Genomic DNA, 136,778 nt, shown 5'->3' on the forward strand with positions numbered 1-136,778 from the left:
AGTTAGTTAATTCAGAATGAAGATATTTTCCTCCTTTACTATGATACAGTTAGTGCTCAACAGACAACACTTTTGATATCATATTCTGCAGCAGACACCAACTGGGTATCTTACAATTTTTTGAAAAAGATTTATTTATTTTAAAGTCAGAGAGAGAGAGAGAGAGAGAGAGATCTTCTATATCCTGTTCATTCCCCAGATGGCTGCAACTGCCAGGGCTGGGCCAGGCTGAAGTCAGGAGCCAGGAGCTTCATCTGGGTCTCCCACGTGGGTAACAGGGTGGCAAATACTTGGGACATTTTCCATTGCTTTTCCCTGGCCATTAGTAGGGATCTGGATCAGAAGTGGAGCAGCCAGGACACAAATCGGCACACATATAGGATGCCATCATTGCAGGCAGTGGCATTACCCCTTATGCCACAACACCATCCTCAGTATCCTATAATTTAATTCAATTCTGACCTGAAGATAGCATCTTATTCCACAGATTAAGGGTTCAGCCACACAAGACTGACCTCCCTCCTACTTCAGATGCCAGTCACATATAGTAAGTTGCCACCTATACTTTTGGCTGACTGGCAATAAATACAGGGTTCCCATGACCCATTCCTCAGTTTCAATTAATTTGCTAGAGTGGCTCACAAGATGTAGAGAGGCACTTACTTGGGTTCACCAATTTATTATAAGAGATGTTACAAAGGATACAGATGAACTGCCAGATGGAAGAGATACATAGAGTACAGCATGACGGAAGAGATGTGAAGTTTCTATGCATCTCTCAAGCACCTCCAAGTGTTCAACAATCTGGAAGCTCCTCAAACATGGTTCAAGTTTTTACAGAACTCAACTCTTGCCACCTTTGCCTTTCCTAGAAGTTAGTGGGTGTGACTGAAAGTTTCAAACTTCCAGTCTTCTAATGACCCAGTCTTTTAGGTGACCAGTCCCATCCTGGGCTTCCTAGGGTCTCCAACCTAGGTCACGTGGTTAGCATAAACTCACATGTGATTTTTTAAAAAGGGTATGCTCATTACGAATAACAAAAGACATTCTTATCACTCAGAAAAAGTCAAGGATTTTAAGAACTCTGTGACAGGAAACAGGAACAAAGACCAAATAAACTTTTATACCACCAGACTGTTTCCCTCAGTATGATGAAAAGAGTCCAGTTTTTACAGCACTGAGCTTTTGCCATGACCAGGGTGACAACTGGAGGGGGCAGAGCAGTTGAGTGGGTGATGGTTAGCTGTTAGAATACCAACATTTCTTTATAATTTTACCAGGTATAGCATTAATAGCAAGTGCACCATGCAATTTATTAGTTATACTTGCATCCAAGACCTAGAAAAAAAGCAGGAAAGACAGTAAAATTAGGAGGACACAAACAAAGCTTCGTCCAGAGCTTGACAAATATTCCTTGATCTTTAAGGGTTAACTAAAATGAGGGGTGCAATGTTAACTTTCCTATGATATTTTAACAATAAGGTGATAACTTCTCCTGTTGTGATTCAAAATCTCAATGGCATATAGATTTGTGTGCTGTGTTTTCTATTAAGACACTAACTGTTTGATATATAAAATCAATCATTTTCTCCTCCTGAAAGTCTGGTTTAAAAATCTGAGGACCACGCAGAAAAGATGTCAAAAGGCTTTAGTTTTCAGAAATACGCCTCCTACTGTCATGGAACCCTATCATCATAATCTTGGAGGGGCCCTATAATGTCACTCTGTCCTGGAGCCCAATTTGGTTCTTCTGGCATTACTGTAGTCCAGAATGCCCAGGCAACTATTCATGTCATTCTTGCCTTGTCTGCTCTTGCTTCCTTTGCCTGTGCCTTCCTTTGGCTTGGTTTTAGCATGGTCCCCTGTCGTCGGCATTCATCTTATAGGCCCCATTGTCTAAAGTCTATTTTTTATGACTTTTCCAAAGTGTTTTTCTGCCAGATTCAAATTCTGTACAGCACATCATCAATCACAGTTTACTAAATTTCTGTTCGATGAATAAACAAAAAGTCAGTGTTATCAGAATACCCCTTAGGCCCCTGCACCCATGTTGGAGACCCAGAAGAGGCTCCTGGCTCCTGGCTTCGGATTGGTGCAGCTCCAGCCGCTGCAGCCAACTGGAGAGGGAACCAGTGGATGGAAGGCCTCTCTCTCTCTCTCTCTGCATCTCTTTCTCTCTCCGTGTAACCTTGACTCTCAAATAAATAAATCTAAAAAAGTCATTATATCCTGTTTTATGGTTCATATTTTATATTTTTAATAAAAAATGTTAATTCTCTGTATATTTCTTTTATGCAATGGGTGGTGTGTGGCTATGAGTTGCTAAGGAAAAGCCATTTAAACAGAATTTCAAGGAAGCCTCATTTCCTGAGGTGACATTCCTAAGTCACCATAAATAAGCCCTGCACATCTCATATACGTACAAGTACAAAATAGGAGCAGGGTAAGTTCCTAGAATGCAAACAGTATGTTTCAAGACAGGGCCAATCTCCATTTATATCATGCACAACCCTGGATTCTAAGAAATCTTCCTAGGAAGCTACCCATAGGGCTTAATGGGAAAGTGACAGGCAAACATCCATGTGGTGTATCCTCTTTCTGTGGAAGACATGGGGAAATAGGAGCTATTCTGGTCTCAAAGTCTTGCTGAGTCAAAGGAAACACAAGACATGATTCCATCAAAGCCAGGGTGAGGCTGTTCTCCCTCTTCTGCCCCAATTCCAAGCCCATGAGGTATAGAATTGCACATTTTCCAGCCCAGAAGTTGACAATCATGCATTCAAATGGATTTTGTATCATTTAACCTCCTTGAGAAGACCCTGGTTGCTGACAAACACTAAAATGAAATGTTTTAGTTTACTGCTACTGGAAGCTATAGGAAGGAGATCATCCTCCCATTATTATTCTAGATAAATTGATTCTTGAAAAGAAGCAGTCAGACCTTGGCTTTCTTCATGCTGTCTTCCTCATGTAAAACTATGAAACTAGAAAACAACAGAAATTTTTAAAATGGAGTGGGATGAGAATTGAGGAATTATTATTAAATTTGTTAAGTATGATAATGGTACTGAGGTTATGCTTTTTTTAAGTCTATCTTTTTGAGAGAAATGCTAAATTATTTATAAATGAAATGATACCTGGGATTGGTTTGAAAATTACTGAAGAACATAGGGAACCTCCCACAAATAGATAATTATTCAAGCTGGTTGTTGTATGCATGGGGGATCATTACACCATTCTCTATTTTTATATACATTTAATCTTTGCCATAACACAAATGAAAGGAAAAAAATCTGGTCATCTGTATTTCTTCTTTTCCTTTCTCTTGGGTTTCTTTCTTCTCCTTCTTTTATTTTCATCTGCAAATTAAAATATACTATAATTGAAAAAATCTACCTCTAACATTTCAATATATTTGAATAAACAAATATGCTTTTGTTGTCCCATTAGTTGCTCTAGAGTAATTAATTTATTCAAATACGAACTGCCACTAGTCAGGAATTTTGTCAGGCACTGGGAACATGGAAATTAAAGTCAGACTAGATAGTAGATAACATAGGGAATTATCATTAATTTATTTAGTGAGTTAATGCTCACTGTGGTTAAGTAGGAAAGTGCCATTTTCGAAGAAATGAAGGAGCCAGTGTTGTAGCAATGCCAGCAGCTCATATCAGAGTGCCAGTTCAAGTCTCAGGTGCTCTGCTTCTGATACAGCTTTCTGTTAACGTGCCTCGGTGGCAGTGGAAGATGACCTTTTTCCTGGCTTTGGTTTGGCCCAGCCCCGGCCATTGCAGCCATTTGGGGAATGCACTAGCAAATGGAAGATATTTCTCTCTCTCTCTCACTCCCTACCCCCTGCCGTGGCCTCTCTGCCTTTCAAAAAAAAATGAAAATGAATAAAATTTCAAAATATTGCTCCCTGTCTCTCAAACCATTATATTACAAAAAAGGAAAAAAAAAATGATGTCCTGGGGCCGCTGTTGTAGCACAACAGGTTAAGCCAACACTTGCACTGCAAGCATCTCATAGCAGAGTGCCAGTTTGAGACCTGACTGCCCCACTTGCTTTTTTTAAAGATTTTTATTTATTTATTTGAGAGGTAGAGTTACAGACAGTGAGAAGGAGAGACAGAAAGGTCTTCCGTCCATTGGTTCACTCCCTAAATGGTTGCAATGGCCAGCGATGCACCGATCTGAAGTCAGAAGCCAGGAGCTTCTTCCTGGTCTCCCATGTGGGTGCAGGGGCCCAAGGATTTGGGTCATCCTCCACTGCTTTCCCAGGCCACTGCAGAGAGCTGGACTGGAAGAGGAGCAGCCAGGATTAGAACCGGCGCTCACGTGGGATGCCTGCACCGCAGGCGGAGGATTAACCTACTACGCCATGGCACCGGCCCCTGACTACTCCACTTCCAATCCAGCTTCCTGTTAATATGCCTAGAAAGATATTGGGATATGACCCAAATATTTTGCCTCCTGATACCTATATGGGAGTCCCAGATGCAGTTCCAGATTCCTGGCTTTCACCTGGCCTAGACCTGGCTGCTGCAGCCACTTGGGAAGTGAACCAGTGGATGGAAGATACGTTCCTCTCTGTGTCTCTCTCTGTCTTTGTCACTCTGCCTTAAAAATAAATAAAATATATCATTAAAAAATATAAGGAATCATACAGAGAACTATTTGGCATCAAAGTGTGATTACAGTTATAATTTATTTTGAATGCTAGAATAATTCAGGTATTGCCTAGAAAATTATTTTTAGAGTTCCTTTCAATTCCAATCCTGAATTCAGTTCCTCTGAGCATTTTCCAAAGCTATCTATAAGAACAAATTTCAGATAATAATGCTTTATCATCATGTCACAAATTAGAGTATTATCTGTCAAGCACATTGTCTCAACTCTACCTAACATACACACACAAATAGAGAAGAGGAAAGAAGACACATATGAATAACACAAAAGAGAAAATAAATAAACAAAAAGCATTTAGCTGCTGATAGTACTGGATATAGGAAAACTATGGTTTTTTTTTTTTATTTCTTTGAAAGGAAAAGTTAGAGAGAGAGAGAAATACAGAGATCTTCCATCCACTGGGTCACTCTCCAAATGGTTGCAACAACCAGGGCTAGCCAGGAGAAAGCCAGGAGCCAGGAGCTTCATTCAGATCTTCCAAGTAGGTGCAGGGACCCAAACACTTGGGCCATCCTCTGCTGCTTTCCCAGGCAAATCAACAGGGAGCCAGATCAGAAATGGAGCAGCTGGAACTCGACCTAGCACCAATGTGCGATGCAGGAATCGCAGGTGACAACAACCTACTACACCAAAATGCTGGCCCCTAGAAAACTAATTTTAAAAAGGAATGATGCTGAAATCCATATGGAGGCACAGGAGACCTCAAATAGCTAAAGCGATCTTGTACAACAAAAACAAAGCCGGAGGCATCACAATACCAGATTTCAGGACATACTACAGGGCAGTTGTAATCAAAACAGCATGGTACTGGTACAGAAACAGATGGATAGACCAACGGAACAGAATAGAAACACAAGAAATCAATCCACATTGATTGATGTAGATGTAGAAAACATCTACAGCCAACTCATATTTGATCCAGGACCCAATACCACTCCCTGGAGCAAGGGCAGCTGGGAAAACTGGATTTCCATGTGTAGAAGCATGAAGCAAGACCCCTACTTCACACCTTACACAAAAATCCACTCAACATGGATTAAAGACCTAAATCTATTATCTGACACCATCAAGTTATTAGAGAACATTGGAGAAACCCTGCAAGATATTGGCACTGGCAAAGACTTCTTGGAAAAGACCCCAGAATCACAAGCAGTCAAAGCCAAAATTAACATTTGGGATTGCATCAAATGGAGAAGTTTCTGTACTTCAAACGAAACAGTCAGGAAAGTGAAGAGGCAACCAACAGAATGGGGAAAATATTTGCAAACTATGCAACAGATAAAGGGTTAATCACCAGAATCTACAAAGAGATCAAGAAGCTCCACAACAACAAACAAACAACCCACTTCAGAGATGGGCCAAGGACCTCAATAGACATTTTTTGGAAGAGGAAATACAAATGGCCAACAGGCACATGAAAAAATGTTCAAGATCACTAGCAATCAGGGAAATGCAAATCAAAACCACAGTCAGGTTTCACCTCACCCTGGTTAGAATGGCTCACATTCAGAAATCTACCAACAACAGATGCTGACGAGGATGTGGGGAAAAAGGGACACTAACCCACTGTTGGTGGGAATGCAAACTGGTTAAGCCACTATGAAAGTCAGTCTGGAGATTCCTCAGAAACCTGAATATAACCCTACCATACAACCCAGCCATCCCACTCCTTGGAATTTACCCAAACGAAATTAAATTGGCAAACAAAAAAGCAGTCTGCACCTTAATGTTCATTGTGGCTCAATTCACAGTAGCTAAGACCTGGAATCAACCTAAATGCCCATCAGCAGTAGACTGGATAAAGAAATTATGGGGCCGGCACCGCGGCTCACTAGGCTGATCCTCTGCCTTGCGGCACCAGCACTCCGGGTTCTAGTCCCAGTTGGGGCGCCGGATTCTGTCCCAGTTGCCCCTCTTCCAGGCCAGCTCTCTGCTGTGGCCAGGGAGTGCAGTGGAGGATGGCCCAAGTACTTGGGCCCTGCACCCCATGGGAGACCAGGATAAGTACTTGGCTCCTGCCATTGGATCAGCGTGGTGCGCCGGCCACAACACGTCGGCCGTGGCGGCCATTGGAGGGTGAACCAACGGCAATGGAAGACCTTTCTCTCTGTCTCTCTCTCTCACTGTCCACTCTGCCTGTCAAAAAAAAAAAAAATTATGGGATATGTACTCTATAGAATACTATACAGCAGTAAAAAGAAATGAAATCTGGTCATTTGCAACAAAATGGAGGAATCTAGAAAACATCATGCTGAGTGAAATAAGCCAGTCCCAAAGGGACAAATACCATATGTTCTCCCTGATTGGTGACAACTAACTGAGCACCAAAAAGGAAACCTGTTGAAGTGAAATGGACACTATGAGAAATGGTGACTTGATCAGCCCTTGCCGTGACTGTTGATGAGCAACTTAATACTTTATCCCTTTTAGAATTTTTTTTGTTCTTCTTAATACTATTAGTTGAACTCTGTAATTAACACACAATTATTATTAAGTGTTGAAACTTAACTGAAAAGTGATCCCTGTTAAATATGAGAGTGGGAATAAGAGAGGGAAGAGATGTGCAATTTGGGACATGCTCAATCGGACTTGCCCCAAATGGTAGAGTTAGAAATGTGCCAGGGGATTCCAATACAATCCCATCAAGGTGGCATGTACCAATGCCATCTCACTAGTCCCAGTGATCGATTTCTGTTCACAATTGATCATAATGATAGGACTAAGAACCAAAGGGATCACATAAACAAGAATAGTGTCTGCAAATACTAGCTGATAGAATCAAAAAGGGAGAGAATGATCCAACATGGGAAGTGAGATGCACAGCACACTCATAGAATGGCAGATGTCCTAAACAGCACTCTGGCCTCAGAATCAGCCCTTAAGGCATTCGGATCTAGCTGAAAAGCCCATGAGAGTATTTCAGGCATGGAAAGCCAAGACACTCTGGAAAAAAAAAAAGAAGACCTAAATGAAGGATCTCTGTGAGTGAGATCCCAGTGGAAAGAACGGGTCATCAAAGAAGGAGGTACCTTTCTCTGAAGGGAGGAGAGAACTTCCACTTTGACTAGGACCTTGTTTAAATAAGATTGAAGTGGGTGAACTCAAAAGGCTTCTATAGCCTTGGCAACTCATGACAAGAGCCTAAGGTGATTACTGATGCCATAAAAAGAGTGTCAAATTGTTAAGTCAACAACAGGAGTCACTGTGCACTTACTCCTCATGTAGGATCTCTATCCTTAATGTGTTCTACAATGTGAATTAATGCTATAAGTAGTACTCAAACAGTATTTTACACTTTATGTTTCTGTGTGGGTGCAAACTGTTGAAACCTTTACTTAATTTATACTAAATTGTTCTTCTGTATATAAAGATAATTGAAAATGAATCTTGATGTGAATGGAATGGGAGAGGAAGCGGGAGATGGGAGGGTTGAGGGTGGAAGGGAAGTTATGGGGGGGGAGGAAGCTACTGTAATCCATAAACTGTACTTTGGAAATTTATATTTATTAAATTAAAGTTTAAAAAATGTAAAAAAAAAAAGTAGGTTGCTCAAATGAGAGTGTCTTTCTTTGATCAGCTCCCACAGCCTGCCTGGTGTGGCAATGACCATCTCTGGATGGCAATTCAGCATCCTCTGCTGTTTCTGCATAGAATCTTCACCAACCAAAATAGCAGTTTTAATTCCTGTAAACTTGGCCACTGCATCAATGTGCATGACTACTTTCTATTAAAGACAGGATAATCGCCCCTGTTGTACTTCCTCTCTTCTTTCCCACCACTTATAACATTTGTTCCTTATATTATAAGGCTTTTCACTTACTATTTGAGAAAGAGAGGAAGTCAAGGAGGCCCCTCTCATCAAGAAAGCTGACAAAGCATTCAGAGTTAAGCATGCTATTCTCTTGTTGGACATAAACTCACAGAGCACCAACCTAAGACAAAGCCACTTAGAGGCTGACTCAGTGAGACAAAACAAGACTAGTTTGTAATTTTGTCAAAGAACAGATAAATACATGATCACCGTGACACCCAAAAAACATCAAACTCCCGCTCTCTTAGCCAAGATGGGTGACTGCCACTTTGCCAATTACAGCTTTATTCTCACCCTAGTCTGCTCTCCCTATGGGTTAAGATTGAGCTGGACAATCATGCAATTGGCCCTGCTTTCTGATAACAAGTGGGTTGGAGTTCATTCATGCTTTCTTAAATCCCCCTTCAAAATACTCAAATACCATAATAAGATCTTTCTAACATCCTGTTACTGAGACACATCAGTTCGCTATGTTGATATAGGTTTTTGTCTTTGGATTTATATCTGAAAGGGAGAGGGAGAGAGAGAGAGAGAGAGAGAGAGAGAGAGAGGGAGAGAGAGAGAGAAAGAGAGAGAAAGAGAGAGAGAGAGAGAGAGAATACCTTCCATCTTCTGGTTCACTCCAAATGTCTGCAACAGCCAGGTCTGGGTGAAGTGGAAGCCAGGAACCAGGAACTCCATCCTGGTCTCCCACACAGGTGGCAGGGGCTCAAGTACTTGGGTCATATTCTGCTGCTTTTCCCAGGCCATTAGCAGGGAGCTGGATTAGAAGTGGAGCAGCGGGGACTTGAAATGGTGCCCACATGGGATGCTGGCGTCATAGGTGGCAGCTTTACCTACTATGCCACAACACCAGCCCCATAGATTCTTTAAAATCTGTTAGTTGGGGGGCAGGTGTTTGGCCTAGTAGTTCAGGCACTTTGTGGGAAGCCTGCATCCCATATAAGTGCTCAGGTTCTAGTTCCAGCTTCCTGCTAATGTACACCCCAGGAGGAAGCAGGTGATGTTATGGTTCAAGTAACCAGGCCCCTGCTACTCACATGGGAGACCTAGGTTGAGTTCCCATCTCCCAGCTTTGGACCAGCCCTGCCTTAGCAGTTGTGGTTATTTGAGATGTTAATCAGGGATGCCCATCTGATGACATCCATATAATTTGTTTCACTCTGGAATATACTGAGACATTTTCAGCAAGATTTTTGAAGGAAAGAAGCATAAGAATTTCAAGTGACATAAATAGGCACAAATTCAAGTTTTTGGAAACTAAAGCAATATTGTTGCAAGACAATGAAAAATTTCCACATAAACAGGGACAGTAAGTGCATTGAGATTTTTTTTTTTTTTAGTGCATTGAGATTTATTAAAAGGTCCTGCCATAGCAGTCAGGAGGGGAACTCCAAGGGAGGAGTTGCCCATATAACCTGCAAGTGCTGGCTCTTTTATAAACAAATAGATTCTCTGATTGGTCTCTTTCTGAGGAGTACAACTTAACCATTCAAGAGGCCAGAATAGATCAATCAACAGGTAAGGATTAGCAACTATGTCTTAGCCTGCTTTTTCACTCACCCCTCCAGCAATTCCAGGTGAGACTCCAAATATGCTGCAGGAGTTATGGAGTCAGTGTTACAGGAGCAATGGCAGGAGCAGTCTACAACTCCTAGTCACTTAGGTCTTCATCTTGTCTTGAGATATATGGCAAGTTCTTCTTGCTGGATTCTTCTGGGGGTAGCACAGCACTTTGTGTTGGGCAGCACAGCTCTCTCCTCTCTGCCAGGTTGGTGGACTTCTGCCACCTTTTGAGCTGCTGCTTCTCTTCTGTGCTGAGTTAGTGAGTGACATTCTCTCTCCCTGGCAGCCAGGGAGGTCTGTCATGGAGGGCTGCCTGCTCAACATTGCCATTGCCTAACTTGGACTTTTATGTGCTTCTAAAGCAGGAAGTTCTTCCTGATTGATCAATTTATGTGCTAATGAGGCATGCTACACGAATAAGAGAACTGACATTGGAGTAACCTTTTTTGCATGGAAGTGTGCATAGTTCTCAGTCTGGTCTGTGAAGCCACTCAAGTTTTCATTGTAAATGTTTCCCCTGTCTCCCATGTCCCCCTCCCTCAGGGCTCCAAGAAAATTGCACTGTGTTTTTTCTTTGATCTTTTTCTTTCCTTTCTGGGGGCCCCTGCAATCCCCAATATTATACATATTTTTAGGAAGAAAATGAAGTTAGTGAATGGCTTTAATAGTTGCAGATGAAAATTACTATTTGCCTCTTTATTTGGGTATGATCTATAAAGAACCTAAAGAGAAATATTCTGCCCTCCACTCACTTATCCTGTTGCTTGATTCAACATGGTACTGAGCTACAGTGTATTGCCAAGTTTTTTAAAATTCTGCAACTCACAACTTCTGGTTAAAGTCCTGGCTGCTCCACTTCCCACCCAGCTCCCTGCTGGTGAACCTGGGAATGCAGCAGCAGATGGCCCAAGTCATTAGTCCTCTGCCACCATGTGGAAGACTCAAGTGGAGTTCCTAGTGAACTCCTAGCTACCCCTGCCCCTCACCTCCCCACACCCCTGCAGCTATCTGGGGAGTGAACCAGCGGATGGAAGATCTGTTTGCCTCTTCCCTCTCCTCTATGTAATGCTTCCCTTCAAATAAATAAGTACATCTTTGAAAATAGTAAAATTAAGATGATTTATCATATAATAGGCTAATAAAGCATATTCAAAGTTGCAGTTATAGTCTCTAAAATTTGTTATTCCCTAGAAGTATATACTGAATTTAAAGGAAACTGACTTGCTTCCTTTCCACCCCAACAGTTCTGACTGAATTACCCGATCTTTCCCTTTGCTTTTTCCCACCCTTTCGCTCTCCGGAAATAGCCGAACACTTCTAGAGCTTCCCAGTCTCTCTCCGCCCCCTTACGGAAAAAGCCGAGGCAGAGTAGGGCGCCTAGGGTTCCGGCCCTTCCGGACAGCCACGGACTGCACTCGGAAGAGGAGGGGCCATTGGGATTTAAGGCCTTCACCCTATCGCTGTGCCCTCTGTCGGCGGCGTGGGGCAGCTGTAGCAGCGGTGGCGGCAGGAGGCGGCAGCTGCGCGGACGTCGTCCAAGACTGGAGCGACGTTTAAAGGAGTAGGATCGCCGGGGAGTCCGGCTTCTTCTTGTTGGAGGCCTCCCACACTTCCGTGGCCGGAGGAGGAGAAGCGGCGGCGCCGGCGCCGGGAAGCAGGTAAGGACGCGGCCTCGATCTGGGGAGGGGGCGAGGGAGTGCGCTTGCCTCCTCTGTTCCTGGGCCGCGCCTGCGTTTGCGGTCGCCTTACTTGAACCAGGAAGCGACAGAGTCGGAGCCTCTGCTCCTCCGGTTCTTTGTTTGTGCGGGCTCGGAAATGAAGAAGGGGACGAACCGAGAGCGCCGCGGCGCCCTCCGATTCGTCGACAGGGGCCAAGGGGCTGTTTATGTCCCGGGTAGGCCCTGGGGCTGTGGGGAGCCCAACACCAAGACCTTCTGGGCTTTCCCCTCGTTCCTGTGCTTTCCTTTTTGGGCCCCTTTTTCTCTGCCTAGCCCCTACTTTGATTCGTAGCTTTTCTGCCAGGCCCACCTTCCCCTTTCGGCTCCTTCTCGGGGCATAACAATGCCGCCTGCTTCGCTTCATCCTGCAACCCCCCAACGCCGCACCCTGCTATTCGCCACTTTGTACTTTCCTTGGCACCCCTTATTCCTCCCGCCGTTTCAATCTGCCATTTGGATTTGCAAGACGCTAGCTTTTCACGTGCATTGGCTTTAAAAACCTCGGTTGCAGCCGGCAGGGTACAAATGGAGAGGACGGGGGTGGAACGAGAGAGATGGAGGGGAGGGAGGTGTTCAGCTGCTGCAGGGAACCGCGTGTCGGTTTGTTTCACTTCCTCGCGGCTGGCTTTTTTATCTCTTTTCCACCTTCACCAGCCCCTCCGAACCAGCCCTTGGTCAAGGATTTGTCTCAAGGAGTGGCTTTCCATAGGTCGCAAATTTTCAGGAAGGTGTGGGTTGCTAAGAGGAACTGGTGCTGTCCCTGGGCCCACCCTGACAAGGAGGAGGGGAACACGTAAACAAGATGAAACCAAGTCCTGGTGTCACCTGGACGCATACGTTTGACGCATTCCCACACTGGAAAAGCCCATTTGCAAATAGAAAAAATTGTGGATCAGCATTCAGAAAACCAGTCTCTACATTTAAAAGTGACTTCTGGCGAAACCCCGTATTTCGGGAGGCCTGATTGTTGGCACGCTGTCCAAAGGTCGCCCTTTCTGATGAATGCCTTTTTCATAACCTGAAATTTCTTGGTACTTTTAACAGGCAACACCTCCTAACAGATGATGTTTTAAATGCTTGATTTTTAGACTTTTTCTTGCTTTTAGTTCTTAAGCTCTAATTTTAAGAAATTTAAAAGGCATTTGATGCATTCTGTCTCCTATGTGTATCCAACTTAAGCACTGTGACAGTTCAAGTCTTTTGGTAACTTTAGAGAGAAATCATATTTACAAGAAATATTTATTTACTGATGGTGCTTATCAGCTAATTATTAGTATACTATATATACATATATGTATTTTTAATATGTGTGAGTGTTGGTTTTTTGATTCTGGCATTGTTATGGGGAATATCTTATGTGAAGTACAAAAAAAAATTGTATTTGGGGGGTGGGGCACCGCAATGTGATTTACTGACACCTCTGACTTTCTAGAATAATGTCTGCTCTATTGTATTTTCATTAAGTCAGTTGATGTGACTAAAGGTCTAATACACATAATTCTTTACCAACAAAATGGAATCTTTCATGTTTTCATGCAAATAGCCTTAGGAAATGGTAAACTTTCCTTTTCCTTTGTCTTTTTTTGAATAATAGCATCTGTTGACTTCTCTTGGCACTCTGTTTAACATTCTATGTCTAGAAATTGTAAAGGTGGAGAGGTGAGGGGAGGGGTCAAAGAGATGAAGAAAGAGGAAAGATGTTTAACAATTTTCAAGAATAGGCACTCCAAATTAAATAAGAGCGGAAATACGGGAAGTTGAGAGATAATTGTCAGTATTTGTAAATGTCTTTGGCTTCAGGGAGTAATTTTTGAATATGATCTTAAAGATAGGAGTAAAAATTTAGAAAGTGTATATCAGACTCATTGTTGGATACCAACCTTTTATTTACAGATGAACTTGTGCGTTCATGGTGAAGCTTTTCCTTAAAACACTTTTAAGATAAAAATTAACTTTTCATCTCTTCTTGAGGAGAAAACCCAAATTAGGGACTAAGAAAATTCTTATCTTTAAAAAGTAGTTATTGGAAATGTATGTATCTGGGATTCAAAGGAAGGTGACAATGAGATTATTGTTCCTATTGGCATAGTGTTTTAAAAGTAGCTTCAGAGGGTGGGTATTTTTGGTTAAGACGTCCCTCAGGATGCCTGTATCCCATATTGGAGTGCCTGGGTTTGAGTCCCAGCTCCACTCCTGATTCCTGCTGATGTGTACCAGCAGGTAATGGCTCAAGTACTTGGATCCATGCCACCCATGTGGGAGATGTGGATGGAGTTCCTGGCTCCTGACTTTGGTCTGGCCCAACCTCAGCTGTTGCATTTAAGGAAGTAAACCACCTGTCACTCTCTATATCTTTATCTCTGTATCTCTGTAAATTTTTAAAAAAATCATTCTCACTTGACTCTTCTTAGCAGGGATATGAGTTTTGATACGTGGTCTAAAAGCCAGCTTGTATGAACAATTTCTAAAAAAGCCAAAAAGTTATGCCACATTTCATTTAAAATCTGAATAAACTAATGATTTCATAGCTTAAATTCTGAATGATAAAGTGGTTTTGTTTTTTCTGCCTAATCCTCTCCCATCCTCTCTTCATCCTTTTCTCTTATAGGATGGAGAGTAGAAAACTGATTTCTGCTACAGACATCCAATATTCCGGCAGTCTTCTCAACACCTTGAATGAGCAACGTGGCCATGGCCTCTTCTGTGATGTTACTGTTATTGTGGAAGACCGAAAATTCCATGCCCACAGGAATATTCTTTCAGCTTCCAGTACATACTTCCATCAGCTTTTCTCCGTTGCTGGGCAAGTTGTTGAACTGAGTTTTATAAGAGCAGAGATCTTTGCCGAAATTCTTAATTATATCTATAGTTCTAAAATTGTGCGTGTTAGAGCAGATTTGCTTGATGAGTTAATTAAGTCAGGCCAGTTATTAGGAGTAAAATTTATAGCGGAGCTTGGTGTCCCATTGTCACAGGTTAAAAGCATCTCAGGTACAGCTCAAGATGGCAGTGCTGAAGCCATACCTCCTGGTTCTAATGATAAGAACCTTGTAATACAAAAATCAAAAGAGGAGGCCCAAGATAATGGGGCTACCATAATGCCTATTATAACAGAGTCTTTTTCATTATCTGCTGAAGATTATGAAATGAAAAAGATAATTGTTACTGATTCTGATGATGATGATGTCATTTTCTGCTCTGAGGTTTTGCCTGCAAAGGAGACCTTGTCAAATAACAATGCCGTGACACAGGTCCAGCCTAACCCAGGCCCTGTTGCTGTTTCAAATGCTGTACCTTGCACTAACAATAACTCTACCCCTTTAACAAATACAACACCTACTCAGAAATTTCCTACTCCTGTAAATCAGGCAACTTTGAGCCAAACACAGGGAAGTGAAAAATTGCTGGTGTCTTCAGCTCCAACACATCTGACTCCCAATATTATTGTGTTAAATCAGACACCACTTACTACACCACCAAATGTCAGTTCTTCACTTCCAAATCATACGTCCTCTTCAGTCAATTTACTTGTGCAGAATCAGCAGACCCCAAACAGTGCCGCTTTAACAGGAAAGAAGGCCAGTGAAGAGGAGGAGGAGGAAATAATAGATGATGATGATGACACTATTAGCTCCAGTCCAGACTCAGCAGTCAGTAATACATCTTTGGTCCCACAGGCTGATACCTCCCAAAATACCACTTTTGATGGATCGTTGGTACAGAAGATGCAGGTTCCTACACTTCTGCAAGAACCACTTTCCAATTCCTTAAATATTTCAGATATAATTACTAGATTCACTAATGACCGAGGCTTAGGATCAAAACATCTAATGGAGGGTCAGAAGATCATTACTTTAGACACAGCTACTGAAATTGAAGGCTTATCGAATGGTTGCAAGATTTATGCAAATATCGGTGAAGATACTTATGACATAGTGATCCCTGTCAAAGATGACCCAGATGAAGGAGAGTCCAAACCTGAGAATGAGACACCAAAAACATCTGGCAATGAAACAGCAAACAAACGTATGAAAGTAAAACATGATGATCACTATGAGTTAATAGTAGATGGAAGGGTCTATTATATCTGTATTGTTTGTAAAAGGTCATATGTCTGTCTGACAAGCTTGCGGAGACATTTTAACATTCATTCCTGGGAGAAGAAATATCCGTGCCGTTACTGTGAGAAGGTGTTTCCTCTTGCAGAATATCGCACGAAGCATGAAATTCATCACACGGGAGAGCGAAGGTATCAATGTTTGGCGTGTGGCAAATCTTTCATCAACTATCAGTTTATGTCTTCACACATAAAGTCAGTTCATAGTCAAGATCCTTCTGGGGACTCGAAGCTTTATCGTTTGCATCCATGCAAGTCTTTACAGATCAGACAATATTCCTACCTTTCTGATAGGTCAAGTACTGTGCCTGTAATGAAGGATGATGGTATTGGGTATAAAGTTGATGCTGGAAAAGAACCTCCTGTGGAAACCACATCTAATACTCAGAACAAGCCAATGACCTGGGAAGATATTTTCATTCAGCAGGAAAATGATTCAATTTTTAAACAGAATGTAACAGATGGCAGTACTGAGTTTGAATTTATAATACCAGAATCTTACTGAACTACTTTGAAATATCAGAAAGTTTGGTTTGGATACAGGGGCAGGGATTTCCAAAGACCTGTGAAACAAATTATGGCTAAAACAAGTTAATTTGATCTGCCATTTCATCTGAAGGTAGTCTAGTTTGATTATTTGTTGATAATTTTAGAAGCAAATTTTTCTGAAAGTTTGAGTAGAAATTGAGAAGTCCCCTTCCTCCAGTATCTGTTTATATATTTAGCATTCAGCTCATTTAAAAGAGACAAAAATTTTAAAGTGTGGAGAGATAGTTTCCTGAGTAGAATTTGAAGTGGTCTGAATGTTCTTTAAAAATAACTGGAGTTACTAGCATACCTAGTACATCTTATAACTTTCCCCTTCCATGTTAGCACTTTACTGCTGAAATAATTTTCTCAACATTGAAACTATAAATGGGTGTTGTGTCTTGTATCTGTCATAACAAGTAAAGAACTTCTAAAATTGTTCTGGAAGATTTCAGAATAAGTCTCCATTTGGTTGTTTATTCTGCTAGTTCAGTGGATAACAACCTCCTGCCACCCTCCTCCCATAAAAATGGCCAGAGTCTTGTCATCTGAAGAATAAATTAGTTTTAGCAGATTAGATTAGATTAATCCTTTTATTGCCAGTCTGTAAAAGACTTTGGTGGCTAGACCACTATATACCTCTGCAATGTGATCTCTGCAAAGCACAAAATGGAAAAAGACACTTCTGTAATACAGACAGGAGAAATTGAAAAGTTCTGTTGTCGTACTTATTTTTAATTCTGTGCTCTTACATGATAAAGACAAAATGAAACTGCAGATTACCTTTTTGCTCATAATGGTTAAAAATATTCTTGTGACATTTTTCAAATTTTGGATCTGAAAGCCACCAAATCTTTTAATTATGTATAAGTTTTATAAACAATGGATTCTACAGATGAGATGCTTATTTTGGGCAGGAGGTTACTGGCATATATTTTAAATGTTCGTATTACTTAGAATCTCCAGGAAGTTATCAATTTGACATAGTTGAAGCAGTAATATAGTATTTTTCTTTCCACAAGATCGTTTAGGTTTTTACCCCTACTAAAGTAAGTTCCATTCCATCTGCAAATTTCTACAATATTATAGCAATCAGAAACTACATATGGAATGTTATATAGGCTTGTCAATTCTCATTTATCTTGACAATAAATACCACCTTTCTTCCTTGTAAAATGACCCATATTTAAACATTTAGAAAATAAAGCTAAAACTTATTGAAGAGCTAGTACTAAAAGGAAGCAGGTTGGAACAAATACTTAGCCTAGAATTTATAACAGAGTTAACTTGTTGAAATTCTGTAAATGAATGTTTTACAAGGGAAAAAATTAATAGAAAAAAATTGTTGTGTATAGTTATTAGTTATTTGTAACCTTAAATATTTCTTATTTCAGCATAGATATTTTCTTCTTACTATGTGTTTTAAAAAATAGTCTATCTTGACTTTGAACTTAAAGCTTTAATAATAATTTTTCATGTATACATCATTCTGATGGTAAGCTAGATTGAAAGATAATAGTTTCAGAGTTTTTTTACTTTGATAGCTGAGGAGATCAGGCATTGGTATTTGCAATAGTACAAGAAAAAAGATAAATAATCTTTTGCTTACCAAGGGGTAGAGTAATGCTCATATACCTGTTTTCTGTTCTGTGAGTCCAGGTCTTCAAAACATTTTGTAAAACTAATAACCCTTGGAAAACTTGGAAATTACCTTATAACTTAAAGAATCTGTGGTCTTTGAAGTCACAGTATATATTTCCTTTGTGTATAGATAACTGGTAATAGTACACTTTGACAACAGGGTGCACTCTGAAATGTTCTCAGTGGAAATATGTTTCATTAATGCTGTTTCACCAGTTAGACATAATTACTTCTGCCAGTGTGAACGATAATGATGCCAGCAGAATTTCCAGACCTCTCAGATTCCACTGCTAGGAAATTAAATTTGTCCTAATAATAGTTGACGGTTTCTACAAGCCTATTATGACAAACCAGGAATCAATTCTGTAATGGAAAAGTATTCTGAATAATATTTATAAGGTTATTTGCTGCAGCTGTACTCTGTGTAAATTTTGAATATGAAAGTTAAACTCTGCCCACTAAAGGTATTTTCTGGAGTTTTTTGGGAGGAGGAAAACTGGAAAATTAAATTGTAATTTTGCTAGAAGACTCTTAATTGCATGTATCTCAGGGTCTTCAGTTTTTCTAGAACTTATCCAAAGTTCAGAGTTTATGTGGAATACTCCTTTGGGGTGAACTTCAGTATTTATTGTAATTGAACTTGTAGCAAGATGCTGTTTAAAATTTGCCATGGGGTTTTTCTATTTTATACTCAGCTTTCTGGCTATTTGAGCTTTTCTTTCAAATTTGCATCAATGCTGAATTTCTGGTAAATATTCAGGATAGGAAGTTTGTTATATAAATAACAAAATGAAAATTCTCCAGAGTTAAAGACAGAGAGAGAAAGAGATCTTCTGTCTTCTGGTTCACTTCTGCTCCCCAGATGGCCAAAACCACCAGGGCTGAGCCAGGTAGAAGCCAGCAACCAGGAGTCAGGAGCTTCATCTGTGTCTCCCACATGGGTGCAGGGGCCTAACCAGTTGGGCCATCTTTTGCTGCTTTTCCCAGGCCATTTAGCAGGGAGCTGAATCAGAAGTGAAGCAGCCAGGGCACAAACCAGTGTCTATATGGGATGCTAGTATCACAGGTGGTGGCTTTACCTGCTACGCCATAATGCTCCCCCCCTCTTTTGTTCTTTTTTTTCCTTTTTCTTTCTTCCTTGTTTTTCTATTTTTTAAAGACTAAAATATATTTTAAGCAGTTATCATTTTGGTGTTGACATCCCCCATGTACAGCCCCTATGAGGAAATGTCATATTTTTTCCTGTGGTACCAAAAAATTTTAAAAAGGTAAACATTGAGCAAGGTATTGCCAAAGCATACATATTCTAAAGAATTAAATGCTAACTGAACACCACTGGCTTCCCCTCCTCTGTAAATCATATTAAATCTTGTTCATTTCCCCCAATACTGTTCATACTTGTACAATCTTCCTGTCATGACTTTAAGTTCTACTTTTCATGAACCATTACCTGATACTAGTTTATAGAGTTTCTTATGGCAAAAATAAAAATGTTTTCATTCTAATTTTTGAGTGCACTTTTATTTCAGAAATCACATAGGCTTTTATATTGTTTTTCAGGTTTTTTTTTTTTTTTTTTTTTGTAGCAGGAGACAGACTATATTTCTGATGGCAGCATGGAAAATTTTCCATTAGATTTTATATGTTGATTATTCATTCTCCCATTGTATCTTGAACTACAATACTCAAATGAATCAGCCGCTATCCAGTGCTTTAGAGAATTTTCTATACTTTGTGTAGATAATCATGAGGATACATGTAAATGGATAAGGAGGATGATTTTATTAATTTGAAACATCACAAAAGCAGTCTGAATTTTCCAACATGGCAGTGATACAGATTTTTAAGCAACATCCAGTTCATAAAGTTTTGGATTAATATTTTAATATTTCATGCCCAGTTCAATACTTTAAAGCAGAATTAGGAATTAAGCAGTAAATATTACAAAATGCAGTCAAATACATGTTGGAGATACAAATTCCTTCATTACAGCAAATGTTTTGCAAAACAGTAAAGCAGCAAATATTTTTCTAAGGTAACGTGCACTTTATATAATTCAATGTAATAAAAAAAGAAGCTGCTCAAATTAAGTGTTACAAAATCTATACTGTTTCAAGTTATTTTGTAAAGTAAGAAAAATACATAGAAATGAGTTATAGAATCTTAACATTTTAAGAAATGTGATAAATGTAGGGTATTTTGTGTAATGGTGCCTTTTAAAAAACTAAATGTACACATTCACTAAAGCAAAAGGTTAAGTGTAAACAGCAAAAAATATATTTGAGTATTCTAACAAGTCAATATTTGTATTGTAAGTTGGTTATTAGACACTATTAAAATCCAATAGAATTTGAATATGCTCAGCACTGTAAAAAATAATAGTTATTTTGTATAATGCAAAAGGATTATAGTTTTTCAGATTTGCAATCTGGATAAGACAACATGATTCTGAAAATTAAACTGGATATTTTGCAAACATTGAACAATGAGTGCACTTGTTGTGATTTGGGGATTCTTGATGGCCAGGTGTCTACAAGGTAGATGGGAGCACCAGCGTTTGTCTGCTACCTCAAATCCATCAAGTCAGGAGGTAGCAAAATTGGCTGGAAATTTTTCCAGTATGTGTTCTGTGTTTGCAAAACTGTCTTAATTAAGTACCCTTCTGAAGCCCCGGTATTTTTACATTATACGTAGGATTATCAGTCTTCCTTTAAATGTATTCTCAGGTTAACATAAGATGACAATGAAAGTGTTCATCCTAAAGTGAAGGAATGGGTGCTAAAGTGTTTTAAACTCATCAAATTGATGGTTTAAAGCTATGTAAATTAAATGAATTGTAAAATTGGCCAGTGTACCAAATGGATTTTAAATCTATGGTGATACCTAAGAATTTGTCACGTTGGGTACATTTGAGATTTTACAGACTTGATGTGCCATTGTAACACTTTCATAATGTTGAATTGAACACTATCTTGATTGGTTTTAACAGAAAAAAGGGCCAATAAGAGCAATGGTATTAAAATACAGATGATTCTTCTGGGGTGAGGTGCAGGATACGTGCGGTTTGCTGGGGCTGAAGCACAGTAGTTGAAGATTAAATAGTCACAACAATTAGTAACAATTCATGTCACAACCCAAGAACCTAATCTAACATTTTAAAACTGAATTTCAATCATAAGATTTATATCTCCTGCAGCAAATTTTCTAATAATGCAACTTGTAATCGAACCACTGTCTCCTAAGTTGTCAGATTTCTTACTGAGATCTGCTTAAAATATATCACATGTTGCTCTGCTTCTGGAACAATCAGTCATGTTCTCTTACTACTCAAGGGAATATTGCACTTTTCCCTTTAGGAGGTAACAAAAACTGAGCTGAATGGTCTCAAAGTTGTTTTTACAATACAAAGAAAAAAGGAGTAAGATAGGGGCAGCTTTTTTTCCACAAGCAGACAAAATCTTAGCCAGAACTCTCTGTATTGGAACTACTGGGTAGCCCCATCACCTGGGAAATGTTCCTTAGAGACTGACTTCAGTGGTAGGGAAAGAGCGCTTATAAGCCAGATGCTTCCACCAGGGTGCTAGGGTGGCAATCTGTCAAAGGCCTGAGGACAACACTCCTTTACATAAACTAAAATAGATGGTAACCACACATTTGCTCAGTACAGAGGTGGAACATAGGGTAAGGCAGGTCCAAACATGACAAGCTTCTTGCTGGGCTGGCTCCCCAGCCTTGTTTAGTGTGAGCTGCCCTCCTTGAAGTGTTGGATTCTGCAGTGCTAAGGAATAAGCTTCATCTCTTTCTTTCCCTAGCCTGTCTGGCCATTTGTAAAACCTTATGCATAAGAGTCACTTTAAATTTTGTACCCTACTTACTTCCACTAAAGCAGAAATACAAAAGCCACAATAATCTCAATAGTGAGCAGGTATTCCTCTTTAGGGACTGTAAGGTGGTGGCTTTTCAAAAGGTGGATAGTAGGGAGGAGAGTAACGGGGTGGTGCACTCGAAGACCACATGTAGCTGGGTGAGGGAGAAGCAGACTGGGGCTCATCAGAAAGTCCAGAAGGGGGAGAGGATGGAAAGACGCTGGAATGCTGTGTAATAAAAAGAAAACATTAATTTATGCAGTGATTTTATAATTCCCCAATCACCCAAGTCATTACAATTTTAAAATGACAGAGCTGGCCTTCAGCCTAGTGGCTAAGATGACTGCATCCCACAGGTCAGTGGGTTCAGTTCCTGGCTCAAGCTCCTGACTCCAGTTTAACGCTAACAAAGACTCTGGTAGGGAATAATGATGGCTCAGTTAATCTGGGCCCTGTCACACATGTGGGAGGCCTGGATTGAGTTCCTGGCTCCCAGCTTGGGCACTGCTGTGGTGGGTATTTGGGGAGTGAACCGGCAGATGGAAGGATGGGAGTGTGTTTTCTCTCTCCCTCCTCCCTTCCATTCTTCTCCCAAATAAATATAATTAAGAAGAACACAGATCAAGTCTGTTTCTGATTGAAATGCCTCCTAAATTTTATAAAGTTACTAAGGGACTTGAAACAGGAAGGCCTATGTTCTCATAGTCAGCCAGGTTGCAAGTCTCACATGGAGAACTTGGAATCCCCTGACTTGCCGGTGCTGTGGCGCAGTGAGTTAACGCTCTGGCCTGAAGTGCTGGCATCCCATATGGGCGCCGGTTCTAGGGCCAGCTGCTCCTCTTCCAATCCAGCTTTCTGCTATGTCCTGGTATAGCAGTAGAAGATGGCCCAAGTCCTTGGACCCCTGCACCCGCGAGGGAGACCCGGAAGAAGTCCTGGCTCCTGGCTTCGGATCGGTGCAGCTCCTGCTGTTGCGGCCATCTGGGGAGTGAACCAGCAGATAGAAGACCTCCCTCTCTGTCTCTACCTCCCTCTGTAACTCTTGTCTTTCAAATAAATAAAATAAATCTTAAAAAAAAGAATTCCTAGACCTAGGAGACAACATGGTGTGTTGGGTTACTTGAATGCCAGCATCCCATATGGGCACCAATTCAAGTCCCTGCTTCTCTGCTTCTGATCCAGCTCCCTGCTCCCTACTAATGCACCTGGGCCCCTGCACCCACCTAGGAGACCCATATGAAGTTCCTGGCTTCAGCCTGATCCAGCCCCAGCTGTTGTGGCCATTTGCAGAGTGAACCAATGGATGGGAGATTCTCTCTCTCTCTCTCTCTCTCTCTCTCTTTTAAATAAATAAATAAGTTAATAAATCTTTAAAAAAGAATTCCTGACCTTGATCTCCACATCTAGTCAGACAGTTCTGTTGCTATGTGGTCTCTTGAACCCATCACTCCCTTTTCTATGTTTATACCTCAAGCCTTCAATACCTCTCCCCTAAATGCTGGCAGCAGCATCTCAACCAGTCTTCAAAAAGGTACTCTGGGCCTGTAACATTAAATGAGTTAAAGTCACTGATCCCTGGGAAAGTCTTTGCTATAAGGATATATCACAGGGAAGTAGCACAGTGGTCAGAAGCCCATTTCATAGGAAAAAAAAAAAAACTCAGGCCAGATTAAATGGAACTGGGATCTCTCATTTTCTCTTCCACCTTAATTTCCAACCCATCACCCCCAAGTGCAGGGTAGATTGGAGAGCAAAGAGCAACCAAGGCACAGAGGTAAGAATGAATAGCAATATGTCAGGTTACAGAGACACTGAGGCCTCAATTTTCCTTTGTATTGTCCAACTTTAGTAGTCTTTGGGAAAGGAGCAGATATGGATTTTTAAAAATACCCAATGAATGGGCATGTTAGGAGTCATTTGCGTTTTTACCCTGGCCCATATATATCCTTGACCCTAATGATCTTCCTGTTTAAATAGAGTTGGCCTGTTCTTATTTCATTGGAGTATCTCCCAGAATTCAGAACAATGTTTGGCAAGTAGTAGTTGCTCAATAAATCTTGAATGAGTGAATATAACTTCAGGAGTACATAAGATGAATTTGGCATGCTTTGAAAAATAAAGTAGAAGTATTTTCAAAGAATATGGTCACATCCTGTGAGTACTTTTGCCTTACTTCAGTGGTAGAGAGGGGCTGAGGTAAGGTCTGAAGCCTGTAGGGGTCTATAAGGGATGGTAAGAGGAAGGAAGTTAGATTCAGGCTCTCAGGAAGAGTGAACATAAGCCAACAAACAGAGCAGGAGAACGGCAATTATTCTTTTGTGTCTTGCACAAAAGTATTACAAGGAACTTGTATATTAAAACAAAAACACTAAAATTTCTAAACTTTTCAAGAGTTCAAGGTCTATTGGTGAGTGGGGTGGGTAGGGGCAATGGAAGGTTCACACTTTCACTTCATGCTATAAGCCACAGAGACTTTTCGAGGCTTGCAGCAATCTAGAGTCAGCCTTGACATTTCTGTAGCCTGAAACCATTTGGCTGATTCTCTTTATCCCCAGTCCTGTGCTCTGCACTTCTGGGAAAAGGGTGTCTAGGTTTCTAGGTGTTGCCTGAGACATTGAAATACCTGTTTCTTACAAAATAATATTGGGACCCAGAAGAGACTAGCTGAGGCTGGTGTTGTGGCACAGCAGGTTAAGCTGCCACCTGCAATGCCAGCATCCCAAGTGAGTGCCAGTTCAAGTACCAGATGCTCCATTTCCAACCAAACACCCTGCTAATGCACCTGAGAAAACAGCTGAAGATGGCCCAAGTACCTGGGCCCCTGCTATCCACATGGAAAACCAGGATGGAGTTCCAGGTTAGTGGCTTTGGCCTGGCCTAGCCCTGGCCATTGCAGCCATTTAGGGAACGAACAAGCATAGAAGATATCTCCCCCCCCCCATAACTCTCCCTTTCAAATAAATAAATAAATAAGTTTTTTTAAAGTTTTATTTATTTACTTTGAAAGAGTTACACACACAGAGAAAGAAAGAAAGAAAGAGAGAGAGAGAGAGATTTCCCATCAGCTGGTTTACTCCCCAATTGGCCGCAATGGCCGGAGCTGCGCCAATCTGAAGCCAGGAGCCAGGAGCTTCTTCCAGGTCTCCCACACGGGTGCAGGGGCCCAAGGGCTAGGGCCATCTTCCACTGCTTTCCCAGGCCACAGCAGAGCTGGATCAGAAATGGAACAGCCAGGTCTCAAACCGGCACCCATACGGGATGCCAGCACTGCAGGTGGTGGCTTTACCTGCTATGGCACAGGACTGGCCCCATAAATAAGTATTTTTATAAGAGAGAGAAAAAGACTGTAGTTGCCACCATCCACCTCCACCTCCTCTGCAACCCCATCCATTATTTCACTCTGAGTGAGGGATTGATAGGGTCCTAGAATATGGAAAGCCTTTAAAGGCAAAACTGCTTGAGGCAGTTGACTCAAGATAAGCCATGTGTTTTCCTAAAAACTCAGTTTTTCTCCTCCCTCCAAGAAGAAATCCTTTTTAAAACATCAGTAGAGCCACTTGTCATTTAAAAACTGATATGAGGGCCAGCACTGTGGCGCAGCGGGTTAACGTCCTGGCCTAAAGCGCCGGCATCCCATATGGGTGCCAGTTCTAGTCCCAGCTGCTCCTCTTCCAATCCAGCTCTCTGCTGTGGTCTGGGAAAGCAGTAGAGGATGGCCCAAGTCCTTGGGCCCCTGACCCGCCTGGGAGACCCGGAAGAAGTCCTGGCTCCTGGCTTCGGATCAGCACAGCTCCAACCGTGGCGGCCATTTGGGGAGTGAACCATCAGATGGAAGACCTCTCTCACTCTCTCTCTGCCTCTCCTCTCTCTGTGTAACTCTCAAGTAAAATAAATAAATCTTTAAAAAAAATTAAAAAAAAACTGATGGGGTCTAAGAAATGTGTCATTCAGTTATTCCATTACTGTGAACATCATAGAGTGTGCATACACAAACTAAGACAACTGCAACATCACCAGGTGATATAATCTTAGGGTATCACTGTTGTCTATGTGGTCTGTCACTGACCAAAATGTGTTTACGCAGCACATGACTACAGTAATTTCCCAATTTCCACTCCTTGATCCCCCAAACTCTTCCTTCCTCCTTCTCTCCCTCTTTCCTCTTCTGTTGCCTTTCTCAACTAAGAATTCTCTCCTAACCATAGAGGAGAGTGTAAGCTACCAAGTTTCTCTGCCCAAGCATGTGGCACTCACCCCTTCAAAAATCCCACTACAGGAACGGTGAGAGGCAGCAGGCTAGTTTTAGGTGTTCCCAACCACAGTTGGGTGGGGCAAGTTTCCTGCAATAGAGCTAAAGCCAGTTCTGTTCTGAGAGATATGAAAAAGCTTCTGTGGCAGCAGCTGCCATGGGTGGTAGTTGTATATTGTATACTCCAATAAAAAAGGGGGTAGTACAATGACCCTTGGGTTTTCACTTCTCAGTTTCATGTCTGGGAAGTATTGGGGTGGCAGAAGCGGGGAGATGATTCTCACTTCCCTTTGAGGATGCTGGGAGTCTTAAGGATAAAACTGAAGGGTTCCTGGCAGAGCAGTTCACACACCATTAGAGTTGAAGAGAGGGGCACAGAATCAGAGCATAGCTTCCTAGCAACAGGCAGGCACCTTGGGAAAGATTCTGCTTTGCTGCATTTGGGGAGCTGGAATCATGAATTTAAGTTCCTGCCTGAGAGTCTGACTTTACTAATGTGATGGGCACCTCAGGAGAACAGAGCTTTGAATTAAGTGCCAGAAAGCATGGATTCAGTGCTGGGCCTAGTCAGCTCTAACTTCCTAAGCTGCTTCTGAGAGGTTAGGGTGGCCTATATGCTGTGGGTACTAACAATAAGCCCTACCCTTTCAGGGACAGACAGCTCTCCTCTCCCACCTTAGCCTGCCTCCTGTCAGCCTGGTAACTGACCCTCACTCTTCAAGATCACTGTGTGTATCTGTCAAGGCATGTTTCTCTCTTGAGGAACATTGTGGGCAGAGACTCCAAAAAGAGCCCTAATTGGTTAGTGATAATGGCTAGCCAGAGACAGGGTGTCCCAAAGGTAATATACAGGATCTGTTTGTTCTTTCCTTCTCCCTCTGCTCTGTCCCCAGAAAGAAAAGACTAGAGAATTGGAGATAAGAGTGGATAAGAGGAAGAAGAGAAAGAGGGGCAGGAACAAGAGAAAGAAAGGAAAAATTTGGCAGAAGTGGAGGAAAAAGGAAAAAGTTGAGTGACAGCAGCAACAGCCTTATAAGGCTCTTAGCAATCTGTCCCATAAATTGCTTTCTACAGGATTAAAGCAATCCTTTTACTAAATGAGCCCAATTTATAATGAGTCATTTTTACTGGCTAAGGTGAACCTAGTATACCCTCTTGTGATTTAATGAAAAGCGTCAAAGAGGTGCTTACATTTTGCAGAGGTTGAGACTTTTGTTTTAAACTTAAAAGTGACAGTTAACACAATGGACAAGAAAGAGACTAGTCCATTGTTACAGTTAAAAGTACAGGGACTGGCCTAGTATGCTAAACTGGAAATTGTGGCTTGGAATCTTAAGGGATTTATGTAAAGCTACACTTGGTTCAATCTTTCAGCAGAAATAAAAACTGATGCTTTATACCTTGCAGAATTTGGGACTGCTTCCCAAAAGGGGTAGTAGATTAATGAGTGCAAAGGGCAAAAGAAATGATTGCTGAAGAAATGAGCAACAAGGCAAAGGTACTATCATCTTGTATCCTTTCAGCCTTGGAGTATAGGGAGTTCATTTGAAGCAGACACCTGGAATCCAATATATTAAATAGAGTCCTGTTTCTGTAACTTTATCAACTCAAAGTTTCCTCAGCTCCAAATAAACAGACCCAAGTCCTTGCCCATGTCCAACCACAGGAAATGTTCCCCAATCTTCCTAATTGGGTAGCTATGCAATATGGGCATGACTTTGAGAGATTAAAATACAAGATCGAGGACAAGAGCTGTGGTGCAATGGGTTAAGCTGCTGCATGCAGTGTTGGATCCTATATGGGTGCCAGTTCATCTCAGCTGTTCCACTTTCCATACAGCTCCCTGCTAATTTGCCTGGAAAAGCAGTGAGTGATGGCCCAAGTACTTGAGCTCCTGTACCCACATGAAAGACATGAATGAAGCTTCTGGCTCTTGGCTTTGGCCTGACCCATCGCTGACTATTACAGCCATTTGGAAAGTGAATCAACAGATGGAAGATGCATATTTCTCTCTCCCTCTCTCTTCCTCTCCCTCTCTCTCTCTCTATTTCTATAACTCTGCCTTTCAAGTAAATAAATAAATATTTTTTTAAAAAAATACAAGCCTGTAAGTCTTTTTTCTCATCCTTTTATTAGCCTCAGAGTAAAAAAGAAACAAACCACCAAACCCAAAGTCACATAAATAACCCGATTTGGAAATGACCAAAATAGAGAAATCGTTTAAAAGAAAGTGTAGAAATGTCAATTTTCTGGCTATAACTTAGGTCATTTCAATCTGAGAAGAGCATGAAGGAGTTCTGGCCATTTGGGCAAAGGTTTGTGCCTCTGGTGGTTTTATTGTCAGAGCTGGTATATGTTTGCGGACTGCTTTCTGTTTACCTACAAACGTAAGCAGACAATCCCTGGTCTCTTGACTTTTTGATAAAGATTGGTATTTTCTCCTATGAAACTATAAAGGAGTGGAACTATAAAGGAATGGACCTTGGTGAACAAAAGAAAGCTCAACTCAAATACCAAAATGAAACTCGATTTAAGTTCTAGAGGGATACAAATCACTTAAAACCATACCCCTCAAGATATACCATACAACTATAAAGTCTCCTAATAGAAAGCGCAAAAAACAGCTTGAGCCCAGGGAAAGAGTTGGGAGATGTACAAGAACTATCTAGGCAGACCCTGAATTGGGGAATGCATGAAGGGAGGGAATCCCTTTTCAATGGAGATGGATTTAATAAGAAAGAGATCCTTTCTAAGGTCATTATTAGGATGCCTATAATTTAAACCAGTAGACAAGTATAAATATTCTGAAATTGACTACAGAAAAGATTTATACTACATTTAGATTCACAGTTTCTCCAAAGAATCCCTCAAGCTAATCTCTGGTATCAGGTGGCCCTGGATATAAACACTTACTCCTCCACTCATTAGCTCTGTGACTTTGAGAAAGTCACTTAACCTCTCCATGATTCAGTCATCTCGTCTTAAAACTGACAATGACATAAGTACTTCCCTCAGAGGACTAAATGACTGAAAGACATGTAATGCACTTAGCACAACATTTGGTACATAGTAAGTGTTCAAAGAATAATATCTGTTATTAAAAAGTAGAGACTTCTAGGGACGGATGTTTGGCTTAGCAGTTAACACATCCACGTCCTATATCAGAGTACCTAGGATAAGTGCCTCTGGTTTCTGAATCCAGCTTCCTGCTAGTGCAGATCCTGGAAAGTATCAGGTGATGGCTCAAGTAATTGGATCCCTGCCATCCACATGGGGGATCTGGATTGAGTTCCTGGCTCCTGGCTTCAAGCCTCAGCTCAGTCTTGGCCCAGCATTGGTCTATCCCAGCTGCCACAGGCTTCTGGGTAGTGAACCAGTGGATGGGAATTCTCATTCTCTATATGTCTGTCTCTCTTCATCTCAAATAAATAAATCAAGTGAATATTCAAAGTAGGTAGATGTTTCTATAATCCCTGAAGTCCCTGTCACAAGTCACCATGTAAGTTTGGACTAGGTGACTAAATCTGGATCCCTTTTCTGGGTTAGGTACCCTGTTTCCATAGCATTCTGGGTAACTGTCTATTTATATTTTTGTCCCCATTTCTGTCACTTGATATTCCTCCCAAATCCACAGAATGATGTCTTAATGTAAGGACTGTCTCCAACCTCTATATACACAGCTGGTAGTATATTGCCTGGCACATGGGAACACGGAGGAAATAGCGATTGTAACCAACGCATCACTGGCACTGTCAAACTCATTTTCATTCCTGGGGTAGGGTTTGAATGAGGAATGATGGACAGAGAGATGACTCCATACTCTATAGAGGGGCTCCTATCTTAGAGTTTATGGCAACCATCACCAAGGATATTACTGTCCCTATATAAAGGGTTCATTATAAAACATGAATTCCTAAAAATTAAAGTAATTTACTTCTATATAAAAAGGAGGTTTCTTGGTCTCAACCTATGTGTGTGTGGCCCCTGTATTCCAGAATGACTTTTTATTTTAGGGGCCCAAGAGAATAGTGACCCTTATTGTGTTCTCTTCAACAGCCTTGCATTCTCTTAAAGGATTCCTTATTGACTCTGTCACTACTGAAATTGTCTTTGCCATTCTTGAATATATATGACTGTTTTCCAGTCTATACCACCTGTTTGGGTAACAAGTTGCCTGCATTGTGTACCTGTGTTTGTACCTGTGTATATGGTAAACATTAAAACAAATTCTAACAATTTTTCCTAAACTTTAACGAATGCCTTCTTATACCAGTGCTGTATCTTATGATAGGGACGGACTCCAGGGACCTCCAGAAAGGAAAGAAAAACAGGAAAGAAAAAAATACATGGCATACCTCTCCAGGAGCCCTGAGTGAGAGCAAGACTGGAGATGGAGTAAATACATACAATGTAATTTGCAGATGTTGGTGAGTCTACCAAATGGACCTGATTGAGCACTCTGCACACTTCTGTGTAAAACAAGCTATTCCAATATCAGTTTCTTTATTGGTTCATATTGCATGCCTCATTAGCATATACTTTCAGTTCCCTGATTGGTTGTTATATTTGCCTTCTGATTGGCTGTTATTCTGATTTCCTGATTGGTTGCTATTCTGCCCCTCTTGATTGCCTAAATCTGTACTCACTTTTCAGATATGGTTCAATTAGAGAGAGCAACTTTGTGTATAAAAGAACTAGAAGGCCGGCACCGAGGCTCACTAGGCTAATCCTCCGCCTTGCTGCGCCTGCACACCGGGTTCTAGTCCCGGTCGGGGTGCCGGATTCTGTCCCGGTTGCCCCTCTTCCAGGCCAGCTCTCTGCTGTGGTCCGGGAGTGCAGTGGAGGATGGCCCAAGTGCTTGGGCCCTGCACCCCATGGGAGACCAGGAGAAGCACCTGGCTCCTGGCTTCAGATCAGTGCGGTGCGCCGGCCGTGGCAGCCATTGGAGGGTGAACCAACGGCAAAGGAAGACCTTTCTCTCTGTCTCTCTCTCTCACTGTCCACTCTGCCTGTCAAAAAAAAAAAAAAAAAGAACTAGTACTGGCAAACTTCTCTGGCAACTCTTCCCTTAGAGTCTGTCTCCTAACTGCTGGTGATTGGAAGAACCTCCTAACAGTCATGATTTCATGTCACTGGAACATTCACGGACTCTTAAGTCAGTAGAAGCTAATTTATCATGAGTCTCCCTTCCTTCAAAGGTATTCTGGTCCCTGAATCTTTGAATTAACCAGAGTTTGGTGTAATCCTCCTTTTCTGCAGTCAAGGGTTTACAGTCACTGTTCATGACTACAGGACCATTTCTTTTGTTTTCCTAAAATGCCTAGTTGGTTTTCTGCACACAAAGAATCCCTTTTAATACAGTGGCCTTTTTATTCTTTTATTTTTAAGTTCAGTAAGCATAGAGAGAGAATGATAGACACAGAGCAGACAGAGTCTCCATCCACTAGTTCACTCCCCAAATGCCCACAATGACTATGACTAGACCAGACTGAAGGTGGGAGCTGGGAACTCAATGAACTCAATCTAGGTCTCCCACATGAGTGGCAAAGACCCAACTACTTGAGTCATCGCCTGTTAACTCCCAGAATCTGCACTGGCAGGAAGCTGAAGTGGGAATCTGAAGCCAAGACTCAATCTTAGACACTCTGATATGAAATGTGGACACCCCAACCAATGTCTTATCTACTGCACCAAACACCCACCCCTAGTTCTGTTTTTCTGCACTTCACCTCTCCTAGAAAGGAAAAGGAGACAGTACAAATTTGGTAACACTGTTGCTGAGCCACATGATAATAGGGCAAGAAAAAGGAGGTAATATATTAAAAATATTTTCTCTGTGTATTCCTAATTAGGAAGTCTGGAGAAAAACAAGCAGACTTCTTCCTCATTACAAGTTTTTGAGCTCAGAAACTGTACTCACTTTTTTTTGTGGCTCAGGTTACCACACACACACACACACACACACACACAAAAACAAGTCTAGACCTCTTCCCATAGCAGAGGACTGGAAAAAGCCACTAGTGGACAGGGGTCTAAAATGGTATACTGAAGGGACAGTCATTTCCCAGCAAGTCATTGTCTCCTTAGTATAGTTCAAGGCAATTTGGGATATCTTGTTCCTGTTTCCTTCTCTATCTTTTCTTCCATCTCTCTTTTTCTTCTCCTCTTCTGCTGCTCCTGGCCTCCCCACCTTCCTATCATGGTCTGCCTACATATTTCTTAAGCTACACATAGACTGCTAAAGGCCATTAAGGATAGAGAGACTAGCTACCTCAGAAATTATAAAGACCATGAGAAGGTTCCATAATTGAATTTAGGGAGAGGACAAGAGAACCTTAATGAAAACAGGGGAAATAAAGAGTTATTTTTCTTTGTAAACATACCTGAAAGTCATAAGCAGAATATGGTGGCAGGTGAGGCGGACTATGGTAGTAGGTATTGTAGGATGCCACTTGGGGACGAGCGTAGTATGAAACAGTTGGATGGGTATTTTCAACAGAACAGTTCAGCGCTGGGAGAGTCGGATTCTGCATAAAAACACAAATTATAAAAAACATAAATGTTCCTAACTATGAGAATGGTTAAATAAACTCCAGTACATCTATACATGAATATCATGTAGCTACAAATAAACAATGATATGGACTTATATGTAGTGAAAGAGAAGGTTGTCCATGATACATTGTTCATTTTTAAAAATGATCCCAATTTATATAAGAAACTTAATTACATTTATAAGTATTTTTTTGACAGACAGAGTTAGACAGAGAGAGAGAGAGACAGAGAGAAAGGTCTTCCTTTTCCGTTGGTTCACCCCCGAAATGGCCGCTATGGCCGGCGTGCTGCAGCCAGCGCGCTGTGCAGATCTGAAGCCAGGAGTCAGGTGCTTCCTCCTGTTCTCCCAAGCACTTGGGCCATCCTCCACTGCCTTCCTGGGCCACAGCAGAGAGCTGGACTGGTAGAGGAGCAACTAGGACAGAACCCGGCGCCCCAACCGGGACTAGAACCCAGGGTGCTGGCGCTGCAGGCAGAGGATTAGCCAAGTGAGCCACGGCCCCGGCCCATTTGTAAGTATTTTTGCAAATGCAAAGGAATTAATCCCCTGGGAAAAAGAGGTAAATGAATATTCTTAATTTTCTTCTCTATACACCCAAGTTTTTATAACTAAAATGCATTTTGTCATTCTGCCCCAACTTTTTAATTTGAAAAATTCAAACCTATAGGAAAGTTGAAACTATTTGTATGATTTTTACATATAAGCATTAAAAAGAAAAAAAAGACTAAAACTACAAAATATCAAATAAAGAAGGCTAAACAGGCTACTGCTCTTGCTGTCACAGAATGCATTTGATCACAAAGAGTTTGTTAAAGTTGTGTGGATTCTTGCAAATTTCCAACCTTGCTAAGGAGTTCTCCTGCAGACATGAAGGGTATTCATTTCTCATCAGCCTGTGGGCTGGAGGCAAAATGCTAGCAATGCACAGAACCCATGAAGGACCAAGCAAAACATGATGTTCCTTTTGTTCCCACAAACAAAACAGTACAGAAATACTTTCATATTGTTTTTACAATCTGATAGTGTGTCACCCTTCAAGGGTTAAAGTGATCTTGTCCAGGATGTGGGCCCTGTTTTCAACAGGGCCAGGGACTGCTAAAGGCAGTTACCACTGCTCTTTAGTTCCCAACTAGGTCTGTGCTTTGTACGACATGGGTCAAGACGTGGGAGTAAATTTTTTTTCCATCTTCTACGTCATGGGCTCTGCTTCTGTTCACGTGAATAAGTGAAAAACATGTGAAAAATCAATGCGTCTTCTTTCCTGTACATAACTACGCCACATTAAAGGAGAGCAGATGCTTCCTCTCAAGTGATGAAAATATGTAGGCAGACTTTGGCAGTGGCAAGGCAACCATGTTAGGGTGTTGGCAGGAGAACCTCCCTTACAGCAAGTTTCAACACAATTCTGTTGCTCTCTTCTTTAGAGTGGGTTACTGTTTACATCTCTAGGAGGTTTGAAGAACTACAAACTTCAGTCATTACAATGCAGCTCACAACCACAGAAATATTTGCCAGCCTGTCTACCATGGGAGAGGGCTGAGATTTTGACTATTTCAAGGGCTGCCTCCATTCACGGAGGAAGAACGCTCAGAAATGCCCTTACTCTCCAACAAGATTCTAAGAAAAAATTTCATCCCTGGGGAAATACCAGAAATCATGTTCTCTTGGCCTTCTGTCAATTAAAAACACCCCCTCTCAGCTCTTTCAAGATGAAACTAGCTCTTCTGTCCAAATAAATTAAGCTTAACTATGGAGAAACAATAACTCAATGTAAACCATATCTATAAAAGGTTTTTCGTGTTCAGTGAGGTCAGGGGTCCAGGATAGTATTTGAAAGAAGCTGATGACCACAGGGCAAAAAACAGGAGAAACACGAGAGTAAGCTTGAATGAGCACATGAAAGCCTGGATAGAGGATGTGGAGAACACAGGGCAACAAGAGAGAAAAAAGAAGAGAGGTTGGGGTGTGAAAAGTTGAGGACAAATGGGGTAAAAAGATGGTCCCAAATAATAGTCTGATTATGTTTTAAGTCAATAATTCTGATTTTATAAAAAGTGTGTTCTGTCTCTATTTGGATACACATATAGGTGTGTGTAAGAGAAAGAGACACAGAGAGAGGAAATGAATGAATTGCTGTTAAAATTCTGCAGCTTAAGTTGTGAGACCCCCATTATTGATCAATGGTAGCATTCTGAGCACTAGTAAAACAAAAGGTTACTGGGTAGCACAGGAAATGGAGAAAGCAATCTCGCCTGGACAAAACTGAGTCTATTCTGAGACAGATTGTGGACTTTGGAAAGAATGCCACTTTCATTCCTCTCCAGTTTACTTCAAACCAAAGACACCAATTCAGAGGAAATGGCAAGATACATTCACTTTATAAATATTCATCTCAAATCTTTCTTTGATCAACGAATACTTCATCAAATTTTTTTAAGATAGTTCTTCAAGAACCTCTAGTCTGGCCAGCGCCACAGCTCGCTAGGCTAATCCTCTGCCTTGCGGCGCCGGCACACCAGGTTCTAGTCCCGGTTGGGGCACCGGATTCTGTCCCGGTTGCCCCTCTTCCAGGCCAGCTCTCTGCTGTGGCCAGGGAGTGCAGTGGAGGATGGCCCAAGTGCTTGGGCCCCGCACCCTATGGGAGACCAGGAGAAACACCTGGCTCCTGCCTTCGGATCAGCGCGGTGCGCTGGCCGCAGCACGCCGGCCATGGCAGCCATTGGAGGGTGAACCAACGGCAAAGGAAGACCTTTCTCTCTGTCTCTCTCTCTCACTGTCCACTCTGCCTGTCAAAAAAAAAAAAAAAACACCTCTAGTTATGTAATGAAGACATCCTTCTTTGCTTTCATGATCCCACAACTTTGGAAATGGTGGCTCCTAGCCGATTCTATTAAAGGATGCCAACTGACAGCCCTTGGCCACTGCTCTCACTCCCTAGAATTGGCTTCCATCAGCTAGACAACACAACTGGGTCTCTCTACAGATCCCAGGGCACTCTGCTCAGAGAGGAAGCACACCTCAAGTTGCCAACCACATTTGGACCTAGGCCAAGGATTATATTTATGTTCAACTTAGTTGATGTTCCAGAAATTTCTACATTATGTTCTCTTCTAAGTGATCTAAGTAATGGTTCCTTTGTGCCCCCATAGTAGACACCTGTTAGTGTCATCCCATCTAATGAATCAAACTTCTTCTTCCTTGATCTTTGTTTTCATCTTATGATCTCCCCACTTCTCCTTGATAGAGTACCCAGGTTTTGCATTTGATAGTGCTCAGTACTTCCCTTCTTTTCCCTTACTGTTAAAGGAGGTCCTAACAGTTGGAAACAATTCACTTTTAATTGTTTTTAATTAAAGCTACTAAACAAAGGACTTAATGTCATGTAAAAGAGTTGTGGAACCAGAAAGGGCTATCCCTAGTTAGGGGCTCTGAGATGGGTAGAAAAAGCAAAGGGTTGGGCATCTGACAAATTTGGGCTCCAGTCCTAGTTCTTCTATATAGCTCTGGGAAAGTCACTTGATACCTCTTTGCCTATTTCCTCATTTATTAAATGGACTAGTAATAGTCTTACTCTAGAGACCAAAGGTAACAGTGAAATTAAAAATCTAGAAATAAGCCTACACACCTGTGGTTAACTGATTTTTGACAAGGCGGCTAAAACCATAAAATGGGGAAAGAGTTGTATTTTTTTTACAAATGTTCAAGGAAAACTGTATATCCACAGGAAAAAGAATGAACTTGGACACATGCCTCACACTAGATACAAAAATTATACCAAAATAGATCAAAGTTATAAATGTAAGAACTAAAACTACAAAAATCTTAGAAGAAAACTTAGGGGGCAATTTTTATGACTTTGTATTTGGTGATGAATTCTTAGATATGACACCAAAAGCAAAAGCATTAAAAGAAAAAATTGAACTTATTGAAAATTAAATACTTTTTAAAAATATTTATTTGTTTGTTTAAAAGGCAGAGTTACAGAGAGGCAGAAGCAGGGCAGGAGAGGGTGATAGAGACAGAGAATCTTCCATCCACTGGTTTACTCTCCTTGTGGCCACAATGCCCAGGGCTGAGCCAGACCGAAGCCAGGAACTTTTTCCAGGTTTCCCATGTGGATGGAGGGACCCTAGTGTTTGGCTCCTGGCTTTGGCCTGGCTCAGTTCTGGCCAGTGTGGCTACTTGGGAGTGAACCAATGGATGGAAGACCTCTCTCTCTTTCTCTCTATAACTCTTTCAAATAAAATAATTAAATCTTTTTTAAAAAAATAAGATTATCAAGTAAGTTAAAAAGAAAATCTACATACTGGCAAAAATATTTGAAAATCACATATCTGATAAAGCTCTATTATTCACAATATGCAAAGAACTCATAACTCAACAGTAAAAATACAACCCAATCTAAAAATGGGCAAGGCAATTCTATAAACAAGATATACAAATTTTCCATAAGCAAATGAAAAGATGCTTGACATCACTGGTTATTAGAGAAATGCAATTCAAAGACACAATGAGATATCATTTTGCAACCCCTACAATGGCTATAATTTAAACCAAAAGTGTTGGTAAGGATGTGGAGAAATTAAAGTGGTGCAGTTGCTGTGGAAAACAAATTAGTGTTTCTCTATGAAGTTAAAGAGAATTACCATAAACCCAGCAATTCCACTCCTACCTATACATGCAAAAGAATTAGAAATGAGATTTGATTATTGTTTATAGGCCTGGTCTATACTCCTGAGGAACAGTGGTTTCTCTACTTACTACATGTTGAATTCTTTAGTTAGTGGAGGACTAAGCTTGTGATTATAAACTAAATTGAAAGTATGTCATTCTAGAGCCTAGGGAGATTACTGACACCATAAACAAGAGTGTCAATTTGTTAAGTCAATAACAGGAGCCACTGTGCACTTACTCCTCATGTAGGATCTCTGTCCTTAATGCGTTGTTCAATGTGAATTAATGCTGTGACTAGTACTGAAACAGTATTTTACACTTTATGTTCTGTGTGGGTGCAAACTTTTGGAATCTTAATATATACTAAATTGATCTTCTGTATATAAAGATAATTGAAAATGAATCTTGATGTGAATGGAATGGGAGAGGGAGTGGAAGTTGGGAGGGTTGCAGGTGGGAGGGAAGTTATGGGGGGGGAAGCCATTGTAATCCATAAACTGTACTTTGTAAATTTATATTTACTAAATAAAAGTTAAAAAAAGAAAAGAAAGAATGTCATTGCAAAAATTAAAAGAAAAGTAAGTAAAGAAGGAGGAGAGAGGATGGGAACAAGAGAGTCAGGAAGGAAAGGGTGGGGAGTATCATTATATTTTTAAGATGGCAGAGTAGGGGGGAGCTTACTGCTCTGGTCTAGGAGAGAAAAGTTTAAAAAAAGTGGAGAGAGTGCAGTCTCAGGGAAGAGTTAGGGAGAAAATGGCAGAGGAAATTCTACACAAATTAGAGGGACACCCATGGCTCAGGACTCCACTAGCCAAGAGCTTCAACACCAGTGTGGGAGAATGAGGCAAGACCAGACTGCAGGAGCTTTATCCTGGCGATAAAGCTGCAGGAAGAGCCTAGAAGGAACCCGGCTTGGAGCCCTGTGGGGGATAGTGTACCTACCAAGCTAGAGGAAAACAAAAAAAAAAGGAGGGACATGTTTCTCTCTCCCTGATCACCTTACAACAGTGTCCTGTAACAAGCCAATAAAGTGGGCGCCATTTTGGACATACATAACAGCTGTGGCTACTTGTGTTTGCACACAAGAATCAACTGAGTGTAAACTCCTGACTCTGGTGGGGAGAACAAACAGGGGGCTGAGTGTTTATGGCTGTAGGAGGCTTTTGTGCTGGAACTTTAAAAAAAACAGGCTGAGTGGGAGAACTCACAGTGTGCCTGGGACTTTGGGCAGTCACTGTGGGAGACTCCACAGGCTCAGGGCTTCCTGGTTACCTGGTGAGAGACATTGCTGGGGAATTTGAGCTTACACTGAGGACTGCCTGGATCCTTTATGTGGTCCTTGGACAGAGTGGACGAATATTACACCCACTGGGGCAAACACTCAAGCACTGGTCTCCTTTGAGGAGAAGAGCTCAGCTGAACAGAATAAATCTCCCTTCTGAATTAAAAAAAGAGGATATTTATCAAGCCAAACCTGGGTGTGTCACCTTAGACACGTCCCTCACCCTGGAGAACTGAACAGAGCTCCCTGGCCACACACACCACACACCTCTAGATATTTCCTGACAGCAGACACTGCATGTATCTACAGAGGCATAGTATGAAGATAAAAGCTGCCACAGCAGAAGAAGCAAAAAAGAAACCAATGAGTATCTCTACAAATGCCAAATAAAAAATGCACCAATTCAAGAAACAAGAATAAGTAAGACAACATTATGCCCCCAAAAGAAAACAACACTTCAATACTAGATTGTGAAGATGATGAGGTTAAAGAAATGTCAGAAATGGAATTACAAACATTGATTATAAGATTACATGGAAGTAATCAGAAGCAAATGCATGAGTTACTGAATTCTGTATATGATATGAAAGAAAATTTCTCCCATGAAATTGAGATTTTAAAGAGAAATCAAAATGAAATGAAAAATTCAATAGAACAAATAAAAAATGCAGTGGAAAGCCTCAACAATAGAATTGGTGAAGCAGAAGAAAGAATATCTGACCTAGAAGATAAAGCACAAGAAATCATACAGTCAAACCAAGACAAGAAGAGGAAATTACAAAACTAAAAAACACTGATGGGAATCTACAGAATACTATCAAATGACCCAACATATAGGTTCTAGGAGTTCCTGAAGGCATGGAAAGACAGAAAGGATTAGAAGGCCTTTTTAGTGAAATAATAACAGAAAACTTCCCTAATTTCAAGAGGGGTACATCCAAGTACAGGAAGCACATAGAACTCCTAATAGACATGACCAGAAAAGATCTTCACCATGACACATTGTAATCAAACTCACCACATTAAAACATAAAGAAAAGATTCTAAACTGTGCACAAGAGAAATGCCAGATTACTTTCAGAGGATCTCCAGTCAGACTCACAACAGACTTCTCATCAGAAACACTACAGGCTAGGAGAGAATGGTGAGATATATTATGGCTTAAGAGAAAAGAACTGTCAACCTAGAATACTATAGCCTGCAAAGCTCTCATTTATGAATGAAGGTGAAATAAAGACCTTCCATTACAAACAAAAACTGAAAGAATTTGTCACAACCCATTCAGCCCTACAGAAGATGCTTAAGGATGTGCTGCACACAGAACACAAAAACATGTTCATCACTCAAAAGAAAGTAAAGGAAGGAAATTTCCCAGTAAAAGTTCCAAGTAAATTTAAAGTAAAAAATAGGAATTTTTTGGAAAAATGGCAGGCACAGTGGTTACATATCAATAGTCACCTTGAATGTAAATGGCCTCAACTCTCCAGCTAAATGATATAAACTAGCTGAATTGATTAAAAAACAAAACCCATCTATTTGCTGTCTACAAGAAATACATCTCACCAACAAAGATGCATGCCGATTGAAAGGATGGAAAAAGATATTTGTGCCAACAGAAACCAAAAAGAAGCTGTAGCTATCCTAATATCAGACAAAATAGACTTTAACACAAAAACTGTTAAAAGAGACAAAGAAGGGCACTATGTAATGAATAAGGGATCAATTTAACAGGAAGATGTAACTATTATAAACATATACACACCTGATTACAGGGTGCTTGGCTATTTAAAAGAGTTAAGGAATCTAAAGGGAGATATAGACTTCAATACAATAGTAATGGAGGACTTTAATACTCCACTTTCAGCAATGGACAGATCAACCAGCAGAATATCAACAAAGAAAGAGCAGTGTTAATCGACATTATAGACCAAATTCACCCCACAGATATCTACAGAATTATGATCCTACAGTTAAAGAATACACATTCTTCTCAGCAGTTCATTGAACTTTCTCTAGGACTGGCCACATCTAGGCCATAAAGCAAGTCTCAACATATTAAAAAAATTGAAATCCTACCATGCTTCTTCTCAGACCACAATGGAATAAAGCTGGAAATCAACAACTCAGAAATCTCTAGAACATATGCAAACACATGGAGAGTGAACAACATATTCCTGAGTGAACAGTGAACATAGAAGATATCAAATGAGAAATCAAAAAATTTCTGCAAATTAATGAAGATGACAATACAACATATCAAAACCTATGGTATACAGCAAAAGCAGTGTTAAGAGGAAAGTTTATAGCAATAGGTGCCTACATCAAGAAATTGGAAAGGCACCAAATAAATGAGCTATCAATGCATCTCAAGGATCTAGAAAAACAACAGCAAACCAAACCCAAAGCTGGTAGGAGAACTAAAATTAGAGAATAAATAAACAAAATTGAATAAAAAATACAAAACATCAGCAAAACAAAGAGCTGGCTTTTTTGAAAAAAAAAATGAAATTGACACACAATTGGGTCAACTAACCAACAAAAGGAGAGAGAAGACTCAAATCAGAGATGAAAAAGGAAGTATAACAACAGAAATAAAAAGAATCATCAGAAGTTACTATAAAGAGCTGTATGCCATTAAAGTGGGAAACCCAGAAGAAATTGATAGATTCCTGGACACATACAACCTAATTAATTAAGCCATGAAGACACAGAAAACATAAACAGACCCATAACCATGACAGAAATTGAATCAGTAATAAAGACCCTCCCAACAAAGAAAAGCCCAGGACTAGATAGCTTCATCGCTGAATTCTATCAGACAATTAAAGAAGAACTAACTTCAACTCTTCTCAAGTTATTCAAAACAATTGAATGGGAAGGAATACTCCCAAATTCTTTCTATGAAGCCACCATCACCTTAATTCCTACACCTGAAAAAGACGCAAGAGAGAAAGAGAATTACATACCAATTTCCCTGATGAACATAGATGCAAAAATCCTCAACAAGGGCTGGCACTGTGGTGCAGTGGGTTAATGCCCTGGCCTGAAGCGCCAGCATCCAATATGGGTGCTGGTTCGAGTCCTGCTGCCCCACTTCTGATCTAGGTCTCTGCTATGGCCTGAGAAAGCAGTATAAGATGGCCCAAGTCCTTGAGCCCCTCACCCATATGGGAGACCTGGAAGAAGCTCCTGGCTCCTGGCTCCTGGCTCCTGGCTTCGGATCAGCGCAGCTCTAGCCATTGTGGCCATCTGAGGAGTGAACCATCGGATGTAAGACCTCTCCCTCTCTGCCTCTCCTCTCTCTATGTAACTCTGACTTTCAAATAAATAAACAAATCTTTTTAAAAATCCTCAACAAAATTCTAGCCAACTGAATACAACAACATATCAGAAAGATCATTCACCCAGACCAAGTGAGATTTATCCCTGATATGCAGGGATGGTTCAACATTCACGAATCAATCAATGTGATATATCACATTAACAAACTAGAGAACAAAACCATATGATTATTTCAATAGTACAAAGAAAATATTTGATAAAATACAATACCCTTTCATGATGAAAACTCTAAGCAGATTAGGTATAGAAAGAACATTCGTCAACACAATCAAGGCAATTTATGACAAACCCACAGCCAGCGTCCTATTGAGTGGGGAAAAGTTGGAAGCGTTCACACTGAGATACAGAACCAGAAAAGGATGCCTACTCTCACCATTGCTATTCAATATATTCCTGGAAGTTTTAGCCAGAGCCATTAGGCAAGAAAAAGAAATCAAAGGGATACAAATTGGGAAGGAGGAAGTCAAACTATCCCTATTTGCAGATGACATGATTCTCTATATAGGGGATCCAAAACACTCCACCAAGAAGCTATTGGAACTCATAGAAGAGTTTGGTAAAGTGACAGGATATAAAAATCAATACACAAAAATCAACAGCCTTTGTATACAGAGAAAATGTCAAGACTGAGACTGAAATTCTGAGATAAATTCCATTCACGGTACCTGCAAAAAAATCAAATACTTTAGAATACCTTTAACCAAGGATGTCAAAGATCTCTATGATAATTGCAAAACATTAAAGAAAGAAATAGAAGAAGATACAAAGAATGGGAAAATATTCCATGTTCATGGATTGAAGAATCAATATAATCAAAATGTCTATTCTTCTGAAAGCAATTTACAGATTCAATGCAATACCAATCAAAATACCAAAGACATTCTTCTCAACTATAGAAAAAAAATGCTGCTGAAGTTCATATGGAAACACAGGAGACCTCACATAGCTAAAGCAATTTTACACAACAAAAACAAAGCCATGGCATCACAATAACAAACATACTGTAAGGCAGTTATAATCAAAACAGCCTGGAGCCAGCGCCATGGCTCACTTGCTTAATCCTCCGCCTGCAGCACCGGCATCCCATATAGGCACCGGTTCTAGTCCCGGTTGCTCCTCTTCAGTCCAGCTCTCTGCTGTAGCCCAGGAAGGCAGTGGAGGGTGACCCAAGTGCTTGGGCTCTGCACCTGCATGGGAGACCAGGAGGAAGCACCTGGCTCCTAGCTTCGGATTGGCATAGCTCCGGCTGTAGCAGCCATTTGGGGGGTAAACCAATGGAAGGAAAATTTTTCTCTCTGTCTCTCTCTCTCTCTCTCACTGTCTAACTCTGTCAAATAAATTTTAAAAAATTTAAAACAATATTAAAAATAAAAATAAAACAGTCTGGTACTGGTATAAAAACAGATTGATAGACCAATGGAATACAATAGTTTCGCCAGAAATCAATCCAAGCACCCACAACCAACATAAATTTGACCAAGGAGCTAAAACCAATCCCTACAGCAAGACAGTCTTCAAAAATCGTGCAGGGAAAATCATATTTCCACATGCAAAAGTATGAAGCAAGACCCCTACCTTATTATACCTTATACAAAAATCCACTCAAAATTGATTAAAGGTCTAAATCTATGACATGACACCATTAAATTATTAGAGAACATTGGAGAAACCCTGTATGACATTGGCATATGCAAGGAGTTCTTGGAAAAGACCCCAGAGGCACAGGCAGTCAAAGCCAAAATTAACAAATGGGATTATATCAGATTGAGATGTTTCTGTACTGCCAAAAATACACTCAGGAAAGTGAAGAGGCAGGGGCTGGTGCTGTGGCACAGCGGGTTAATGCCCTGGCCTGAAGCACCGGCATCCCATGTGGGTGCCGGTTTGAGTCCCTGCTGCTCCACTTCCAATCCAGTTCTCTGCTATGGCCTGGGAAAGCAGTAGAAGATGGACCAAGTTCTTGGGCCCCTGCACCCATGTGGGAGACTCAGAGGAAGCTCCTGGCTCCTGGCTTCAGATTGGAGCAGCTCCAGCTGTTGCAGCCAACTGAGGAGTGAACCATCAGATAGAAGACCTCGCTCTCTCTCTGCCTCTCCTCTCTCTGTGTAACTCTGACTTTCAAATAAATAAATAAATCTTTTAAAGAAAGAAAGTGAATAAATTGTGTGTAAACAATGCAACTAATAAAGAATTAATAACCAGAATATACAAAGAGATCAAGGAACTCCACAGCAACAAAGCAAACAACGTAGTTAAGAGATGGGCAAAGGACTTAAACAGACACTCCTCAAAAGAGGAAATCCAAATGGCCAACAGACACATGAAGAAATGTTCAGGATCACTAGCCATGAGGGAAATGCAAATCAAAACCACCATGAATTTTCACCTCACTCCAGTTAGACTGGCTTTCATACAGAAATCAACAAACAACAAATGCTGGTGAGGATGTAGGGAAAAAGGTATCCTAATCCACTGTTGGTGGTAATGTAAACTGGTAAGGCCACTCTGGAGGACAGTATGGAGATACCTCAGAAATCTGAATATAGACCTACCATTTCACCCAGCCATCCCACTCTTCGGAATTTACCCAACGGAAATGAAATCTAAATAAAAGAGTTATCTGCACCGTCATGTTTATTGCAGTTCAATTCACTATAGCTAAGACATGGAACCAACCTAAATGTTCATCAGTTGAAGACTGGATAAAGAAATTGTGGGATATGTGCACTATGGAATACAACATAGCAGTAAAAAAAAATGAAATCCGCTCACTTGCAACTAAATGAATGAATCTGAAAAACATCATACTTAGTGAAATAAGCCAGTCCCAAATGGACAAATGTCATATTTTCTCCCTGATCTGCAGTTAAAAATAGAGCAACTAAAATGAAATCTGCAAAAATGAAATTGACACTTTGAGAAGGAATGACCTGAGCCTCCCTTGTGTTGACTGTCAAGGAACAGTTTTGGTTTTTTTATTGTCCTCAATGAGTTGTATTATGAGAGTTAACTGTGATACTTGTCCTCAAACAGTTTTGTGTGTGTGTCTGTGTGTGCAAATTGTTGAAATTTTTACTTAGTATAGAGTTGGTCTTCTGTGTACAAAGTTAATTGAAAATGAATTTTAATGGAGAATGGGTCTGGGAAGGGGAGAAGAATGAGAAGTAAGAGTGGGAGTGTAGGTGGAAGGGTGGGTATGGTGGAAAGAATAACTCTATTCCTAAAGTTGTACATATGAAATTTGTATTCCTTAAAAAATAAATTAATGAATTAAATATATATAAACTGTATACATGAAATATATGAAATTTGTTCCCCTTGTATAAATAAATGGAAATATGTATTCAAAAAATGCTTATATATGAATGTTCATAGCAGCACTCTTCCCCAAAACCACAAAGTGGAAATAACCCAAATGTCCATCAACAAATAAAAAAGCAAACAAAATGTGGCATACCCATACAATGGAATAGTGTTCCTTTATAAAAAGGAATGAAGCAGTGATATGCACTATAAGACAAATCTTGAAAATTTTAAGTAAAAGGATTCAGACACAGAAGTTCACATATTGTATGATTCCATTTATTTGGATAAATCTATATGGATGGAAAACAGATTAGTGGTTGCTGGGGGCACAGGAGAAGGGGAATGAGAAGTAGCTGGTAAGGGGCACAAGTTTCAGGTAAATAAAAAAGTTCTGCAACCAGATAGAAATGATTATTGTGCAACAGACCTACTTGGAGCTGAGTCCTGCTGTATGTTTGCAGACACAAACACATACACACACATACACACACCCCAATGTGAAAAAGACCTAGAATGAAAGAATGGGGACATGGGAAAGCTGAGACTGAGTCTGAGATTCAGGTTAAAGTTGAAGTTGAAGGCAAGACCTGGCAAAGCAACTCAGTCTAAGGCTTGCTTTTCAAATGCAACAAGAGCCCAGATGCTCATTCTGGAAAAACTCCAGGATAAAATTCCTGAGCAAGGGTAGACTAACATTAATCTTACCTGTAACTAAAAATTCCTCTTTCCTTCCATCTCTGCTAAAGTTGAAAGAAAACTTACCCTAAAATGTAGCTACTAGAAGTGGGAGAATTGAGTGGGGGGCCAGATGGCTGGCATTGTGGCACAGGGGGTTAAGGTGCCATCTGCAACACTAGCATCGTATATGGGCACTTGTTTGAGTCACAGCTGCTCCACTTCCAATCCAGCTCCCTGCTAATGTGCCTGGGAAAGCAGAAGATGTCCCAAGTGCTTGGGACCCTGCGCCCACATGGGAGACCCAGAAGAAGCTCCTGGCTCCTGGTTTCAGTCCGGCCTAGCCCCAGCTGTTGTAGCCATTTGGAGAGTGAACCAGCAGGTAGAAGAACTCTCTCTCTCTCTCTCTGCCCTCTCTATCTCTAACTCTGACTTTCAAACAAATAAGTAAATGTAACTCTTTCAAATAAATAAATAAATATTTTAAGATAAATAAATAAAAGTGTGGGGTCTGGGTAAGACAGATGATGTTGTCATAACCAGTATGAATGAGGGACTGAGAACTTCCTTCCCTCCTCTTCATTCTGCCCTGAAATGTGTGTCAAGAACACAGGTAATTCATGTTAACAAGAAATATGTGCAGACTGATGGCAATTTATTAGTTTCTTCAACCTGAGATATCTGAAGGCAGATATATCCTTGAAGCAATTGATTCTGATTTCTCTCATCAAAATAAGTGTCCCCATTGCACCCAACCACATAGCCTTGCCCTCTACACCCTATAAGGACACTATGAACTGGAAAGTCACTTCCTTCCTTACCATGTCTTTAAAGCCTCCAAGGACAGCAGCAGTGATGATGCCCAGGAACAGGCCGACAATGTTGAGAATGGTGGCAGACCAGAGCAGGTGGTAGAGGTGGATGATGTCCTGGCAGCTGCTGACGTCTATATATTCATAGTACCCACCAGTGATCTCCACGCGACTGTCAGGGAGGAGCACACCCTATTAGTCCCCAGGGAATAGAATGCCTCCCCCATCCCCATGCCCTGGATTTGGCTATCATGGAGCTCAGTGAAAGAACAGGTGTGCAGGTGGGCAGCTATCATAAGGACATCATAGTAATTAACTTGGGAGGGCAAGACTTTTTAATAAATAAAAGTGTTATTGATCTTTATACAAAACAAGCACACTCCTACCTTCCAGAGAAACACTTGTAACCATCATTAACACTAATCCTAGATAGCATTTATTGACACTTGTTATGTACCAGACACAGTTCTGAGCATGTTACATATGTGAATTCATTAAATCTGTGCTTTCCAGTATTGTCACTACTAGCCACACGAAGCTATTTAAGATAAAATTAGGAGCTTAAAATTCAGTTGTTCAGTCTCACCAGCCACATTTCAAGTGTGCAACAGCCACTCATAGCTAGTGGCTACTGTACTGGACACAGCAGCTTGAAGAACATTTTCATTATCACAGAAAGTTCTATGAAACAGAGTTTCAAGTTCTTAGAATATTCTAGGAGGTAAGTGCTATCACCATTTCTATTTTACGGATGAATAAAGTGAAAAGGCACAGACAGGTTAAGGAACTTGCCCAAGTTGTAAGTGGTACAGCTAGAATTTGAATTCAGGCTTCAAATACTTTAGTGTCTCTTCTTTCAAAACACAAGAAAACAAAACAAAAAACAATGTCCCAATAAAGAAGTAAAGCCTATTTGCTTCATGATACCCAAATACTATATCCTTGGAGAAAACCTTCCATGACCACTATCTCGAGACATCAGGGGCCAGTGTTGTGGCATCATAGATAAAGATGCCACCTGCGATGCCAGCATCCCATATGGGTGAGGGTGCACATATGGGTGCTTCACTTCTGATCTTAGGCTAATGGCCTGAGAGAAGCAGCGGAAGTTGGCCCAAATGTTTGTACCCCAGCACCCATGTGCAAGACCCAAATGAAGCTCCTGGCACCTGTTTTCAGCCAGGCCAAGCTCTGGCTATTGCAGTCACCTGGGGAATAAGCCAGCAGATAGAAGATTCTCTCTCTCTCTCTCTCTGTCTCTCTCTCTCTCTCTCCCTGACTTTCAAATAAATAATTTTTTAAAAATTTTAAAAATATAAGCTCACCAATATTTGAAACCCACTCTTCTCAATGGTATGCTTCCACTCTGGAATTTTAAGGGTATTTCAATTCACCAGAATTTGAACTGAATTTCAGTATTTCAGGAACAGAGTTGAAGAGTCCACTCACTTGAGTGTCTCCTACTAGTTAGCATTGTCTAGGCACCAGGGATGTGGCAGGGAACATGCACAGATTCCTACTGCCCTAAAAAGGCACAGCTAGAAAGAACAGGCCTGTGTCTATGAGTAGATTTGTGACCATAGAGACAGAATAGTGGCTTCAGAGGCAGTGTCTGATGTTCTCCCAAATGATTTTTGCCTATCTCCTAAAGCACTGAGAGTGGACAAATAGCATTTACAGTCTCCAACTTATACCAGTTTGACTTATGGTTTTTCAACATTACAGTGGTGTGAAATGTACATGTATTCAGTAGGAAGTGTAATTTGAATTTCGAGTTTGGATCTTTTCCCTGGCTGGTATTGTGTAGTATGGTCTTCTCTCGTGATGCTGGGCAGGGCAGCAGCTACAGCTTCTACTAAGCCAGGTGATCACCAGGGGAGACCACTAACACTATAGTGTTCTGTATTATTAAGCTAAGATGTGCAAACAGGTTATGGGTATTAAATACATTTTCCACTTATGATATTTTAAGCTATAATGAGTTTATCAGGATGTAACTTCATTGTATGTTGAGGAGCATTTTTATAGACAGGCGGTATACTAAAGCAGATGCTGGAGTCAGACTGTATTCAAATAATATCTCTGTCACTTATTTGCTGTCTGACCATCAGTAACCTTCTTAGTTTCTCTGAGCACAGGAGATTTCATGAGAGTATGCATGGAAGCAGTACTCCAACACATAATAAAATGTAGCTAGATCTATACCTTCCAAGAGCGAGCCTCTGGCAACACAATTCAAACCTTTGCATCTTTTTTTTTTCTCTTTAGCAGGAGAGCTCTTTCTTTCACAAACACTGTACAATTTCAGCATTTTTACAAAAGATCAGCTTCAATATTTGCAAACATTGGGTAGTCTGGGAGATGAGAATTGTTTAAAGGCTAGTTACAATTGATTGATATTTAATGAAAAAATCCTCAGCAAACCTCATCTTTCTCTCCCAACCTTACCAACACAATTCCACCACCCTTTATGAAAACCATAACCTAGAAACACTTGAGACCACACACCTTGTTTTGTGAAATTAACACAAGCTGGACGAAGCCAGTAATGGTGTTATTCATACAGTAGCACAAACTCTAGGTTTGATAATTTTTTAAAAGATTTTATTTATTTATTTATTTATTTGAGAGGTGGAGTTACAGACAATGAGAGGGAGAGACAGAGAGAAAGGTCTTCCATCCGCTGGCTCACTCCTGAAATGGCCGCAACAGCCGGAGCTGGGCCGATCCAAAGCCAGGAGCCAGGAGCCTCCTCCGGGTCTCCCACGTGGCTTGGGAAAGCAGTAGAAGGTGGCCCAAGTCCTTGGGCCCTTGCACCTGCATGGGAGACCCGGAGGAGGCTCCTGGCTCCTGGCTTTGGATCGGCCCAGCTCCGGCTGTTGCGGCCATTTCAGGAGTGAGCCAGCGGATGCATCTTGTTTTTAAAGGCAATAAGGGGTTGGCACTGTGGCGTAGCGGGTGGAGCCGCCACCTGCGGTGCCAGCATCCCATATGGACACCGGTTCAAGTCCCAGCTGTTCCACTTCTGATCCGGCTCTCTGCTGTGGTCTGGGAAAGCAGTCTTTGGGCCCCTGCATCCATGTGGGAGACCCAGAGGAAGCTCCTGGATCCTGGCTTCGAATCGATATAGCTCCAGCTGTTACAGCCATCTGGGGAGTGGACCAGAAGATGAAAGACCTCTCTCTCTTTCTGCCTCTCCTTCTCTCTGTGTAACTCTGACTTTCAGATAAATAGATAAATCTTAAAAAAAATAAAGGCATTAATATTTTAAAGTAACAGACCACAACATGGGAGATAGGTTTAGTAGTTCACTTAAAAATATTCAGTAATTTTAGGGAATATGTTTTGGTATCGGTTTGAATGGTTTCAGCAACTATTTATTGTTTTTAACTGAACCATGCAACAAAGAAGTTAATACTTAGATATGGTCCAGGGGTTAGCAAATTAAAGTGATTTGCTTCAGTTTTAGATTCATAATTCCACTTGGTTCAGCTCTGGGCAGAGTCCTCTGAAATTGCATCTCTTGCATTCCCACTGCTCCCATCCTCATGCCTTCATGACTGCAAGGCCCTCTTGATAGGCCCTATTATTGTTTTCTCTTCATAAAATACTTTATAGACTATATCATTCATTTAATCAAAACCCCTCCATGGCTCCCCAGTGCCTTTAGAAAAAAGGGTACAAATTCTTTGGTATGCTACAATCTCACCCCAAAATAAAGTCCACGCTCCAGCCAGATTGGACTCCTCAGAAGCCCCAAACGGGCCATGCTTGAGCTTAGTCCAAACATTTGCTTGGAATTTCCCCCCTGCACAGGAGGGACTGCTTTCTGTTCTCTGCCTGCCCTAATCTGTCCCACTGTGCAAAGCCTCAGATGCTTTCTCTAAGGACTCCAGTACCATTCATTAGCTTTTTCCCACAGCCCCCAACAGTCTATTCCTCTTGGTACTTTGTATATGCAAATCATTCAATTACTCACTGAATCCAATATGTATTTAGAGCCTAAACAGTGCCTAGTACTATGCTTGATGCTGAAGCTATAATTAAGGCAATGCCAACAGGCTATCTCTATCAAGGCTATGGCCAACAGGCTATCTCTTGATATTCTAACCTCTTGAGGGCAATGGTCACCTCTTAAATGTTTTGTGTGTCTTCTTCACTGCCTAGAAATATTAAAGGTTATGAACAGATTCTTAGTAAATGAGTAACTGAGCACAAAGACAGATCATTACATTGATTATGATATTGACTACTCAATATGACCTTGCATCCCCTTGCTCCCAACTTGCTGGGTGGGCCTAGAGAATCAGACAGCCTCTCTGTGTTTCAGTAACCACTTAACAAAGTAGGAGGCAGCAGATCTTGGAGATGGCAGAAGGTCATTCTTCTCTTTGATAGGGGCCTGGTGCCATTAACCAATTCTTGGTGGGCAGGCAGTGTTCATGGGCAGCCTCTGTGTATTTCTTGCCACATATATTGTATACACCCATTTAAGTTCCTCTCCCTGTAATCCCTTTGGTAACTCAAGTCCCTTAAGTGTAAAGCTATGTTTCATCAACACATATCCTTTCAGAACAGTGCTTGGCACATGGTAGGAGTTTCACAAAAGTTTGTCAAGGGAAGGAATGAATAGAAGTGAACCATCTTCTTTCCTTTTATTACCAAATGGAGCAATTCACAAAGCACTCCATTTCCTTTCAGTTCCTTTAGGTTACACACTTAAAACCTGTGATGTTGACATAACTTCTCCAAAGATGAGTGAATACATGAACACCCAAAGTACTCTGAAAGGCCGCTGCTAAGGAGCTGTGTTCTAGAGAAAGCCACCTTCTTGCACAAGGCTAAATGGAATAATTTATGTTTGGTATTAAAACCTCATCACCCATGACGTCAAAGAAGATCTGTGGGTTCGAAAGAACGGTAGAAACTCTGTCTCTGTAGCACTGTGCAAATCACTACCTGATGTTTTTGTTCCCACTTTTTTTCTTGGCCTCCTTTCCAGGAAATGGACTGGAAGAGCTAGGAATTGATTAAAATTAGGCTTCGTGTGAGGAAAGCAAACATGCGCTTGACAAAATGAAAGTCTCTAAGCCTCAGAATGCTTATTGCTAGCTATATTTAGACCTTGGGTCTAGGGCTCTGGCTCTGGCCCTGGCTCTGGCTCTGGCTCTGGCTGGAAAATATCCCAGGTCAAAGAACAACTTTTCCCTGTGTTGTGGGAGCATCCTCTCTTCAGTCTCATAGTCTGAGATTATACCTGGTTGGACTGTCTCCTGGAAAAAAAGCTAAGCAAGTCTTTCTGCTGGCTTTGGCCTTGAATTGTTAGTACCACAGCCTTGGGAGAGGGGAAGAAATGCCTGAGACTGGCCTCCAGGCATTGGGTAGGTGAGATCTATTTTCAGGCTTGGATCTTTAAAAGAAGTGTTCCCAGGACCCCTTTCAGTAACCTTGTCTAATAGTTTATTTTCCTGGTGAAAAGGGATTTCTTCTTTTTTTTCTTTTCAACAAATGTCACTCCCTTTTCATCAGCTCTCTACTCATGCCCAGCCCTATGCTAGAACTCAGGGATATCGATAAAATTAAGTCTTGTTTCCTGCCCTTAGGGAGCTCATAGTTTAGCACAGTTCCTTATAAAATTTCTTCATGAAAGACAATACTGGTATAACCCTCTTTTAAAAAGTAAGAAAGTCAGTTATTATGAAGTTCATATTAACATGAAGATAAACTGTGCTTAAGCCCTTACAAAAAATCACCTGAGTGCTCAGCTAAATGGAATTTAAAGAAGGATTTTGTGTATTTAAACCTTTTCTAGAAACACACCTATCACAGAAAGAAAGAAAGATGTGTCTGCAAGGGATTGCTTCTCAGTCTTCTCAGTGGGGCCCCTGTCTGCAGCTCAAGATTGCAGGCTGGGCTCCCACTACTTCCCAGCCCCAGGAGGCCATGGAATGGAAAAAGAAAGGGGAGCAGGCCAGAGAAGGGAGAAAGATGGAAACAGGAAGGTCAAAAGAAGGAGGAGAGAAAGGGGGAGGGATGGACACAAAAGGGGAGGGAGTTAGGGATAAAGGGAAGCAAGAGGTAAGAGAGAAAAATAATCTCAATTCTTATAAGGCCTATTTTATTTTCCTTTGATCATTTTTGGAAGGATGGGCTCAGGCAGTACAATTATAGCAAGCTCTTAATCATTGCCACTAAGTAAGTCCTTTATAAGTGTTAGTTATTATTACAACATGAATAATTGAGCCATTCAGATAATCCCTAAACCTCATTTGAGTCTTTTAAGTTTCTCTTACTCCACTGCCACACATGTCAATGAAATGAGATTGATGGGAGCAAAAAAGATAAATGGCCCCTGTGAGTTCTCCTCCTTCTCTGCCTACAGCCTGTCAGTACTGGCCTGCAACAGTAAGGGATGTGTATTCATTCCTCTGACACCTCTAAATCTAGCTCCATCCAGCCCTTCTCCTTATACACTCCCTCAGATTCTGAAGAAAATATGTGCATGGACATGTTCTGCATCACCTACTCACACATCCCTGTGGATTCCACCTTCTAAGTTGCCCTTAAAAAATATTCCCAGATTTCTATTATCACCAAACCAACTTAATCCAAGTTCCATTCTCCGTGGCCTGAACTATTGCAGTGGCCTCCTAACTGCTCTGGTCTCTTACTGTTCAAGCCCATCTTCTATGCTATCTAATTCAATGCTTGCCAACTTCCCACAGGATCAAGTCTGGAGTTGTTCCTGTGGCCAAAGGGATCGCTGTCATCTGACCTCTGACTACAGCTCTGCCCTCATCTCCTACCACAACTTCTATAATTATCTCTACTTCCGACCTCCTGACAAATGTCAAGAACAGCCTCCCTCTCTCTACCCCCTTGTAATTTGTCTCATAATTCTCTACTTATCCTTTAAGTCTTAGTTCCTATATGACCTCTTCTTCACGCTGATCTGTACTCCAGCAAGCTCTGTCTTTCATTTATTTGGGATGCCAGGGTTCCCACTATATCCACAAATCATCAATGTACTTATCACACTATATTGCAACCAATTGCTCAGATTTGTCTTCTCCGTTAGTCTAGGAAACTCCTCACTGGCAACATCTGTATTCTAAGCACCTAAATTTTTTTAAGTAAATGGGAATTAGAAGGCAGAGAGCCAGAATAAGTGTAGAACTATCACCAAACCTGCTGTACTTGCTGTTCCTTCTGCTTGAAACACTTGGGTTGCTCTCTCATCTCATTCAAGTTTCTGCACAAACCTTACCTCCTCATAGAGGCCTTCCCTGGCTACTCTATCTAACTTAGTACATGCATACGCATATACCAACTCATCACAATCTATCCACTTCTCCTGTTTCATTCTTCACAGCTCTGATCACCACTTTGCATGATGTTATATATTTGTGCATTTATATCTCTCTTACTGGAGCATAAGCCCAAAGGGGTAAAAGGACTTTTGCTCTGTTTGGCACTGAATCTTCAGTGTCTACAATAGGATCAGATAACTATTTGTTGAGTGCTGTTGAAGTTGGACACACACAGAGCTGGGTTTGAATCCGACTTTTACCATTTTCAAGATCTGTGTGACCTAAGATTAGTAGTCTCCTCATCTGTAAAATGGGATAGTTCTACATACTCCATAGGTAAGAATTATATGAGATCAAATATCTGAAAGTACCTTGCATGATGCCTGGTACAGAGAAGGTAGGTAAAGCCTGTTAGCTGAAATCTATTGACAGCCTAGTGTCTTCTAATTCTCTGATCCCCACCATGCACTCTTCCCCATTCTCAGCCCTTCTAATGCACACTGTAGTTGAACTATGCCTGGGGCTCAACACTTACTTGCCACAGTTGTAGAGGTCACAGCAGAAGCAGGTGTTGCCCCGGATGCGAGGTGTGCAGAACCCACGGCTGAGGTGTGGACAGTTCACCTGAGAGTACACAACAGTGAAGCAATGAGCTGGCATTGCATGGGAAGCAGGGCCCTCTGGGGTTGGAAATGCAAGTTAGTGACTGATGAAAATGGTAAGGATGGCTGTGAAATGGACGCACCAACGTATGAAAGGGATGGGGCTGGGCAGGCAGCTAGCCAAACTTGTCTATGAGGCTTGTGTCCAGCCCCAGCCCCAGCCCTCAGTGCCCCATCCCTTAAGGGTGGTGATGGAGAGGAAGAAGGACAGATGGAAGGACAGACAGAAGAACAATTGGTGGTAGGAAATGAAGATTCAAGAGGAGAGGAAATCAGGGTATAGGAGGAAAGAGGATCAGGTGGGAAGGAAGACAGAGGGGTCATCACATGCACTCTGAAGTACGATAGTACCTCTCTAGCTGTCTGGGTAAGGTTCCTCATAACCCTCGCGGAAGGAGAATTTTTTGTTGAGGAACTTATGACCTTATATAGGAAAAATAGGATTAGGGGGACCAGTGTTACAAGTGAACCTATGGAAGTCATTATTCATATTTTATACCCATCAAATTAATGCAAGAAAGCTATCATGACAAAATCAAGAGAACACAATGACATTTAACACATTTTGAATTTGCCAAAAAAAAATTCTTAAAACTGAAAAAAAATTCCATTTACCATCTCTTATTTGAAAGAAATTTTCCAGGCTCTCTCCTGCAATATGGATGCAATAGAGTGCTCATCGATTTGTTTTCTTTGTTATAGGGAGTATTTATAGGAAATGGACAATTTTTAATACTGTATCCTTCATCCAAGTGTTCAGTGCCTTTCTGAGGAGCTGTTAACACATTTCCTATTTCTAGTCCTCCCTTCTAACCTGAAAATAGTTGGAAAATGGTCAATTTGTGGTTTGTCAAAGAAAAAATGAAGCAAGCAGATAACAGAACCATAATAAAAGCCTTTACTATGATGCCTTGGGAGCAGGACCATCACTCCGCCTAACTCCAATGGCACCACTCACATTATATTTTATGTAAAATGGCTCCTAAAGTTTGTTGCAATGCAGTGGCCAGTTTATATCCACATGCCTTCCTTCTCTTGTTCAAATCACATTTATAATTTTCTTAAACAATCTTGGGGCAACTGGCTTCAATTGGAGGACAATAGCATAACAAAGTGTCAAAGTTCCTGGAAGCATAAGTAGAGTTTCATATGAAGCGATCCCTGGATTGGAAGGGATTATTGTGTTCTGAAATGAAAGCTCTTCTAAAAGTACCTGGAGTCATGCTTCACCTCATTGTTCATTGCCTCTAGTTCTGCCTGAGGTGACACAGAGCACAAGGAGAGGCACATGGGACAGGAAAGATGTATTCAAGCATTACCAGGTGCTTCAAAAGTTCACAGAAGTTCAGTTTCTTTGGGTGCCCAAAATTAAAATTCATGCATAATTTTTTCATACTATGCATTTCCTATGAACATTTTGAAGAACCCTCCTATTAGGCAGGCCTCCTGAGGGTGTGATGAGAGGGTCAAGGCTAACAGCCCAGGCCTTCCTAGTGCCTTGCTGTGGACAAGGCTTCTCAATTACTCTTTCTGCCTCCAGACCCCTCCTTATGTGTGGAAGTCAGGCCTCCTTAGTCCAGGCAACTGAACCAGCATCCACAGAAATGGGGAGGGGATGACCTATGGTCTCTATATTCTCATCTGTCTCTCTTGAGATGAAAGCCACATACTGAGGGGTTGCTGGTTGTTGTTAGAGATGCAGCCTGTGGCCACAGAACAAAGTAAATTTGATTATGCTTCATGAGGCTCCAACCTATCACCATGGCCTCATTAGCACTGTGTTCTGACCCACTGAACAAATCAGCTACAGATGCATAACAATAAGCCTCTTAGGATCACAAAAAGGGTAAAAGAAAGGTGATTTCAGGCAGAACAAGAGACTTTCTCAGAAGTTAAAGACATGCAGTCACATTCTGACTCACTTCCTCAGCTTCTTTCTGGGATGTCTTGGGGACATAGTGGCACCGGTTAGCATACAGTGGCTTCAGATCCTGGAAAGGAAAACACCAAACCAAAGGGATTTGGGGTTTGGAAAATAAAACAGCAAGAGCTCTCCTTGGTAATAAAAGGTTTGAACACACACACACACACACACACACCCTGGAATAGGCAATGGGTTGGGTTAACTTCTGAAAGTTACCCATTTAGGGAGCCTGAGAATGTAATGATCACACAAAAATATTCTAATAACTGTTTTCTACTGGGCTATTGGTGAATTAGAAATTAAGAAATCAATTCAGAAACAAGTTTCTTGAAATTTGCTCTCTGGTTTCTTCTTATTTTTAGTCATTGTCTTCTTTCAGTCACCAGGGAACAAAATTCAAACCTCCATGTCACTGTCACATTACACACCCAAATGGAGGAAGCACAGCTGTAGGACAGCACTAGGACTGACTGACTTGTGTTGTCATTTCCCAGCTTTTTTAAGAGAAAGAGCTCAGGAAGCCAGCCCCTGGAGGGTTGGCAGCTGCTGAGACAGCTATAGATATCAACTCAACTGAACTACAAGCCATTTTCACTCAATTACATGGATTAGATAATGCCACCACACTCCAAAAGTACTACCAAAGCCCAGAAACCTAACGTGGGGCTCTAGGACAGTTGATTTACCCAATTGGCTTAGCTAGATTTCTGGTGAGAATCTATTCCTGCTCTCAGGTTTTGGGATTGGGGTAGAACAGACACAATCCAGGGATGCCTGGAAGTGACAGGGATCCCAGGGGCCCCTGGATAGTGAAGAAAAAACACATGATGCTAACTCTTGAGGATCTCTGAGGGAGGGAGAGACTGGGAAAGCATATACAGTGTAATCTTCAGATGTTGTTGAGTTTGCAAAAAAGGACCTGATTGAGAACTCTGCCCACTTCTGTGCAAAAAAGGCTACTCCAAGGTTAGTTATCTGATTCGTTCATATAGCATACTTCATTAGCATAAAATTTCAGTTCCCTCTGATTGATTTATTATCCTAATAATCTGATTGGTTGTTATCCCAGCTCTCTGGTTATTATCTGATTGGTTGTTATCCTAGCTCTCTGGTTGTTATCCTAAACCCCTGATTGGTTGTTATCCCTGTTTCCTGATTGGTTGTTATTCTACTCCTCATGAGTGGCTAAATCTGGATCCAGTTTTCAGAAAGGGGCCCCATCAGAGAGAGTCACTTTGTGTATAAGAGAGATAGTACTGTCAAGCTTCTTTGGCACCTCTTCCCTTGGCATCCCTTCCTGACTGCTGTGGCAGGAGATTTCTCACTTTCAGTAATTCTCACTTTGCTCACTGTCCCTGTCCACAAGCATTGTCCTGCAACAGAAGCTTTGAGACAGGGGATTAGAGTTCACTTTCAGGGAAAACACTAAATTTCACAGTGGTAGAGGCTTCTACCAAAGGGAAATTAGGACAGGACAGCAGTTTATGCAAACTGACCCTAGAGGTTTGGCGTAAGTACCCAGGCAAAGGGAATCTGTTGCCTCCCTCCCTTCTGTCTCCACTTCTCTTGCCATTGCCAATAATCCTGGTGGCTGCTTTTTCCCACACAAGTAATCTGGCACCTCCTGTATTTGGCACCCAAGTGCTTCCTGCCTTCTAGCCAGCTGCTCCACCAAAGACCTAGGACTTTGCATCAGCTACTTCTATGTGAACCTTCTGACTTCTCAATGTCCTGAAGGTACATTACCCAGATAGTTTAGCCTCGAAAGGAATGAGGGTTTTACACTAACACCTGGCAGAGGTTATTTTCCAAGTTTGGGTAATGGCAGAAGTCATTTTTATCCTGCTAAAGAGGTGGCTTGATCAAAGCCCTCCTGACCTGATTTTGCAAAAAACACTGAGCCACCAACTGCCCTAAATGAAGAAAGATATGTGTGAGGGTTGTCTGGTTGTTGCTTCTGGCTGCTACTCTTCACTCGGGCCCCAGCAAAGGAACAATAACAGGCAATTGGGAGATAAGAAAAGATCATTCAGTTAGAGCTCGTCAACCTATTTAAATGCAAGGGCCACCAGATATGCAGTGAAGGGGTGCAAAGAGAAATTGTTTTATGTTGAGCGTCTACTTTGTACCAGGCCTCTCTCAGGGTATGTTCATATCCCTTTTTTAAATTTTATTTAAGATATACAAATTTCATGTATACAAACTTAGGAACATAGTGATACTTCCCACCCTACCCTCCCTCCCACCCATGCTCCCTCCTTTCCTCCTCCTTCCTCTCCTATTCCCTTTCTTAATTTTTACAATGATCTACTTTCAGTTTACTTTATATTCATAAGATTAACCCTAAACTAAGTAAAGAGTTCAACAAATAGTATGAATCCATTATTTAATTTCATTCTAATACTAAATCTGAAATGTAGGTTGCTATTATATTCACCAGAAACTGACATAAGAAGGTAAACTGAATTTCACAGCTAGTTAAAGGCTATAGTAAGGAGAAGGGAAAGAAAGGAAACAAGGAGAGAGAGAGAGAGAGAGAGAGAATAGGACAAATGTGAAAGGGATGCATGGGAAGGCAGGTCTTGAAAGGACATACAGATTCACTCAAATCAAAGGAAAAGGACAAAATATTAACAACAGGGCAGTCTAGCTCCAACCCACCACATCTGTGCTAGGGTCCAAATGTATCTTTCATTTAAATTGGCCAAGAGATATCATCATAGATTAACAAAGCCTCCTTCTTCAAAACCCCTTGAGTGTCATCGAAGACTGGCAGATGTCTTAGGGAAGGTATAATGTAGGCAGAAATATTTTCTTAAACAGTTATCTAGCCTTAAACCCAAACCCTTATATCAAATATTATATTGCAAGTCACTACCTGCAGGTGGTACAGAGGCCATGGACTCAGAGTAAAATAGGTGATCATTATAAGAAACTCCAAGTAAATAGAATTTGGGTCTTTACCCATTGATTTTGAATGAGACCAATGATAAAAAGCAAAGAAACAAACAATAGGAGAATCAGGGAAATGCAAATCAAAGCCAGTAGTGAACTACTGCTTCATACCCACTAGGATAGGTAGAATAAAAAAATCTGATAATAATGACAGTTGGCAAGGATAGAAAAATCAGAACCCTCATACACTGCCAGTGGGAATATAAAATAGTACAGGTACTTTGAAAACCAGTCTGGAAGTTCCTCAATTAAACATAGTTACTATATAACCCAGAAATCCTACACCTAAAGGGAAAGAAATGAAAATGGAAACAGATGTCTGTGCAGACTTGTACACAAATGTTTATAGCAGCATTATTCATAATAGTCAAAAGGTGGAAATAATCCAAATAGCCATTAACTAGTAAATGGACAAACAAAATGTTGCTCATCTATAGGACCATAAAAAGAAATAAATTACTGACACATGCTGCAATTTGTTTAAACCTTATACTATGTAAAAAAGTCAATCTCATAAGAATATATTACAATTCCATTAATATAAAATGCCTCTAGAATAGGGATAGCTCTAAAAAAGAAAGTAGATTAGTGTTTGCTTAGGGCTGGTGGATAAGGGGATAGAGAAGCAATAGTGAAAGGTAGAGGAATTCTTTTTGAGGTGATGAAAATTTTCTCAATTTGATTGTGGTGTTCATAAATATTGTGGTTGTACATAAATATGAATACACTAAAAATAATTGAATTATACATTGTAAGTAGGTGACATGTGCAAGATGTGAACTATATCTCAGTAAATCTGCTTTTGAAAAGCATTGGGAATGGATGAAGGAAGGGAAAGGAAGGAAGCCATTTTAGCTCATGATGCCATCGAAGTCTACTTCAGGTTTCTTAGCCACTGGGCCCATGTTGCCATGGGGACTGCCTCAGAGTGAATATCTTTTGTCAAATGGGGATAATAATGCCTGCCCTATATATCTCTCAGTATTGCAGTGGGTCTCAAATGAGATAATAGATGTGAAAACACACTGAAAAGCTAAATGCATGGTACAAAAACAAGAAAGTATTGTACTGTTAATACAAAGTATTGTCTTGTTAATACAAAATAACATACATACCATGATTGACTGCAACCATGCTACAATAATAGTTATATACTCAAAGGGTAATATACAAAAACAACAATAATCATGGATGTTTAAAGTTATTGACTTGTCAGTTGCCTTTTTAAGAGGGAAAATTTTAAGAAAAAGATGGCTGCTCTCAGCTAAACCCAAAAGGTATAGTTCTGATAGAAGAGTCTACATTTATATTGATGGCCCTGAAATAAAATAAGGCCAAGATCTTTTCTCTTCTACCTCTTATTTTTTCCCCTGCCCAGAAATTATTTCCTGAGATGCCACTTCAAAGATAGCCTCAGTTATAATATTGACCATTTGAATCCCTGTAATCTTGGCAAACAAGGGACTATGCCTCTTCTGTGTCGGAGGAAGGTCCAAGAATGAGTTGAAATTGAAATAATAATATCTCAAATCATCCTAACCAACATCCCACCATATCCATGACATTCCCTCATGGTGATCTTAACAATTACCCAGTGAATAAAATGGAATAAAATGTAATTTGATCCACAGAAAATTCTGTTAGTGTAATTTTGCTCTAAATCAATTATTTTAGAAAATTTAATTTCTGACTAGTTTATGACATATTTTCATTTTCAATACTGGCTCAATTGAAAAAAATGAGCCTTTGTGTTTGTTGTGTTGGGGTTCAGTAAGTTATTGTGGATCACACAATAACCTTGATTGTGGTTTGTGGACCAGATCAGGACTGTATTATGAGTTTACTGGGCCCTAAGCTCTTTTGCCTTTGCAGGCCTTTCTTCCAGTAAAAAAAAAAAATGAAAATTACATATATTTTAAGTTATTGTATAACTTCATTGGTATAAAAATAAATATATTTATATTATATGCTAAGACTCTTTTCAACCTAAAGTTAACCAGTTTTCTTCTTATCTAAAAATAAATTATAGGCTGCGCCATGGCTTACTTGGCTAATCCTCCACCTGCGGCGCTGGCACACCGGGTTCTAGTCCCGGTTGGAGCGCCAGGTACTAGTCACGGTTGCTCCTTTTCCAGTCCAGCTCTCTGCTGTGGCCCGGGAGTGCAGTGGAGGATGGCCCAAGTGCTTGGGTCCCTGCACCCACGTGGGAGACCAGGAGAAGCACCTGGCTCCTGGCTTCGGATCAGCACAACGCTGACCGTAGAGGCCATTAGGGGAGTGAACCAACGGAAGGAAGACCTTTCTCTCTGTTTCTCTCTCACTCTCTGTAACTCTCTCTCTCTCTCTCTCACTGTCTAACTCTGCCTGTCAAAAAAAAATAAATAAATAAAATAAATTATAACATTTTTATTGACCCTGAAAGAACTATGGGTCCTAGGCACTGTGTTTACCATGTTTAATTGAGAAGTCATCCCTGGGAAAGCCATGTGGAATAATATGAAATATAAGGCACTAAAAGAGCTATGAGTATTCCTAAAGAGAACCAAGTAGTAATCCTTAGTACCAGGCTTCCCCAGAGAAACACAGCTTTAGGTTTCCAGAGTAAAATGGCCCTTACTCAAGGTATAGTTTCTCCAGAGCAGGAAGCATTTGACATCTGAACTGCATGACTGGGGTCTGACCGGAAGCTTCTCCCAACCTCCAATCATGTAACCAGACCCTCAATGAGATCGATACTCTTCTACCACTGTTACAGGAACAGCAAAGTTTGAGATGTTAGAAAATGTGACTTTGTCCTCATGGTCTGTTGTTGTTGCTGTTGAAGGGAAGGTCAGCCACTGAAACCTTTAAGACTCTCAGGAAGTTGTGGCTTCCTGCTGTTCTCTTGCCCTTTCAACCCCAATGCCTCATTCCCAATACTAGTTCCAAACAATTCCCCTGGCCCCAGTAGCGTTGCCTTTGCCTTTCCACATCTTAGCCATGTGTCAAAGGTCTATCTCTAACCCTACCACCACTAAGAAGCTCCCTTGACCTTTGGAGCTCAAGACAGAACACTATGACACTTGGAGTTTGTACCCGCAGCTTAGACCCAGTTCTCCAGATGCCTGTATATCCATCAGTGCCCTCATTATCATCTTGACTGTCAACTCATTAAGAAAAGGGATTATGTCTTCTCCCTTGTGTGTACCCCCTCACAGCATTTAGCACAGTGCTGAATATTCAACACACATTCAATGAAGATTGGCTGTGCATTTTCTCTAAACCCAGGACTGAAAATACTTACAATGTGTCTGGCAGCAAAGACTCCATCAACTATGGCACAACAAAAAGCTGCAATAACACCAAAGCTGATAAACACAATAGAAGCCACCAGCTGCAAGGGGGAAAAAAACACAAGTGTCTGTTAACCTTCTATTCCTGCTGCTTCTGGAAGCTAGGTAATCCCCAAGAGACTGCCAGCCAAATAAAAAACTCTAGCTTGATACCCCATGGGGATGCTCTTTTCAGTCATGCAGGGTAAGTGCTGGGGGGAAGAGGCTAGGCAGGAGAGGAAGACAAGGGACAACTGAGACACTTTTTACATTTTCAGGGCAAGTGAGAAATTCTGTGAGCACTAAATGAAGAAGTAGCTTACTGGTAACCAGTACACTGTCCATGGAGGAACTTGACTGCGATGTTCTACCATCCTCAGACTCAGAAAAAAATATTGGATCTTTGACATCATATAGTCCAATCCTCTATTTTATTTATGTGAAAATGGAGGCACAGTGACAGAAAGTATTGTGGTTAGGGTCTTCATATCATCTATGGAAAGGCCTAGTGCCCACCAACTCCTATTCGATTTTTCATTCCACCTCCACACACTGTTACTCTATGTCATAGTAGACACCAAGAAGACAATAATGATTCTTAGGTTCTGCATAACCCTTACGTGGTCTTCTGCATCATTGGAAAAACAAAACATTTAATTTATTGAGATTTAAATGTCACAACACTTTATAAGGGCTGAAGTCTCTGAAACTGATGGACTCTTTTTTCCATTTTCCACAAACTTTTTGTTTCTTTGTTTTGTTTTTATTTGCTTCTATCTCATAATGGCTTTCAAACAGAAATCAACAAACAACAAATGCTGGCAAGGATGTGGAGAAGAAGGTAAGTACCTTAAATCCACTGTTGGTGGAATATAAACTGGTAAAGCCACTATAGAAGACACTGTTGATGGACTTTTTATAGTATATATGAAAACTTTCAAGTAAGAAAATGCATTCCTATTGGTTGAACTCTTTAATTAACACACAATTATTCTTGGGTGTTTAAATTTAACTGGAAAGTGATCCTTGTTAAATATACGGGTGGGAATAAGAGAGGGAGGAAATGTACAGTTTGGCACATGCTCAATCGGACTTGCCCCAAATGGTACAGTTAGAAACGTGCCTGGGGATTCCAAATCAATCCCATCAAAGTGGCATGTACCAATGCCATTTCACTAGTCCAAGTGATCAATTTCTGTTCACAATGGATCATAATGATAGGATTGGGAGTCAAAGGGATCAAATAAACAAGACTAGCATCTGCTAAAACTAGCTGATAGAATTAAAAAGGAGAGAATGATCCAACATGGGAAGCGGGATACACAGCACACTCATAGAATGGCAGATGTCCTAAACAGCACTCTGGCCTCAGAATCAGCCCTTAAGGCATTCGGATCCGGCTGAAAAGCCCATGAGAGTATTTTAGGCATGGAAAGCCAAGACATTCTGGCAAAAAAAAAAAAAAAACCTAAATGAAAGATCTCTGCAAGTGAGATCCCAGTGGAAAGAACGGGCCATCAAAGAAGGAGGTACCTTTCTCTGAAGGGAGAAGAAAACTTTCACTTCGACTATGACCTTGTCTAAATAAAATCAGAGCCGACGAACTCAAAAGGCTTCCATAACCTTGGCAACTCATGACAAGAGCCTACGGTGATTACTGATGCCATAAACAAGAGTGTCAATTTGTTAAGTCAACAACAGGAGTCACTGTGCACTTACTCCTCATGTAGGATCTCTATCCTTAATGTGTTGTACAATGTGAATTAATGCTGTAACTAGTACTCAAACAGTACTTTACACTTTGTGTTTCTGTGTGGGTGCAAACTGTTGAAATCTTTACTTAATATATGCTAAATTGATCTTCTGTATATAAAGATAATTGAAAATGAATCTTGATGTGAATGGGATGGGAGAGGGAGCGGGAGATGGGAGGGTTGCGGGTGGGAGGGAAGTTATGGGAGGGAAAAAGCCACTGTAATCCATAAACTGTACTTCGGAAATTTATATTTATTAAATAAAAGTTAAAAAAAAAGAAAACATATTCTTGAGCCAGTCTGTCGTATTCAAGTGGTAACAGAAATTTTCCTAATTAATTTTTCTTCTATTACAAAGGTAACACTATAATCCAAGCCAATGTGTCAGGGGGTACATGTTTCAAAGTGTCTCCAGAGGCAGGTATTGGTGTTACCTGAGCCCATTTTCTACCTGTGTTGATCTCAGAAGTGGATGCAATCAGAATTTTTCTTTTTTGAGGTTTTTGGAGGAAACAGCAAGGCACTAAGCTGTTACATATCAAGAAGAAGGAAGTTAAAGTAAAGGCCACCTTAGGGTTCTCCCACTTCAAGAAACTTGGAGGAAATACTTGTCTCCTTTGGGAGTTATTCAGAAACCTCTCTCCATAAATCTCACTTCACAGCACTAGAGAATTGCTAAATAATGGATGAACGACATCATGAAATTGGCATTATTAGCTATCTCATAATCAGATTACAATTAAAACTCCATCATTATTTTGAATAATTTAAGCCCAAAGTGCAAGCATAACTGGCAGGGGAGGAGGCAGTCCAGGTGAAATGGAAGAAGAAAACTATCAGAAGTCCCCTGAGAGTGATTCCTCACATTGCTGGGGGAAAGCATATGGTTAGAGTTCCCTGTTCCTGGAGCTATTACATTATCTGATTAAACTTGCTGTCAAATAGACCCCATTATTAAAGTTTTGATGCCACAGAGACTTCTACAAGGCAAGCCTAATCAGTCCACCATCTGACCACTCACCAGGCATCTTGATTTACAAGTCTATAAAACTACAATATGCTTATAGTTCATTTTGTGCCGTCAGCCCTTTCCTCAGAGGAAGCCTTCTCTGATTGAAATAGGAAAATTCAGCAGCTTGCCTTTCTGGGCCCCCAATAGGACATAGAACTTCTTAAACTGCACCATCTGTCATGTGTTCACCATTTCTATCAACCTTACAACACAGTTAGCTTTGACCTATAGGTAATAGAGACACTTTAGGTTGCCTTTGTAAATTTATTTTGTCTTTGTTGTACCTCAGGTATATTTGTTCTCTTAATTAAAGTCCCTTAGGTTGTAATCTCCTAACAGGCAGGAATCCCCTATGAAGATGTCCCCAAAAGTTTATGTATCAGAGAGGATAGATATGAGGGTCATCAATAATTCAGGGCTACAAGAAAAGAAATAACAGAAACAAAGGCATTCTAAGTGAGGACAGCAGTCTGACTAGATAGGCTGGAGAACTCCTTTGGAAGTGAGGCACAAAGGACAAAATCCAGAACACTCCATCCCCATAGCTTAAGGAAACTACCTATGCCAGTGAGGGAGCATCAGGCAAAATATGAACAAGTCCCACACCACATGCTCACTGTAAAACAATTTCTCTAGAGACTTAGGAGAAAAGGCAAAGTAGCAAGGTTTTTTTGTTGCCAAATTCATGCAAACTTAAGCAATGTGTTACTTATCCACATAAGTAATGAGTTTTTTTCAGATGAAGAACCTGGTTTTATAGGGATGACAACTTACCATCTGCCGTTTGTTCTCAACGAGGTTTGATCCGATGATTCCAAGGAATGACCCAAAGCCAAGCTGCAGAGTAACACATAGATAGCATATGGGAAAACAGTTTGACCACACAATCATACCACCTCCTGGATTTGATTCAGCATAGTGGTAAACAACTGAGGTATAGATGCTAAAGCCATGTGCAGTTGCTACTTATATGAATACAGCATGTACAATAAAAGTATTTTCTCTCAGCATTTGCCAATTTTACCTTGTGGCTATGAATCACACCTCAAAAAAAAAAAAAAAGAAAAAAAAAAGAAAAACTTCATGTGCCCAAAAACTAAAAGTAAAGGTCAACTATAACTTTTCAGAGTCTGCCTATCTCAATTTCAATATCCATTACCTAGCATATGACTGGTGAGTCAGTAAGAGAACTACAATGATGAGAAACATTATATTCTGATCTTTACCTGTTTTGGGGAATAGCCTTCCATTCTGATGCATGGATTACAAAATACAGGTTTGCAATAGCAACTTTTGATTCATCTCGCATACTAATCAAACTCAGGAAGTACTTTAGAAATCAGTAAGTACCTTAACCCACATTAAAAAAGGAAAAGAAAAAGAAAATTATTTGAAAGCCTATATTTGTGGTTGACCCACTGCAATTTATGTTAGTACTTATTCACCTCTTCTTCCATCTCTGCTTCATTTATGGACAGAAAGCATTCATTAAAGGGTGAACAGAAATGGCAGTGTGAAACCCTGAAAAACAATTTCCCTGTCTAAGTAGCTGGGATTATGGCTCAGTGTAGCACATCCTACTGCCCTCTCAGTTCTGCCATTAGCAGGCTGAGTATGACAGTTGCAGCTAAAAATGATCACTAGGTAATAGCTGCTGCTAAGGACAAAAATGGAAGAAGTGAATAGTGGCAGTAACAGAACAATAAATCTTAACACAAGTTCAGTGATGTAGTTACCTTTCTCTTTAGCCTCACTAATGGTCTGGGTTTCTATCTGTAGCTTTACTTGGGCTCACAGGAGCGTCTATTTCAGTCCAAGGCATACAAGACTCACACCCAGGCTGGGAAATCCAATGGACCCAACAGCTCTTTAGGAGCTTAGTAGTGATGAGTGGTTGTCTCAGAACACCAAGAAAGAAATACAATGAAGAGAATGAATGAATTCAAATGTCCAAGGACTCCTTCTGTAGTTCCACACAGCCAGCAACTCCCTGTGGGAAATAGAAACTGAAGCCCATGGAGGTGTACCTCATGCCATCCAAGAATCTACCAAGAACATCCCCACTCAGCAGTTAAACTATATATCTCTTCTACCTTGTCTTCAAACATAATTAAAATGTGTTGTCATAAAGTATACTGATTATAACCTGATTATTGGGCATTTGGCATAGTGGTTAAGACACCCATTTGGGACCCTGCATCCCATACTGGAATGCCTGGATTCAAGTTTCAGCTGCACTACTGATTTCAGCTTCCTGCCAACGCTCACCCTGAGAGACAGCAGGTAATGGCTCAAGTAGTTGGGTCCCTGCCACCCGGGTTGAAGACCTAGATTGAGTTTCCAGCTCCCACCTTCAGCCTGGCCCAATGCCATCTGTTGCAGGCAGTTGGAAAGTGAACCAGCAGATGGGAAAGCTCAGTCTCTCTATGGGTCTCTCTATCTCTCTGAATTTCAAATAAACATATTTAAGGTAAACAAACAAAAAACCTGATTATCCCACTAGCCTTAACTTCCAACCACAGCTCTCCCACTTATGTCTATGCTTCTCTAAATTTCAGTTTCCTTATCTATAAAATAGAAAGCATAGTAGTGGTTATCTTTTATGGCTTTTGTGACAACTAGGATAATGATTTCAAGGAACTTTGTTCAGTGCCTGACCCACAGTAAGGACTCAGTAAATACTATTTTGTTCTAGTGGTTACTATATTTTTTGACAGGCAGAGTGGACAGTGAGAGAGAGACAGAGAGAAAGGTCTTCCTTTTCCGTTGGTTCACCCCCCAATGGCCTCTGTGGCCGGCTCACCACGCTGCTCCGAAGCCAGGAGCCAGGTGCTTCTCCTGGTCTCCCATGCGGATACAGGGCTCAAGGACCTGGGCCATCCTCCACTGCGCTCCCGGGCCACAGCAGAAAGCTGGACTGGAAGAGGAGCAACCAGGACAGAATCCGGTGCCCCGACCTGGACTAGAACCCGGGGTGCTGGTGCCACAGGCGAAGGATTAACCTATTGAGCCGTGGCGTCAGCAGCTGTTACTATTTTTTAAAGACATTTAACTGCTGAGCCACTCTAGCCTGATTTGAGCTGGGAAAGCTTATCATTATTATTCTATTTCATGATAAGAGTGTTTCCCTGTTCTATCTTATCTCCCCCTCCAAAATGTTTTGGAGTTCTTGTTTTTTAGAAGAAATTCCATGAATAGTCTGTGTTTATGGCATGCTGGGCCACTTGTGGAGACTGAGAGAAATTCAGGGGCAGCTTCTTACAGGGAAAATAAATCCTTTTACCATACAGTTCATCAGCATCCACAGATATTCACAGAATGCCTCCTTAAGTCCAACAGCAGTATTTTCCCTTGCACAGGAAACAAAGGCACTAGCTATTCCTGATGTTCTCAAATAACTCTCTGATGGCAGTGACCAGAAGACATGGGCTAAAGTCTTGTAGAACTGACTGGAAAGACAAGGCACTCCAGAACTGGAAACCCAGACCAACCAGTTACTTCACCCAGTCCCTCCCCTCTTTCCCTTACCTTTGATTCCATTCTATTACACACCAATCTATTCAGTTGTCTAATATTCACTGAATACCTTTATGTCAAATGATGAGACATTATCCTTGTCCTCTAAAAGCTCACAGTTTAATGAGAGAGAGAGAGAGAGAGAGAGAGAAAGAGAGAGAGAGAGAGAAACTGTGTTTTAAGGACCAAAGGTCAGGTAAAAATAAAGTGCTACAGCAGAGAATAATTCATTCTGAGTTATATCCCTGGCTCTGCTACTCATAAACTGTGATCTTGAGCCAGTTCTGTAACCACTCTGTGCTTGAATTCCCTAATCTGTAAGATGGAAATCATAATATTACCTAATCTACAGAGCTGCTGTAAGTATTGAATGAGATAAAATATGTTGCATGATTTGCAAAAGATAGGCTGCCAAATAAATTTTAGCTCTATGATTTCATATAGAGGGAGACATTTTTATATGATCTCAAAGGATGGATATCTATTTGAATCATGAGAATTCACTCACCTGGATGACACACTGATGAACTCACGCATGTCAATAAGGCATTTGAAAAGCATTTTTAAGTTAAAGAAGTACTCCCCATCCATTTGGATCATGGGAATGCTATGGAATTTGGTGGAGCTAATATCACTCCCATTTGACAGAAAAATAGTGGCCTAGAGGATTGTAAGAATTTGTCTTCTTGGCTGGCGCTGTGGCTCACTGGGCTAATCCTCCACCTGCGGCGCCGGCACACTGGGTTCTAGTCCCGGTTGGGGCACTGAATTCTGTCCCAGTTGATCCTCTTCCAGTCCAGCTCTCTGCTGTGGCCCGGGGGGGCAGTGGAGCATGGCCCAAGTGCTTGGGCCCTGCACCCGTATGGGAGACCAGGAGGAGGCACCTGGCTCCTGGCTTCGGATCGGCACAGCGTGCTGGCCATAGTGGCCATTTAGGGGGTGAACCAACCTTTAGAAAAAAAAGAATTTGTCTTCTCTTACTGCAAGTTCATGGTAGGGCCAAGACCAGCCCTTGGCACCACTAACTGACAGCTGGTGTTCTTTCAGCCACACCTTGCTGATTTATTTTTTTTAATTCTTTTTTTTATTTGACAGGCAGAGTTAGACAGTGAGAGACAGAGACACAGAGAAAGGTCTTCCTTCCATTGGTTCACTCCCCCAAATGGCTGCAACGGCCGGCGCTGCGCCGATCTGAAGGCTGGTTTATTTTCTAAGGTTTATTTATTTGTTTGAAAGGGAAAATTACAGAGAGAGAGAGAGAGAGGGAGATACAGAGAGAGAGAGAGATCTTCCATTTGTTGGTTCACTCCTCCAATGCCACAAAGGCTGGATCTGGGCCAGACAGAAGCCAGGAGCCAAGACCCAGGAGTTTCCTCTGGGTATCTCACGTGCTTGCAGGGGCCCAAGTACTTGGGCCATCCTCTGCTGCTTTCTCAGGCACATTAGCAAGAAGCTGGATCAGGAGTGGAGCATCCAGGACCCAAACCAGTGCCCATATGGGATGCCAGTGTCACAGGAGGTGGCTGCTCTATGCCACAGCGTCAGCCCCACCTTGATGCTTTTGTGGCCAGTGTTAGTATAGTGGTGAACTTAAAGTAACAAGGGCTTCATTGTTACCCTTTAGGCAAGCAGTTCTCTTCAGGGTGAGAAGGCCTATTTAAGGAAGAACTGCAGGCGTAAAAGAAGGAAAACCCATCTGAAACCCAGAAATGGGACGTTGCTTCTAATCAACTGTTTACTCTCCTCAGAAAAGTAAGCTTTGTGGTCTCCCATTGCTCTCTCCAGAAAGGTAAACTCTGTGGTTCCCCATCAAGAGCTTCGTGGAATCATGCGATATTCAGACCTTTGGACCTCCATTTTGGTGTGCCATTATCTAACAAATAACCAGTTTGCTTTGTCTTGGCTGCCCTCCACTTGTGGAAGAAAAAAGACAAACCATTAGAAATCAAAGTTAACTCAAGTGCTGTTTTGGAGGCTGAACTCAGTCATTGATTCCTATTTCCATTCCAGACATCCAGGGATGAGGCACAGAAGAATTAGTCATTTAGCAAATATTAATTGGACATCTACTCTGTCCAATACTCTGTACCACATTTGAACTGTAATTTGGAGGCCATGAGGTAGGGGGAGGTATGACACCAAAATCAATGAGATTCAAGATCAATGAACTCATACAATAATTAGGTAAACCAGTCCACAATCACATTCCATAATCCTGAAATCCACAAAGTTCTTAAAAGAAATTTTTTTCTTTTGACAACTAACTTGGTGGGAAAACCGATGTGAGGTTATTTTATAATCTTTATCTCAGTGTAAAAATTCACATTTTATTATGGAAAATATAAAGGTGCTTGATTATGGAGTGCTTCTCAAGACTCCATTGTAGTATTAGCTAACATATGGTATATGTACTGAATAATTTTTCTAAAACACAGAAAAGTCTAAATTTTGAATCACATCCAGTACAGGGGTTCAGATAAGAAATCTATATAAACAAAACTAAATAAGAATATAACCCACAGATGCCATGAAGCAAGATATGAGTATTTTCTAGGAACTATAGGAATCTACAATAGTGACGTCAAAGATGTTAGATACCACTGTGTACTCAGTAGCTGAGACATGTTCCTGCTGCAATGTATGTAAGTTAAGACAAGACGGAACAGTTAGATATAGAAGGCAAGGAAGACATTCCAGGTATTCGGGGACAATGTAAATAATAGCACCAAGGCAGAGAAGCTCAAGTCATGCTTAGGGGACTATGAACTGACAATTTTTGCAAAAGAGAAATAATGGAGACCAAGCCAAAGGCATCTGTGGAGAGATTGACTAGCATGCTAGGGAGGTGACAGGGAGTCAATGAAGGCTAGAACCTTGTAGCATTATACAAGTCTTATCCAAGAGCACCGGTTCAAGTCTCAGCTGCTCTAATTCTGATGCAGCTCCATGCTAATATGCCTGGGAAGGCAGCAGAGGATGGCCTAGGTACTTGGATCCCTGCCACCCATATGAGAGACACAGATGGATTTCCAGGTTCCTGTTTTTGGCCTGGACCAGTCTCAGCTATTGCAGCCATTTGAGGAATGAATCAGTGAGTGGAAGATCTCTCTCTTTCACCTCTTCCTCTATCACTCTGCCTTTCAAATAAGTACATAAATCTTTTTTAAAAAGTCTTATCTAGAAAATCAAGATTCAAGTCTTATCTTAAAAATGTATTTACTTAGGAATTTACAGGTTTTTTGTTAGAATTGTATATAATTATGAGGTTAAATATGATGCTTTGATGCATCTATAATGCATATGTAATATCCAACCAAGGTAAATATATGTATCTCATCAAACACTTAACGTTTCTTCACAGTGAAAACATCAAAAATTCTATCTTCTAGGACTGGCATGGTGGCACAGAAGGTTAAGCCTCCGGCTGAAATGCCAGAGTCCCATATGGGTGCCAGTTCAAATCCCAGTTGCTCCACTTCTGATCCAGCTCCCTGATAATGTGCCTGGGAAAGTAATGGAAGATGACCCATGTGCTTGGGCACCTGCACTCACATGGGAGACCCAGATGGAGTTCCTGGCTCCTGGCTTTGGACTGACCCAGCCCCAGTCATTGTGGCCATTTGTGAAGTTAACCAGTGGATTGAGGAGATTCTCTCTCTCTCTCTCTCTCTCTCTCTCTCCCCCTCATTCTGAAATTCTGCCTTTCAAATAAATTAATTAAGTTTAAAAATTCTATCTTGTAGTTTCTTACATTATCTATAGTAACTCTAAATGCAATAAGAAATTATATTTTAGAATAAACTCAGACTTTAAAAATCTATTCAACTGGCCGGCTAATCCTCCGCCTGCGGCGCTGGCACCCTGGGTTCTAGTCCCAGTTGGGGTGCCAGATTCTGTCCCGGTTGCTCCTCTTCCAGTCCAGCTCTCTGCTGTGGCCTGGGAGTGCAGTGGAGGATGGCCCAAGTCCTTGGGCCCTGCACCCGCATGGGAGACCAGGAGGAAGCACCTGGCTCCTGGCTTCGGATCAGTGCAGCACACCAGCCACAACACACCAGCCGTAGCAGCCACTTGGGGGGTGAACCAACGGAAAAAGGAAGACCTTTCTCTCTGTCTCTCTCTCTCACTGTCTAACTCTGCCTGTCAAAAAAAAATCTATTCAACTACAAGTAGAAAATTTTCTAATTTACAATAAACCAAAAGAAAAAAAAAAACTCCCACTATCCAGAGTACCTTATATTTCCTGAACATTTAAGGTAATCAAAACTCTTTTGAACTTATGCAAGGACTCTTTACGTCTGAAGTTGAACCCACACTGCCCTAGAGAAAGTTTCTGGTCTATTGCCTGTTTTAAATGATCTCTGTTGCTCTTTTCTCCTAAGATTCCACTGTAACTCTGATAGGATTTTCAATTCACACACATATGCACACACACACACAAGATATGGAGTAGAAACTTTTGTTACTTTCCCAAAAGAAAACCCAGGCTAGTATGGGCCATAACAGTACAGCAGCCAAAGAAAGGGTAGGGGAATGAAAGGTTTTCCTCACTGATCAGGTGGGCCAACTCTCTCTTGTAGGTTGCTTGGGAAACACATTTGGCGTCCTTGTCCTCCTAGATCTAAAAATGTAAATGGAAGTCTAGAGAGAAGGAGCAACCTCTCCCACCTGCCTTTTTCAGATTCATGCAACAACCAAGGCTCTTGGGACTTTAGGCTTTCAGAATTGAAAGCTCATCAGAACTCTTCTGGAGTGAAATATGTCTTGAATATTACAGTAGAGTTAAAATATGAGTTTTATTCTTAATTTGATAGGCTTAAAGAGAGAGAGATACACAGAGCTCCCTCTTGCTGGTTTACTCCCCAAATGCCACAATGGATAGCTGGGCCAAGACTGAAGCCAAGAGCAAAGAACTTAATCCAGGTCTCCCACATGGGTGGCAGGAACTCAACTATTTGAGCCATTACTGCTCCATCAAGTGTCTGCATTAGCAGAAACTGGGAGCTAGAGCTGGAAATTGAACCCAGGTACTCCTATATGGGACACAAGCATCTTAACCAATGTCTTAACTGCTAGATCAAATGCCTGCCCTAAAAGTAAAAATCTTAAGCCAGTTTGTTTTGGTAAGTGTTACTTTTTTTAAACTTTACAGTTAAGCCTATACAAATTAGCACATCTTTAAAGATACACATGTTTGTATGTCTCTTAGAACAATGACATTACATTCTAGACAGGGAGTAGCTAACATGCTATAATAAGGCATTTTATAGTACCTGGGCATATCATTAAACAAATTAAACATGCCCCTGAGAAGTTTTACATGACTTAGAGTTTTGCAATGTTACTTAATCAAAATATCAATATTTAAATAAATTATAAGACTTTTTATCTAATAACTTCTCTGTAATTTATCTGTTTTGAAAAAAATGCAAATTAGCATAAGTTGCTAAAACATTTAAACCAAAGTCCAAACTAACAGAGTTCTCAATAACATAAATTTTTTTCACTATTCCTTACAGTGGTAATTTGTACTCAAAGTGACCAATCTGAAGGTACAGAATCTTAAAATGCCACAGTATGCTCTTTTTGGTTTTATGGCTAAGCAAATTTTTTTGTTTTCATTCTCCAGGTTGTTTCTGGCCCAACTGAATTAGGCTCCCCTCTTGGTGCTTATTAAAATGTAGATTCAGGGCCTACATGGTGGCTACACAAGCATCCTATATCTGAGTGCTACCTCCAGCCTCCAGCTGCTCCACTTCCAATCCAGATCCCTGTTAACGTGCCTTGTGAAAGCAACAAAAGATGACTCAAGTACTTGGGCCTCTGCTATTCACATGGGAGACCCAAATGGAGTTCCTGACCTCTGGCTTTGGCCTGGACCATCCTTAGCTATTTCAGCCATTTGGGGAGTGAACCAGTAGATGAAAGATCTCTCTGTTTCTCTGCCTCTCTCTCTTCTTCTCCCTTTGTCACTCTTCCTTTTAAATAAATAAAATAAATCATTAAAGTAAATAAAATATAGATTCAATGTGTATTACTTTTTAAATCAAGGTTAGCTCATGAGAAGAGAATTCAGATTCCTGGGACCCACTGGACCTCCTGAATCAGAATCTCTGGAAATAGAGATATGAATTTTTCACAGGTTCCCCAGGTGATTCTTAATTCACACCAGGGTGAAGAAACCAGTGGCTTGGAGTTTATATAGTAACTCCCTAATAAACTATTCAATTAATGAAAGTACCCCTTTACCATACAAGTCTGAATTCTCAGGTGTTTACTGTTTCAGAGGCTTCAGTGATAACTGTATTTGTTACAACATCAGCTGATCTATAAACTCAAATGGATCTTTCTGCTTTCCAATTGCTGTCTTTCCCCTCTTTACTTTCTATGATTAAAACCCACTTTAAAGAAACCATCTGTAAGAATTTTGAGAGCATAGATTTGAAGGTTAAACTATGGGACACACTGTCCATTAGAAATGGCTCTCTGTATTAGCTTTCAGTAACACACAAGTACACAGACACACACCCCCATTGCTTCAACTTCCAGTGCTAGCTGAAAGTCAGGTACTTGAAAAATAATCATACACCCTCCTCTGTTAATGTATTCCAACCTAGCCACCCATGGTCAGATAATCCACAGAGAAAGTTCATAGCCACTTTTCATAAATAGAAGTTCGTATTATTAACTGATATGGAAAACACCCTCCCCTCACCCACAGGGACTCAATCTTGGCTCTGGCATTTGCTCATCAGTCAAAAATATTTTACTAATGCAGTATCTGAAGCACACAAAGTCACACAGACCCTATAAATTGCTTTTCCAAGCCACCAAAATGCTTTCTTACCCCCTCCTTCCCTCCCACCTCTCTTGCTTGTGTTTAAAAATAAAACCCAATTCTGCTGACTACCGCTTTTCTCACCTCACCACAGGAAGTGGACTGGATGACTTCTCACAACACATGTTTAACAGAGGGCACCAAGCACCAAACAGTGTCTGTGGGACGCCTGCTGTAAGCTGGGGAGAGCCCTGTCTGCTCAAGGGCTATAAAGGAACTTCCCCCAGCAGCCTTCAGCTCCAGGGAGGCATAGCCCAAGTCAGGCCTCAGTTTTGCAAATACTATGGAGGAGGCCAATTGTGGAATGGAACTGGTGATCTAGGCAACAGGCACCAGGCTTGGTCACTCCCAGCACTGGTTTGTCAAAGGCATCATCTTTAACCCCTTCCCCTTCCTTTTCTTCTTTCTCCAACCTCCACTTCTCCACCTCTGAGAGAGAGAGAGAGAGAGAGAGAGAGATGAAACAGAACAACCAAAAGCACATGTGACCTCTTCACTGTGCTAAAAGATAAAAACAATAAACCATGATAAACATTTTTCCTGCTCTCTAGCACTTACAACTGGGGAGCCATTTAACTGATATTAAAAATATGACCCAGGAGCTGGCATTGTGGCACAGGTTAAACAATGGCCAAAATGCCACCATCCAATATGAGTGCTGATTCTTGTCCCAGCTGCTCCACTTTTGATCTAACTCCCTGCTAATGCACCTGGGAAAGCATCAGAAGATGACCCAAGTGCTTGTGCCCCTGCGTCCACGTGGGAGACCTGGAAGAAGCTCCTGGCTTTGGCTTGGCCCAACTCTGGCTGATGCGGCCGTTTACAGAGTGAACCAGTGGATAGAAGATGTTTCTCTCTCTCTCTCTCTCTCTCTCTCTCTCTCTCTCTCTTCTCTCCCCCTCTCTTCCCTCTCCCTCTCCTTCCCTCCCTCTCTCTTAAAAAAAAAAAATGACCTAACCTCTAGGTTCAACAGAAGTGGCCACAGACCCAAACAAGATTTTTTATGCAACATGTTCCGTGTTCTCCAAGATGTATTGCATACTCCGTAGGAGTGGGTAAAACAATCCACTGTAATATAGAAATAAATTATGGTTCTTATTTATTATTTATAGAGTATAATAAGAAATTCGGTGTTACTAATGTTCAATAAAGAGACTGTCAGTGGTGCACTCAGTCGCGGGACTCTCAGATGACTGGGAGGGAGCTATTCTGTGGGAAGAGGGCACACTCCAAGCAGCAAAGGGTTGATGGTGAGGTATTTTATGTATGCCCAATTTGTAATATCTAGTTTGTCCCAACAAAATGGATAAGAGGTTTGGAAATATTCTTGTTGAGAAACCACAGTCTGAACTTGAATAATGTGAGTGCAAGTGAGCAACAAGAAAACAAGCAGAGGGGCCTGGCATTGCGATGCAGTAAGTTGGACCACTCTTGCAATGCTGGCATCTCATACTGCAGTGTGAGTTTAAATCCTGGATCCTCTGCTTCATATCCACCTTCCTAATAATGCTCTAAGAAAGGTAGTTAAAGATTGACCAGGTACTTGGGCCCTTTTCACCCACATGGGAGGCCCAGACGGGGCTCCTGGCTCCTGGCTTCAGCCTGGCACAGTCCTGGCCTTTGTGGCCATTTGGGAAGTGAACCAGTGCATGGAAGATTTCTCTTTCTCTCCATGTATGTCTCCCTTTCTCTCTGTAACTCAGCCTTTCAAAATAAACAAATTTTTTAAATAAATAGATCTTTTTTTAAAGAAAAAAATGGCAGTGTTGACACTAGAACTCCCAGGGTCAGTTTTGTGTCAGCAACATTGTGGCTGTGACACTGACATTAAAAAACAAAGATTCCAGGGCCAGCGCTGTGGCGTAGCGGGTAAAGCCGCTGCCTGTGGTGCCAGCATCCCATATGGGCACCGGTTGGAGACTCAGCTGCTCCACTTCTGATCCAGCTCTCTACTACGGCCTAGGAAAGCAGTGGAAGATGACTCAAGTCCTTGGGCCCCTGCACCCACGTGGGGGACCTGGAAGAATCTCCTGGCTCCTGGCTTTGGAGTGGTGCAGCTCCGGCAGTTGCGACCATCTGGGGAGTGAACCAACGGATGGAAGACCTCTCTCTCTCTCTCTCTCTGTCTCTCTCTCTCTCTGTGCCTCTCCTTCTCTCTCTGTGTAACTCTGACTTTCAAGTAAATAACAAATAAATCTTTAAAAAAAAAAAAAAACTAAAAACAATGATTCCAGGGCTGGCGCTATGGCGCAGCAGGTTAACGCCCTGGCCTGAAGCGCCTGGCTGCTCCACTTCTGATCCAGCTCTCCGCTATGGCCTGGGAAAGCAGTAGAGGATGGCCCAAGTCCTTGGGCCCCTGCACCTGCGTGGGAGACCCAGAAGAAGCTCCTGGCTCCTGGCTCCTGGCTCCTGGCTCCTGGCTCCTGGCTTTGGATTGGCGCAACTCCAATCATTGCGGCCAATTGGGGAGTGAACCATCAGATGGAAGACCTCTCTCTCTCTCTCTCTCTCTCTCTCTCTCTCCATCTCCTCTCTCTCTCTCCATCTCCTCTCTCTCTATGTAACTCTGACTTTCAAGTGAATAAATCTTTTTTTTTTTTTGACAGGCAGAGTAGACAGTGAGAGAGAGAGACAGAGAGAAAGGTCTTCCTTTTTCTGTTGGTTCACTCCCCAATGGCTGCTCTGCCAGTGCGCTGCTCTGCGGTGCGCACCACACTGGAAGAGGAGCAACCGGGACAGAATCCGGCACCCCGACCCGGACTAGAACCCGGGGTGCTGGCGCCGCAGGTGGAGGATTAGCCTAGTGAGCCTCGGCGCCGGCATCAAGTGAATAAATCTTAAAAACAACAACAACAACAATGATTCCAAGGTGGCCAGTGCTATGGTGCAGAGGTTAAAGCCCCAGCCTACAGTGCTGGCATCCAATATGGGCGCCGATTGGAGTCCCAGCTGCTCCACTTCTTATCCAGCTCTCTGCTATGGCCTGGGAAAGCAGTGGAAGAAGGCCCTAGTCCTTGGGCCCCTGCACCCACGTGGGAGACCTGGAAGAAGCTCCTGGCTCCTGGCTTCAGATCAGCTCAGCTCTGGCTATTGTGGTCATTTGGGGAGTGAATCATTGAATGGAAGATCACTCTCCCTCTCTCTCTGGCTCTACCTCTCTCTGTAATTCTGTATTTCAAATAAATAAAATATATCTTTAAAAAAACACACACAAAAAAAAATAAAAAACAATGATTCCTGGGACCAGGGTTGTAGTGTAGCAGATAAAGCTGCCACCTGTGATGCTGCCATCCCATATGGGCACTAGTTCATGTCCTGGATACTCCACTTCCAATCCAGTTCCCTGATAATAGCCATATGGGTGTAGGGGCCCAAGCACTTGGGCCTGCTTATGCTGCTCTCCCAGGATCGAAGTGGGGTAGCTAGGTCTCCAAATGGCGCCCATATGAGAAGCTGATATGGCAGGTGGAGGCTTAACCTGCTATGCCACAACGCCAAAGTAGCAGAAGATGGCCCAAATATTTGGGACTCTACTACCCACATGCGAGACCCAGATGAAGCTCCTGGCTCCCAGCTTTGGCCTGGCTGAGCACTGGTCTTTGGGGCCATCTGTGGAGTGAACCAATGGATGGAAGATCTCTGTCTCTCCACCTCTCTGTAACTGACTTTCAAATAAATAAATAATACTAAGAACAATGATTTCAAAGAGGATTTAGTCATAACTGATAAGAAGTCACTCAAAAATATTCACAATAATCTAGTAGGCCATTTGAAATAGGGATTTAGAGCTACTATCTTTCATGACAAACTTGACACTAACTGAATATCACCCTATTGCATTTTAGTGTTCATATGAAGATAGTAAAATGTACTGTTTATTTCTTTTTATTTCTTTTTTTAAATTTATTTCAAAGGTGGAGAAACAGAGAGAGGAGGGGGAGAGAGAGAGAGATCTTCCATCCAGTGGTTCACTCCCCAAATGACCACAATGGCCAGAGCTGGGCCAAGCCAAAGCCAGGAGCCTGAAGCCTCTTCCGAGTCTTCCATATGGGTGTAGGGGCCCAAGCACTTGGGCCTGCTTATGCTGCTCTCCCAGGATCGAAGTGGGGTAGCTAGGTCTCCAAATGGCGCCCATATGAGAAGCTGATATGGCAGGTGGAGGCTTAACCTGCTATGCCACAACGCCAGTCCTTGTTAATTTCATTTTAATCTAACGTTTGAATTTCCACTTTTGTGTAAATTTTAAGAATTTGTATATCATTTATAAATAAATATATTTATTTTAGGAGTATATATTCTACAAATTTTTCCTGTTAGTATTGCAAGATCACTTTAAGTGACCAATACTATTTATTGGTCATGACATGTCAAGATACCAGAGTCCTCACAGCTAAAATCAGGTGACTTCTATGATAGATAGCAAAGCAGATGCCCAGAGAGAAAGAGAGGACCTTAGCTTCATATTAATACTGCTAATTAGTAATATCATCTAAACCTAAAAATTGAAATCCTAAACAGTGAGATGGATAAATATAGAGTGACAGAAAGGAGGAAATCTGAGCAAACACTGGAAACTCAGAATTGAAAAGTGTCCTAGTAGAGCGCTAATTTCTGTAGCCACCAAGCTACTGATGCCTAGCTATGCCTTCTATACTTACAATAACTCCCGGGTAATAACCCCCAACAGTCACATTCTGCGTCCTGGTGGTTGCAGCAAGGCCCACCGTGAGAATTAACACGGACACAATAAGCAAAGTCACGGTGACATAGATGGAATTCCGTTTCCTCCGATTGAAGGCTCCTGAAAACACAGAGAAAAACTGAAATTGCTCATTTCAGCAAGGGAAGGGAATGACTTAAAGAAATACCATTAGGAAGGTTTCCCTTTGCAACTCCAACTAGTACCTGGGGTTACCTCTGGGAAGAGGAATTATGGGAAAAAGAAGGAGCTTCAGTTTCTGCAGTCATCAGGTGCCACTTTTATAATAAAAATAGATTTCCAGTTTGAAAATAAGCAACAGAATAAATTTCATCAGTTACATAAAGCAAATTTTTGTGGTTTTCATATTCTATAAAAGATAGTCATACCCATTTAGTAGAGCATTTTTAGACCAAATTATACAACATATGATAAATGGAAAGTGTATACATGAGGATATTAAATGAAAGTATTTTACAACCAATATGCAACTAAGATTTTTTTTTCATAAGCTAGAGATATGAAGCTTCATTTTCGGTGTAAATAGCAGAACCAAGCCAGTTATTGTTTTTTTTTTTTCATTTATTTCTGACATTTGCCATCTCATGTATAAACTTTAAAATTGTGTTGGCAAAATTTGTCACATAACAAATGTGTGTAATAAAATAAGTGTTTGGAGGCCATTAGTCCACAAAGATATGTTTCAAGGGAGGTACATAAGAAGGATTATCACATATACATTAGGCTTATGTGAGGATGACATCAATATAAATGATATGGAACCCATTTTCCCACTTAGGACTAATCAGACATGATAGTGCAAACTAATTTAAAAAAAAAGAAACGGGCCTATTAAATCAGATAAAAATGGTACCTAGGCTCACTTTTCAATTTAAAAATTTTTAAAGGAATTGAGCACCGCTCCACACTCAGCTGGCATTTCTTTGGCATGAGGAAAGGTGCTCAAGAAGAAATGCTAGGGCAGAGTTATCATCTAGGAGTGGGGGGGGGGGCAAGAGAATGAACAGGAAACATTAAAAAGAGCACAGTTTTCTAGTGGAGGTATATGGAAGGTGGGAAAGATGAAGCAGTAGGGAACCTTAGGATGGGATGGCCCACCCAGGTGCCTTGACTTTATGGCCCTAAAGAAACCTCTTGGGGCTGTTCATAAGATCCTGTCATTTAGGGAGGCTGCATTGTAGCCTCAGCAAGCAGTTGGGAGGGAGGGGAGAGGGGATGGAGGAAGAGGGAGGGAGCTGAGGAAACCAACTGCAATACAGGATACCTGATGGTAACGAGAGGGAGGGGCTGTGGCTGGCCTTGGCAATCCCCTGAAGATATCCCCTCCCAGGTGGAAGAAAAGCACCATGAGTGCCACCCTGTGTCAGCTCCACCATCCATCTTATATTCCCCACTGTGATCCCTGCCAAAGGTTCCAAGGGAGTTGGAAGGGGCTGGCAGTCTCCCCTGATGTCAATATCGAAAGTGAGGGACATGACTCATCAGGGTCATTTCTGATACAGTGCTATTCAAAGACTACTTTACATGGAAAAGTAGGAGTGCTTTGGGCATTTATAGGCACCCACATACTAATGTGCCAAGGCTCACCCTGGGAGAAGAGGTGTGGAAAGTTGGGAAATGAGGCTCCTCTGCAGTGAGACAGACCATAGCCCAGCTTCGATGAGGAAACAGGGCCACGAGAGACACCTATGACATGGTGGGGGAGGGGGAGACTTTGTGTGAGAGGCTATTAGGGATGCAAATGGCAAGCTGATGGGTGGTAAATACAATAATCTAAGCCTGGAGGTCAGGACTGTCTGACACAGGGAAAGGGAAGGTTAGTTATTTCTCCTCTTGATCTGAGGACTCGAATGAGTCTCTTAACTAGGATCCCTAGGTATATTTGATGATAGAACTTCTCAGTGAACCTTGCAGTTTGTTCCACAAAGGGGCTGTAACCTAAACTTTCAAAATCACCCCCCATTTTTGTCTTCCTTCTCTTTTGTCACATACAGGATCTTGAAGACCTCCCCAGCCCCAAATTGGCGAAAGAGAGCAAGAGAACATCTGGCTACACCAAGGGTATCTGCAATACATGAATGTCTCAGCACCTTACACTGAAAAACATGGAACTTTAGAGACTAAATTGGAGTAATGTGTGTGTATGTACCATCATACTAAATTGGTTGTTTCACTACTTGCTGCTTCCCAACCAACTAACTGGCCTTTACTCTTATTCACAGCTCTTGGGTCTTCTTTGAAAATATCACTCTAACTCTTAAATGCACAGGAGCCAGGTCAAAAAAAAAAGTGACTCAGCAAACCACATGGTGTCATTTGAAAATCTATTTTTCTTTCCCTTCTGCTTTGAAACCTGAATTGAAAATTCAGTCAGTTGAGAAAGCTAAAGATCCTGCAGCCCCATATGGCCTTACCTCTAGACAAGATTTGCTTTGGAAAAAGATCCTAACTCTCCTAACCCTAGATTGGATATGTATTATCTGTCCCCTCAAATGACTCCTCCTCCCCAACACCTCTTATTTTCCACTATAAGGAACATACATCATTATGTAAAATGAAATTATTTCTAGTTGTATCTGGTAAGTTGACTATTTTAAGGAACCTCTGGGGTTAAACTTTTTGAAAATGAAGAATAATACCTCAGTTTATCTCCAGTGTCAACTTGACTTAATAAAATTCACATCTACTTAGAGCAAGACATACCTGTTCTCTAAAGTGTAGCCTAGGCTCCTAAAAGGCCTCTCATTATGTCTGCTTAGGGCATTTTCTTGTTGGTTGTTTTTAGAAAGGAGAAGAAGAGTCCTGAACTCATTAGGGTACAATTTGGGGTTTTCCCTAGATGTTCTTCACAGGAACATCTAATTCCAATTTTATTTAGTAAACTAACACACACACACACACACACACGCAAAATTCAGACACTATATGCTACAGTACTTAAAAGCAGCAGCAGGTGCTTGAAAACAGTCTCTATCATGGTATTTGATATCTAGTAAGCAGTTGGTACTTATTGAATAAACAAGGGGCAACATCTCGGAATTTTTTCCTTTGTAATCAAAAAGTTTGTGGGAGGAATCATGTGAATAAATATGGACTATGCTCTTAAAATTGCTTTTTGAAAAAAAGTAGGGTACACCTGAGTGCTCCCCAGAACTGAAAGCCTTCTGGCCAACTAGTGTCACAACCCCAACATCTGTCACCACCCTGTCTATCTAGTGTCCAGCACATTTCTGTTTAAACAACAACCTCTGCAGCCAACAGCAGTGAGTCTGAAATATCATCATTGGCATTGGCTGCCCACCCCACCCCCTAGTAGCTCCCTGCAGAACTGCTGCAGCCCTCCTCCTCTGCAGTGCCCCACCTCCATCCCAGATCGGTGACGACCAGGATGCTCAGTTTCAGACGCACCCAATTATTTGCTGCCTCTACCCTTCCAAATACAACCAGCTGTCTCCTCCTGGTTTCCTTGCCTGATCAGAGCCCCCACCTGCACTGTGGTCTTTGACTCTAAGTCCTTCCCTTCCTTTGAAACCTGCTCAAAACTCACCTCTTCCAAGAAGTGTTTCTTGATCAAGCTTACTCTATTCTAATCAACTATTCTTTTATGTCTCTAAATTCATAGATACCTTACTCAATAAGCATATTGATTACAATGGCTACAATTACACTTGTAACTAGTTCTAGTTCACAACCCAGATGATGTCCACCAGTTCCAGCATTACGTATCTGACAGAAACCACTGTGAGATTCGCTAGAAAGCAGGATGTTATCACTTGTGTTTTACCTTGTACATATTCTTGATTATTCCCTTCCAAGAGAATAAGTAGAGTGTGTAACCTTTTTGGAGTACAGCAGATGGGGGCCAAGTATCCTTCCCAGTACCCTGTGTTGATGACTAGCTAATTCTCAGGGTTGATTTAAAAAAAAAAAAAAAAAAAAAAAAAAAACACCAAGATTTGCTTACCTGAATCAGCTTTGCCACCTAGAGTGGGTCCCAGGAAACCCCAGCCTTGAGCATCATGGAAACAGGTGGCTGCCTACACAAGGGTCTCAAGGTCCTGCCAATCTCCCACACATCTCCTTAAGGGTGCTGAAATCAACACCCTCTCCCCTTTACTTAATTCTTGAGTAGAAACATCCAAGGCCTTGGGAGAATTATAAATGTGTTATTGTGTTGGGGAGTAATGAATTTCCTACTGTAGTATAGGTGCCTTAGCGCCTGGGGGCGGTGTTGCCAAAAAGGAGAGGGGGGTTGTTGGGAGAGGATGGAGGGGCAGTGGAGTCGAATTACCATCTTCCTAATTGCCCAAGTGCCTGCTTTGCTCTGAGTCTTGGACTAACAGCTCATCCCCAGACAGCCAGCAAGCAGGTACCTAGTGCAGTGTGTGTCTGCGTGTCACACTTTTACTGTCTTGGCTGCAGTTGTGGCTTGACAGTAAAGGGAATCCCCGCAGAAATTCCGCCCTTGGAAGCTGAAACACTAACCTACCCACCCACCCATTCTCTTCCTCCCACCACGCAAGGGAGGCGTTGCCAGAGCTGTATTAAGTGGGAGTAGCTCCTAAATAGCCTAGACGCTGATTCAGGCCTGTGTTGTGCGGGACCCATGCCAGGGAACTCCGGGGAGACTCCCCTATTCAAACTGCAAAAACCCAGGGTTACCACTGGACTCAGGAATTTATTGGTGCCAACCATCTGCAGACTTGAAAAAGCAGAATGCATAGCATTAGTTCCACGTCAATATGGGTCTATGATTCCTGTCCTTCAGTGTCAAGATTGGACTGGGCAAAGACCACTCAGCTTATTGTGCACAGACCTTTTGAGAAATGCAATATTGGCTGAAAGTCACTAAGCGCCCAATAAAAAACTTTTTTTCATCTTGTCCCCCATTCCACAGTAGCATCCAGACCAGCAACCCTGAGTCACCAAACTGCCCACTGTCTGGAGGCAGGTAGCTCCAGGGCCAGGACACTTGGTTTGCAAGTGGGCAAGTGGTTGTAGCCACAGCAGTAGTGGGCACTGCGGAACCCTTGCACTCTTCCACCCAGTCCCTCAGTTGCAAGCAACAACTTGGCATCAGGGAGCCAACAACAGCGTTGGAGCCATAGCCGACCAAGGTAAGGAGTGCATTCTGTGTGGGTGCGTGTGTGTGTGTGTGTGTGTGCACGTGCGAGTATGGTGTGGTGTGTGTGTGTGAGAGAGAGAGAGGTGGTAGTGGTAAGGAGGAACCTGGTACTTCTGGGATCTAGATTCGGACTGGATTTCTTGACCTCATTTATACCCTGTCCTTAAAAAAGAAAAAAAAAAGCAAAATCTTATACTGAATATGGAAAGCCATTGTAAATACGAGTCTTGCCATTCTCCAGGAGACAACATTTTCTGAGACCTCTCCAGTAAACGAATTTTGTTGAGACTGAGTCTTTTGCAAGCAGTAACAAACTCATAAAGGAGCTTCAATCTTCTCTCCGCCCCCTCCCCGCTGATGTTCCCGCAAATTCCAGGGAGAAGACCTGAGCAGATTGTATGGCAGACACTGGGGCCGGAGGGATTTGGCAGAATGCTAATTATGTTGGAAAGAGAGAATTCGATTTGGTTGAAATGTATCCGAGGCGAATTTTAAGATTAGGTGGGATCATCGTTTGACAATTCCCTCCCCCTCTCCAGGGCTCCAAATTAATTTCTCCACCCAGTGAAATCATACGGGTTGGGAACGTGCCCAACAGCTGAGGGGGGCTGGATTTCTTTTCTGTTTTGTAACTACTAAAAAGCAGCTTCGAGAGGCAACCAAATTGGTGCTCTAAGGTAGCTGTCCCCCAGTTGCCAGAAGGAAAGGTGTTGGTAGGTGCCCCTCCCCCTTAATTCCGCGCGAGGAGGAAAAGCGGGACTTCAGAAGACGCACGGGCTCGCTTGCACTGGATCTTTCTCCCGCTCTCACTCGTCCCCAGTCCGCCCCCGCCCTACCCACCGCCCCTTTTCACACTCACGCACATTCCTTGCGTTGGGAGCAGAATTGGAATCAAATTCAAGGAATGTTGATTCTGCCGCTGCACCCGGCAGGGCTGGACTCTCTTGAGTGGTTCCTCAGGAATTCCCCTTCTGCCAACCCCTTCCTTTCTCCCTCTACCCCCGCCCATCCCCCAGGGTTGCGCAACACCCCCCCCCCATCACAGAGGTGCAAGTCACCCCCCCCCACACACACACACACAACAGCTAGAAATTTCTGGGCAGCTTCAAGAGAGTTGGGAGGGGGCTAGGACCCTCCTTTCACTAATTCTCCTTAGTTAGAGCTCTCAGAAGTGAGGAGGACTTTTGCAAAGAGGGACAGTCGAATGAAAAGCAAAGGCGCAGGTTGCAGCAAAGCGTTTTGATCCCAGAGTGCTGGGATTTGCCACTGGCTGCAAGTCCGTAGACAGACGTACACAAACACACACATCCGCACTCCTGGGCAGGGATACTCCGACGCAAGCTTGGCGCTCCAATCTCCGCAAGTCGCCCCGCCGCAGCCGCTCCCCTGGGGCTCCAGTCCCCCACCTAGACGCTGGAAGGCGCGGACCCCTCTAGTCCCGCGTCCCAGTCTGACTCTGTGGGCAGCCAGGGCGCTTGCGATACAGAGGACATCGCACTCACCCCTTGCTGCCGCCTCCCGGAGGAAAGGCTGCTAGACTTACCCATGGAATCGGGCAGGGACATGTCGCTGGACCGCTGCTGAGTCAGGGACTGATGCATGGTGAAAGCTGCCCAATGGCCCCAGTCCCCGAAGCTGCTTTAAGCGGCTCCCCGGCTCAGGGCGTCCCGCAGAGCATCCTACTCCGGAGCTGCCTTTCTTGGTCCCTTTGATATCTCAGAGAGACAGGCTCTGGTTGAGAGCTGCAACTCCTCCCCCTTCCTTCCCCTGTTCTCCCTCCCTCTGCTCTGGGAGGCAGCAGCATTGGCGGTCCGTGCAGCGGCGTGCGCTTGCGCAACACCACCCCCCCCCCCATCCTAGTTATCCACCTCCCAGCCTCTCCGGAGCTAGACGGGGAACTGTTTTAGCCCCTTGGGGCCAGAGCTGCGCAGAAAATGAGGGGGAGGCTTCAGCCTGGAGTCAACTGGCTGTCTCTGTAGTTTAGAGTCTTGGGCAATCATCATTTCTAGGATTTATAATTGGGGAGGGGTAAAGAGTCTGGTTCAGAGCTAAGGTACACACACACACACACACATACATATTTGTGCAGGTCTGGTGTTAGTGCTTCCAGAATGACATAATGGAACTGGAGATGATCCAAAAAAGGGTCACTTTATAATCAAGGGGGGGGGGGGGAGAGCCTGCCATATGAAGATAGATTAAACAAATGCAGACTCTTGAGTCTAAAACGATGAAGGGTGGGAAGAGATGTGACCAGAATGTATAAAATTATGTAAAGATGAGCTAGAGAAAACAGGCTTATTCACCAGATTTGAGAATTCTAGAACCAACAGTTTCCTAAGAGCTAGAAGATTCAGTTAAACTGAATATGACTGCATCAGCACCCCAGTTTTTACCTTTGTTCAAGGTGTTTTATATCAAAGATCTCATTTTCTCATCACAGCAGCGATGCAAAAGAGGAAGAGTAGCCAGTAATAATTCCACTTTATGATGAGTAAACTGAGTCTTAGAGAAGGGGTGGAATTTCCTCTGGCTACTTAGCTTGTAAGTGGTGGAGGTGGGATTCAAACCTAGATCTGTTGTACTCTCAGGTCAGTGCTCTTCTTGCTATGGCAGCTGAAAAGAAAGATTACTTTATACAGCATAATGAAAACCTAAGGAATTCATGAGCACCCAAGAGGTGCAACAGGATGAAAACACAAGTAGCTTTGGAAAGAGTGAAAATAAAGTCATGACTGACAGACCCACTGTGGATAATTAAGGGAAACCGGGACTGAAGTATGAATGTTTCTGATCTTGAAAGGTAGCCAAGTTCTTCCCCAACCTATTCTTCTGGACCCCATTAGGATTATTGGACTGGAAGCACCATATGTTGGCCCAGAAGTGTGATTCAGCTGGCCTCAAAACATCTGCAGAACAGGATGAGGCCTCCTTGGAGTCCTCCCAAGACATCTGTCTGGTGCCAGGGGAGGTGGAGGATGAGGAATAGAGTAACAGTGAGTTCTGACTCCCTCTGGAAACAACCCTGTGTGCCTGCCATGTCTCATGGCATTTACCTATTTGGAGGTGTCCTCTATGTCCCAGTGAAGAGCTCTCAGGTTCTGCTTTACAGGTCTACTTCCAACTTGCCCCCCCACACACACACACCCAACACATGATTACAGCAACCCTCTCTCTGTCTCCTACTCCCCCTGAAAAAAACCTAAACTGATTCAAGTATAAAACTCTCTTGAGGGTCAGTGGGGTTAAGACAAATACTTGGTTCTTCCCAGACCTGCCTTGCTAATCTACTGTGAGGCTTTGTTTCCTTATCCAGGAAATGCAACTGAAGGGGGTTACACTTTCCCATTTTCCAAAGGAAGGAAAGATACTTCCTGAAGGTTAAAAAGGAAGCACTTTGTAAAGAACTTGGACACCCCAGGGGACAGATTGAATGCTTTGTCAGGTATCATTAGCAACCTACACCATAGACATAGTTTGGAAATGTATGATCTACGCCCTAGATAGAGAGAAGATGCCCATGGTTGTAGAGGTGTCTATCTTCAGCATGTTTAGCTTATGTGTCAGCCTCCACAAGCTCCACAAAGGCAGAGGGAAATCCCATATTTATACTATTGCAATGATAGTCTTTTTATCCTTTGGACTTACCTCTTTTTCCTGCTCTCTAAATATCTCATATTTAACGTGAAGGACTCCTGAAACCATTACTGATTTTTAACGAGTGCTTTATAATTAACTTATTTTGTTCTGTGAAAGAAAGTTGCTTTGAAGAAAAGAAGCTTTTATAAAGGCTGGAAAAGCCTATTTACTACCTTTTATAGAGAAGCTCAGGCCCCCTTTAGCAATGATGCAGCTGGAGATCCCTAAAGAAGCCAAGTAGAAACCTGTTACGGTGCCATGATAGTTTCAATGGACAGAACGAGTCCTTTTCACTTCGGAGAGAAATGTAATACCCATCATATGATGCAGAGAAAATATTTAATGTGATCTTTATAATCAAAGCTACAAACAAGTGAGGTACCTTTAACAGGAGTGAGCTTTGCTTTCTGCAACATCTGTATTCCTGAATTCTGTGTGAAAATTAAATGTTATGTTTAGAAGTAGTACTGGAGTTGGCTATTTAAAAGAACAGAATACTATCTATTTTTTCCATGCTGTCTCTTGGGTGTCTTATGGAACTTGGAACACAGCAGGCACTCAGTCAAGTTAAAAATGACTTTGAGACCAGTAGTAGTGACAATAGCAGCAGCTGCAGCAGCTCGGAGAGTAGTAGCAGTCTTCTCCCCAGAGATGGTATGGTTGTCTGGAGAGATGATCTGGGATAAGGGGAGGGACTAGAATTGGAACTACAGAAGAAAAAACCCATGTTTCAACCTAGTCCGATACATAAAACTCTCTTCCTTCCAAAGAAAGTTTATTTTAACTCAGAATGAGCTGGACAATTTAAAAAGCAAAGGACAATTTTTCTAAGGCTTCGTTCTGATTTTGTTCATGTCAAAACATGTGTGTTTTAAACATAAATAGACTCATAGTAAAATTTACCAATACACAAGCCATCTAGATGAGGGAATAGTTCTCTCACACAAGAGAATGTTGCTATAAAACTGCTTGGTTAGCTTCTTATAAAAAAAGAATTTATTAAAATAAATCCTTTTCAGTTTAAGTTTAATCAAGCATACAGTATTGTAAACTGTTTTATAGCATCAGGAAATACTTGCCAAAGGAACTGCAATCTACTTCTCTCCATCTTCTTCAAACCAATGATGAGGGCTCTGCCCAGAAACCATCAGGCCATTAGAAAGATGCCAGATGGCACTCTGTCTCTAGCACATTCACTCTGGGAATAGCTATAATACTCAATCACCTCCTTATTTTGATGATCAACTTCACTAGTTAAATTACCATAATACCTTCCTGATTGCAAAGTTGGGAATGTGGGCTAAAGGGATCATGTCTACATGCATGCACACATGTACATGCACACACGCATATTTAAAACAGTGAGCACACAAGTGTCCACAAATGCACATGCATATATGTGTCCCAGCCATTACGTCTGAACTCTGCTTATCACCAACCCATCTCTCAGTTCCCAGATTTAGGTTGACAAAAGATAGTGAGGGGCTTTGAAATAATAGTACAACTCAGGGCAGGTATTTGGCTGAGCAGTTAATATGCCACTGGAATAGCCCTAGTACCTGTCTACTTTGTTATTGTTTTCTCTCTATTTTGTGGCTTGCTTTAGTTACCAAACACTACATCATAAGTGTTTCCCAATATCTATGAGAAATGTTTGATAGTATGATTTTAAGTGAATGCAACATTTATTTTCCACTCCACTCTTACTGGATAGTTTAGAGTTTTCCAATTGTTCAACATTGAAAACAACACAATAAACTGCATCATTGTGTCTTTTTTTTACACAACATTGTAGTGGAATCATGAACTTGAAAGTTCCAAATATATAATCAATTTTTTTATCTACATGCATATAGTAAAGTGTACATACTGCTAAATTTTCAAACACACACACACACACACTTGTAACCATGACTCAGATAAGATACAAGGGTCCTTTTAAAAGTTTGTGGGAGTGAAATTAAAAGATAAGTTTATTTTTGCGCAAAAAAATTTTGAAATCCATGCATAGTTTTTTCATAATGTGAATTTTCTATGAATTTTTGAAGCCCTCTCATATTGAACTTTTCCAGTATCATAGGTGGCTACAATGAGCTCCCTTTCTAGTCAATAACCTCCCAGAAGTAACCACTATTCTGATTTCTATAAGAAAATCCAAATATTTTAAGGCTTTGAATATGTATTGAAAAACTGTGCTCCAAAATATTTGTAGCAAAGTACATTCCCACCATTAGCATGTGAAAGTGTGTAGGCCTCCATTCTTTTTTAAAAAGAATATTTATGTTTGTTTGTATGTATATATGTATGTATGTGTTGGAAAGAGATCTTCCATTCACTGGTTCACTCCCCAAATGGCTACAACAGTCAGGGCTGAGCCAGGCTGATGCCAGGAGCCTGGAACTCCATCCAGGTTTTCCATGTGGGTAGCAGGGGCCCAAGAACTTTGGCCATCTGCTGCTTTCCCAGTTGCATTATCAGAGAGGTGGATCAAAAGTCGAGCAGCCAGAACTCAAACCGGTACCCATATGTGATGCCAGCATAGCAGGCAGCACTGTAACCTGCTGCTCTACAACGCTGGCCTTGAGAAGATGTTTTAGCACTGAAAACATGCTTACTTACTGTCAGCAATGGAAAGAGCCAGTAAAGAAGCTAGATTGGGATTTGGGTACAAGGTATCCAGAGGGAACCACAAATCTAGGAACCAGAGACTGATGGCAGTCCCGGCAGGTAGGCAGCACTGTCTCATGCTCCACAAGTACCTTAGGGACCTCCAACTGCTCACATGTCTCATTGTAGTATTCATTATTGTTCTCTGTTGTAATACTCAAAATCTTTACATTTAGTTTTCAAAATTTCTATAACTATTTCATTATGGCTGGTACATTGTTGGCATTTAAATATTTGTTGAATGTATGACAATTTTTTTGCTTACTGAAATTAAAAAAAAAAAAGACAATGTAAAAATTTCCAAAACTGAAGAGGTACATGATACAGCAAATCACCCTCTCCCCTACAATTCTACTTCTTAGAGACAAGGACAGTGTATATATTTGAATACATTTTTCCAATTTCTTTTTCCATGCATACTTTTATGAGGGTACTTCAAGCGGTTCTTGGAAATATGGATTTAAAAGTGCACATTTTCCAAGACCCTTTTGAAGTCACATACTTTGAGAGTTCAATGCTTCTTTTAAAAGATAAAATTTTTATTTTTTATTTTTTTAAAGATTTAGTTTTATCTGAAAGACATAGTTACAGAGAGGCAGAGGCAGAGAGGGAGAGTGTGGTCTTCTATCCACCAGTTCACTCCCCATATGGCTGCAACGGCCGGAAACTGTGCCTCTAGGAGCCAGGAGCTTTTTCCAGGTCTTCCACATGGGTGCAGGGGCCCAAGGACTTGGACCATCTTCAACTGCTATCCCAGGCCATACCAGAGAGCTGGATCTGAAGTGGAGCATCCGAGACTCAAACTATGCCCATATGAGATGTCTGCACTACAGGCAGTGGCTTTACCCATTATACCACAGCGCTGGCACAAAAAGTCAAACTTTTAAATAATACAATAATAAATATTTTTATTAAGAGTTGTGAGTTCCATTGGGATTTGGGTACAAGGTAGTAGTTTGTTCTTGCACAATAAAACTCTCTCCAGTGTATATTATACCTATATAGTTGTTATGGGCCAGGAATGTAAATCTAATTTCAGATCATCAATGTGTGATGAAGAACATCAGGAGCATTATATGCAAACAAATTTTAAAAATCCTGACTTCAAAGTACATTGTTTATAGACATTTACAGTAAAGCCACAAAAATGATACAGATATACATACTCCTACTCAAATCCTGATAACAAAGTTCTAAAGAAAAAACAATCTGTTTCCTACTATGGAAAGGAGGTAGTTTCTTTTTAAAGTACAAGTCTTTTCCCCACAGAACTTCACATTTTCCTGTTTTGAAAGCACAATACAGCAACTGAGAACAATAATTCATGAAAAAATGAATACACTAGGGACATTGTGATATTCAAAAAGGCTAGTAATGTTTTTCTGAATTTTAGAATAAATGTAACAGGTTAAAAATCACAAAATATTAAGGTTATAGTGGAATCAGTCAACGGATAAACATAATTATTTTATACAGTAAATTATTTATTGAAGGAAAATTCCCATACAAAAAAATTCATGATATGTATTTTTTTGACAGGCAGAGTGGACAATTGAGAGAGGGAGAGACAGAGAGAAAGGTCTTCCTTTACCGTTGGTTCACCCTCCAATGGCCGCTGTGGCTGGCGCACCGCGCTGATCCAAAGGCAGGAGCCAGGTGCTTCTCCTGGTCTCCCATGGAGTGCAGGGCCCAAGCACTTGGGCCATCCTCCACTGCACTCCCTGGCCACAGCAGAGAGCTGGCCTGGAAGAGGGGCAACCGGGACAGAATCCGGAACCCCGACCGGGACTAGAACCTGGGGTGCCGGCGCCGCAAGCGGAGGATTAGCCTACTGAGCCGCAGCGCCGGCCTCATGATACGTATTTTTTAACCATAATAAAAGGACAGAGGATGAGAGTAAGTAACCTTAATTCCATAGGGTCTGGGTTGGGGATCTTACCTGCTAGATGACAATTGATGAGGACAATAGAATAGGATTCAGTTAAGCCATAACTGCCCTGTTTTCTTCCTCTAATTAATTACAGAGCTCAGTACAACCTTTTCCTTTATCCCATCAAAAAAGACCTACATTCGTTAAACACCTAATTAGAAGTGGCATTATCACAGGCAGGAGGGTATGTCCAACTGCTTGGTTCAGGTTTGGACTGGAGAGGATTTCTTTGTTCAGTAGTTTCTGGGAATCAATAGATTTGCTACCACTTCAAACTGTTCCACAGAGCCTTTAAAAATGTTTACACCCTGTGACCCAGTAATTTCACTTCTGGGAAGCTATACTAAGGAAAGAGAAATCTGGACTAAGATTTATGTGCAGAGATGTTCATGGCAATGTGATTTATAAGTTGAAAACAATTGAGGAAAAAAAAAGCCCTGTACTGCCCAAAATTAGTGGAATGATTAAGTAGATGAACTATAGCCATACGATGTACATGCGCAAGTTATATAACTATATAAAATCATGTTTTTCAACATTTAAGGACATGGAACTATACATGATACTGAGTGGATAAGTAGACTAAGAGCCATATATATAGTTTGATCTAAATTTTGTTCAAGATTGCAGATATGTGAAGAGAAAAACAAGTAGAAGGAAATTCAAGAATATTCATCGTAGTTATCTCTGATTAGTGAAATTACAGGAGATTGCTTTCTATTTTGGTCCTTTTTAGTATCCTTTAAATTTATTCAGTGAGCATGTAATGTTAACATTATCACAAATTAACACACAAAAAAACTGAATTCTATTTTATGAGCAAATAAACAGGTGAATGGTTCATAAATTACACTCTATTCACCCTGCAGTATGTGCCTAGGGCCACTCAGGACCGGCCTACTTACTCTCTCTCTTTCTCTCTCTCTCACACACACACACACACACACACACGGATCTGTTTTCACTCTTCCTTGCCTGAGTAAATTTCACGCAATGTGTCACCTCTCTCAAGGGAATTTGTATTTCTCTTTCGTCGCGTGATTAAGGCTTCTTGGTGCCAGCAGGTGGACAAGGACTTTTCCAGGTCCAGTTCTGTCTATGCTCCTGAAATTAAGCCAGTAGAGGGCTGTCTACTCTGTGGATTGCTTGGAAGGAGCACCTAGCTTTCTGGGAAACTGATCTGTCTGGGTAGATAAAAGGAACTCTGCTGGAGGGGGCTGGGGGAGACAAGACAGAATAGAGAGGGGTAAAGTCAGCAACTGTGTTTATTAAAGAGGTTTCATTGGTAAGGTTTGTTTTTTAGCATGTTACTGTTTAAACTAAATACATTTCGACTGAACCCGTTCTATTGAACAGGTGAAAGGCACCTAAGAAGTTCTGTTGAAGGTGAAAGGCACCTAAGTCCATGTCCACCTCCCAACTCTGATCAGGAATATAGAATCCTGCTATAATAATGAAGAGGTTTTTCCATCAAGGCTGCCTTCCCTTAACAAAACACTCTGAACAATTACAAAATTCCGGCATGCACAAAATTTTAAACAATATGGGACTGTATAAATTAAAAAGTGAAGGGTAGGTAATTGACTCAGTGGTTGAGATGCCAGTTAGGACACTTGATTCCAATATGGGAGTCCACGTGTTCGAGTCCTTTCTCTGCCCCTATTCCAGCTTTCTGATAATGTTCACCATGGCAGGCAGCAGGTGATGGCTCAAGTAGCTAGGTTCCTGCCACCCACTTGGGAGAACAAGATTGAGTTCCAGGTTCCAGGGGATTTGGAGAATGAACCAGTGGATAGAGGCGTGTTTCTCTCTCTCTCTTTCTCTCTCTCTCTCAAATAAAATAGCTAATTTTGTTTAAAGTAAAAGTCTTTTCCTCTGCAATCTCCCTCATTTAATAAAACCTCTATAAAAGTCTGATGTATATTTTCTCAGATTTTTCTGTTTCCTATGCAGATACACACACACACATACACACACACACAGAGTTACCCACATAAAAAGCAAACAAAAATGGAACAATCCATAAATATTATTCTGCAACTTTAAAAAAAACTGGTACTATTTCAAGGACATATTTACCCTGTCAATATATAAATGGTACTTCAGAAAGTTTGTGAAAAATTGAATTAAAAGTAAGTTTGGTTTTGGTACAAAAAAACTTTTGAAATTCCTGCATACAAGAGTTATTCTAAAAAAAGCTATGCATGGATTGCAAAATTTGGAGGTACTAAAATAAACTTATCTTTTAATTTTATTTTCCATGGCCCTTTATAAGTGTCATAGATTTACCTCATTTTTTTAGCTGCTACATAACATTCCATCTGTGTGACTGTTTCAGACTTATTTAACCAATCCCCTCCTCTCCCCATTCCATGGTTGGAAATTTAATTTAGTTCCAGTTTTTCATAGTTACAAGAAATGTATCAATAAACATCCCTGAACATATACCATGGAATCAATTTAAGAGAAAATCTCCTTTCCATCAGCTGTGCATTACCTAACCATTTGCAATTAGTTTCCTGGACTCTGGAGAACAGTTTTTAATGGCTATGCCAAATGTTCTGTAGCATCCTGAATGGTCCAAGGCATCTTTTCCAATTAAGTTGCTGTCTACTACACACTGCATTTTAAATTGTATTATGCTTTAATGATAGGGCACTGTCTTACATTATTAATACAGTATTATAATGTTCTATCTTAGCACTAATGCTCTGAACTAGAATGGGCATCGCCTACAGAGAGTGGGCAGCCCCAGGCTACTGGGTACACATCACCAAGGGCTGCCCAACCCAAATATATGTTTGTTCTTCTGGTTAGACCCAGCATCTCTCCACCACTTCTGGAATGAAGGCCCAACTAGAGATAAGGCATTTTATTTGCCACTTATTGACTTTGGGGAAAGGAAGAGGGAAGCAGTTGTATTAACATTTCCAATAGTGAAGATCAGGCTGCTTTCAGCCTCTCTTGTGTCCAGTCTGCCTCCCCTTACCCAGGCACTCGTTGTCTCCTGCCCTCTGTTTTCAGACCCTGTTTTTGATATCCTAGTCAGAAGTGACCACCTTAGTGATTGCTTGTATCCCCATCAAAACACATCTCTTTTTAGAGCTCTCAGTTGCCAGTATTCATTTGTGTCAGATGATTATTTTCTAGCCCTAGGCCTTTGACTAAATCAATTAATCCCTCTGAGTCTCTATTTTGACATGGATAAAATGAGAGTTATGTTAGTATCTTCCTTACATGATTGATAAAAAGATAAAAGGGGATACTGTATCAGAAAGTACATTGACAGGAAGGAAAAGTGCTCTGTGATATTAAGGTGCCACTATTATTTATGAATCATTTCTTCCAGATAAGTCAGTTTTATTTTATTTTATTTAAATAGAGGATTTCTAGGGACTACAATGTTTTCACTGAGAAGAGTGCCTATTATGGTGAAAATATCAAGCAGTGGGACAGGCTAGTGGGAAAGCTAGTTTTAGACAAGGAAACCCGTCCAGACCTTCAAATCCACATAAGTAGTGGTAGATGGTATCACCAAGCAGAAGGCTGAACAGAGTCCCCCAGGCAGAAATAATCAGGATGATCTCTGTCTCCAGGGTAGAGGAAGGTTGGAAGCGGGTAAGGCCAGTATGAATGTCTGTGGACTGGCCCGAGGAACTGTCCTCCTTAGGGAGATGTGTTTTAGCAACTGTTTGGTGTATTTTTAAAGGTCAGAGAGGCTTTGGCTCTATAGGATGGAGTGGCTGTGACACCTGATTAATGTCTGTGCAGTACTTTCCAGAATGAAATTTAATCAGCAGAATGATTGCAGCAAGCAGCTGCCTGGAGGAAAATGATCCTGTTCTAATGGTGGCTTGTTTGATGTGTTGGCATTGTAGTGGAGCACGTACATTATTAGTCCAGCCCGGGGGGGGGGGGGCAGCTAGGGCACTGTATCAACTAGTAAGAAAATGCAACAAACAGCAGCAGCCCCTCTGTGGCTCTGTGTATGGTCATCACTGACATTTCCAGTTCTTCCCCACTCCAAGGACCTTTACTGTCAGCCTTCCTCTGGCCCCCGCAGTCTTCCTCGTCAGCTCTTTTAACCCCCTCCTATCATTGTCCATTCCCAGACCCTGCTAAATCCATCACTCTTAGTGTCCCCATCCTATCCAGACTTCAAGTCTGACAGCTTCCTCCTAACATCCTCACATATACCTGCATACATTTGTCCCTTCCTCCCATAGGTGCTCTCAAGGCTTAAATAAAATGAAAAATGGCCTCTCCTTTCACAAAACAATTGGAGTCTCCTTTTCTAATTAACCTGTATTGGCCTATTTTTCCCATCAGAAGCACGGAAGTTATTATACTGACTTGCAGAAATTCTGTAGTCGATATTATACTCCAACATATAGGGGATGTAGCAAAAATCTATGTGACATCAGTGCCCTAATATTTAAAAGATACCAGGAACTTTTCACCCAAACAGACTACTGAGCCACTTTCACTGGAATCTGTGCTTTAAGATGTTTTCCCAGTAGTAGAGAAAGGTTGGAGTGACAATTTCTTTCTGGCCTTTGTTTCCCTAGTTTGAAATATTTCTACCAAATCGCTCCAGACTATACTCCAGAATCACTAGGGGGAACTGACTCAGGGTGAAAGCAATGTTTGGGACTATTAAAGTCACAGTTTAAAGTGAAATGGCAGTCTTTTATGATGAAAAAGACCCAAATGATAGGGCTACAGTAACCCCCTCTTAAAATCAAAGACAGGGGTGAGTTGTCTATTACTCCCTGGGCAACTGAGAATATTTCCAGATACCCAGGCTTTGCCTGAGTTGCCAGGGATGCAATGAATCTGAGTACCATTCATTAAATTGATCTAGAATACAGAAAAAAACATAGAACTGAATAGTGTTCCTAACCACATTAAGTTGTGTGTAAGGTAGAGGGAGTGGAAGGACTGTAGAAGTGAATTTGGACCAGGAGAGGTAGAGGTGGTTTACAAAGTTAGAAGATACCTTGAAGAGTATAAAACTAAACAATTATTAACCAACTGCTACATACCAGGGACTATAAATAAATCAGATCTACATTCTGCTCTCAAGATATTCATAGTGCGGTTTAGGGAATGTTCGGACAGAAGTTGAATCACTGCTTGGGACATCCATGTTAGAGTGTCTGATTCTGAGTCCTGGCTCCAGTTGCAGTTACAGCTTCTTGCTAATACATCCTGGGAGACAGCAGGTGATGAATCAACTACTTAGGTCGCTGCCACCCACCTGGGAGACCCACATTGAATTGCCAGCTCCTAGATTAAGCCTGACTCATTCCAGCGTCTAGAAAGTGAACCAAAGGATGGGAACTCTCTCTATGTGTCTGTCTTTATGCCTTTCAAATAAATAAAAATTGATAAAAATAAGTTTGCAGTGAAGTGAGGGGAAAAGATCATTTCAGTGCACGTGAGTGTATACACACACACACACACAATGAAATAGCAAAAGATATTTGGAGGATACTGAGAGAGGACTGAGACGAGATTCCTAACCCAGGCAGAGAAGATGGGGAAGTGGTGCCTGACTTAAGTATTAAAAGATTTACTCATTCATTCTGTCATTCATCCTCTAGGGCATAAATTCCATGGGGGAAGAGACTTATTATATTCAATGGTATACCTGATGCCTAGAACAATACTAGAAATATTGTAGGAGCTCAATAAATATTCATTTAATAAAGAAATATCTGCTTGTTGTGTACCAACCACTGTGCTAAGTACTAGGGATACATGAGGAAGAGGTGATAAAAAGGGAATATTAAGGATGATTTCTAGGTTTCTGGTGTGAGCACCTGGGTGGATCATGGTGCCATTTACTGAGATGTACAGACAGGCTTGAGAGGAAATTTGGGGTTGGGAATCATCAAAGATTTCTATTTGAGGTTTATTACATCTAACAGGCTTGTGGAGCATAAGTAATGAAAAAATCAAGCAGAAGTTGGACATCTTGGTCTAGAGTTCAGAGATATAATAGATTTGGGAGCCACCAACATGAGGAATATCTTTTTAAAAAATCTATGGAATTTTATGAGATCACCTAAGAGAGTGGAGAGAAGAAAGGGTAGAAGATTCATGACCAAAGCCTGAGGAACAGCGTCATTTATAGGTTAGCTAGAAAAGAAGTCAAAAGAGACTAACAAGGTAGTGAAGTATAAGAAGAACTGGTAGAGTCAGGTGTTGCAGAAGACAAGAGAAAAAAATGTATACTCATATGTATTCATATAATTTCCTTATTAATTGTATGATTTTCAGAAATTTTCTCCCTGTGGGTTGCCAGAATTTAGTTTATTTTTTTAAAAGCCATGTAGGCATGATTGAATACTGTGTTCTTTTGTCAGTAGTTTACACAGCCAGACACCATGCAAAAGTAGTCTTCCCTTGGAAATCATTTTGGTATGCTGAGTTTTTCTAAGCATATCATTATTGAAAGTGAATACAAATAAACTAATAGTAATAACTCACAAGTGCTCAGTGAACATTTTCTTATTTGATATGTTAATTGTTTGCATTGTGGCTTTCAAATGCAGTATGGTATTTAAATTGTAGTGAATTAATAAAAAAAGTAATGGCTTTCGTAGAAAACAAATTTATTTACTTATTACATTTATTAACTTTTTATTACAGAGTTACAGAGAGAGGAAGAGACAGAAAGAGAGGTCTTCCATCCACTGGTTCATTCTTCAAATGGCTGTAACGGCCAAAGCTGGGCTGATCCAGGAACCAGGAACTTCCTCCGAGTCTCCCACATGGGTGCAAGAGAACAAGGACATCCTCTGCTGCTTTCTAATGTGCATTAGCAGGGAGCTGGATCAGAAGTGGAGTAACTGAAGTCTTGAATTGGTGCCCATATGGATGCCAGCGCCACAGGTGGAAGCTTAACCTACCTATGTCACAGTGTCAGCCCCTAGGTTTAGTTTCTTGATGGTGTCCTTTGAAACATAAAGAAATTTAAAATTAAAGAAATCAGAATTAGATATATTTTTTCTTTTGTCACTTGTGCTTTGGATATCATATCTGAAAATCCATTGCCTAATTTGAGGACACAAAGATTTACACCTATGTTTTCTTATAAGTGTTGAAGTTTTTTTGTTTTGTTTCATTTTGTTTTGTTTTTACTTCCTTTTTTTAAATTTTTATTTAGTAAATATAATTTCCAAAGTACAGTTTATGGATTACAATGGCTTTTTCCCCCCTACAACTTCCCTCCCACCTGCACCCCTCCCATCTCCTGCTCCCTCTCCCATACCATTCACATCAAGATTCTTTTGCAATTATTTTTATATACAGAAGATCAATTTAGCACATATTAAGTAAAGATTTCATCAGTTTGCACCCACACAGAACATAAAGTGCAAAATACTGTTTCAGTACTAGTTATAGCATTAACTCACATTGAACAACACATTAAGGACAGAGATCCCACATGAAGAGTAAGTACACAGTGACTCCTGTTGTTGACTTAACAATTTGACACTCTTGTTTATGGTGTCAGAAATCTCCCTAGGCTCTAGTCATGAGTTTCCAAGGCTATGGAAGCCTCTTGAGTTCGCTGACTTTGATCTTATTTAGACAAGGTCATAGTCAAAGTGGAAGTTCTCTCCTCCCTTCAGAGAAGGGTACCTCCTTCTTTGATGGCCTGTTCTTTCTACTGGGATCTCACTTGCAGAGATCTTTGTTTTTAATTTCAACTCTTCACTTAGGTCTTGATCCATTTTGAATTAATTTATCCATATGGTGTGAGGTGGGGGGGGGGCTCCAACTTTATCTTGATGTGGGTATCATTACCATTTGTTAAAAACATTGCTTTTCCTCCCTGTAATAGTCTTGACAACTTTGTTGAAAATCAGTTGACCATATATAGGAATTTTATTTATTGATTCTCAATTTTTTTAAATTTTTTATATTTATTTAATAAATATAAATATAAATTTCAAAAGTACAACTTTTGGATTATAGTTTTTCCCCCCATAACCACCCTCCCACCCGCAAATCATCCCGTCTCCTACTCCCTCTCCCATCCCATTCGTCATTAAGATTCATTTTTAATTATCTTTATATACAGAAGATTGACTTAGTATATACTAAGTAAAGATTTCAACAGTATAAAGTACTGTTTGAAGACTAGTTTTACCACTAGTTCTCATAGTACAACACATTAAGGACAGAGGTCCTACATGGGGAGCAAGTGCACAGTGACTCCCATTGTTGATTTAACAATTGACATGCTTACTTATGACGTCAGTAATCACCCGAGGCTCTTGACATGAGCTTCCAAGGCTATGGAAGCCTTTTGAGTCCACAAACTCCATCAGTATTTAGACAGGACTATAATCAAAGTGGAAGTTCTCTCCTCCCTTCAGAGAAAGATCTCTACTTCTTTGATGGCCCATTCTTTCAGAGATCTTTCATTTAGGTTTTTTTTTTTTTTTTTTTTTTTTTTTTTGCCAGAGTGTCTTGGCTTTCCATGCCTAAAATACTCTCATGGGCTTTTTAGCCAGATCCGAATGCCTTAAGGGCTGATTCTGAGGCCAGAGTGTTGTTTAAGGCATCTGCCATTCTATGAGTCTGCTGTGTTTCCTGCTTCCCATGTTGGATCGTTCTTGCCTTTTAATTATATTAGTTATTATTAGTAGACACTGGTTTTGTTTATGTGATCCCTTTGACACTTAATCCTATCTTTTTCAATTATGAACTTAAACTGATCACTTTAACTAGTAAGATGGCATTGGTACATGCCAACTTAATGGGATTTGGAATCCCATGGCATGTTTCTAGCTCTACCATTAGGGGTAAGTCTGAGTGAGTGTGTGCCGAACTGTACATATCCTCCCTTTCTTATTCCCACTCTTATTTTTAACAGGGGTCAATTTTCAGGTAAATTTAAACACCTAAGAATAACTGTGTGTTAATTAAAGAGTTCAACCAATGGTATTAAGTAGAACAAGAAAATACTAGAAAGAATAAAATAGTAAACTGTTATTGCATTCTTCTAGATGTCTATCTTTGTGCAGATAGCATGCAGTCTTGTTTACCATTACTTGGTTCTAAGTTTTGAAATTGGTTAAGTGTCAGTCCTCTACCTTTGCTCTTTTTAAGATTGTGTTGGCAATTCTGGCTCCCTTGCATTTTCATATGAATTTTAGGATTGGCATATCAATTTCTGCACTAAAAGGTAGCTAAGATTTTGATAGGAATTACATTGGATTTGTGAATCAGTTTGGGGAGTATTGCAATCTTAGCAATATTAAATCTTCAAATACATGAAAATTGGATAACTGTCCATTCATTTAGGTCTGGATTTTCTTTCAATGATGCTTCAAGGCTGTCAGTGTACAAGTATTACAATCCTTTTGTTAAATTTATTCCTAAGTAGCTTGTTCTTTTTCAGTATTATTGCAAATGTAATTGTTTTCTTAATCTCATTTACAGACTTCATTGCAAGTGAGCAGGAACACAATTCGCTTCTCTTTCTATCTTTTCCCTGGGGCTATATCAAACTCATTTATTAGCTCTAATAATTTTTGTGGTTTCCATAGGATTTTCTACATACAACATCATATCATTTGCAAAGAGAGATAGTTTGCTTCTTCCTTTCCAACATGGATAGCTTTTATTTACTTTTTCTTTTCTAATTACTATGGCTGAGACCTCCAGCACAATCCTGAGTAGAAGATTTGAGAGTGGAGATCCTTGCATTGTTCCTGATATTATGGAGAAAGTTTTCAGTCTTTCATCATTAAGTATAATGCTGGATGTGGATTTTTGTAGATGCCCTTTTTAGGTTAAGAAGGTAATTTTCTATTCCTAGTTTGTTTTTTAATCATGAAAGATATTGGGTTTTGTCAAATACTTATTCTTCTTTTACTGACATGATTATATTATTTTTATGGATTGTATGAATATTACATTGATTTTATATGCTGAACCAACCTTGAATTTCCTGTGATAAACCTTACTTGATGATGAAGTATAATCCTTTTATATAAATGGTTTTCAAAAATTTTATGAAAAAAAATGTCATGGAAAGTCTGTGCTATTAAAAAAAATTACATGAATTACTAAAAACTTTGCACCAAAATAAACTTGTCTTTTACTTCGGTTTTTCCAAAAACTTTTTGAAATAGTCCCATATATAATGGGGGGGGTCTGTCTCATGTGGATGCAGGGGCCTGCACAGTTGAGCCATCTTCCGCTGCTTTCCCAGGCCATAAGCAGAGAGCTGGATTAGAAGAAGAGCAGCTGGGATTAGAACTGGTGCCCACATGGATGCGCTTCAGGCCTGGACTTTAACCCTCTGTGCCACAACGCTGGCCCCTGTTTGGCTATATTTTGAATTATATTTTTGGTGGCTTCCTGGATATTGCAATTAACATTAACTTGTGAAAACTTAGTTGAAATTAATATGAACTTAATTTCAGTATTATATGAAAACTTTATTCTAATATAACGTCATTCCATTCTTCCTCCTTTGTACTGTTGTTGTCATATAAGTTATATCTTTATACTTTTTAACGTATCAGTACTGATTTGTCACAATTGCTTTATGCAGTTGTCTTTTAAATCAGAATTTAACCCATTCATACTTCAATATTTTAAAAACTGTGTTTAAATTATGATATGTAAATAAAATTGTGTATATAGATATTTTATAGCATTCTTAGGAAAATAATAGATGGCATATACATTCTGACAGGTGACAAGAAAATGACTTCAAATATAGAAAGTGCACAATACAATGTAAATGATATTGATTAAATTGATTTTGCTTGTTTGAAAAAGAAATCAGAAATTTTAAAAAAGTAATGTGGTATGAGGCTTAAAATTAATATTATATGTTCTCTTAAGATGGTAAAATTGGCCCAAGTAAAAATTTCCTTACCTACTTGGCTTCCACAGATAAAGTCCTCTAACCAAGCAACCGACCTTATCATGTGGACTAGGAATAATTTTTGCTTATCCCTGAGTAGCAAGAAAAATTCTATACTTCGGCTCCCCTGAAATCTTTTTCAACTAGTTCAAGTTTTTTACTTCTATGTTAATCTCTGCATTGTCCAGTTTTAACAAGAGTCCTATTGTCATTTTAATAGAATCCCCCATTCTTGATTTTCGATCACCTTCCATATCTAATTGGGTTCCTTATCTTCTCCCATACCCTTGGTGATGTCTGAAAACCCTGTCCTTCCTTCAGCAAGAATTTCCTAGGTCAGTTTAGCCAGAATTCCCCCTTATCCTTGCTGTTTCCTGTTAGTAGTTTTCCATCTACTGACTCCTACCCTGATCTTTGGCTACAAATTCCCATTTTACCATGCTGTATTCAGATTTAAGCCCAATTTCTCTCCCACACTGCAAGATCCCATTACAATGCTCCCTGCACCACTCACAATTGTTGTGAATAACATCTGTCTTAAAATCTTCAACAACTGTCACTGGATAATTTTTTTTTCTTCTGTAGTAGTGAGCTTCAGTTCCTTGTCAGGATGTGGAATTTTTCAAACAAGTCAATTACATCCTCCCATGGGAATCCGGTCACCTCTTCCTCTTCATACTACAAAATCTGCCGCCACAGCTTTTGGTTGTTCACTGTGAAAATTCCTTGTGGCTCTATGTGGTATATGGTGTCCTCCTCCTCCTACCCCACGTTGTGTTTATATGAGTATGTGACTGATAAATTGCAATCAGTCTCATTTATCCAGTGTTGGGTATCATGTACATCCCCATGATCCCAGGATGAGATCCCTTGCTCACCAATGACATGAAAAGGAGGTAGTTTTTATTTTGAAAGATTTTATTTATTTGTTCGAGAGGCAGATTTATAGACATAGAGAGACGTAGAGACAGAGAAAAATGGTCTTACGTCCACTGATTAATTCCCCAAATGACAACAATGGCTGGAGCTGGGCCAATCCAAAATCAGGAGCCAGGAGCCAGGAGCCAGGAGCTTCTTCTGGGTCTCCCGCATGGATGCAGAAACCCAAGCACTTGGATCATCTTCCACTGCTTCCTCAGGCCATAAGCAAAGATCTGGATCAGAAGAGGAGCAGCTGGGACATAAAGTGATGCCCATACGGGATGCCAGAACTGTAGGCAGAAGCTTAGCCTACTATGCCACAGTGCCGGCCCAGAAGCAGAGGTAGTTCATCAAAACAATTGATATGAACAGGATGGACCAGCCAGAACCAACAATACTTGATCAGCCATAATTAATTGTTTATGGCTAATTAACTAATTTAATGATATGGCAAATACTACCTAGAACAGAGCTGCCAATTTCTGGCAGATTTGTGCTTTGACTTGCGTAGCATATTTACTAGATATCACCATCTCTTCCAACTCTAACTTTTCTCATCCTCAAGACAAGAGATCTTGTTTATTGGCTATACCCTGGTATGATATGCCATCAAGTTTGGCCTGTGTCTGGCAAGTAGTCTTTGAGGCTCCTGCCTGTGAAGATGATACAACAAGGCATTCTATAACCAATTGACAATTGAGTTTCACTTGTCAGTAGTTGGGCTAGGGGTCTCTGATCATTGTGTTAAGCCTGATTACCATCACTGGCTGCCTGGGAAAGCCACACAACCCTTGCTTGTGCACTCCCCCAAGTGGTCTGGAGATATTCCTTTGTTGGATTTATGGAGAAGACTACCACTCTGAAAAAAAGTAAGCAAGGCACCCCAGTTGCCCAGTAGTCATTGTTCAATCCAGGGTAGCATCCTTGCTTCTTTCCTTTGATGTTGCTTCTCTTGCTACTCTCATGTGCTCTCCTGACCTCCAAAAGTATTGAGGTACACATCCATGGTAGCCCATGACTCACACACTGTTATTTGAAAAAAAAAATAGGAGGGGTAGGTGCTGTGGTGTAGCCGGTTAAAGCCCCAGTCTGGAGCACCATCATCCCACGGGGCACCGGTTCGTGTCCCAGCAGCTCCACTTCTGATCCACCTTCCTGCTAATGCACCTGGGAAAGCACTGGAAGATGGCCCAAGTCCTTGTGCTCTAACACTTCTGTGGGAGACCCGGAAGAAGCTCCTGGCTCCTGGCTTCGGATCAGCTCAGCTCCAGCCATTGAGGCCATTTCAGGAATGAACCAGCAGATAGATATAGGTATAACTGAGAATAAATAAGTTTTTTGCCATAAATTCTCCATGGTCCTAGCCTTTATTGCCCTAAAATATCCTCTCTCTCTCTCTCTGTCTCTACCTCTCTCTGTAACTCTTTTAAGTAAATAAAATATTTTAAAAAAATAGGAAGGATTATTTTATATTCAGTTGCTAATAATGCATAACCCCCTAGCCAATACACCTGCAATTTACCTACCATTGCTGCTTACCAGCAGGCTAAAGGGCTAATCTTGTGACAACAGGGCTTGATGAATCTCATCTAGGGCATAAACAAAATTATCTTACTGGATGAGGACCTTTACCCTGGAAAGACTGACTGGCCTTTCTGAAAGAGGATGTAGCCACCTATGAGTCAGTCCCCAGGGCCCCAAACCTGTCCTGATAATCACCAAAAAGTCTGCATCATGGGTGATTAAGCATAGAGAAACTGAAATCAATGACTTAACGTGACTAGAAATGTAAATTTATTATGATGGAATTTTTGCAGAGAGAAAAGAGGATTAGAAAAAGGAAAGCCCATATAGGGGAAAGAATGAAACTATAGTAGAATTGTGATCCCACTACTCTTCTACTCTCCTGCTTATATCTCCCTAACAACAAAGAGCTCAGTCTTCAAGATTACATGGAAAACATAAATTGAAACAGAGGCCCACAAGTTGACACAATTAGAAATACAAAATTTACTAAGAATTTGTATAGTAAAAAGATAAAATGGGGAGGTGACCATTGTGGCATAACAAGTTAAACTGCTACCTGTGACAACCACATCCCATATCAGAATGCCAGATGAGTTCCAGGCTCCTCCACTTCCAATTCAGCTTCTTGATGATCCACACCCTTGGGGGAGCAGATTATGGCTCAAGTGTTTGGTCCCTACCACCTATGTGGGAAACCCAGATTGAGTTCTGGGCCCCTGGCTTTAGCCTGATGCTGTTTTAGACTTTTGGGGGCAAATCAGGAGATAGAATCAATCTCAATCTCTCTCTCTCTCTGTCTCTCTCTGTCTCCCTCCTTCCCTCCCTCCCTCCACCTCTCTGTCTCTCTCCCCTCTCCAGGCACTCTGCCTTTCAAATAAATGAAAATGAATAAATATTTTAAAAAGAATTCACAAAGAAAAACTTTAAAGGTAAAAGGGCACTGATTCACTTTTGTACCTCTTACAACATAGATTCTGAATTAATATCAATAGTTGCTGAAATGTACTCATTGCAAAACTTCATGGACTTAGGGATGGCACTGTGGTGTAGTGGGTTAACGCCTTGGCCTGCAGCGCCAGCATCCCATATGGGCACCTGTTCGAGATCCGGCTACTCCACTTCCGATCCAGCTCTCTGCTATGGCCTGGGAAAGCAGTAGAAGATGGCCCAAATCCTTGGGCCCCTGAACCCACGTGGGAGGCCCGGAGGAAACTCCTGGCTCCTGGCTTTGGATCGGCGCAGTTCTGGCCATTGCAGCCCAATGGGGAGTGAACTCATTGGGTGGAAGACACCTCTCTCTCTCTCTCTTTCTCTCTCTGTGTAACTCTGACTTTCAAATAAATAAATAAATCTTTTAAAAAAAACTTCATGGATTTAATCAGTACTAGGACTCAAATTACAGTTATAACTGGGGACCATTAAGTTTAAACAAGTTACCCCTATAATTTTTTCTTAGGGTTGACAACTATTTATTTAATATGCCATTGCTGCACAGGCAGCAAAGCAAAAAGGTAAGATGAAATTCATAAAATTAAAAGCTTTTGTGTATCAAAGGACACTATCAACACAGTGAAAGGGCAACCTATGGAATAGAAGAAAACATTTGTAAATCATATCACATTAGAGATTAATATCCAGAATAAAATATTTTAAAAGTTTTATTAATATAAAGAGAAAAGGAATTTACTAGATATAACTGAGAATAAATAGGTTTTTTGCCATAAATTCTCCATGGTCCTAGCCTTTATTGCCCTAAAATATCCTGTATTGATCCAATGCATAATGAGTTCGAGTTAAATTAGGTCCTTGCTACCTTTCAAGTAGATGAAAAATAAATAAATAAATAAATAAGCATTAAATTAAGTCTTTGTCACTTAAAAATTGGCTCAACTAAATGAGATGTCATGGCTCCCCCACTTAAAATATTGTAACTTAAAATAGGGCCTGATCTAATTAGTGAAGGAGTGATTATCCTTGCCACTCTTCTCAATACATATCCCCAATTTGTCCTTTTCTTAAACTGGAAACAATGAACGTTGCCTCACAATAGACAACTACAACCTCAATTCTGTGGTCTCATCCAGTAAGATCCCTACCCCCAATATACAATATTATTGGGATTTCTGACTCCATGAAATCAGCAACCAGTAAATATTTTGCTATTATAGATTCGGATAATATTTTTTAGTATGTATCTCAACAGCCTCTCAGTTGTAGTCTATCTACATCACTTAAAGGACATAGTATACTTTCACTAGGCCTTGCCATTACACACAATTTTTGAAGACAAGATTTTAGCATTCACTTTTCTCTAGAGACACATATACAACATTATATTGATATCTTCCTCCAAGGAGATTAATTTGACATATAAATACAAAGGAGCTCTCAAAAAGAGTACAAACCATTGCTCTACTCAAAATTCAAGGCCTTGCTACCTCTGTTAAATTCCTAAAAGTATTTGGTAAACTGAGGTCTGTTCCAGCCATGACACTGTCCAGACATGGCAACTGACCCTTTTCAGCACTCATAGTGTTAACAAGTCTGATATCTTTTAGTATTTTGGGGTGGAATGTATTTTTCATTTATAAATTTTACTTAATTTCACTGATGGTGTTAACTGTAAATCAGCTCACCTTGAATGTATCCTTTCCCAACAAAAGGCTCTAGAATCTGTGCAAATTGAAACAAGCAGACATTTCTATTAATGCTGTCAGATACTCCTCGATTATAGAAGCTTTAGCAACCTCTTCATGCACCCAGGGATCTCTGGACCACCTATGATGAACATAAGTGGTTCATATACTTCTGATGCAAGAAACTGCCTGTGATGGTTAATATTGGGTGTTGACTAGACTGTTGGATGCCTACAAAATTGACAAAGCAGACCTCTGGATGTGTCCTTGAGGATGTTTCCAGAGAATACTGACATGTAGGTCACCCAACTGAGGGGGATAGACCTGCCGTCACAATGGGTGGGCATCATCCAATTAGCTGGGTCCCAGATGGAACAGAAAAACAGGAGGAAATCTCTAAATGAATCTCTCTCTCTCTCTCTCTCTCTCTCCTTCCCTCCCTCCCTCCCTCTTTCCCTCCTTCTACCCCCTCTTCTCCCTCTTTCTCTTCTCCCTCTCCTTCTCCCTCTCCACTGCCCCTTTTGTTCTTCCTCTATGACCAGGATATGTTCTTTCTTGCTCCTGCTGGAATATCAGGTTCCAGGTTCTTTGGCCTTTAAAATTCAAAAATCAGCACAATTAGCTATCGCTATCCTTAAGGCAGTCATCTTAACACTGGATGCCTTTACCAACAAATGGCCCTATCTGTACAATTTTTAAAAGCAATGTGCTTTTTTTATTCACCAAAACCAGCTCAATTTATTTATTTTTATAATTATGAGAGAGAGAGAGAGAGAGGGAGAGGGAGCGGAGGGAGGAGGGGGAGGGGAAGGGGGGAGAGGAGAGAGAGTTCCCTCCCAGCCACTGGTTCACTCCCCAAGTGCTTGCAATAGCCAGTGCTGATCCAGGGCTAATGTGGTAGCTAGCAGCACAATCCAGGTCTCTCAGGTGGGTGGTCGAAACTCAACCACTTGAGCCATTCCCTGCTGCCTCCAATGGTCTGTATTATCAAGAAACTGGATTTAGGAGCTTGAGCCAGGAATTGAGCCCAAGCAATCTGATATGGCATGTGGGTATTTTAATTTGCATCTTAACCCCTAGACTAAACACCTGTCCCCATCTGTACATTTTTTAAAATTCTTGGATCATTTACCCTTTGGGGTAAAGAATGCTGGAAATCTCTTATTTCATAGATATTTGAAATATAAATATAAATCATGGTAACACATCTTTACATATATATGGACTTGCCAGGACTTTGGTTATCTTCTTTGGAGATTACTCATTGTGACAGAGGCACTTATTTTACTTCTCAGAATATACAATACTGGGCTCTTGAAGAAGGCATTCAACTTCTTCCACCTCTCCTATATGCCCTAGGCAGCTGATTTAATTGAAAGCATAATGAGCTCTGCAGAGAATTCTTATTTAAGTTGCAAAGTGGCAAATGGACCCCCACTGGGAGTCACTATTGTCACAGGCATTGATTAGTCTAAATTAATGACTCCTGTGGATATGTACTTCCTGTACAATGCCACACAGGTCCCTCAAATGCCTTTATTGGCCATAAATGGGGACACTTCTAAAGTTTGTGTTGTGTGGTGTCCACCTCACAATATAGCCTTCTTTCTCTTTGTCAAGTGCCAACTTTGCTTCCTAGGAAGTTACTTATATAACCAAAAAGTCTTGGTCATTATCAAGGTTTAAACTGATGTCAAGACATCAAAGACTCAGTGTGATGAAAGTTCTAAAATTAAGTGCTACCTTGACATCTGGAAAAATCAAGAGGGCTTCAAATAACCTAACCACAATTTCCCCTCACCACTTTGCTCCTGCAGATAAGGTTCCCTAGCCAAAAAACTCTCCTTATCCTTGGAACCAGACACAGTTCTTGCTTATCTCTGAATAGCAGGCCTCAGTCCCTGCAAACTGATGAAATTATTCAAATAAGTCAATCACATCCTCTGTGGAAACCAAGAACCACCTCATCCTCTTGATGCTACAAAGTCTGCTTCCCATAGACCTTGCTTGTTCATACTATTCCCAAGTTCAACACCCTTGTAGCTCTACCTGGCATACAATATCCTCCTCCTCTGAGATATGAACGTGTATGGTTAAATAAACTCCTGTAAATCTCATCTGCCCAATATCAGGTGTTAAGTTGAGCTATCTCCACAACCCAATAGAGAGAAAAGGAGATGACAAAAAGAAGTAACATAAGAAAAATGCATTTATGTTGTCTGTTTAAGGTTTATTTATTTATTTGAAAGGCGGAGTTACAGAGAGGGAGAGGCAGAGGCAGAGAGAGAGGTCTTCCATCTCTGGCTCACTCACCAAATGGCTACAGTAGCCAGGGCAGAACCAGGAGCTTCATACGGATCCCCTACATGGGTGTCAGGGGCCCAAGCACTTGGGCCATCTTCTGCTGCCTTCCCAGGCACATTAACAGGAAGCTGTATCAGAAATGGAGCAGCCAGGTCCTGAACTGGCGTGCATATGGGCTGCCAGTGCTATAGGCAGCAGCTTAATATGCTAAGCCATAGTGCAGGCCCCTTATGTTGTCTTTTATATGCAGGTAGTTCAAAAAGTTTACAGGAAAATCGAATTTAAAAAAAAAGACAAGTCTATTTTGATGCACAAATATTTGAAATTCATGCATAGCTATTTTCTTTTTTAATTTTTTAAAATTTATTTGAAAGTCAGAGTTACATAGAGAGAGAGGGAGAGGCAGAGAGAGAGGTCTTCCATCAGCTGGTTCACCCCCCAGATGGCTGCAACGGCCAGAGATGTGCCAATCCGAAACCAGGAGCCAGGAGCTTCTTCTGGGTCTCCTACGTGGGTGCAGGGGCCCAAGGACTTAGGCCATCTTCCACTGCTTTCTCAGGCCATAGCAGAGAGCTGGATCAGAAGTGGAGCATCCAGGACTAGAACTGGTGCCCATAATGGGATGTCAGCACTGCAGGCCAGGGTTTCAACCCACTGCGCCACAGCACCAGCCCCACACAGCTGTTTTCTTAATATGCATTTCCCTTGAACTTTTTGAAGGTTCTTCATATTTATCTACATAGGTAAATTTTCTAATTTATTACCTTATTCATGTTGATCCAAGTTACTATCTAGTGTCCTTTCATTTTAGCCTGAAAACTCTCATTTCTTATACTGTAGGTCTGTCAGCAATAAATTCTTTCAGCTTTTCTTTATCTGGGAATATGTTAAATTTCCTTTCATTTTCTAAGAATAATTTTTCTGGATATAGAATTCTTAGATGACAATTTTTTATTTCAGCATTTTAAAATATATTTATTTATTTACTTGAGAGATAGAGAGAGACTTCCCAATTGATGATTCACTCCTTAAATGCCTGCAACACACAAGGCTGGGCCAAGGTGAAGCCAGTAGTCAGGACCTCAATCCAGTTCTACATGAGTGACCAAGACCCAGTTACATGAGCCATCACCTGCTACCTCCCAGGGTATGCATTAACAAGAAGCTGGAGTTGGGATCAGAGCCAGAACTCAATGCAAGCACTCTGATGTGGGATGCAGGTATTTCACTTTTAATATATTATCTTACCGCCTTCTAGCCTCCATGATTTCTGCTGATAAAGTAACTGAAATTTTGTTAAGCAATCCTTACATCTAATGAATCACTTCTCATTTCTCTCTGGCTATTTTAAAGATTCTGTAGTATCTAATGAATCTAATTCAAGATTCTGTCTTTGGGAGCATGCATTTGGCACAGCAGTTAAGACATCACTTGCACACATTCCATATTGGAGGGCCGCAGTTCGCATTCCACCTCCACTTCCAATTCCAGATTCCTGCTGGTGTGCACCCTGGCAGGCATCAGGTGATGGGTCAAGTACTTGGGTCTCTGCCACCCATGTGGGAGACCAACATTTGATTTCCAGGCTCCTGACTTTGGCACAGCCTAGCCCTGGCTCTTGTGGACATTTGAAAAGTAAACTAATAGATGGAAGATCTTCTTCCCTCCCCTCCCCTCTCCTCCCTTCCCCTCCCCTCCCTTCTCTTCGCTGCCCCTCCCCTTCCCTCCCCTCTCCTCCCTTCCCCTCCCCTCTCCTCCCCTCTCCTCCCCTTCCCGTCTCTCCCCTTCCCTTCCCTTCTCTCTTTCTCTACCTTTTAAATAAAATTAACATTAATTTAATAATTTTTAAAGATTTATTTATTTATTTGAAAGTCAGAGTTACACAGAGAGGAGAGGCAGAGAGAGAGAGAGAGTGCGCAAGGTCTTCCATCCGATGGTTCACTCCCCAATTGGCTGCAACAGCTGGAACTGCTCCAATCTGAAGCCAGGAGCCAGGAGCTTCTTCTGGGTCTCCCACGTGGGTGCAGGGGCCCAAGGACTTGGGCCATCTTCTACTGCTTTCCCAGGCCATAGCAGAGAGCTGGATCAGAAGTGCAGCAGCCAGGACTTGAACTGGAGCTCATATGCGATGCCCGCGAGGGTGTTAGCCTGCTGAGCCACAGTTCTGGCCCTCTAATTTATTAATTTTTAAGATTTTTTTCTTTGTCTTTTGTCAATTTGATTATTATGTGTCTAGGTATAAACCTCTCTGAGTTTATGATTCTTGGAGTTCATTTACTTTCTTGAATGTGTAAGTTCATATTATTTTCACGAAATTCAGGAATTTCTCCAAATATACTTTCCCCCCACTTTCTCTTCTCTTTCTGTATATCCTATTGTGCCTGTGTAGGTATGCTTGATCATGTCTAATGTCGCTCCCCCTCTTCGTGGGGGAACGACACTAAGCCCTGCCTAGGCTTCATATCCGAGTCACGGCACCATTATGTCGCTCCCCCTCTTCGTGGAGGAACGACACAGGACCCTGCGCTGTTCTTTCGTCTGCTCGGCCCTCCCCGGGTTTGCTGCTGGTTCTTCCCGGGTTGGCTACTATCCCTTCCACCTCCGTGGAAGGGCAGTTCCCCCTGCCACATTCCCCACTTCCGCAGGGGAGCGGCACACCGCCGGCCGGCTCTCTCGGGGGCTGCACGGGTTCCCTTAGATGTTCCCCATAGATGTTCCTGGTGCATGCCGTCTCTCTCCTCCTTTATAGTCCTCCTCCGCCAATCCTAACTCGGCTGCCCACACGCCGAGTACGCTGCTCTCCTCCAATCAGGAGCAAGTCCTACAGTTTATTAGTTGAACTGGAGGCAGCTGTGCGGAAGCTGTTTACTTCTCTCCCAGCGCCATATTGTGGGAGAGCAGATGCATAGAATAAGTCTTAATTCCAGTAACTCAGTCCAGTCCGGATTGCTCCCCACAGTCTAACAGATCTGTTGGTGTCTATTGTTCTCTATTTTCCTCTGTCCTCAGATTCAATCATCTCAACTAATCTATTTTCAAGTTCACTGATTTATTCTTCCTTCCTGCTCAATTCTGCTGTCAACTTCTCTAGAGAATCTTAAATTTTAGTTGTACTTTTCAACCACATACTTGCTATTTCATTACTCTTTTTATAATTTCTATCTCTTTATTGCTAATTTCTATTTGGTGAGACATCATTGTCAGACTTTCCTTTAGTTCTGTAGACTTGGGTTCTTTTGTTTGGGCATATTTAAAATGTTTTATTTCAAGCTTTAGTGTAGTAATTCCAGTCTTTGGGCTTTCTCAAGAACAGTTCCTGTTGACTACCTTTCCATTATATACTTGTACTTTTGATATGTCTCTTTTTCCTCAAAATTGGATATTTTAAATAATATAATGTAGCAATTCTGGAGATTAGGTTCTCTCTTAAGCTCAGGGTAAGTTTTTGTTGCTCATAGCTTGTTTAATGACTTTGCTGAAGTAATTGTGTAAAGTCTATACTTTGTCAGGTGTGATCACTGAAGTCTTTGCTTAGTTAGCTTAGTGATTAGCTGATGATTAGAGATTACCTTAAATGCTGGAACTAGTAAGTTTCTTAGTCTTTATTGAGAGGTTCTGTGTTTACTGAACACAGTCAACTCTCAACCAGAGAATTTTATCCCCTGCTTATGTTGAGCTCCAAAGTGAGTCAGAGGTGAGAGCTTTGGAGCGTCTCAGGTCTTTCCTGAGCAAGAAGAGCACAGCCCTGGGCATGTATACAACCTTATGCATGTGTGGTCTTCCAGTTTCACAGGCATCTGTCAAAGCTTTTCAAAGTTCCTATGAACCTTTCATTTCTCCACTTTCCATTTCTGTCAACCTGTATTGTTTGTCCCAACCTTTACCCACTTCATCAGGCAGCCATGATGTTAAAACAATTGCCACTTACTGTTTTCAAAAAAACACCTTCAATGAAAAGTTATTCACACTAGGCAACCTCTGAGTCAAGACAAAGAAAAGCTTGGTGACTATAGTCTTACACATAAATATATTGCAGGTCAAATAGTGACAATTATATGAGTATAGGGCCTTGAAGGAGTTCTAACCTCATTCTGCCTCTTTCAATGGCTGTAAGGCTACCAATTTTCTATGTGATTGTGGCATGCCAGTTTTAAAGGTTACTGCAAAGCTGGAGAGAAGATGAGCATAAGTTAAAAACACTACAGAGATTGCTGCTATTACCACAGTGTAGCAATTTAGTTTTTCTTTAGTTAAATACTGCCTGATTCCTTTAAGTCTTTCTTTAATTTACTGAGGTTTGAAAATTTTGGTTCTGACCAGTATTACTACTGCTCTCATTGCTTCTGTGGAAGAATTTTTCTTCCTCACCACTTTATTATTTCTGACAATACTCAAATTCAACTTTGACCATTTCAAGTTTGAGATATCTGCAGGATAATGAAGTAGAAATATTCTCTAGAAAGCTGTGTAGAAAACCTGAAGCGTGGAAGGAGACAATCTGCTATAGAAATAAACGTGTGGAAAATGTCAGAATTATTTAAAACATTGGAGTGGATTAGATCACTTGGGGAATTTATATATTATGAAGAACAGAGGTAATAGGATAAAATTCAAATAAACTTCAATATTTAAGGATCATTTATAGAAACAGTAGATAAATAACACATAATCAGAAATGTCAAAGAAACCAAAAAAACTTGAGTTTTAGAATGCATTTGTCCTTGACTGTGCTCCATGGTTTCATATCTAATGTAGTTTCTATCTTTTTTCTTGCTGATATAGAACATGCGATGTATACCTGGACTAGGAACAGCAGAATACCTTAGAACTGCTTCATTCTCTGTAATAGAACAGGGACTCCAGATCATTTATCAGATTTTCTGACTCTCAGTTTGTCTCTTTTACTAATATTTTCAACTGTTCTTCAAATTCTGTCTCTTCCATGAAGCCTTTTGACATGAATCAAAAAAGAAGTACAGTGGTACTTCAGAATGTTCATAGAAAAATGGAACTAAAAGACAAAGTGCATTTTTCATGAACTTTTTGATGGTTCTCCATGAAACTCATTTTTTCCACCATTATCTGTACCTTTATCTGTATCTTGCTTTGTTCCCAAATGCTATGGTATGAAGTGTCCGCTGCACAAATCAAATGTTCTTAATGTGCAAACTAATAAAAGGTGAAACTTTTAAGAGGTGATTAGGCCATGAGGAATCCTCCCTAATTAATGAGATTAAAGACTGTCAGAATCCAGTTCCAGCCAGTCTTGGGGGTCCCAAGGTGTGAGAGGTGTCAGCGCACGAAGAAATGAGAGACACACTCACAGCAAGGCTGATGGCATGACTCTGGGTCTTGAGCACCAGACTTTATTTTTATATCATGTCACATAATGATTCTTCATACAATAACAAGTCTGTTGTCTGTTTTCTTAGAACCATTGACCTTGTATTTTATGTTGCCTCTAGATTCTATGTCTACATCTAGTTACAATTTCTTTGATTTTCAAGGAGATAGAGCGTGCGTTACAATCAGGTGCAAGACAAAGATTTTCAAAGGCATCTTCAGAGCATGGGTTACTATCACAGACAGGTGTGAGATAACTGGCTGCCCACACAAGCCAGGGCCTAGAGTGCTGTCCTATGCAGAAATTGGTTACAGAAGATAGAGTTTTACCTTCCTAATCTAACCTTTCCTAAAAGCCCAACTCCAAAGCAGACCCATTTTAAAATGTATCCCCTCTAGGGTCTGACGCTGTGGTGTAGTGGGGAGAGCCACTGCCTGCAGTGCCAGCATCCCATGTGCGCGCTGGTTCAAGTCCCAGCTGCTCCACTTCTGATCCAGCTCTCTGCTGTAACCTGGGAAAGCAGTAGAGGATGGCCCAAGGCCTTATTGCATCCACTCATCAGTTAAAATAGAGTATTACAAAAACCAGTGACAGTCACACATGAATTTTATTGAAAATGAGAAGCAAAAGAATTCCTGGAAAAGACCCCAGAGGCATAGGTAGTCAAAGCCAAAATGAGCAAATGGGATTACCTCAAATTGAGAAGCTTCTGTACAGCAAAGGAAACAGGAAAGTGAAGGGGCAACTGACAGAATGGGAGAAATTATTTGCAAACTACACAACTAATAAAGGAGTAATAACCAGAATCTATGAAGTGATCAAGAAACTCCATAATAACAAAACAAACAACCCAGTTAAGAGATGGGTAAAGGACTTAAACAGACTTTTTTCAAAAGAGGAAATCCAAATGGCCAACAGACATATGAAAAAATGCTCAGGATCTCTAGCCATGAGGGAAATGCAAATCAAAACCACAATGAGGTTTCACCTCTCCCCAGTTAGAGTGGCCCTCATACAGAAATCAACAAACAACAAATGATAGAGAGGATGTGGGGAAAAGGGCGCCCTAACACACTGTTGGTGGGAATGTAAACTGGTAAAATCCACTGTGGAAAACAGTGAATTATATGTATTTTAAGGCAATTGGAAAAATATCCCAGTTAAAAACAAGAGGAGGGGCTGGTGCCGCTGCTCAATAGGCTAATCCTGTGGCACCAGCACACTGGGTTCTAGTCCAGGTCGGGGCACCAGATTCTGTCCCGGTTGCCCCTCTTCCTGTCCAGCTCTCTGCTGTGGCCCGAGAGTGCAGTGGAGGATGGCCCAAGTCCTTGAGCCCTGCACCCGCATGGGAAACCAGGAGAAGCACTTCGGATCAACACGGTGCACCAGCTGCAGTGGCCATTGGAGGGTGAACCAACGGCAAAGGAAGACCTTTCTCTCTGTCTCTCTCTCTTTCACTGTCCACTCTGCCTGTCAAAAAAAAAAAAAAAAAAAAAAACACAAGAGGAAGTATAAGAGATGGAGGAGGTATTCTATAACTATAAAACAGGCTAGTTCTGCATATAGTCATACAGACTTACCTCTAAGGGTACAGCCTAAGAACTAGTCATGCGGCTCCAAACCCGTAAGAATTAGTGGTATAAACGCCATCTTCACTGTTAAAATGATCATATTAAACGTTAAAGGCAACAGATAGATCGGTCTAAGTTTAAAAGTGATAATATAAATAACATCAAGTACAAGGTAAAAATAATAGAATTAAAAAGGAAGGAGGGGCCGGCACTGTGGCGCAGTGGGTTAACGCCCTGGCCTGAAGTGCCGGCATTCCATATGGTCGCTGGTTCGAGACCCGGCTGCTCCACTTCCAATCCAGCTCACTGCTGTGGCCTGGGAAGGCAATAGAAGATGGTCCAGGTTCTTGGGCCCCTGCACCTGTGTGGGAGACCCAGAGGAATCTCCTGGCTCCTGGCTTTGGATCAGCGCAGCTCCAGCCATCATGGCCAGTTGGGGAGTGAACCAGTGGATGGAAGACCTCTCTCTCTCTCTCTCTCTCTCTCTCTCTCTGCCTCTCTTCTCTCTGTGTAACTCTGACTTTCAAATAAATAAATCTTAAAAAAAAAAAACCTTTGTAATTAAAAAAAAAAAGGAAGGAAAGACCAACATGGGAAGCAATCCACACAGCAGACTCCTAGAATGACTTTCACAGTAAATAACACTCTGACCTCAGAATCAACCCATAAGGCTTCCTGGTCAGGCCGGAAGGCCTGTGAGAGCATTTCAGGCATGGAAAGACAAGACTCTGTGACAAAAAAAAATATCCTAGATGGAGGATCTCTGTGAGACCTCAGAGGAAAGAAAGGGTTATCAAAGAAGGAGACACTCGTCTCTGAAGAGAGGAGAGACCATTCAATTTGCTTATGGCCGTGTCCAAATACCGATGGAGTCTATGGTCACAAAAGGCCTCCATGGCCTTCGCAGCCCATGGCAAGAGCCTCGGATGATCACTGATGTTATAAAAAAAGTGTTAATTGTTAAAGGAACAACAGTAGTCACTGTGCACTTGCTCCCCATGTAGGACCTCTGTCCCTATTGAATTGTAATATGAGAATTAATTGCAAATTCTCTCCCCAAACTGTACTCTTTATGTTGTGTGTGTGCGTGGGTGCAAATTGTTGAAGTCTATGATCAGCATGGAGTTGGTCCTCTGTATATAAAGTCAAACTAAAAATGAACCATAATGAAGAAGGAGATGGGAGAGGGAGAGGGAGGTGGGATAGGAACTGGGGGGGTGGAGTATGGGGGAAAGAACCAGTATATTCCTAAAGTTCTATCTATGTAAAATGCATTCATTAAATACAAATTTAAAAAAAGGAAATGAGAAGCAAATGAGAGACAAATGAGAGGCAAGGCAACTGATTGGGACCGGCCACCAATCAGGACCAACACTCCTTACCAGAGTGTGGCCCCCAACAGTGAGTTACACAGCTTTTTATAGTATTCTGTCCACTAGGGCTCACAATTTCAAACCAGGCCCCTGGTATGCAGTGAACAATAAAAAGAAAACCACAATAGGGTTGTAAGATAACAGTTAACAATAACAAACCCAATAACATATCCAAGATATGGTAGTAAGATAACAGTGAAGGACACTTTTCTGTCAACCTAGTTCCTGGGAATTTGGGCCCATATAGTTTCACAAGATACACCCTTAGCTGTTAGCAAGCAAAGCCGATATGTACAGAAGCAAGAGATCTGCAATTAGCTTTTAGCCACACTCACTCCATTTTGATTCTGATTCTACTTGGGCCCCTGCGCCCACATGGGAGACCCGGAGGAAGTTCCTGGCTCCTGGCTTTGGATTGGCAGAGCTCCGTCCATTGCAGCCATTTGGGGAGTGGACCAATGGATGAAAAACCTCTCTCTCTCTGTTTCTCCTTCTCTCTGTGTAGCTCTAACTTTCAAATAAATAAACAAATCTTTAAAAAAAAGTATCCCCTCTTATGCAGTCCTTTCTGTAACTCTTTAATTTCTTTATTGTACTTATCTAAAGATTCACTTAGATCTATTCCACAGTTTTGACATCCTAACCATTGTTGTATTTGTAGCACAGATTGAATTAAAGCTTTAATAACATTTATCTTTGTTTTAGTGGGAAGCGTATACCAGGGAGCCTGTTGCCTTTTAATTCTTATCCACAAACAGCTCAACCTTGCATAAAGCATCAACCCCTTCTACACTAACATCTTGCTTGATTAAAATTCTACAAAGCAATGGACATTTTGGGGATTAGGAAAGTAAGCGTTCTTCCTTAAAATTAGAAATACAGCAATCATTACCAGGACCACCAGGAAGCTCCGGCTTTCTTACGCGGAGTGTAATTCCCAACAAACCTAAAACCACTAGGACCTCAGCTGTCTTTCTCACCCCTTGTTGAGACAGACCTTCTGCTGTGAGCTTGTCAGCCAGCAGAAGTTGACCTTGGCCTTGCCAAAGGACCATTTAAAAGAGGTTTCACACAGCATTCAGCTAACTTGCTCTTCTGCCATATGAGGACACAGCATTCATCTCCTTTTACCTTTCTACCTTCTACCATGTGAGGATGCAGAAAGAAGGCCTTCACAAAATGATGCCTTCATCTCAGCTTCCCAGCCTCCAGAACAGTGATAAATAAATTTCTGTCCTTTATAAGTTTTCCAGTCTCAGGTATTCTGTTACAGTAGCACAAATAAGCAAAGACATTCATAGTAAAGAGAAAAATTCATTCCTTCACCATTAGTTGCAATGCTAGTTACCAGTTATTGTAGTTGCCTTTACCAAGTTGGAGAAGTTATCTTTTCTAAAGATTTTATTATCTATTTATATGAAAGGCAGAGTAAGAGAGAGAGAGAGAGAGAGATTGATTCTCCTTCTGCTGGATCACTCCCCAAATGCTTGCAACAGCCGGGGCAGGGCTAGGCAGAAACCAAAAGACAGGAACTTCATCCTAGTCTCCCACAAGGTGATATAGGCCCAAGTACTAGGACCATAATATACTGACTCCAAGGTACATTAGAAGGAAGCTAGATTGAAAACAGAGGTGGGACTAGAACTCAAGCAGTTTGATATGGGATGCAAGTTCCAAGTGGCATCTTAACCTACTGTGTCACAACAGCTGCGCCCTCTTCTTAGTGGCCAGGAATAAATAAGGGATTTTGGCAAATTTTTATTCTTCCTTTAGTCTGTTAATACTGTAAATTACAGTGACTGATATTCAAATGTTAAACCAACTTTTTTTCCTTAGGATTCATATTAATTTTGTGGTAGTATATTGTCCTTTTTATGTATTGTTGGACTCTGTTTTCTAAACTTTGTATGACATTTTTGCTTCTATGATCCTGAAGTATATTTGCCTATGCTTTACTTTCCTTTTTTTATTTATTTATTTTTTTTGACAGGCACAGTGGACAGTGAGAGAGAGAGAGAGACAGAGAGAAAGGTCTTCCTTTTTCCGTTGGTTCATCCCCCAATGGCCGCTGTGGCTGGCGTGCTGCGGCTGGCGCACCGTGCTGATCCGAAGCCAGGAGCCAGGTGCTTCTCCTGGTCTCCCACGCGGGTGCAGGGCCCAAGCACTTGGGCCATCCTCCACTGCACTCCCGGGCCACAGCAGAGAGCTGGCCTGGAAGAGGAGCAACTGGGACAGAATCCGGCGCCCCGACTGGGACTAGAACCCGGGGTGCCGACGCCGCAGGCGGAGGATTAGCCTAGTGTGCCGCGGCGCTGGTCCTTGCTTTACTTTTCTTGTAATATCTTTATATGATTATGATATAAGAATAATGCTGTGGAAAGCCAAGACACTCTGGCAAAAAAAAATACCTAAATGAAAGATCTCTGCAAGTGAGATCCCAGTGGAAAGAACGGGCCATCAAAGAAGGAGGTACCTTTCTCTGAAGGGAGGAGAGAACTTCCACTTTGACTATGACCTTGTCTAAATACAACCAGAGCCGACGAACTCAAAAGGCTTCCATAGCCTTGGCAACTCATGACAAGAGCCTAGGGTGATTACTGATGCCATAAACAAGAGTGTCAATTTGTTAAGTCAACAACAGGAGTCACTGTGCACTTAATCCTCATGTAGTATCTCTGTCCTTAATGTGTTGTACAATGTGAATTAATGCTATAACTAGTACTCAAACAGTATTTTACACTTTGTGTTTCTGTGTGGGTGCAAACTGTTGAAATCTTTACTTAATATATGCTAAATTGATCTTCTGTATATAAAGATAATTGAAACTGAATCTTTATGTGAATGGAATGGGAGAGGGAGCAGGAGATGGGAGGGTTGCTGGTGGGAGGGAAGTTATGGGGGAGAAAAGCCACTGTAATCCATAAGCTGTACTCGGAAATTTATATTTGTTAAATAAAAGTTAAAAACTAAAACTAAAAAAAAAAAAAAGAATAATGCTGGAATAGAATCGGGAAGTTACCGAGGATACGGTATAGGCAGATAAGGAAGTGATAAATATTAAAGAAGAGATATAGAAGGTATTAAGAAAGTATAATGTACTTACACATTTTATTGGAGTCTTGAAAAGAATCAGAGTTGAGGAAGATTTTCTCTTTCTGTAACTTTCAAATAAATAAAACTTTAAAAAAAACCATGCATAGATTTCAATTTTTTGCAACAAAACCCACATATTTAAAAAAAAAAGATGTATGTATTTCTTTGAAAGTCAGAGTTACACAGAGAGAGAAGCACAAGCAGAGAGAGAGAGAGAGAGAGAGAGAGAGGTCTTCCATGCACTGGTTCACTCCCCAGATGGCTGCAATGGCTGGAGCAGCGCCATTCTGAAGCCAGGAGCCAGGAGCTTCTTCCGGGTCTCCCATGGGGGTGCAGGGGCCCAAGGACTTGGGCCATCTTCTACTGCTTTCCCAGGCCACAGCAGAGAGCTGGATCGGAAGTGGAGCAACCAGGACTTGAACCAGCACCCATATGGGATGCCGGCACTGCAAGTCAAGTGGCGGCTTTACCCACTATGCCACAGTGCTGGCCCTGAAACCCTCATCTTTTAGTTCTTCTTCTTTTTTTTTTTTTTTTTTTTTTTTTGACAGGCAGAGTTAGAGAGTAAGAGAGAGAGAGACAGAGAGAAAGGTCTTCCTTCCATTGGTTCACCCCCCAAATGGCTGCTACGGCTGGCGCGCTGCGCCAATCTGAAGGCAGGAGCCAGGTGCTTCCTCCTGGTCTACCATGCGGGTGCAGGACCCAAGCACTTGGGTCATCCTCCACTGCCTTCCCAGGCCACAGTGAAGAGCTGGACTGGAAGAGGAGCAACCGGGACTGTTGCTCCCCGTCTTCGTGGAGGAATGACACAGAACCCTGCGTTGTTCTTTCGTCTGCTCGGCCCTCCCCGGGTTTGCTGCTGGTTCTTCCCGGGTTGGCTGCTGTCCCTTACACCTCCGTGGAAGGGCGGTTCCCCCTGGCCACTTTCCCCACTTCCGCGGGGGAGCGGCACACCGCCGGCCGGCTCTCTCGGGGGCTGCACAGGTGTTCCTTCAGATAGATGTTCCCCTTAGATGTTCCTGGTGCATGTTGTCTCTCTCCTCCTTTATAGTCTTCTTCCACCAATCCCAACTCTGCTACCCACACACCGAGTATGCTGCTCTCCTCCAATCAGGAGCAAGATCAGCTCCTGCAGCTCAGTCAATCAAATTGGCGAGAGGCAGCTGCGTAGAAGTTGTTACTCCCTTCTCAGCGCCATATTGTGGGAGAGCAGATGCATAGAATAAGTCTTAATTCCAGTAACTTAGTCTAGTCCGAGTTGCTCCCAGTTGCTCCCCACACGGGACAGAATCCGGGGCCCCGACCGGGACCAGAACCCGGGGTGCCGGCGCTGCAGGCGGAGGATTAGCCTAGTGAGCCGCGGCACTGGCAGTTCTACTTTCCATGTACTTTTTGAAGTATCATCATATATGAGAGAGATAGCACAGTTGTGATAAAATGTTAATAGTTGGGCAGTCTGCGTACGTGAAGGGTACAGGGTACGTTCTTGTAACATTTATGTAAGTTTAAAAATCTTTAAAAATAAATAAATAAAGAGTCCGTTGCCGTGGTACAGTAGGTTAATCCTCTGCCTGTGGCATCAGCATCCCACATGGACACTGGTTCTAGTCACGGCTGCTCCTCTTTTAATCCAACTCTCTGCTGTGGCCTGGGAAAGCAGTAGAAGATGGCCAAAGTGTTTGGGCCCCTGTACCCGCATGGGAGACCATGAAGAAGCTACTGGCTTCTGGCTTCGGTTCGGTGCAGCTCTGGCTGTTGTGGCCATTTGGAGAGTGAACCAACCAGTGGAAGGAAGACCTTTCTCTCTGTCTCTCCCTCTCAACTGTCTAACTCAGCCTTTCAAATAAATAAATAAAATCTTTTAAAAAAATGTAAGTCTAACATCATTTCAAAATAAAATTAAAAAGAAACTTCCCAAGAATAAACCTAAAAAAGTGTATGCTATGGTTTAGACATTACTTTGCACACCAAAGACCCATGTTTTAGACTTGGCCCCCAAAGTCTATTGTTAATCATACTAAGAAGTTGGAAACTTAACCCAATGATGGCATTTAGAGTTGGGACCTTGGAAAGTGTCTGGATTAGGTTGTTGTGTAGGACCCTTATGATGAAATCATGGTGGTTTTGTAAGGAGAGTCACAGACAGATGTGCCATGTGATGTTCTGTGCCACCTCAGGACTCTATTGGAAAGAACATCATCACCAGATGCCAAACCAACAGAGCCATCTGCTCTTGGAAGATGACCCTCCAAACAATGAGTCAAAATAAATCTCCCTCCTCCTTAAGTAGTTTGACTTAGGTATTTTGTGTAGTAGCAAAAAGCTGACTAATACAGTATGCAAAATCATTATATGGAAAACTATAATGCTTTACTGAGAGATATTGAAGATCTACATATGAGAAGAAAAGATATGTTACTCATAAATTAGAAGATGTATTGTAAATCTGTCAATTCCCTCAAAAATAGATCCAATGCAATCTCAATCAAAACTCCCTCAATGTGTGTGTGTGTGTGTGTGTGTGTGTGTGTGTGTGAGAAACATAAAAGCTGGTTTTTAAATGTATTTGGGGGCCGGCTCTGTGATGCAGCAGGTTAAAGCCCCAGCCTGCAGTGCCAGCATCCCATATGGGTGCCGGTTTGTGTCCTGGCTGCTCTTCCAATCCAGCTCTCTGCTATGGCCTGGGAAAGCAGTAGAGGATGGCCCAAGTCCTTGGGCCCCTGCACCCCCGTGGGAGACCTAGAAGAAGCTCCTGGCTCCTGGCTTTGGGTCAGCTCAGCTCTGACTGTTGCGGTCATTTGGGGAGGGAAACAGCAGATGAAAGACCTCTCTCTGGCTCTCTCTCTCTCTCTGTAACTCTGTCTTTCAAGGAAATAAAATAAATCTTTAAAAATATATATGAAAATACAAGGCATAATATAGTCACTTTTGAAAAGGCCGAACAAAAAGGACTTGCTTTACCAAGTAGTGTAGTATTATAAAACTATAGTAAATAAGGCAGTATAAGATTGGTAAAGGTCGACAGACAACTGGAACAGAGTCCTGGCTGGCGCCACGGCTCACTAGGCTAATCCTCTGCCTGCAGCGCTGGCACTCCAGGTTCTAGTCCCAGTTGGGGCACCAGTTTCTGTCCCGGTTGCTCCTCTCCCAGTCCAGCTCTCTGCTGTGGCCCGGGAAGGCAGTGGAGGATGACCCAAGTGCTTGGGCCCTGCACCTGCATGGGAGACCAGGAGGAAGCACCTGGCTCCTGGCTTTGGATCGGCGCAGCACACCAGCCGTAGCGGCCATTTTGGGGGTGAACCAAAAGGGAAGACCTTTCTCTCTGTCTCTCTCTCTCTTACTCTCTAAGTGTGCCCGTCAAAAAGAAAAAAAAAAAGAAACAGAGTCCTGAAACAGATTAATATATATGGAGACTTCTTTTGTGACAGATATGGCACTGCAAAGAAATGCAGAGAGTGGAGTGCTTGTTTAAGAGATCCAGAGATGGATGCAGTAGTGGAGTTAGAAATGCAAGAAGTTTATAGGGAGTAGAATGAGTATCACCTGGAAAAGATAAAGAAGTAAACCAGGCATGGGTATGTATTATCCTTACTTCAGTTAACTCTCCAAAATCAGTTATGGGTAGATTATAAGTCCGAAATGAATGGCAAAATTATGCTTTTAAAATATAAATGGCTGCAACAAAATTGGTGAATCTGGAAAACATCATACTTAGTGAAATAAGCCAGTCCCAAAGGGATAAATACCATATGTTCTCCCTGATCTGTGATAACTAACAAAGCACCTAAAAGATAACCTGTAGAAGTGAAACTGACACTACAAGAAGCGATTACTTGAATAGCCCTTGTCTTGACTGTCCAGTAACAATTTATTATTTCATATTTTTATTTATTAGTTTTTTTTACTTAATACCATTGGTTGAACTCTTTACCTAACACAGAATTAATTATAGGTGTATGAAGTCAATTGAAAATAGATCCCAGTTAAAAATAAGAGTGGGAATGAGAGAGGGAGGAGCTTTACAGTTCAGTACACATTCCCACGAACTTACCCCTAAGGGTGAAGCTAAAAACTTGCCATGGGACTCCAAATCCCATTAAGCTGGGTGGTACTAATCCCGTATTATGTGATAAAGTGATCATATTAAGTGTGGAATTGATCATATAGTTAGGATTAAAAGTCAAAGGGAAGCACCTGGCTCCTGGCTTCGGATCGGTGCAGCTCCGGCAGTTGTGACCATTTGAGGAGTGAACCTACAGATGGAAGACCTTTCTGTCTCTCCCTCTCTCTGTGTAACTCTACCTCTTAAATAAATAAATAAATAAATAAATAAATAAATAAATAAAATCTTAAAATAAACCACATGCAATGACATGAATGAACCTTACAAACATACTTCTGATGGAAACAAGCCAGATACAAATATCACATACTATATGACAAGTATATAAAGTTGAAAGCTGAGCAAAATTAAACTATGTTGCTCAGGGATTCATAAATAAGTGACACAACAGCAAGAAAAAACAAGAACATGGTTGGTTAACACAAGACTATAGACATTACTTCCTATTAAAGGAATGGTAGGAATTATCAGGCAGAGACATAAGGAGGAATTCTTTAATTTTGTCCAATTTTTTCCCATGGAAATTCTCACAGAAACACACAAAAAAATTAGGATTAGTGCCACCGACACTCATGTACCATCTAGTTAGATGTAAAAACTGCCAACATTTTGCTTTATGTTTTTTCCATGTAAATACATACATTTTAATAGCTTTACTGAGATATAATTCACATCCCATGAAATTCACTAATTTAAAGCATACAATTCAGGCCGGCGCCGCGGCTCACTAGGCTAATCCTCCGCCTAGCGGTGCCGGCACACCGGGTTCTAGTCCCGGTCGGGGCGCCGGATTCTATCCCGGTTGCCCCTCTTCCAGGCCAGCCCTCTGCTGTGGCCAGGGAGTGCAGTGGAGGATGGCCCAGGTGCTTGGGCCCTGCACCCCATGGGAGACCAGGAAAAGCACCTGGCTCCTGGCTCCTGCCATCGGATCAGCGCGGTGCGCCGGCCGCAGCGCGCCAGCCGCGGCGGCCATTAGAGGGTGAACCAACGGCAAAGGAAGACCTTTCTCTCTGTCTCTCTCTCTCTCACTGTCCACTCTGCCTGTCAAAAAAATAAAAAAAAAAGCATACAATTCAATGTTTTTTGTAGTCACAAATATGTGCAAACATCATATCGAATTTTAGAACATTTTCATCTCCCCCCAAATAAACCTCATACTTTTAGCTATCAAATCCCTATCCTCCTATCTTCCCAGCCCTAAGTAACCACCAGTATAATTGCTGTCTTTATAGATTTGCCTAGTCTGGACACTTCATGTAAGTGCAATAAGATACTATATTTGTGGCATGCTTCTTTCACTCTGCACATTAGTTTCAAATTTTACGCATATTGTGGCAGGTATCATCAGTACTTGTGTTAGTCTCCCCAGACTGCCATAAGAGAATATCATAGACTGTGTGACTTAAATAACATAAATTTATGTTCTTGCAGTTCTGAAGACTCAAAGTTTAAGATCAAGATGTCATCAGCGTTGATATCTGGTGAGACCTCTCTCCTTAAGTAATCGAGAGCCACATTCCCACTGTGTTTTCACAGGATCTTTCCCTATGGAGAGAGAAAGATCTCTGCTGTGTCTTATTCTTGTAATAAGGACACCAGTCCTATCAGATTAGTCACCTCCAACGGCCCCATTTGTTACTAATGGTCTTCATAAATGCCCTATCTCCAAGTGCAGTCACATCGGGGCTTAGAGTTTCAATATATGAATTTGGAGGGATACAATTCAGTCTTAATAGCCCTGACCGCCAGTGAACATTTGGAATGTTTCCACCTTTTATCTGTAATGAATAATACTGCTTTAAACAGTCATGTACAAGTTTTTGTGTGGACATGTTCATTCATTTCTCTTGGGTGTACACATAGGAGTTGAATTTCTGGGTCATGTTGTACTCTATGTTCAACCATTAGAGGAATGACCAAACTCTTCTCCAAAGTAGCTACGCTATCTTACATTCTCACCAGAGTATTTAAGGGTTCCAGTTTTATTATTCCTTATCAACACTAGTTGTTACGTGACTTTTTATAATACCATCTTCATGGGCATGAGTGACATCTTATTATGGTTTTGATTTGCCTTTCCCTGGTCACTCATGTTGTCAGGCATCTTTTCAAGTGCATACTAACAGCATTTCTACTTTGGAGTACTAGCTCTTTTAAGTCTTTTTACAAGATTTTAAAATTTGTCTTCTTAAAGATTTATTTATTTATTTGAAAGACAGAGTGACAGAGAGGGAAAGAGAGAGAGAGGAAGAGAGGGAGAGAGAGAGAGAGAAAGAGAGAGAGAATTTTCTATTCACTGATTCACTCCCCAAGTAGCTGCAAATGGCCAGGGCTGGACCAGGCCAAGCCAGGTGCCTGGAACTTCATCTGAGTCTCCCACATGGGTAGCAGGGATCCAAATACTTGGGCCTTACCTGGTGCATTAACAGGGACCTGTATAGAAGCAGAGTAGCCACACTCAAAATTGGCACTCTGATATAGGATGCTGGCATTGCCAGTGGCAGCTTAAGCCGTTATGCCACAATGCTGCCCCCTTCCAAATTTTAAAAAATATTTATTTGTGTATTTATTTATTTAAAAAAGAGGGAGGGATGGATAGGGAGAGAGTATAAATGTGTCCTATCTGTTGGTTCATTCCCCAGATGGCCACAATACCCAGGTCTGGGCCAGGCCAAAGCAAGGAGCCAGGAACTCCATGCAGTTCTCCCATGTGGGTGTCAGGGACCTAAACATTTGAGCCACTGTCTGCTGCTTTCCCAGGCACATTAGCAGGGAGCTGGATCAGAAGCTGAGCAGTTGGAACTCAAACCGGTATTCAAATATTGGATACCAACTTCACAAGCACTGGCTTAACCCAGTGTGCCACAATGCTGGCCTCATTTTTCCAATTTTTAATTGTGTTATTTCTCTTTGTATTATTGAGTTATAAGAATTTTTTATACATTCTACATTCAGGTCCCTTATCAAATATATACTTTGCAAATATTATTTCCCATTCGGTGGATTCCCCTTTTACTTTATTGTATTCTTTGAAGCACAAAAGTTTTTTTTTTAATTAATTAATTTATTTGAAAGGCAGAGTTACAGAGAGAAAGCAGAGAGAGACAGAGAAATCTTCCAATCACTGATTTCGTTCCCAAATGGCCACAACAGCCAGGACTGGGCCAGACTGATGCCAGGAGCCAGGAGTTTCTTCAGGATCTCCCATGTAAGTGCAAAGGCCCTAGGACTTGGGCCTTTTCTGCTTCTTTCCCAGGCACATTTGCAGGGAGTGGAATTGGAATTGGAGTAGCTGGGACTCAAACCTGCAACCATATAGGATGCCAGCACTGCAGATGTTGGCCCAACCCATTCACCACAGAACTGGCCTCAGAACAAAAGTTTTTAATTTTTATGAAGTCAAATTTATCCATTTTTTCTTTTGATGATTGTACTTTTGGTATTGTGTCTAAGAATCCAGAGCCAAATCAAAGATCATGAGGTTTTACTCTTAAGTTATTTTCTAAGGATGTTATAGTTTTAGGGCTTTGATTTGTTTTGAGTTAATTTTTATATATGTGTAAGGTAAGGGCACAACTTTGTTCTTTTGCATGCAGCTATCCAGTTATGCTGGCACCACCATTTATTGAAAAAAATATATTCTTTCACAATTGAATGGTCTTGGCATTCTTACTGAAAATCATTTGACCATAGAAACAAGGACTTATTTCTGGACTCAGTTCTATTCCATAAATCTTTATGTCTACCTTTATGCCAGCACTTCATGATCTTTAAAACTATTGATTTGCAGTAAAATTTGAAATCAGAAAGGGTGATTTATCCAATTTTGTTCATTTTTTTCAAAATTGCTTTTGTTATTCTAAGTCCTCTACATTTTCATGGGAATTATAAGATCACTTTATCAATTTTGACAAAGAAGCCACCTGGGATTGTGACAGGATTGCCTTGAATCTGTAGCTCAATTTGGAGAATACTGTCCAGGTAACAACACTGAGTCTTCTGCTCCAATAGCGTGAATGTCTTTCCACTTACTTGGGTCTTTAATTTATTTCAACAATGTTTTATAGTTTTCATTTTCCAAGTTTTATACTTCCTTGGTTAAATTTCTTTTTAAAAATTTTTATTTATTTATTTGAAAGAGTTACACAGAGAGAGGAGAGGCAGAGAGAGGGAGGGGGGAGGTCTTCCATCAGCTGGTTCACTCCCCAGTTGGCGGCAATGGTGAAAGCTGTGCTTATCCAAAGCCAGAAGCCAAGAGCCTCTTCCGGGTCTTCCATACGGGTGCAGGGACCCAAGGACTTGGGCCATCTTTTACTGCTGTCCCAGGCCATAGCAGAGAGCTGGATTGGAAGTGGAGCAGCCAGGTCTTGAACCGGCACCCATATGGGGTATGCCAGCACTGCAGGTGGTGGCCTAACCCGCTACGCCACAGCGCCAGCCCCATATATATATAGTTTTAAGAGCATAATACTTCCCACTCTCTCTCCTTCTTTCTCCTTTGATGTACTAATACAATGTTTTACATTAATTGACTTTCAAATGTTAAACCAACCTTGAATTTATCCCATTTGGTCATGTTCATATTTTGTTGAGGACATTTGCTGCCATATTCATAAGATATTTGTATATAGTTTTCTTGCATTGTGTTTGTCTTATGTTTTCAGAGTGATATCAGCCTCATAGAATAAGTTGGGAAATATTCCTTCCTCTTCTTTTTTTGCAGTATATTGTGAAAACCTGGTGTAAATTCTTTTTTAAATGTTTGGTAGAAGTTACTAGGGAAGTTACCTGGCCTTGAGTTTTTCTTTGTGATGATATTTTTGATTATTAACGTATTATTTTGTTATAGGTCTATACAGATTGTCTATTTCTTCTTGAGCCAGTTTCAGTAGGGATTTCACCATTTTATTCATGTTACTTAATTTATTGGCATACACAGTTTGAGACCCGGCTGCTCCTCTTCCGATCCAGCTCTGTGCTATGGCCTGGGAAAGCAGAAGATGGCCCAAGTCCTTGGGCCCCTACACTAGCGTGGGAGACCTGGAAGAATCTCCCGGCTCCTGGCTTCGGATCAGCACAGCTCTACGCCCAATTGGGGAATGAAGTAGTGGATGGAAGGCCTCTCTCTCTCTCTCTCTCTGTGCCTCTCCTCTCTCTGTGTAACTCTGACTTTCAAATAAATGAATAAATCTTTAAAAAATTTATTGGCATACAATAATTCATAGTATTCTTTAAGAATCGTATTTTGTAAGATCAGTAGTCATTTTTCTTTTATGATTCTAGTCAATTGACTCATCTTTTTCTTTCTTAGTCAATCTCATTAAAGGTTTATCAATAAAAGAACCAGCTTGTGTTTTTACTAAATTTCCCTATTTTGTTCCTTTTATTTTATAAATTTCCACTCCAATCCTTATTATTTCCTTCATTCTGCTTGATTTGATTTTAATTTGTTATTTTTTTCTAGTTCCCTGACCAGGAAGATTAGATTATTGATTTGAGGTCTTTATTATTTTAAAATGTAGTTGTTTGCAGCTACAAATTTCCATCTGAAATCCTGCATTGGCTCCATCCTATGTTTTGGCAAGTTGTGACTTCATTTTCATTCATTTCAAAGATTTTTTTTTAATTTACCTTGTGATCTAGTCTTTGATTCATTTGCTTAATTAGAAGTTTTTTTTTTAAGTTGAAAGAGTTACAGAGAGAGGTAGAGACAGAGAGAGAAAGAGAGAGACAGAGAGACACAGAGAGAGGTCTTCTACCCGCTGGTTGATTCCCTAAATGGCTGCAACGTCCAGAGCTGAGATGATCTGAAGCCAAGAGCCAGGAACCAGGAGACGAAGCCAGGAAGTGGAGTTGCAAGGACTCAAACTGGCACCCATAAGGCATGCCGGCACTGCAGGCTAGAGCTTTAACCTGCTGTGCCACAGCACCGGCCCCTATTGAGGAGTTTGTTACTTAATTTCCACATATTTGTGAATTTCTGAAATTTTCGTTATTGATTTCTAATTTTGTTACACTGTGGTTACAGAAAACATTTTGTATTATTTCCACCATTTAAAATGTATTAAGATTTACTACATGGCCTAGCATATGATCTATCACAGAGAATGTTCTATGTACACATAATAAGAATATGTATTTTGATGGTGTGGGGTAGAGTGTTCTATAGATATGTGTTAGGCCTAGTTGGTTTACAGTGTTTTTCAAGTCTGCCATTATTTTGATCTTCTATCTAGTTATTCTATCCATTGTTGAAAGTGAGGTATTGAGGGCCAGCGCTGTGGCGTTCTGGATAAAGCCACCGCCTGCAGTGCATCCTATATGGGCGCTGGTTTGAGATCCAGCTGCTTCACTTCCGATCCAGCTCTCTGCTATGGCCTAGAAAGCAAAAGATGGCCCAAGTCCTTGGGTCCCTGCACCCACGTGGGAAACCTGGAAGAAGCTCTTGGCTCCTGGCTTCATATTGGCGCAGCTCTGGCAGTTGGGGCCAAATGGAGAGTGAACCAGTGGATGGAAGACCTCTCTCTCTCTCTCTCTCTCTCTGTGTAACTCTGACTTTCAAATAAATAAATAAATCTTTAAAAAAAAAGTGAGGTATTGAAGTCTCCATTATTATTGTTAATTTATGTATTTGTCTAATTATGTCAATTTTGTTTCATGTATTTCAACACTCTGTTTTTATGTATATAGATATTTATAATTTTTTATCTTCCTAATGTATTAATCCCTTTTTCATTGTAAAATATCTCTGAATATTTTTGTCTCAAAGCTTATTTTGTCTGATGTTGTTATAGCGCCCCCAGCTTTCTTGTATTCGCTGTTTGCATGTCATATCACTTTCCTTCTTTTTACTTTTTTTTCTTTTTGACAGGCAGAGTGGACAGTGAGAGAGAGAGACAGTGAGAGAGAGAGGTCTTCCTTTTCCGTTGGTTCAACCCCCAATGGCTGCTATGGCCGGCGTGCTGCGCTGATCTGAAGCCAGGAACCAGGTGCTTCTCCTGGTCTCCCATGCGGGTGCAGGGCCCAAGCACTTAGGCCATCCTCCACTGCACTCCCAGACCACATTAGAGAGCTGGACTGGAAGAGGAGCAACCGGGTCAGAATCCGGACTAGAACCCCAGGGTGCCAACGCCGCAGCCAGAGGATTAGCCTAGTGAGCCGTGACGCTGGCTCTTTTTACTTTCAATTTATTTGTATCTTTGAATATAATTTTTGTTTTAAAAATAGATAACCTATATTGGATTTTTAAAATCCATTCCTTTTTTTTTTTTTGTAAAATCCATTCTTAAAACTTCTCCTTGTTGATTGGATTATTCAATATATTCACATTTAATGCCATTATTGATATAGTTGGATTTATGCCTACCATTTTACTTTCTGTTTTCTACACATGCCTTATATATTTTTGATCCAGTATCCTCATTTTATTGACATTTTGCATTAAGTAAAAATTCTAAATATAGTATTTTGGTATTTTTTTATGAACTTTAGCTATTTTTAGTTATTTCTTCAGAGGTCACTCTAGAGCTTATTATATATATCTTATAAATCATCTTCAGACTTAAATTAACTTATTTCCAGTGAACTACAGATGTTATTCTTATATAGTTGTATTTCATTTTCCCACTTTTTATAGTATTATACCATTTACAGCTATGAATGTTACAAACTTAACAATACATTATGATATATGTATTACTTTATATAATTTTGTGATTTTAATAGGAGCTGAAGGCAAGCATTTGTTTATAGCTTTTATTACATTAACCTTTATTTGTTCTGATTCTCTTTATTTGTTCCTGTGGGTTTGAATTATCATCTTTTCTTTTTTTTTCTTTTCTTTCTTTTTTTCCCCAAAGAAACCTTTTTTTAAAAGAATACAAGCTTCATGCATTTCATAAGTACAACTCTAGGAATATAGTGATTCTTCCCACCATACCCGCCCTCCCATCCACACTCCTACCCCTCCTCCCTCTCCCATTCCCACTCCCATCCTCCACTAAGATTCATTTTCAATTAACTTTATACACAGAAGACCAACTCTATAAAAATAAGTAAACATTTCAACAATTTGCACACACAAAAAAAGTTTGAGAACAAGTTTTACAGTTAACTCTCATAATACAACTCACTGAGGACAGAAGTCTTGCATGGGGAGTTAGCGCACAGTGACTCCTGTTGTTGATTCAATAATTAACACTCTTATTTTTGACCACCCGAGGCTTTTGATATGAGCCTTAAGCTCATGGAAGTCTTTTGAATCCACAAACTCCATCAGTATTTTAAAAAGTCCATAAGTAAAGTGGAAGTTATCTCCTCCCTTCAGAGAAAAGTACATCCTTTGATGGCACTTCTCACCCACAGAGGTCCTTCATGTAGGACTTTTTTTTGCCACAGTGTCTTGGCTTTCCATGCCTGAAAGGCTCCTGTGGGATTTTCAGCCAGACCAGAATTGCTTAAGGGCTGATTCTGAGGTCAAAGTATAACTTAAAGCAATTGTCATCCTATGGAGTCTGCTGTGTGGACTGCTTCCAATGTTGGAACATTCTCTCCTTTTTATTGAATTACCATCTTAAGTCATTTCCATAGCCTGATACTCCCACTCACCTCCTTTGTGTTGTTATGAGTAAATATATTACAAAGCCCCCAAAATATATTATATGCACATTGTTTTATGCAATTGCTTTTTAAATCAGTTACAAAAAAAATAAAAGTAAATATAGATTAATATTGCCTTCTACTGTTACATAATTTTCTTTTCCCATGCTCTTCAATTTTTCATGTAGATTAAAACT

General features: G+C 41.2%; 2 protein-coding genes and 1 non-coding gene across 16 annotated transcripts; 2 read left to right on the plus strand and 1 right to left on the minus strand.

Annotated features, from left to right (window-relative positions):
- Window positions 1-11,405: 11,405 nt before the first annotated feature.
- Window positions 11,406-28,282, plus strand: ZBTB33 (zinc finger and BTB domain containing 33). 2 transcript variants are annotated; one of them, XR_016228185.1, is made up of 3 exons: window positions 11,521-11,723; window positions 14,392-14,586; window positions 28,024-28,282. XR_016228185.1 is itself a non-coding variant. In XM_002720400.6 (2 exons), exon 2 carries the CDS (start codon window positions 14,393-14,395, stop codon window positions 16,403-16,405), a length of 2,013 nt encoding a protein of 670 aa, XP_002720446.1. In that variant the 5' UTR covers window positions 11,406-11,723; window position 14,392; the 3' UTR covers window positions 16,406-19,574. The 2 variants fall into 2 exon arrangements, 1 of the variants encoding a protein (XP_002720446.1); XM_002720400.6 differs by lacking the exon at window positions 28,024-28,282 and having other exon boundaries at window positions 11,406-11,723; window positions 14,392-19,574.
- TMEM255A (transmembrane protein 255A) lies at window positions 19,829-87,790 on the minus strand. 13 transcript variants are annotated; one of them, XM_002720401.6, is made up of 10 exons: window positions 87,499-87,790; window positions 80,769-80,911; window positions 66,534-66,596; window positions 62,966-63,055; window positions 56,726-56,794; window positions 55,155-55,226; window positions 54,677-54,765; window positions 46,841-47,003; window positions 32,568-32,711; window positions 19,829-22,163 (listed from the first exon to the last, which is right to left on the minus strand). In XM_002720401.6, exons 1-10 carry the CDS (start codon window positions 87,554-87,556, stop codon window positions 22,005-22,007), a joined length of 1,050 nt encoding a protein of 349 aa, XP_002720447.1. In that variant the 5' UTR covers window positions 87,557-87,790; the 3' UTR covers window positions 19,829-22,004. The 13 variants fall into 13 exon arrangements, with proteins under 13 accessions (XP_002720447.1, XP_089180694.1, XP_002720448.1 ...); XM_089324568.1 differs by lacking the exon at window positions 62,966-63,055; XM_002720402.6 differs by lacking the exon at window positions 55,155-55,226.
- A 12,742-nt stretch (window positions 87,791-100,532) lies between these two features.
- Window positions 100,533-100,665, plus strand: LOC127485044 (small nucleolar RNA SNORA15). The gene has a single exon (XR_007912245.1). It is a non-coding gene; the product is annotated as a small nucleolar RNA SNORA15 (small nucleolar RNA).
- Window positions 100,666-136,778: the final 36,113 nt, after the last annotated feature.

Source organism: Oryctolagus cuniculus, chromosome X (genome assembly GCF_051225735.1).
Source record: "Oryctolagus cuniculus isolate XC-2025 breed Fujian yellow rabbit chromosome X, ASM5122573v1, whole genome shotgun sequence".
Taxonomy (NCBI): Eukaryota; Metazoa; Chordata; class Mammalia; order Lagomorpha; family Leporidae; genus Oryctolagus; species Oryctolagus cuniculus.

Coding starts and splice junctions, on each gene's coding strand:
- ZBTB33 (XM_002720400.6), top strand. CDS start 14,393: ATGGAGAGTAGAAAACTGATTTCTGCTACAGACATCCAATATTCCGGC.
- TMEM255A (XM_002720401.6), bottom strand. CDS start 87,556: ATGCATCAGTCCCTGACTCAGCAGCGGTCCAGCGACATGTCCCTGCCC. Junction 56,795..62,965: donor TCTTTGCTGCCAGACACATT/GTAAGTATTTTC, acceptor TTTCCTTTCCAG/GATCTGAAGCCACTGTATGC. Junction 55,227..56,725: donor CCCAGAAAGAAGCTGAGGAA/GTGAGTCAGAAT, acceptor TTCCTATATAAG/GTCATAAGTTCCTCAACAAA.